This window comes from Ranitomeya imitator, chromosome 1 (genome assembly GCF_032444005.1).
Source record: "Ranitomeya imitator isolate aRanImi1 chromosome 1, aRanImi1.pri, whole genome shotgun sequence".
Taxonomy (NCBI): domain Eukaryota; kingdom Metazoa; phylum Chordata; class Amphibia; order Anura; family Dendrobatidae; genus Ranitomeya; species Ranitomeya imitator.
Window position 1 is genome coordinate 1,028,652,213 of NC_091282.1, and position 144,179 is coordinate 1,028,796,391.

Sequence of the window (144,179 nt, forward strand, 5' to 3'; positions counted from 1 at the left end):
CATTATGTTCATCATGATTGGGGACAGAGAAACATCTATGCTCCAGGTAGAGACAATGTTCATCCTTTAGTCATTCCAACAACAATCTTTCTTTCTTCACTACATATAAAGTTGGGATTGATTAAAAACTTTGTGAAAGCCATGGCAAAGAAATTTTGCAAGGGTTTCATTTCACAAAAATTCTCCAGCATAGCACCAGCAAAACTGAAGGATGGGGTATTGTTGGTCCTCAGATCAGAGAGCTTATGAGACATGATGTGTTTGAAGGAACTCTAAATGATAAGGAATTGAGATCTAGCTTCAAGTGGATCTGTGAAAACTTCTTAGGATAAAAAAATCTCCAGAATATGTTGAAGGTGTTGAGGAACTGCTAAATGCATACAAGTGTCTTGGATGTCGCATGTCTCTGAAAACGCACATTTTGCATTCACCTTTAGATTTCTTCCCTCAAAATCTTGGGGATGTAAGCGATGAACAAAGAGAGCGGTTTCACCAGGACACTAAAGTAATGGAACACCGCCAGAGTTTTTGGTATGACTCAATGATGGCACATTATACTGTTGGATGTTCTATAGGGACAACCCTTAAAAATCGTATCAACGACAGTGTAATGTCAAGCACTTTTAATTTCTGCTCATATTTTGGCTTCTATTTTGCATGTGAAATTATTTTGGTTCAATAAAAACTTTTGTAATTTATCATCACACACCTTTACATCTGAACAATTAAAACTCCTTTTTATGGTCTCAACTTTATCCCTGATCAAAATTTTGATTTTCAACTATTCTAGATAGCAATTGCTTTATTTGCAATCTTACCATCAAAAAAACCTTTTGGAATGATGATGCAGACCGAACAGATAGATCCCGATCAGTTTGATTTTTCCAAATCTTACAGCAATTATCTTTCTGAACAAATGTCGGTTCTATGTTTAGAGTAGCTAAACAATAGTTCACCTACAACTCATGATGTTAGGGCTCATACTCACTTGCGTGAAATACGGCCGATTCTCGCAGGTTAAAACCCGGCTCTGCCGTCGGCATTCCAGAGCGCAGCATGCGTCCGCACAGCAATACATAGAGCTGCGTGCTCCGCTCCCGAGTGCCGGTGGCAGAGCCGGATGTTACCATGCGAGACTCAGCTGTATTTCACGTAATCTCGTGATACATTGCTCCATCCATCCTCCCTTCAATATGGTGCAGTGGTCCTGTCTCCTTGGTAGAAAAGCACATCCAAAGTATCATGTTTCCCCCACCATGCTTCATTGATGAGACAGTTCTTGGGCTTGTACTCATGCTTCTTCCTCTGAACATGGCGAGTGAAGTTGATACCAAAACGTTCCATCTCATCTGACCACATAACCTTTTTCCATGTCCCCTGTGGATCATCCAGATAGTTATTGAACTTCAAACGGGCTTGGAAATGTTTTGGTATGAGCAGAGGGACCTTGCAGGATTTTAATCCATGACTGCGTAGTGTGTTGCTGACAGCAACGTTTGAGTCTGTGGTCCCATCTCTCTTCAGGTCATTGACCAGGTCCTCCGATGTAGTTCTGGGCTGAGTCCTGACCTTTCTCAGAATCATCCTTAACCCACGAGGTGAGATCCTGCATGGAGCCTCAAACTGAGGAAGATTGACAGTCATCTTGTGATTCTTCCATTTTCTAATTGTGCCATAGTTGTTGCCTTCTCACAAAGCTGCTAGTCTATTGTCAAGTAGCTCATCTCAGCATTGTGCAGGTCTACAATTTTGTCCCTGTTGTCCTCAGACAGCTCTTTGGCCTTGGCTGTGGTGGTGAGGTTGGAGTGATTGTGTGGACAGGTGTCTTTAATACAGGTAACGAGTTCAAACAGGTGCAATTAATACAGGTAATGAGTGCAGAGTAGGAGGGCTTCTTAAAGAAAAACTAAGCGGTTTGTGAGAGCCAGAATTCTTGCTGGTTTGCAGGTGATCAAATACTTATTTAATGCAATTTTATTATTTAAAAGTCATACAATGATTTTCCAGTTTTTCTTCTTAGATTGTCTCTCACTGTTGAAGTGTACCTGCGATAAAAACTGAACTCTCCATTATTTGTAGGTGGGAAAACTTGCGAAATCCCCTCTTCCACCAGCAGACACAATCACAGCGTGCTGTCTGAATTTACCTTGAGAAAGTAATGTCCAGTCCATGTGCTAGAACAGGCTTTAAACAGGATGGGTGGTTGCGGGAGATGAAGCTTAGCCAGTGGGTGAAGAAAAATATATTAGACTAGTGCCATCTTTCCCCCACACCGGAAACTGGACGTAAATATCCGAGACAGACATGTGATCTCTCTCTCTCACTCCATGTTGGCACCAGGATGAGCACATTTGCCGAGTATCCACTTACTTACTAGTCCCTGCATACCCTTGATATTTATATCTGCACTGTTATTAACATCTTGATTTATGGATAGTAAAGCCGGATGGGCTGCCAATTAGGCAACATGGGTGGTGTATTAGATAATTTTGGGCTTGAATGTGTGATATTGTTTTGTAATAGACTGTAGACTTGTGTTTGATAAATATTCTTTATTGAACAGATAACGTTAAGGCATTACTAAGTTTGATCTTAATTATACAAGTTGAACAAGTTCAACATTAATAGCAGACCTCAACAGAGGTGTAGAAAGTCCCCCCCTTTAATATTTTGGCTGGAAAATATCCACCCTTTTACAGTAAATATCTTTATTAAATATATTTAAACAATGTATAGACACAAGAAAAGGATTTTTTTATAAACACAGAAATAAAAACTTATTCATACCAAGGAGTCAGTAGCACTTAATCCTTTAATTCTGGATTTATGTAGTAAATAAAAACCAACAAACTTAACATGTAAACATGATGACAGCAAAAGCTGTTTCTATAGCACACATCACACAGAAAGAAATACAATAGCATATATGCTTCAGAGAAAATGTCCCCAGAAACAAGCATCAATTACAAATCATTTGCAAGAAAACATTCAAGTCCACCACAAGCTTTAAAAAAAAAGACCACAAAAAACTCTAAAAGAGTAATAAATGAGAACATTAAATATTTCTGCATAACAAAAATGTCCGTTAAACTCAATGAATATTTAAAAATAATCTAGACCATTAAGCAAAAAGAACATTGTAGTTTCATAGACAGATTTAAAGATAAACTATTCAATGTGCTTACACGTCTTTTCGATATGTCAGTGCAAAATAGAGCATAAATGTTTGCTTTCACAAGTTTTCTGTCTGAACTCAAGCCCATAATTCTTTAACTTGAAGCCTTAAAAGGCCATGTACTTTGAGGGAATTTAAAAAAAAATATAATATACAGATGTGTTTTTTTTTACTGCAATTCCTGTAATTTTGGCTAAAACTAATTTTCATAATGGGGTTTTATGAAAAAAAAAATAAATTCAACAGTTGGTCTCCTGTATTCATTAGATTGTGCAGTCCCAATCAGTGTTAATTTTTTCATATGAGCTCTCTGATCGCTTGTACTATAACTGCTCTCTCTGTTCTCGCTGCTTATGAATTTGTTCTTTTTGATTTAAGTTACATTTTATTTGGTTTTATACATGTCAGCTTATATTTGTCTTAGGGAGAGAAGAGAAAGAAGAAAGACAGAAACGAGAGACAGGAGGACAGAGATGAGAGTGTTTACAGACCAATAGAGATCTGAGAGATTGACAGTGACTGAGCAGCCTGCAATGTATGGGAATATTTTTAGGCTGTAGAAAAATAGTTGAACATTTTTTAAACAAAACAATTAATTTTCTAACAATGTATTTCACCTAAAATTGAAAAAAAGTTACACGTAGCCTTTAAGGTCGCCATTAGTGATGAGCGAGTGTACTCGTTGCTCAGGTTTTCCCGAGCACGCTCGGGTGATCTCCGAGTATTTGTTATTGCCCGGAGATTTAGTTTTCATTGTGGCACCTGAATTATTTACAGCTATTAGCAAGGCTGAGTACATGTGGGGGTTGCCTGGTTGCTAGGTATTCCCCACATGTAATCAAGCTGGCTAAAAGCTGTAAATCATGCTGCTGAGGCGATGAAAACTTAATCTCCAAGCAGTCATAAATACTCGGAGGTCACCCGAGTGTGCTTGGGAAAACCCGAGCAACGAGTACACCCGCTCATCACTAGTAGCCACACCTCAAAAATAGCAGTCAGTTGAACTCCTCCAGCTGTCAACAGTTACTTCCTGAGGACTATGCAAATTGCCTTGTTCATTTCCTAGAGGAGCATTGCATGGCCTACAAGTCTCCTTACACTGGCATGTCAGTCTCCACAAGGAGAGATGTTAGCGTTTAAGATTCCAGAGGACTGACAAGCATGCTCCTCATGTGGTCTTAAATTGGAGTAAGCAATTTCCGGACTCCCCCTTTGGGGGCTCATTCCAGTAATGACAAAACATTGGACATGCTAAAATCAAACCTTCCCAATCTTCCTTTCCAGTTGACATCTGTCATAAGCTGAGGCAGGAAACCCCCATACACAAGATGGTGGGCCGGTCACTCCAACATCTACAGGTTCAACTGACCAACAGCTAATGTGTATGGCTGCCTTTAGTTTATCGATAGCAGCTTTACGCCCCTCTACTGAAATATTATCTCTGGTGCACAACTCTGCATCACAAATGGCATCAGGTCATCCTACTAACCAAGCTTTAAACAAAGAACTGTTGAATAAAAGTTAGAATTTAAGATGGGACGGAGGATCTTTGACAAAAAAAACCAAAACCTTAATTATTTCCATTTTTAGTTGCCGCATAGACATTGCTCCCCTCAAAGAGTGAAGTGGTTTTACAGTCTGCAATTTACAGCACATCACCATAAGTAACTACATTCAAGTTTCTCCTCTGTGGAGTTTAAGTTGAAAGGCCTTTGGAATGGAAGCACAATCAGAAGCAACAACCTTTAAAAAAAAAAAAAAAAAATCCCCAACTGATTGGTAGTTTAAAAAAAAAAAACAATAAGGCATTTATACAAACAGCCAAGTTCAAACGTAGCATGACAATCTAATATCACTGCAAGTCTAATAAGTGCTGAGAAACTGGAGATCAGGTTGTCCAATCAGTCCTCTACTCACTACATGTAACTACTCTGGTGGTAAGAAATTACTACCACATCACTGTATCTTTAGCTATTCCCACTATCAATCTATTTCATCATTAGAACAAGAATATTAAGAAACCCAAGTGGTATAAATGAAGCTGAAGTAAAAAAACAAAAATAAAAAAAAAATACAAATTTATTGACTGCATTGCCCTTTCCCCCCCATTTCCGAACTTGTATTTTAAGAATATATGATTCTCGTTTTATCTTAACTATGTATTGTCCAAATAAATATGAAGAAAAACATACAAACACTCTTAACTGTGATCAGTTATCAACTTCTACTCATGTTGCGGTTTAGAAGAATCCACAAATTGCCGCCTTCGATTTGGCCGGCCTCGAAAATTTCTGTAATAGCTATCTTCTCTGCCTCTTTGTCCCCTCCAGCCCTCATCAGTTCTGGCATACTGGTAGCCCCCTCTGTTGGTTTGATAATACCGGTCGTTTCGAGGCCTCCTACTCCCATATGTCTGATTGTAAAAGTTTTTGGATCTTCCACTACTCAGCATGTTAGATACTTCTCGCTCATCCTCTGAGCTCTCTTCCCTAGCTCTAAGTGACCTATCCACAGGTGGAGTTATCTGGGCCATTACTGGTGGTACTGAAGCAGCTTCATTCTCGATGGATGCTTTGCCATCTGGTATTTCAGGAAAGACCACGTGAACATCAGTCACATTAGCTGGAGGCTTATGCTTCTCCTTTCTGGCCATATCTGAAGTTGGTTCCTCTGGGACTACAGTGGTATTCGACACAAACTCTCTGGCATCAGCAGCAGGCAACAGAGGCCCAACTGGTTCGCTCACAAAATGCTGGGACTGATTTATTGCTGTTTGAACTGTGTTATTTTCCAAGACAGTCACTGCTGAAATGTTTTCAGACAAACTTGAATCCTGAGGGTTAATATAAACATTATGTCGTACCATAGGGTTTTCAATGAACCCTTGATATGGATATCCATACCAAACATGTGGGAAAAATGGAGATGCTATTGGAAGAGGTCCCATATATGAGCCCTGTCCGAAAGGAGGTTGAGGAAGCATTGCCTTGTTTGATAGCTGGTCTTCAAATTCACTACCTTGTGCCTGAAACTGGCACTTTTCTTCTGAAGAACCAAGTTGTGGAGACATTTCCTCACCAATTATTGGGATTTGGACAGGCGAGGGCTGAACCACTGGGGGACATAAACTTGTAGGCAGTTCACTCTCATTCCCCACCATACTCTGATGAGCAAAGCATGAAGGATCTACTTCGCTTTGGTTTACAGCAGCTTCCTGTACCCAATGGCTTTGTGGGTAAACATGAACATTTGGATACATCCTGCAAATATTTAAATAGGCTTGATGAAGGGGATGCAGGTATAAATGTGGGGGCCACATTGGACATGTATAAGCCTGTGGAGAAATTAATGAAGAGAAAGTCTAGTTACTGTAGTTCAATCAGAAACAAGTCACAACATTAAAACTATAAAAAATAAATAAAACTATAAAAAATAAATAAAACTAACTAAAAGGTAATACGAAATCTTGTTAAAGGGGTTATGCAGCGTCCTTCACTTCTGCACTAAGGAACGTGTTCAGCTGACATGCTATCGTGGTGTTGACAGGTCTGCTAATATTTGGTAAGTAGCATTTGTGCCACATCAGTATAGGCACTTACCTCTCGACGTGAAAAGGAGAGGCACAGAATAACAAGTCCATAGATATACAAATATAATGATCGAGCATCTTTTACATATCTGAATACTAACCTTTATGCCGAGGTTGTAAAAGAAATGCAGGATGCTTTTATCTGAAAAAAAAAAATTAATGTCTTTAATACACTTGACAACAGTTACATCTGAAAGACAAGAGTCCACCTTAGTGTGACTTACCAGTAGGAAGGTCATCTCCGTTCTTACACAGAGAATAGGGAGGAGGAGCAGTGGCTCGCTCGCCCTTCTCATTTACTGGAAATCCAGGATACAGGGGATCTTGGTAAGCACTCAATGTCTGTGGCATAGGCAGTAAAGGCTGGGAAACTGCTGGAATTGAAACTGGAAGTGGTGAGAACTGGGCTGAATTCACCTGAGGTTGTAATATAGATTCTGATTCAGCTCTGGGTGAAGTAGGCATCTCCACTGAAAGCCCTGAAAAAATGTAAGGCAGATGCATCAGCTACTATTGATTTTTGGATTGTTATGATCATGTAATATGAAAAACATGAACAATGAACAATATTTATATGCATCAAATCAATAGTAAGCCATGAGGAGAGCCACCTTACTTTCCACATGATTGTAGCACCTGCTCTTCTTGACTGTCACATACACAAGTGCACAGGTCTATTATATCTGTATTTTATGTAACCCACAAGGTCTGATTTATTCTGCTTGGTAACATCAGTGGAGTCGATAAGACACCTCTATCTCCAGGGATACAGACCACACAGTTTGCAGTGATCACCATACTCTTGTGGATCCTTGTAAGGGATCTCCTTATAGGTCCTGCATGTTTCCATGATGCATCATCCATCTCCCTATTTCACGGAGTGCTAGTCTTTTACAGCTACATTTATGTGAGAGCAAGAAATAAACAAACAGACAAACCTGACCAAGGCGGGACCACGGTGGGTTCAGAAGGCACTGCGGTGGGCATCTGCTGCTCAGCAGGGGTTGGAAGAACGGTGTCATCATGTAAAACATCAGATTCAGAGGTAGTAAATGGCTTTATGATTTCCTGTCAATTAAAAATCAGCAATAAGTAAACAAGATTATAATTTGCACTTTACAATGTTGCCGAATATTATAATAATAATAATCTATAATAACCACATCCTGACACCTAGCCTCCCCGCTTACTTTTATTCTTCTAATAACAGGCCTCACTGCAGCAGCAAATATATGCACTTTATGGAGATGGAGATTACATTGTGATTTAATTCATTTTATATTTCCATAGGTTTCACATATATAAAAAAAGTTAAGTGGTATTCTTCTGTTTCCTAATTTTGAAACCTGGAAAATGTGGGTCGATTTAAATATATTTAAGAAATAAAATGTGTAACAGTTTTTTACCCATTTTTACATTATTTTTCAGTCTGCCTAGGGAACACAAACTTGCACTCATTTTACCACTTGTACTTATACTGTAATATTTCAGTATTGCAGTATACAGTAGAAATGATGATCTGTGATCACGCCACCTAAATATATTTTTGGAACCTGCCCTGTGCAGAACGGGCTCAGCTCATTATGGATCAGACATGTGACGAATAACTGCGCCACATGATGGGTAGCTGTTAGTTCTAGGTGATGCTATTCTCTACCACTATAGTCAGCGAGTCATATCTACTTGGTTAACGTGTGGGACACATTTATCTAGCCTTTAGATTGGCAGTATGTCATCTGTGTGGTGACTTCTTTAGGATTTCCACCATTTTTTTCTATAATTGGGAAATGTGCACACAGTTGTGGAAAAAAATCGCTTTGCATACTAAGAATTAATCAGGAAAAACTCTTAAGCTGGCCATACACGTAAGATGGTTGTTGGCCATTAGTTTGTTTGGCTCTCTCTCCAGACTCCCCATACAGTCGAGGGATCTTGTGTTTTCAAGCATGGAGCTAGGAGAAAACTGCAGCCTGGCATCGACGGTTCTGCTGATATTCATTTAAAGTGAATAGAGGCCTGCACTTATTGATGGTACCCTGGTATTCACATGAAGAGTAGATTATCTTTCATAGGAATTTAGGAAGCAACACCGTATTGTGAAGCCAAAAGTGGTTATTGACAGGGTAGCACCCAAAAAAAAAAGTTAAGTTAATTTAGTACTTACCTCACTTAATTGCTGCTCGATCACTTTTGGGGGCTGTTCCAGTTTGGAGGCTTAACAAAAGAAAATTACATATATTACAAAATGACACGTACACACAGTAGGTTAATAGCAGTTTTAGAACACAATCTAAAAGAGAATTTACAAGGAAAGATTATTGTGATCGTGCATTCTTAAAAATACTCAATTTGAAGCAGGGCTGGAGTCGGGCAAGCCAAACCCGACTTTAACTCTGATTCCTCAATTTTCCCGACTCCGACCCTACAGCACTGCCTCACTACTGAGCATGTACATAAAGTGCAGCACAGATTCATCTCATCCTTACATCAGGAACAGAACAGACGTTTATAGGAAATTTTAAAACTTTCCCAGATTCATCTGAAAAAATTTACAGCACATCCTGCATTGTACTACTGTACCCAATTCATTATACATTTTAGGAATCGGTCCATTTTAACCCCTTTCCGACATTGGGCGTACATTTGATGTCGTACTCCCCTCCCTTTGATGTGGGCTTCGGCGGTGAGTCCATATCTTTCCCGGGACATGTCAGCTGTTTTAAACAGCTGACATGTGCCTGCAATAGCCAAGGGGTGGAATCGCAATCCACCCACGGCTATTAACCAGTTAAATGCCGCTGTCAAACTCTGACCGTGGCATTTAACAAGCGCTTCCGGCAATAGCGCCGGAAATCCATAAACTGGTGACCCCCGTCTCCTGGAGACCTCTATGGTCGTCAGTGCCGGCTTGCTGTGAGCGCCACCCAGTGGTCGGCGCTCATAACAAGCAAGTAATTTTGCTATATAGAGGCAATCTGATCATCACCTCTATGTAGCAGAGCCGATCGGGTTGTGTCAGCTTCTAGTCTCCCATTGACATGCTTCAATAGTCTCCAAAGGAAAAAAAAAGGTTTTTAAAAATACATACCGTATATACTCGAGTATAAGCCGAGCTTTTCAGCCCAAATTTTTGGGCTGAAAGTGCTTCTCTCGGCTTATACTCGAGTCACGGTAGCGGTGGGGTCGGCGGGTGAGGGGGTGAGGGCGCTGAGGCATACTTACCTAGTCCCAGCGATCCTCGCGCGGTCCCTGCCTTCCTCCCCGTCTTCTGTGCTGCAGCTTCTTCCCCTCTTCAGCGGTCACGTGGGACCGCTCATTAGAGATATGAATAGGCGGCTCCACCTCCCATAGGGGTGGAGCCGCCTATTCATTTCTCTAATCAGCGCTGCCGGTGACCGCTGATAGAGAAAGAAGCTGCAGCACAGAAGACGGGGAGGAAGGCAGGGACAGCGCGAGGATCGCTGGGACTAGGTGAGTATGTTATATTTACCTGTCCACGTTCCAGCCGCCGGACGTCGCTCCATCTTCCCGGCGCCTCCATCTTCCCGGCGTCTGCGCTCTGACTGTTCAGGCAGAGGGCGCGATGACGCGTATACTGTGCGCGGCGCCCTCTGCCTGATCAGTCAGAGCAGAGACGCCGGGAAGATGGAGGCGCCGGGACCGGACGCTGGGAGCTGCAATCAAGAGAGGTGAGTATGTGGTTTTTTGTTTTTTTTTATTGCAGCAGCAGCAGCGGCCATGGCACAGATTTATGTGCAGCATCTATGGGGCAGTATGAACGGCACACAGCACTATATGGGGCATCTGTGCAGCATCAGCATCTATGGGGCAATATGAACGGCACACAGCACTATATGAGGCATCTGTGCAGCATCTATGGGGCAGTATGAACGGCACACAGCACTATATGGGGCATCTGTGCAGCATCTATGGGGCAGTATGAACGGCACACAGCACTATATGGGGCATCTGTGCAGCATCTATGGGGCAGTATGAACGGCACACAGCACTATATGGGGCATCTGTGCAGCATCTATGGGGCAATATGAATGGTGCAGAGCACTACATGGCACAGCTATGGGGAAATAATGATCTATTTTTATTTTTGAAATTCACCGGTAAATGCTGCATTTCAACCCTAGGCTTATACTCGAGTCAATAAGTTTTCCCAGTTTTTTGTGGCAAAATTAGGGGGGTCGGCTTATACTCGGGTCGGCTTATACTCGAGTATATACGGTATATAAAAAATTTATATAAAAGTTCAAATCACTCCCGCTCCATCTTCCCGGCGCCTCCATCTTCCCGGCGTCTGCGCTCTGACTGTTCAGGCAGAGGGCGCGATGACGCGTATACTGTGCGCGGCGCCCTCTGCCTGATCAGTCAGAGCAGAGACGCCGGGAAGATGGAGGCGCCGGGACCGGACGCTGGGAGCTGCAATCAAGAGAGGTGAGTATGTGGTTTTTTTTTTTTTTTTATTGCAGCAGCAGCAGCGGCCATGGCACAGATTTATGTGCAGCATCTATGGGGCAGTATGAACGGCACACAGCACTATATGGGGCATCTGTGCAGCATCTATGGGGCAATATGAACGGCACACAGCACTATATGGGGCATCTGTGCAGCATCAGCATCTATGGGGCAATATGAACGGCACACAGCACTATATGGGGCATCTGTGCAGCATCTATGGGGCAGTATGAACGGCACACAGCACTATATGGGGCATCTGTGCAGCATCTATGGGGCAATATGAACGGCACACAGCACTATATGGGGCATCTGTGCAGCATCTATGGGGCAATATGAACGGCACACAGCACTATATGGGGCATCTGTGCAGCATCTATGGGGCAATATGAACGGCACACAGCACTATATGGGGCATCTGTGCAGCATCTATGGGGCAATATGAACGGCACACAGCACTATATGGGGCATCTGTGCAGCATCTATGGGGCAATATGAACGGCACACAGCACTATATGGGGCATCTGTGCAGCATCAGCATCTATGGGGCAATATGAACGGCACACAGCACTATATGGGGCATCTGTGCAGCATCAGCATCTATGGGGCAATATGAACGGCACACAGCACTATATGGGGCATCTGTGCAGCATCTATGGGGCAGTATGAACGGCACACAGCACTATATGGGGCATCTGTGCAGCATCAGCATCTATGGGGCAATATGAACGGCACACAGCACTATATGAGGCATCTGTGCAGCATCTATGGGGCAGTATGAACGGCACACAGCACTATATGGGGCATCTGTGCAGCATCTATGGGGCAGTATGAACGGCACACAGCACTATATGGGGCATCTGTGCAGCATCTATGGGGCAGTATGAACGGCACACAGCACTATATGGGGCATCTGTGCAGCATCTATGGGGCAATATGAATGGTGCAGAGCACTACATGGCACAGCTATGGGGAAATAATGATCTATTTTTATTTTTGAAATTCACCGGTAAATGCTGCATTTCAACCCTAGGCTTATACTCGAGTCAATAAGTTTTCCCAGTTTTTTGTGGCAAAATTAGGGGGGTCGGCTTATACTCGGGTCGGCTTATACTCGAGTATATACGGTATATAAAAAATTTATATAAAAGTTCAAATCACTCCCCTTTCAAAATAAAATAAAATAAATCAAACATACACATTTGGTATTGCCGTGTTTCGCCTGATCTATCAATAAAAAAAGGATTAAATATACTTAGAAATATGGCCACACGAGTGTGTGTGACCTATAACTTATACAAAACTTTAAGGACTAGCAAATTACATGTAAAGGGTCATCTGGTAGTTCAGCTTGTCAGAAACCTAAACACTAGTGATGAGTGAACGTGCTCTGGTAAGGTCTTATCCGAGCATGCTCGGGCGTTGAGTGTCTTCAGCAACATACTTGGACATCTTTTAAACATGTTATTGTAGTGGATTTAGAGATGGCAGTAGTTACCGTAACTAATGACTAGTGGAAACCAAACTATTTATTGGTTCCTTTTAAATACAACAGGTAATCTTCCATTTGTATCCAAATTATGAAAATTGCTTAAATAATAGAATTGAAGCAAGTGACAAAACAGGAGGAAAAGCAACCATAGAAACCAAAAGATCAAACCACTAGGCCCAACATAGGCACAAAACAGGGAGGGTGCTGTGCCTCCCAAAAAAAAGGCTCCAAGAAAAATTTAATGGTGAGTACCAAAAATCCATCTTTCTTTATCAATTCATTGGGGGACAGTTGACCATTGGATGTCCCAAACCAGTCCCAAGGCAGTGAATACAATAAATTCGAAAACTCAGATCGGACGATCGCCATCTGCAAAACCCTTCTTCCCAGGCTGGCATCTGCCTGGGAAGTATGAATTTGGTAAAACCTTGCAAAAGTGTGAAGTGAAGACCAGGTGGCTGACTTGCAAACTTGACATGCAGAGACCTGGTGATGAAAGGCCCAGGAGGCCCCCACCGCTCAGGTGGAGTGAGCCCTTCGGCTCGGAAGGGGTGGTCTGTCCTTGCCTTGATATGCCGCCAAGACTGCAGAACGAATCCAGTGAGCGATGGTAATTTAGAACCTGAAGACCCTTACAACGTCCCTCAGGAATGACAGAGTCAGCGCACCGAAAGGGAGAGGAAGAAGCAAAGTGCTCTGACCAGATCCAGCTTGTGGAGAGACCCTTCCAGGAGATGAACTGGAAAAGTGCAAAGGGAAGGCAGAATAATATCCTCATTGATGTGGAAAAAGGAACCTACTTTCAGAAGGAACCGGTCTGAGAACGACCTTGTCCTGATGAATAATGAGAAAAAGAAAATGACAGGAAAGAGCCGCCAGTTCCAAAACTCAACTGATAGACGTGATAGCCACCAAGAAAGCAACCTTCCAGAAAGAAGGGACTTGCAATGTCCTGAACGGGCTTGAACGGAGTGTGCTGAAGGACGAATAGGACCAAGTTAAGGTCCCATGGATCTATCGGAGGCTGATGAGGTGAAACCAGATGAGCAACACTCTTGAGGAAGGTTTTAACCTGGGGTTGACACGCCAAATCCTTCTGAGACAGAATTGAGAGGGTGGAAACTTGACCCTGCTAAAGGAAAGCTTAGAGTCGAGGCCAGACCAAAGAAAAGCCAGAATGGCTGATAGTGAAAAGGACATGGGGGAAGACTGATTGTCTTCAAACCAGCAGAAATAGGCCCTCCAGGTCCTATGAAAAATACAAGAAGACGCAGGCTCTCGCACTAATCATGGTCTATCCGACCTGAGATGAAAACCCTGCTTCCTCCAGAATGGCGGCCTCAACGTGCATGCCATTTAGCTCAATGAATGAGAATTCTGGTGGAAGAGGGGACCCTGTGAAAGGAAGTCCAAACGGTCGGGAAGTTTCCAAGAGGTTGTCTGTGAGCATGTTTATTAGCTCTGCATACCAGGTCTGTTTGGGCCACTCTGGAGCCACCAGAATTATGGGTCCTCCCTTTGACTTGATCTTCTTGACAACTCTTAAAGGGAGGCGCAGCAAGATATATGGAAGGCGAAAGGGAGACCAAAATAGGACCAGGGCGTCATCACCGATCTTCAGAGGATCCTGGCCACAAAGTGCGGCACCTTAGTTCATCCGAGACACCATTAGATCCACGTCGGGGGTGCCCCACTTCTGACAGATCTGGTTGAACACTTGAATTGAGCAATTACTCGCGCGAGGCGAGAGACTGGCAACATAGAAAGTCGACGGCCCAGTTCTCTACTCCTGGAATGTGAACCGCCGAGATTGCTGTTACATGACCGTATGCCCAGATTAAGATCCTGGATACCTCCGCCAGAACAAAACTGCTGCGTGTTCCATCCTGGTGGTTTATGTACGCCACGGCCGTGACGTTGTACGACTGAATGCAAACTGGATGTCACGCAAAGAGGTCCTGTCAGTGAAGAAGGGAGAGGTAGATTGCCCTAATCTCCAGGAGATTGATTGGCAGGGTAACCTCTCGAGAGTTCCAGAGGCCCTGGGCTGTGTGATGCAGAAAGACTGCTCCCCAACCGAAAAAACTTGCGTCGGTTGTGACAACCTTCCAATGGAGAGGGAGAAAGGATCTCCCAGGACGAAGAAATGAGTAGAGGGTCCACCATGTTAATGACTGATGTACACGAGGGGGCAGTATAATGGGATGATCCAAGGAGACTCCTTGTCATTATGTTGATAAGAGGGCCAGCTGAAGTGGACGGTTGTGGAATTGAGCAACGGGCAAGGCCTCCATGGCCATGACCATCTTCCCCAGGCATGCTCATGCAGAGGCAGAGGGAGTGAGAGGATGGGCGTCTAGATAGCAGACTCCCAGGTGGAGAGCAGCGATTTTCTCTTCCGGGAGAAAGACTTTGGCATGGACGGTATCAAATCACATCCCCGGGAAAGTAATGTGTTGCGTCGGATTCAACGAAGACTTCATCTTGTTGACTATCCATCCGAGCCGGGGCAGAATGTCTACGATAATCTGAACACTCTGCCAACAGTCTCGCAAAGACGGCCCATTGATTAAGATAAGGTAAGTCCAGGTAAGGGATGATGACAATCCACCTGGAGAGCAGAATGGCCATGAAGGATGCCATCACCTTTGTGAACACGCTGGGGGCAGAGGGTAGGCCGAAAGGGAGAGCAGTAAATTGATAATGACTTTCACAATTAATGTATCTGAGAAATCTCTCATGCGGCACACACATGGGGAAGTGGACGTACGCATCCTGAATGTCCGGCGAGCAGAGAAACTACTCAGGTTCCATAGAAGGGATTATGATTCGGAAATTGCAAAGATGCACACGTCAGTTCAGACACTTGAGGTCCAGGATTGGGCGGAGGGAGCTGTCCTTCTTTGGGACAGCGAAAAGATTAGAATAGAAACCGAAAAAACGTTCTTGGGGACGACTCAAGCTCGGAGAGGAAATGGCTTGAAAGAAACCTGGGACCTAAGCTGTAAGTCTTTGCAGGTGGGACATGAAGAACCAGTTCCCAGGGGAGATGAAAACTCTTGTAGCTGAAAGTCACTATTTCTCTGACCCAGATGTTCGTCGACTACCGACAGCCATGCGTCCCCAAAGAAAAGAAGACGGCCACCCACCCTGGGAGGAGTCCCAGGTGGGGATGACCTGTCATGCTGAAGAAAAATCTATTGGATCGGGACCCGGAAGACATAGAGGGACGAACCCTGGGATGCCAGCTAGGGACTGACTTAAATGATGGCTTGCTTCTCTCCCGCTGGGCGGACAGTCCTGCTGGGAAGAGTACCCTGAGGAGAAGAAATTTTGAAAGAGATTGAAGAGAACGTCTTCTTGGAAAAGGGCGCTTGGGTTGTGGAAGGAAGGCGCTCTTACCCCCTGTAGCGTCAGAAATTATCTGTGATCTAGTTTGCTGCCGAAGAGTCTCTCCCCCTAAAAGGGAAGATTAACAGACACTTCTTGGAGGCTGAATCCGCGTTCCAGAACGATTTGGCCACCCACACGGAAGCAAATGCAGGGGAGAGGGATGTGCCAGCAGCCTAGGCAGATTTGGCTAAAGCCTCAGCTTGTCTGTCAGTGGAATCCTGAAGGGATGAGCTATCGGAAAAGGACAAAACCGTCTCGGTGGACATTTGAGAGACAGGCTGATCAACAGCCGGTGACTCAGACTACTTACTGACAGGATCGTTGTGAAAAAGATATAGAATATCCATCTGTGTTTTACCTGAGAACCATTTCTCTGGATGTTCCCAGTGTCTCAGAAAATATCCCTCCAAACTCGATGATTGGAAAACACCCCGGAAGGGCGTTTCACTGTCTGAAAGGTGATGGAGTGATCCTGAGGAGAACCCTCATCTTCCTTAACATTAAGGGTTTGATTAACTGCAGATGTAAGGCTATCCACCATATCATGGATCTTGGTGGTCTGGTGCTTGTCGTGCTTGGAATCTGAAGTGGATTCAGAGTCAGACCCCAGAGACAACTCAGGAGAGGAGGCATGGGCTATCGAGTTTATCCTGGAGGATAAGGAAGGGGATGGAGAGCTGGACGAGGAGCTTGAATATGTCTGCTACTTAGAACTAACTCTTGATCAGCCATTTCGTGGGTGGTGATTGGGTGCATGCGATTTGGGAGGGGGGGGGTGGACACTCCTCAGGCAGTGGGGGGTTACTATGATGCCAGGATGTGGAGGGAGTGCAGGATTGGCGTGACCTGTGGGCCACGGGAAAGACTCCCCAGGTCTGGGCATATGTGCAGGCTTGGGGAATACTGCTGAAGAGGGAGCCTAGCCAGAAAAGAAGTAGCCCGGACAGCGCCTTCCAAGAAGAGTGGTGATCCCTGGACAGCACTGAGCAGGTGATCTGCAGGGAAGTAGCTGTGGCTGAATGCTGACTGGAGCCAGGTGCTGTGGAGGGAAGCACCTTTCTGGTGGCAGGCATCCTGCCAATGAGAGCTCCTGGCAGAAGCAGAGCGCGGCAGCAGAAGAAACTTTGCTGAGTCCAGCTTTCTGTCTCCTGACAGAACAGCATGATGAGGAAGGGGCGGGGCCAATAGGAGAGAGGAGAGGGTGTGTCCGAGCCTCACTGATGATTGGATGGCTAGCCGGAGGGACAGCTGAAAAGAGATGCGCCCTGATTGGAAGGCTGAAATGGGAGACACGTGCCCTGATTGGACCATTTGAAAAGAGCAAAAAGCGCCAAAGGGAAGCCGCACGAAGATCGGGAGGGGAAGAAGGGCGGGCAGAGAAGGAAAAACAGCGCGCTATTACAAGCTTGGCTGGGTGGGAAAATGTGAAAATGGCACCTCTCAGAGCATCGGTAAAATCTCTAATAAACCCTGCCCGCCTGTGAAGGAAGAGGGACAGTACCTGATAGGCGAACCCCAATTCCTTCTTCGCAGTCTTGAGGATGGCATCAGGGCCCCCCTTGAGAAAAGGAAGGGGGCTTCCTGGTATTAATAGGGAGTCTTCCCTTCCCGCACAGTCATGGTCCTTGACTGTGCAAAGAACTATGTAGACCCCTAAGAAGGGGGAAGGTCACCTGGGATAGGGACCACTGTCATCCTCCTGGCCCGCTCCAAGGAGGGGACTGGGTTGGGGAATAAGGCAAGGATCGTCCATCATGAAGCACCCTGGGACACAGTGAAGTGGCAGGAAATAGGGTCCTGCCTGGCGAGACGAGAGTGGACAGTATGGGAATGCCACACTGTTCTTTTGGTCGCACGTAAGTGGGAAGGCAGAGTGAGGAATTACACCCTGCTGCCCTTGAAGCTAAGGCTACGTTCACATTTGCGTTGTTGGGCGCAGCGTCGGCGACGCATACGTCATGCGCCCCTATTTTTAACATGGGGGGCGCATGGACATCCGCCGGTATGCGTTGTACTGCGTTTTACGACGCATGCGTCATATAGACGCACAAGACAGGGCGCAGAGGACGCTACTTGTAGCGTTTTCCCTGCGCCGAAATTCCTGATCTGTAGGATCTTATGACAACGCATGCGTCGCAAAACGCTGCGTTGTGTACATGCGTTGTGTACATGCGTTGTTGGTTGCATCGCCGACGCTGCGCCCAACAACGCAAATGTGAACGTAGCCTAAGAGACAAAAAGGAAAACAACAATGACACCTGCAAGAAAAAAGATCTGGCATAATAGCCAGGTCTGCCTCCTGCAGACACTAAGCTTAAACTGGCAATATTTTTGTCTTTCGGTGGGTGTATACTGCTGAGGAGAAGCTAACTTTTTATGCCTAGTGTCAGCCTCCTAGTGACAGCAGCATACACCTCATTGTTACCAGTGTCCCTCAAAGAAGCGATAACGAAACAGACTTTTATATTCCAAAAACAAATAGTAAAAAAAACCACACATTAACACCAACATAAAATATTTAGAAACCCATATTAGCCCAAATCTCACAACCTGTAGCAGATTCATGATCTCAACTCAAGCGAGAAACCCACACATTTCAAAAAAAAAAAAAAAAAAAGGGATTGTCGACTAATAGAACACACTATTACCCATCCATGATGAAACCCTATAAAAAGATTAACATTTTGAGAGTTAAGGTGAAATTGCAAATTGCTGCAATTTTTTATTAAAGAAGGTATTTTCTGACTATCGCTATTTGTTGTACGTCGAATTGCTGGACACCCACCATATATGTCTGTAGGAAATATGTCAAATATAAAAGTATAGTAACCAACCTTTGTTTTTCTGATCATCTCCTTCAGATTTCCTCCTGGTGCTTTTTTCATTAGTTGGTGCTGGGACCTTTTTCAAGGGTAAAACATCAGACCCCTGTACAGAATCAGTAGTTGAGGCCTTAAACAAAAATATACATAACATTTACCACTTTAGGCAGAAGCAAAAAAAAATATCAGTAGTAGTTTGTATTCGCAAGTGTAGGCTGTGTGGTCGACTCGTATGACTTCTGCTCATCACAAGATTAAATGGGTTGTACAGTTAATAAAAAAAAAAAAAAGTTATCACCTTTCCAGGGTAGGTGACTAATTACTCATCGGTGGGAATCCAAGCCCTGGGACCAATACCGATCGGCAGATCAGATTGCTGGAAAAGGTTGAGTGGCAGCTCCATAGGGAATGAATGAAGTGTAGGTTGAACATGCTTAATGCAGCTACATTTTAACAAGCATAAGTGTATGTGTCCACTGTCTGGATTGACGGTGCTTTGGATGGAGCGGAAAACCCGCTCCGCCCAAAGCGCCGCTAGCTTCTGTACGTGCAGTGATTCCGGATGTGTTCATTGCACACATCCGGAATCGCCGCACCCCATAATTAGGGCCCTGTAATTTACCTTGTTGTGAAGGAGCATCGCCGGAAGGTAAACAGACACACTGCGTTCTAAAAAGACGCGTCGCATGTCCGGAAATGCAGGGCCGCCGGATGCGTGTTCGCACGCATAGTGGTGACTGGATTTCATAAAATCCCCTCCGCTATGCTGTAACATCTGGACGCTGCAGGTTGAACGCTGCGGTTGTACGCAGCGTCCAATCCGCAGCTAATCTGGATGTAATCCGGCCCGTGGACACATACCCTAGCACTTCTCCGTTCTGCTGATCTGTTTGGGGTCAAGTGACTGGACCATTACCTATCAAAAAGTTATGACCTGTCTATTCGTTTTTTTTTTTTTTTTGTTATTAAAAAACACTTATTTGATTGGATGGGTGAAATATGCTAATTTATTGAGACAGGTTTTTTGGGTTATCAGGAGTTGTATGCCAAAATCATCAGTATTAAAACAATAAAAGACCTGACAAATTTCAGTTGGTGGATAATGAATCTATAATATATGAAAGTTTAATTGTAATCATTACATTATGGTAAATAATGAAATTTAACACTATATGCTAATTTTTTTTTTAACCAATCAGTATTTATTGAACATTTTTCACAATAAACAACATATCAGAATGAAAAGGGAAGGTGGGGGGGAGGAAAGGGGGGATCAGGGGAAAAATCCAATGTATACCGTATTAAGGACCACAATGTAATCAATACAAAATACATAAATACAGTGTCACATAGAGGATAGAAGAAATAAACAGAAAACCAAAAAACAAGAGCAGAATTGTAGGAGCAAACAGTTTAAATAAGGGAAAGGGCAGACTGAGATACAAATGGCGAGGACGTCCAAGGGTCCCACCACGAGAGGACCCTAGCTCTTTTCGAAAGACCCCCTGCCATTATGACCTCATAACAAAAATGTAAATCAATCCTGGAGATCAGCTCTGCTCTGGAGGGGGAAACGGAGGTCTTCCAATGCTTCGCGATACATTGCCTAGCAGCCACTAGGATATTAGAAACTATGGGGCGCAGGGGGGCAGGGAGATCGATGAGGGAGATGCCCAGGACAGCGAGTTGGCCACTCAGAACAAGGGGCATACGGATCAGATCCTCAATCAAAGTCTCTACCTCACGCCAGAAGACCCGGACCTGCGGACACGACCACCAGACATGAGAGGAGGACCCAAGGGCGCCACATCCCTTCCAGCAGCGCGGAGAGGTAGCCGGGAAAACCCTCGCCAATCGGGCGGGGGTGAGGTACCAGTGGAGCTGAATTTTTTTCACCTGCTCCAAGTGGCCCAAACAAGACGAGAACCTAGAAGGGTGTACCATAGCAAATTGCCAATCCTCCAGGGAAGCCTCAAAGCCCAACGCTGACTCCCAGGAAGACATAAAAGGAAGTTTGTCAGTAGAACCAAATGAAATGAGGGCTTTATAAATTATGGAGATGCCATGTGGCACAATGCTGGATGGTCTGAAAAATCTATGGGCCGGGTCCTCTGTCAGAGGCGGGGGTGCACCGAATGACCGCCACGGTCTGAGGAAGCTGCGAATCTGCAGGTATTGAAAGAAGTCAGACCCAGTGAGGGAAAATCTCCCTGCAAGGTCCTCAAACGACAAGAGACCGTCCGAGCCGAAAAGGTCCGCCACCCGGTGCACCCCACGCCTCGTCCAGGAGGCAAGAGAAATGTGGGCAATGGCACACTCCACAGCCTGCAAAGAGACATAGTCAAACATGAATGTTAGGAGAGAAGTGCTAAGGAGCGCCCATAGTTTAGATGCGTTCCTAATAGAACGGAGACAGGGGCCCACAGGAGGAACTTGAAGTAGTTGGAGCTCCAAAAGCAATCTAAGCGAGTTTTGGGGAGCAAAATGGGATTCAATCAGAAGCCAGGGCAAACATGAGTTCCCCTCCCACCATATTTTAAGGGGCTCAAGGATCGCCGCCCTGTAATACGCCTGGACCGCAGGAGCTCCCAACCCCCCCGCAGAGTACGGAAGGGACATAATCCGACGCCTGACCCTATGGGGCTTCTTATTCCAGATAAATCGGTCTATCAAAGATTGAAAAGCCGAAATAAACTTCGAGGAGATAAAAAGGGGAAGGCACCGAAAGAGGTATATTATTTTGGGGAGGAATAGCATTTTCGCCGTTTGTATGCGGGCCATCCACGAGAGAGACGCGCTTGATATTTGCTCCATGCCCCTCCTGACCTCCGAAAGAGTTTCTTCGCAATTTACTCGGACTATGTTATCTAGCCTAGTAATCTTGATGCCCAGATATGTAAAGCCCAAGGGAGCCCAAATAAAAGCATATTGAGATTGAATTTGAATCTGAAGGGGGGGGGGAGGAAGAGGGGGAAAATTGTGGATTTGGTGAGATTAAGTTTATAATATGAAACCGCCGAAAACTCAGATAGGATGGTGGTGATTGCAGTCAATGAAGTTAAGGGAGAGGTGCAGGTCAGGACCACGTCGTCGGCATAAAGACCAATTTTATGTTCAGTTCCCCCCACCACAATTCCCCTTATGTCCGCGCACTGCCTGACCATGGTGGCCAAGGGCTCCATGATCAGAGCAAAGATGATAGGGGAGAGGGGGCAGCCTTGACGAGTACCGTTCCTAATAGGAAACGTTCGAGACCCGAATCCCGCCGATCGAACCGACGCGCATGGGTTGGAATACAATGCCATAACCGCTTTGCTAATCTGCCCGGTAAGCCCAAATTTCTCCAATGTGAGCTCGATATAGCCCCAGTGCACTCTGTCAAACGCCTTCTCGGCATCGAGCGACAGGAATACACTGGGGAGACTCCCCCTCTCCACCACATCCAAGAGATCTATCAGTCGTCTGGTGCCATCCCTCGTCTGTCTGCCAGGAACAAACCCAACTTGGTCGGGGTGAATGAGATCAGGAAGGACTGAGAACAATCTATTGGCCCAGACTTTTGCGTAAATCTTAACGTCGCAGTTTAAGAGTGCTATCGGGCGGAAGTTCCCCGGAGATGTTGTGGGTTTCCCTTGTTTGGGGAGAGTCGCAATGGCTGCCTCCAACCCCTCAGCCCTAATACTACCAACCGCCAGCCAATTATTAAAAAGACGCAACAGAAAGGGGGCAAGGACAGGAAAAAACTGAGCATAGTAGGAGAAGGGAAAGCCATCAGGCCCCGGGGAAGAACCCTTATTGGCCTCTCTGATAATCTGCGAGAGTTCAGACTCGACAATGGGGGAATTTAGGAAGGAGAGCTGCTCCTGAGTGACCGAGGGGAGATTAGCCCTCTCCAAAAACGCCAAAATTGACTCCCGCGTAGGTTGAGGAATCCCCAGGTCAGACCCGAGGTCATAAAGCGAGGAATAATAAGAAGCAAACTCCTCCGCAATCTGAATCGGGTTGCGAACCTGGGAGCCGTCAGACCGGAGCAAGAATGGGATCTTGGATTGGGCCTCTCTCTTCCTAACACGTCTAGCCAGAACAGCACCCGCTCGATCCCCCATTGTGTAAAATTTGGCTCTGGTTTTCCTCAGGGCCTTCTCAGCCTTATGGAGGAGGAGATTGCGAACATGTATGCGGGCTTTAGAAAGGTCAGAGAGAAGCGCTGGAGTAGGAGAAAGTTTATGAGCAGATTCCAGGCGAGATAATTCGTCTAAGGCTACCTGAAGTGCCGCATTGTATTTCCTCTTAGCCTTTGCCGCTAGCTTGATGAAGTGACCCCTAATCACCGCCTTGTGGGCGAACCAGAGGGTATCGTCACCAATGTCAGGAGTGTCATTGGAGGCAAAAAATTCTCCCAAGGCCTCCTCTATACATTGGGAATTGGATTGGTCAGCCAGGAGGTGGGCATTAAGGCGCCAACGCGCAGGGGGTCTGATGGCCAAGGGGTCCTTCAGGGTAAGGGACACCGGGGCATGATCCGACCAGGTGATACTGCCAATATCTGCTGCGATGCAGTGAGGGAGAGCCACGTCATTCACCAGCACACAATCGATCCGGCTATAAGAACCGTGTCTGGGAGACAAAAATGTGTAGTCTCTCTCACCGCAGTGCAGGTACCGCCAGACATCATGCAAGTGGAAAGAGTCAGCTAGAGGCCCGACTTCACATCTAGACAGTGAGGAGGCAGAGCAGTCAAGGACTTTGGACATTGGGGCATTGAAGTCACCAGCTATCAGCTTGTGCCCATGTTGAATATCATTAAGAGTTTTGAATACACCCTCCAAAAACTTAAGTTGGCCTACATTAGGGGCATATATCGAGGCAATAGTATATGGGGCATTATTAATGAGACACAACACCACAATGAATCTACCCAATGGATCCGCTATAGATCGAACCAGTTGGAAGGAGTTGGACCTGCTGAAGAAAATGGCTACACCCGCCTTTTTTGACGGGCCATTGGCAAAAAACTGATGCGGGTACAGACCTGATTGCATTCTGGAGTTATCACATTCCAGCAAGTGCGTTTCCTGGAGACATAAAATATCATGACGGGATTTGCTCAACCGACGCCAAACCACAGACCTCTTACCCGGCGAGTTGAGGCCATTAACGTTAATTGAATACAGTGAGATACTCATTGAAAAGGCATAAGAACAGTTTTACAGTCCTCAAACACTGATAACCTGAGCAAAGGCAAAGAAAACATGTGGTCAATATAGCAGGACATAAGAAAGGGCAAAACAGAAACAGGAGAGAAAGAACATAGGGAAACAAACAGGACATACAACAAAAAAACCAGCGGACCAAGGTCCATTCAGGAATATCCTGAGTCCAGAAGGTGAGAATCAAAAAAACTGTTCACCTATGGGGCAAACAAATGCTGCTGGAGCTCTCAAGCGAGAAACCAACGCAGCTTAAAAAAGGAAAAAAAAGAAAAACCAAGTAAATCCGTGCGGGAAAATAGCCAGGAACCAAAGATACAGTAGACTCAGGCCTCCTCCCAGTCCGGTGTGATACGGGCCCTGGGACCTCCGTCAGACCCATGCTTAGGAATGTTCACGGCACTTGAGGAGTCCGGAGTCCCCATTTAGCGAGAGCCGAAGCCGCGTGGGACGGAGTTAGGCAGGTAGTGATTGATCCATCTTTGCGAATGAGCAGCTTCGTCGGAAATCCCCAGCGATACAGGATGCCTTTCTCTCTGAGGATGGCAGTGTAGGGGGCGAAGGTCCTCCGCAGAGCCAAAGTGCCCGGAGAGAGATCCGGAAAGACTGAGATGTTTGCAAATCGTTCAGGAAGCGCTGGGGTTCTCCTTAGGGCCTGTAGGAAGTCCTCCTTTATCTCAAAAAAATGTATGCGCGCCAGCACATCTCTGGGAATGGAGGGCCCCAGGCCAGAGGGTTTAGGGATCCTATGCACGCGGTCTATTATGAAGTCCTTTGGCGCGAACTGCGGTAAGGCTGCCGCCATAAAGTCCTGCAGGAATGGCTTCAAATCCCCTGCCAGGACAGATTCCTCGATGCCTCTCAGTTTAACGTTATTTCTCCTGGACCTATCTTCCAGGTCCAGGGCTTTAGCGTGGGTTTTAGCAGCTAGGGTTTGCAGGGATTCATGTGCGTCCCAGAGCTCATTATGAGAGGAGACCAGTTCCGCCATCTTGCGCTCCAGGCGGTCCGTGCGGTTGCCCAGCTCTGCCACCTCTCCTTTTAGCTCAGCCAGCATAGAACGCAAGTCCTCTTGGATGGAGGATCTAAGGTCCCCAAGCAGTCCTTTAAGGAGAGATGCGGTCACCGGGCCATCAGCTGCGTCAGACGCCGAGCCGCCTGAATTTAACGCTGCTCCGCCAAAATGCAACGCTGCTGCGTCCGAATGTAGCGCTGTTCCATCTGGATGCGACGCCGCAGCGCCGGACCGCGACGCCTGAGCGTTGCGTTGTGAGGAGCGGGAAGCCCTGGGGGAGGACGGCACCATCTTGGATTCCGGCGGTGGCTGCGGGGTGGCTGCAAAGAAGTCGGGAATTCTCCTAGGGGGATCGCGGTTGGACGCTCTGGATTTCCCCATGCACTCACCGACGCTCCGGGAGCCAGCACCGATGTCGTGAAGACAGAAGAGGACACCTGAGAGGTAGAAGTGTGCCGCTTTGAGGTTCCTGGCTGAGGAGCTCCCACTCTGTGCGACCTACTCCATCAGCAGATAGGCCACGCCCCCTGTCTATTCGTTTTCAACGGAGAATCCCTTTAATGACCTTCGAGCTTTAGTTCCTGGTCAATGATGCCCGTTTATCATCTAATCACTTCTTTGCTGCCAACAATAATGTATAGAGTATATGAACCCCCACAGATCATTGTTACATGTATGTAAAGTAAAGGCAAGCAGATTTTCACCAAACGTTTGTGCAAGATGCTGAAGAATAACAAAGATGGGGTTTTATTTTGTTTTCTCTGGCAGAAATGCATGTACTTCAGTGTTTTATTACAGCTGGGTTACTGAGCAAACGGGAAGTCTCAAAAACAACAACTGCAGTAGAAAAACATGACTAAAAAAATTTAAAAAAATATATATTTTTTTACCCAAATTAGCGAATTCGAGTAGAACTGCTGCTGAAAATCTACAACATGAAAAAGCTGCACTTAGCCTTAAACTGTTGGTAAATATTTGACCAATAAACTACAAAGCTTCTTATAGCTTATATTTGTTCACAACAAGAAAGATGCAATAAGCAGAAAGAACGTACAGAGAGTGCTGGAAATGCATCGGTGTCTCGGTTTTGCATTTCATACAAAGACTTGGATTCCTCGATCACTTGTCTCTCCCTACGCTCCTCTGGGGTTAGACCAAAGTGGACATTCTCGCGTTTGAAATAACTGGATTCCTCACTTTGCTCAAGCTTCCTGTAAAAAGAAGACAAAGAAGTCAAGAAGTCCAAGTCTCTTCTCAAGTCACATATTACGACAACTTCTGTTACATGTCCCGGATTGTAATAACCATGCAATAAAACAATTTTCAATTTCAAAACCATTTTGTAACTGTTTAGAAATATTTATTTCAGTTTGATTGACAGTTCCCTCTGCACCGATGCAGGGAAGGCTGTCAATCAATGTGCCGGGAGTGATTATGGCAGCTACTCACAGCATAGTGAGCGGTGAGTAACCACTCCTTGCATGCCCTTCTGGCTGAAAGCAATACAAGTTCCTTTCCTCCTGGTAGCTTTGGGTGCCATTACATATTTTATTCCTTTTAGCTTTCACAGGCTCTTGTTTCCCTGCAAATTCAACTTTAATGTGATCTGTGGTCAGAGAGGAGCTCAGATAAGGACTAGAACAGTGAAAATCTCTGTCAGAATGAGATCGTTGGCAGATTCTCGGTTAGTTCATCCTGCAGCCAGCAATACACAGTAGCATAGAGACTATAAAATGCAAATTGGGCAACATTTTTAATGAAACCCAATTGCAAAAACATTTTTGCACTCCAAATACATGCATTTAAGTCTAAAAAAAAATTACCCAAAAGGAGGACAATCACATTTAGGCTATGTGCACACGTTCAGGATTTCATGCAGAAATTTCCTGAGAAAAACCTGAAATTTTCTGCAAGAAATCAGCATGCGTTTTTTCCGCATTTTTAGTGTGTGTTTTTTGCGCATTTTTCCGGACATTTCCCAATGCATTATATAGTGGGAAATCCGCAAAATTAATGAACATGCTGCGTTTTTTACCGCAATGCGTTTTTTTTCGCGGAAAAAAACGCATCATGTGCACAAAAATTGCGGAATTCATTCTAAATGATGGGATGTATAATATATGCTGTTTTTTTTGCGGTTTTATAGCGTTTTTATAGCGAAAAAAACACGAAAAATCAGCAACGTGTGCACACAGCCTAAGTCTATAGTGTAACTATGTAATGCTCCACATATCCACATATCTTTACCAGAAATGTACTACTGTTTACCCATGTACAAAGCAACTTGCTATATTATACCTACCAAAGGAAAAAATCAAGTCCAAATAGCCAAATAAAATTACACCAAAATTTCAACAAAAAATAGTAACACAAAAACAAATTATAAGCAAAAAATTTACAACTTATACAGTACATGGGTTTTTAAAATCACTAGGTGATTAAATCCACAGGTGTAGAAATGGGGCAGAAGAAAAAAAAAAATATGTGTACGCATGGGGTGCAACAACAGGGCATGTGGTCTGTTATAATGGACTAGATGGTGGCCCGATTCTAACGCATCGGGTATTCTGGAATATGTATGTATGTATGTATGTATGTATGTATGTATGTATGTATGTATGTATGTGTATATATATATATATATATATATATATATATATATATATATATATATATATATATATATATATATATATATATATATATATATATATATATATATATATATATATATATATAGCAGCCACATAGTATATAGCACAGGCCACGACATATTCTAGAATACCCGATGCGTTAATACAGGCCACGCAGTATATAACACAGCCCAAACAGTATATAACACTGCCCACGTACTATATAACACAACCCACGCAGTATATAACATTGCCCACACAGTATATAATATTGCCCACATAGTATATAACACTGCCCACGTAGTATATAACACTGCCCACGTAGTATATAGCAGCCATGTAGTATATAACGCAACTTACGCAGTATATAACACAGTCGACATAGTATATAACACTGCCCACGTAGTATATAGCAGCCATATATTATATAGCACAGCCATATAGTATATAACACTGCCCATGTAGTATATAGCAGCCATGTAGTATATAACGCAGCCCACACAGTATCTAACACTGGCCACGTAATATATAGCAGCCACGCAGTATATAACACAGCCCACACAGTATATAAAACTGGCCACGTAGTATACAGCAGTGTGGGCACCATTTCCCTGTTAAAAAAAATAATTAAAATAAAAAATAGTTATATACTCACCCTCCGGCGTCCAGCGAAGCTCTGTTGATGCGCGCGCGGCTGCCACCAGCTTCCGTTCCCAGGATGCATTGTGAAATTACCCAGATGACGTAGCGGTCTCGCGAGACCACTAAGTCTTCTGGGTAATTTCACAATGCATCTCTGGAAATGGAAACTGGCGGCAGCCGCACGCGCCTCGGCGGACGACGAAAGGTGAGAATAGCAGGTTTTTTCATTTTTTTATTGTTTTTAACATTAGATCTTTTTACTATTGATCCTGCATAGGCAGCATCAATAGTAAAAAGATGGTCACACAGGGTTAATAGCAGTGTTAACGGAGTGCGTTACCCGCGGCATAACGCGGTCCGTTACCGCCGGCATTATCCCTGTGTGAGCGCTGACTGGAGGGGAGTATGGAGCAGGCTCCGGGCACTGACTGGATGGGAGTAGGGAGGGACTAATTCTCAGCCGGGCTGTGCCCGTCGCTGATTGGTCGCGGCAGCCAGGACAGGCAGCTGGCGAGACCAATCAGCGACGCGGTATTTCCATGATGTAAGTTGCAAACAGACAGACAGAAAGACGGAAGTACCCCTTAGACAATTATATAGTAGACTGTAAGTTGTCACATATACAGTATATAGCTGAGTGTGCCTTAACAGACCACCATTACATGTAGTGTAACAATCCCCAAATCATACTGCAGCACCCGTCATCAATGCATGATAATATTAGGTAAAGAATAGTTAATTACCCATAATGATGATTGGTCCTGCCTTTGCCTCAGCCATGTACCCGACGCGCGTTTCGCGTTCAAATTACGGCTTCCTGTGGATTTAATCATCTAGTGTTTTAAAAACCCATGTACTGTAGAAGTTGTACATTTTTTGCTTATAATTTGTTTTTGTGTTTTACTATTTTTTGTTGAAATAAAATTTTGGTGTAATTTTATTTTACTATTTGGATTCTATTTTCTCCTTGAGTAGGTATAGTGTACTGCCGTTGCCTAGGTTACCAGCCTCCTAAGAGTGGCTGGTTTAGTCAAAACCACACTGCTGGAACCAGTTTCAGTACCCATACGATTCTGCCATGCTGCAGAATCAAACCATGCCATGCCAACGGTCAATCTTGAGAAGGTTGCGAGGTAGAGGATTGGAGCAGTCCTGCAGATTGAAGATGACTGGAGACTCTTAGGAATGGTAAGGAAGCTCTCATGGTATGTGGCTGTCTGACACTGATGGACACTAGTGCTCAGAATGCCATCAGACATATCTAACATAGCCTACTGGGATCCCATAAACGTCCTAATGTACATAGCTTTTTTTTCTCTACACATCGTAATGCAAATATCGCAGTTATCACAGTTCACCTTCCAGGCACTTTCGGAGGAGTCCGGCTCCGTCCCTTGTTTTCGATTAGGGTAGCTTGATCTGAAGACATCCCATATGACTTGTTTGTGGAAGACTGGATGCGGGAGGATGGAGGCTGAGCTCTCACAGCTTTACTATAATTTTTTTGCCCTCTGTAATCCTTCTCTAAAGTTTTGAAGAAAAAAAAACATTGTAAAGCCCTCCTCTAGTATCTTTGCACAGAAAACCAGAACTGAGGCAGATATGGTTACCTATAGCACCACTAGGGCCACTTGCAAGGGTCTTCTTTATCTTCTTCCCTGCAACGGTGTTCCAGCCATCTGCGCTGGTGTTTAGGGGGATCGGCTTAAGATTCTTTAACTGAATATTATGTCTACAGAAAGCAAAAGGATAGAAAAGAAAAAAAAATTATATTAAAACACTAGAACTGTATCGCATCTACCTATACAAAACTGGAAACAATATCAACTGCAGCCCCCTTTTTCCAATTTTAGGGACATATATTGTGCTCTGTGGAATCTTATACAGGTACGATGGGGGTTTACCTATGCCTTTACCCAAGAGCATTACATTTAAAGGGTATGGATACATTAGGGCACAAATTCATTGTAGTTAAAGGAAACTGGTCACATACAAAAACGCTATTTACTTCCAGTTATGGTGGTAATCTGCAGGCAAATAGTGTTTAAACCATCCCTCGTTATCTTACTGGAGCAACGGCTACAGAGAGAAAATTAAGTTATATCCTCCCTGCAGCCGCTCGCTTCCAGGCATTGGGGTGGTGCAGGAGCTGTTAGTCACCTGTCACTACATAGTGAGTGCACTGTAATTACCCCCCAGCACATTGACAGTCAGCTCTGCGCACAGTGTGCAGCCACAATTACAGAGAACTCTGTGTAGTGAGCGCGGTTTGTTACTGCTCCTGTCATCGCCCTAATGCCTGGACATGAGCAGCTGCAGGGAGAATAACACTGGTAAAACCACCAGTCACCTGCAGATTACCACTATATCGGCAAGTAAATAGTATTTGGAGCTCACAGATTCCCTTTAAATATATGTATTTTGGTCTAAAAATTATTTTTGCAATTGGGTTTTATTAGAAATGTTTCAACTTTTGGCTTTTAAAAGGCAGTTAGGGAGTTTATAACTCAGTATTTTACACCAGTACATGTAAGCCAAAACCAGGAGTGGGTGATAAATCCCGAATTTATCTATTATACTTTTCCTCTGATTGTTGCCCTCTCCATTTTAGCTTACCAACTCTGCCAGGAGTCAACTCATTCAGCTAGCAGATAGTGTAATACAGAAGGTCTATAAAAGGTGCTTAGTGCAAATTTTGAAATGAATATTTTAGCAAAATAATACATGCGTTAAAAGAATAACCCGCTTAAATATATATTTCTTTTCATAAATCAATAGTGCGCATGAAAGTATAAAATAATGTACCATATCTTATCAGAGGAATCAACTTTTTTCTCCTGTTGGGACTTTTATTTCAGTCTCAATTTACAGGTTAAATGCGTCTTCAGTGAACAAATTGCCTCTGAAGGTGTAATAATCCTTTAACCCCTTTCACACAGGGACATTTTATGTTATGCGTTTGACAGAACCGTGGTGGCTTGTTTCTTGGAAGAGGAGTTAGGAGGGTATGTGCACACCTTGCGGATTCCATTGCGGATTTTTCTGCACCCTGCGTTTTACCTGCAGACTCACTGCGGAATATCTGCGGATTTCGCCTGCATTTTTACACCTGCGGATTCCAATTATGGAACAGGTGTAAAACGCTATGGAATCCGCACAAAGAATTGACATGCTGCGGAAAATAAACAATTCAGCATGTGCACTGCGGATTTGGTTTTCCATAGGTTTACATGGTACTGTACACCGCATGGAAAACTGCTGCGGGTCCGCAGCCAAATCCGCAACGTGTGCACATAGCTTTATAGTTTTTAATGGCAACATCAATTTAGCATGTGTGCTGGAAAGCAGGAAAAGGAAGTACAGGAAAAGAAAGTGCATCAAAAAAGCGCAATTCTGCAGACCTTCAGGTCAGAACAATTACAGTTGTTTTTTTTTCCATTTAAGCGGGGGAAAAAGACTGACATTTGAAAAAAATAAAATACCTGTGTCACCATTTTCCAAGAGGTTTCATTTTTTGGTTCATGGAGCAGTGTTAGGGCTTGTATTTTAAATTTTTGCGCAATGAGCTGACATTTTTAATGACACCATTTTAACATGTGTATTGTTTTTGAACGGGGTGAGTTAAACATATACCGTATATACTCGAGTATAAGCCGACCCGAGTATAAGCCGAGGCACCTAATTTTGCCACGAAAAACTGGGTAACCTTATTGACTCAAGTATAAGCCGGGTATCTATTGTAACCGACCCCTGTCCTGGTATGCATGGCTCCCCGGTCCCTGTCCTGGTATGCATGGCTCCCCGGTCCCTGTCCTGGTATGCATGGCTCCCCGGTCCCTGTCCTGGTATGCATGGCTCCCCGGTCCCTGTCCTGGTATGCATGGCTCCCCGGTCCCTGTCCTGGTATGCATGGCTCCCCGGTCCCTGTCCTGGTATGCATGGCTCCCCGGTCCCTGTCCTGGTATGCATGGCTCCCCGGTCCCTGTCCTGGTATGCATGGCTCCCCGGTCCCTGTCCTGGTATGCATGGCTCCCCGGTCCCTGTCCTGGTATGCATGGCTCCCCGGTCCCTGTCCTGGTATGCATGGCTCCCCGGTCCCTGTCCTGGTATGCATGGCTCCCCGGTCCCTATCCTAGTATGCATGGCTCCTTATCCCCTATCATTGTATGCATGTCGCCTCCTAGTGGACAGCTGCATAACACCCATGGTCCTGTGTCCCCCAATGAGGCGACAGAGTAAAAACAAACACCATACTCACCTTCCTGCGCGCCCTGATGCACGTCTCATTCAGGCGCCAGCAGCTCTTCCTGCAGAACGTTAATGTGGCCCCACTCATTAGGGCAGAGGTCCCCAACCTTTCTGACCTTGAGGGCCATATCCAGCTATGAAAGAGGGTCGTGAGCTACATTCAGCTTTGAGAGAGGGTCGCGAGCCACAACCAGCTCCTTCCCCACTCACAGTAGTGACACCGAGAGCCTCCATTACTGGTATAATGACAACCAAAGCTTTCCCACTGAAATCACACCAAGGCAGAATGTCAAGCTCCAAGGTCTCCTATCTCTCCCACATTCAGATCTGCTCTTCTATACAGGGCTACACACAAAAGTCACCAATTAGAGATCTGCTCTTAATAATTATTTACACCTGGTACTAATGCACCAAGCCGGCAAGCAGCCGCGAGCCACACATCACAGGCTCGCGAGCCACATGTGGCTCCCGAGCTACAGGTTGGAGACCCCTGCATTAGGGTAATGAATATTCACTCCACACCAATGGGATTGGAGAAGCATGCATATTCATTACCTTTATGAGCGGGGCCATATGATCACTTGGCCGGAAATTCTGCTGGTGCCGGAACCAACAAGATGCAGCAAGGGCGCGCAGGAAGGGGAGTAGGATGTCTTCTGGAAGCCGGCGGCTGCGGGTGTCACTGTGAGTGCTATAAGAGAAAGTGAATATTCATTTCTCTTTAGCAGCAGGCACAGTGACACCCGCAGCCGCCGGCTCCTGCCCCCTGTGACCTACTGCTCCGTCGCTCCCCCTCCGGGACACTTGACTCTTGTATAAGCCGAGGGTGGGTGGGGGGGGAGTTTTCAGCACACACACAAAAAAAAAAAAAGTGTTGAAAAACTCGGCTTATGCACGAGTATATACGGTAAGCATGCATGCATGCATAATAATTTATATTTCACTTTTTATTGCACTTGAACATGCAACTTTCACAGAAGTACCATCATGAGAGGCACAGGATTGGTCAGTAAGCCCTCGACTATCACGGCAACCCATCAATGCCCTGTGATTTGTGTCTCAGGGTTGTCGATGGGTGGTTAGAACAGTGACAGAAATAATTAACAGCTGCAAAGCTTCACACAAGTGTATAAAAAAATTGTTCAGAGTTTCAACCAGAAAACTCGGGTGATTTTTTTCTCGCTTATTCGATTGCAGTCTATATAGCATCAGTTTTTACTGCAGCAGCTATTAACATTTACAAGGCCATTCACAGTTTGTTATGTTACAGAATTGCAATGTGTCATTGAAAAAAAAAAAAACATGCCATGTTGTAGCTCAATGACAGATTTATTAGTTTTTTTGCGCACCCATAGACTTGAATGGGTGAATCTCAGGCGAATCTCATCCAATTTACAGAAGGTAGTGCATGCTGCAATTTTTTTTTTTTTTTAACACGCAGAGTTTGTCAGTAAAAAATAAATACATTTGCCCATCTGCACTGCACCACTGAATAACACTGGTCCAAGTGATGTCTGTTTTTCCATGGACAGCACTCAGATCAAAAATACGGTAGTGTGAATGATCCCTTAGAGGCAACATGATGGCTGAGTTTCTGAGCCTGCGCCAAATTCCAGGAGCTAGCATATGATATACCAATATGACGTGCATGGTAAGGGGTTAAATACAAAGATGTAAAAGGAAAACATACTTTTGCCCCAGTTCCTCCACAAAGACGACAGCCGGTGCGTTATCTGCTCCAACCTCCTGGATGTGCGCATTATAAAACGTCCCTCCGGGCTCCAAGCGAACCTGCAATCAGTAATGACCGGAATGGAGTAAAGAAGAACAGTGCAGCAGAGCATGCAGCAGAAAGAGCTCCCTAAAAACATCATTATTGGAGTCAAGTCATCCTTCATTGTGAGAAGAGGCACAGGCACATGATGGACACTACGGTGTCATGCATCAACTCATAAAAGCTTATAGTCATAATAATAATAAAGAAGAAAAAAAAATGCAGTACATTGCAGTACATTGGTCATGGACGCGATATACACAGGTCCTTCCTTACTGTTCCTTGTGACGCGAGATGTTCGGGACAAGTCGCACAAGAGGACTAGCGATGAAGAAAAACTTCTGAGTTACAATGACTGACGGCGTAGCTGATCAGGTCATGACGCTCATCACTCAACATCTCCATCCAAGAGCACAGGTAAAGAAGGACACTGCAGTATATCAGTGGGGGCTTAGAAGAACTGAGAAGGCAAAGATATTAACGGATCTAATAAATAGGAGGTGGTAAAGTATCTTTCCCAGCGGTTAGGCTACGTTCACAATTGCGTTGTGCGCCGCTGCGTCGGCGACGCAAGGCACAACGCAAATGAAAAGCATCAAAACGCACGCAAAAATGCTGCGGTTTGCGACGCATGCGTCGTTTTTTGCCGAAATTTGGACGCAAGAAAAATGCAACTTATTGCGTTTTCTTGGCCCGACGCTTGCGGCAAAAAAACCGCATGCGTCGCACAACGCATCACACAAAAACGCATGCGTCCCCCATGTTAAATATAGGGGCGCATGACGCATGTGTCGCCGCTGCGTCGCCCGACGCAAACACGCAAAACGCTAATGTGAACGTAGCCTTACTGGTATTTTCCTCTCCTTAAGATAATAAGTTCATATTTACTATATGATAAAAAGTTGTAGAAATTTCTCGTTTTCAGGATCTCTGCTTGTAGTCAGTGAATAGAAACCCTCAGTGGATATTTCCAGGCCTTGTCACAGTCATATTGTAAAATTCACGTCAAGTCTTACAGTGAGCTTAGCCCACATGCCCATCTCGTGGCCTGGACAGATCTTTAATTCCCACTCAATGAATTCAATTCCCATACAAGGAGCGAGGCCGTGCCTATCCAGTCGGCACCTGACCACATGGATGCAAATCACATACTTAAAGGGGTTTTTCCACAAACAAAATTACATTTTAATCAATACATCTTGGAATAATAATTTCCACAATTGGATGTGTTTAAATGATGTTCCTGTGCTGAGATAATCTTAAAAATGTGGTCCTGCTGTGTACTGTGTAATGGCCGTGTCTTACCGTACAGGAACATAGTCTGATCATACCACAGCTCCTGGGCAGGGGAGGAAGCAAAAGAGTACAGAAAGGGCAGGATGGGCAAACAGTTGATTTTTTCTGTGAGGTAAAACATTTTTCTGCCTGTTTCTAAAAAAGTTTTACTTCAAAGAAAGAACCCCTGCTGTCCTGTCTGTATACGCCTTTGCTCCCCCCGCCCAGGAGCTGTAGTGTGATCCAACCATGTAGGGGCACATTTATAAGATTATCTCAGCACAGGAACATTATATTTAAACATATCCAATTGTGGAAGCTATCAATATTCCAACATCTATTGATTAAAATGAACTTTTGTTCATAGGAAAACCCCATTACGGTCACGCACCTGCCACTCCCAGCATTGGAAAATCCTCACAGTGCACAGTGTGAAGATTCACAAGTCTGCAGTCACATGGATGGACTGCAGGCTTTAACCCCAAGGCTGGACTACCATTTTAAAGGGACTCTGTCACCTGGATTTGGAGGGAACAATCTTCAGCCATGGAGGCGGGGTTTTCGGGTGTTTGATACACCCTTTCCTTACCCGCTGGCTGCAATATTGGATTGAAGTTCATTCTCTGTCCTCTATAGTACATGCCTGCGCAAGGCAAGTTTGCACCTTGTGCAGGTGTGTACTACGGAGGACAGAGAATGAACTTCAATACAATAATGCAGTCAGCGGGTAAGGAAAGGGTGAATCAAACACCCGAAAACCCTGCCTCTATGGCTGAAAATTGTTCCCTCCAAATTCAGGTGACCGTCCCTTTAAGAAAATGTTAACCACTTTCTATTAAACAAATAACCCTTATGTTCTTTAAAACCAAACCCCAGCAACCACCAGATAGCACAGAATGCTACTTTATTCTTAAAAGATCGTCAGAATTTGTGTTTTTTTGTTGTTTTTTGTTTTGGGTCTGATGAACCATATTTTTCAGATAAACACCCCCCCCCCCCCCCCCCCCCAAAAAAAAAACATCAGTATAATGGCTCACATGTCATTTATATAACTTTTTGAAATAAAAGTATCTTTTTTTTTCCAGAATGAGTACAGCACTTTGAAATCATCACTTAGTAACTTACCTGACATTTGTCTCCAACAGAATACTGCATGCCGGCAGCGATGGAGAAGTCCAGCTTCTGCTGATCTACAACACAAGCACGACAACATTAGGTATAGGCATACTAATATACAATGATGATACAGTGACTGATCCAGTAAGGGACTGATCCAAGCACTATAAGAATACAATGTGCACACTGACTCACACATGACCTCATCATAGAGCGATGCACACAGGTCCTATCGTAGTTACACAGGCATGTCCCTCCCTCATATTTAGTCATCATCAGATCATAGATGCCAACTTGATAGTAAAGATAATGAAGGTGTAAGAACAAAATAGACTGGTAGAACAGTGAGAAATAGGAGGTGGATAGGAGGCACCCAACGCCTAAGCAAAAAGTGTGCGTCTCCCGTGCAATATCCAATAATGGCGCATGGAGTTTGGGAAGGTGCGCTCTTCTTTCCGGAAGGACTTTTTTCACTTTACTTTCTTCTACTGTTATATTATAGTTTGTGCTATTTGATATTTAACCTGAATACATTTATATTTCTGACAGCACCATATTCCGCAGCACTTTACGATTCAGAGTGGACATGGACAGACAATATCAGACATTTACAGAGTAACTCAAAATTGTACAGATATCAAGAGGAGTGAAAGCCGGATTACAATCCACAAGATCTAGGGGAAAACAAAAGGTAAAAAGTGCTTGTCATGTGTGGTCCAGCCATTAACATACTGTATTTTGCGGATTAGAAGACATCAGATTATAAGATGCACCCCAAATTTTGAGAAGGAAGAAAATAAAACAACTTTTTTTTAATAAAATGGTGGTGCCTCTTATAATCCATGCGTCTTATTGCTTACCAGGGGTGGTGGCTTCGGTGAAGCGGGGTCCCAGGGTCAGTGCTGGAGGAGGCAGGAGTGGAGCATTGGTATCTCATTTCCCGAGATCTTGGTGCCAAGATCTCCATCTGCGCATGCGCGCCCCCGGCAGCCATTTTCCCGGAGTCCACCGCATAGGAAACCATGTAAGTGCGGGGGCTCTGGACTTTCACAAAATGTTGGCAGAGCCCCCACAGCACCAAACACCCGCTCATCCCAGCCTGCAGCAACGCTCCACTGTTGCATCCTTCAGCAGCGACCCTGCTCCACGAGGGCCGGTAAGGTATATCCGCATTATAAGACGCACCTCCAGTTCCCTTCTAAATTGGGGGGGGGGGGCGGCGTCTTATAATCCGAAAAATATGGTAATTAATAGAAGCATTCAAATAATGCTGCATTAACCGGTCATCATGAAATATTATACTGCTATATATAGCAATTTATTAAAGAAGTTGTCCACTACTTCCTCAAATGAAAGTGCCCCATGTTAACTAAACTCCTCGGACCGGCACATCATGGGAATGCTGCGGCCAATCAGTGGTTGCCGATTGGATGTATTCCTCACACATCTATTGGAAGAAACCGTCTTGGACCTGGGAAGCGGATACGTTAACTGTAACTTATCAGCGGTCAATGATTGTTCAATTGCAGCATTCACTGCACATGCCCGCAAACAAAGCTCCAGTCAGGAAAGTGAATATACGCGAGTTCTACCATGGTCTTGTGTCATGCCAAGAGGAAAGCATCCTGAGACCCTTCATGTATTGACTAGCTTTTCATTCATGGAGTGGGATCACTCACAATTTTGCCTAAAGAACACTGCCATGAATAAAGAATGGGATCCAACATCCTTTAAGAGCAACTTCTCCAAGATATCCAGAAGCAATTTGTTGATTAAGGAGGTTTTTTTTTAGCAGCATGATAATAATAAATAATAATCTTTATTTTTATATAGCGCTAACATATTCCGCAGCGCTTTACATTTTGCACACATTATCATCACTGTCCCCGATGGGGCTCACAATCTAAATTCCCTATCAGTATGTCTTTGGAATGTGGGAGGAAATCGGAGTGCCCGGAGGAAACCCACGCAAACACGGAGAGAACATACAAACTCTTTGCAGATGTTGTCCTTGGTGGGGTTTGAACCCAGGACCCCAGCGCTGCAAGGCTGCAGTGCTAACCACTGCGCCACCGTGCCGCCCATGATGGAGGACAATGCCAAAAAAAGTAATAACCAAGTGGCTCAGTGAATAAAACATTGACATTATGGGTAAACAGCCAGGAAACTTTCCAGGCGTCAATAACATTGAGAACCTGTGGTCAATCCTCAAAAACTGGGAGGAGAAACAAAATCACAGAAATTGTGATAAACTCCAAGCACTGTTTAGGCATCATCAGATTGTCATCAGTCAGAATTTGGCCCAGAAGCTGATATCAGCATGTCAAGGAGAGTTGAAAAAGCCTTCAAAAATAAGGGTCAACGCTGTAAATATTGAGTCTTTGTATAAACTTTATGTATTAGTCAGTAAAAGTGTAAAAAAAAAACTTATGAAATTCTTTAAATTCTACTCCAGTAACCACAGAAACATCTGACTATAAGAGATAGAAAAACAAGCAGCAAAGTTTGTGGAAACAAATTTTTGCATCAGTCTCTAAACTTTTAGCCACGACTGTACTGCAGTTTTTGTTTAACATGAGGCTCAAACACTTCAGCATGGGTCGTCTAAGTAGTGGACAACCTCTGTTTGTTACACTGTGGGGAAAAACCCTACTATGGCACACGATCTGTGTTTCCAACTCTGCCCATACACAATTAGGCGGATAAAAACAGCACAAAAAACTTCACTTCATATAAACTCTTATTCTCCCAGTCTTGCTCCATTAGTGATGCAAGTCTAGATACACATATAGTTTTACCTCTTTGTGATTTCATCCAGACGTCATACTCCACATTTCTAAACACTCCCGGGTTAAGTGATCTGAGAACAGATGTGGGGATAGAAGACTTTCTTTGGGGAAACTGCAGAAACCACACAGAAAAGTGAGAGAGAAAAAAAACAGCCTCCCAAGACTAATCAACAATGTTGAGAATTGAGACTTGGTCTAATGTTAATCAGACTGACTTTATAATACATGAAATAAACACTTAAAAAAACATTAATAGGTGTAATACAAGAGATAACCCAATCACTATATATTATCAATATACAGTAAACAGAAGTCATCAAAGTCCATGTGAAAACATTTTTGGATTTGAAAAGTCCAAATGGAAAATATTTCCTTGTCAAAATACAATAATTGAAAATACAGCATCTGTATATGGCATACTGGTACATTTATATTAAAGAAGCACTCCTCCTCAAAGTTTTTATCCTCTTTATATATTGCACTCATCATATTATATAGCACTGTGTACTTACAATTGCTCAATTTGCTTTTCTACCCAGCTATTTTTTCTCTTTTCTATAAGGTCTATAACATCAAGTGATTAAAAACAGACCAGCTGAATCCTTCTAAGCTCTATGTAGAAACTGGGAGTCTATTTTCCGTGTATGAGTCATAAATCACAGCAAAAGTCTCTGGCAGGGGGAGGAGGAAGCAGCAGGTTCAGGAGTGGATGATGGAAAAGATAAATGCAGGAACAAGAAACTTCCTGATTACACAGAGCAGAGAAAAGTGAATTAGCTGGGTAGAAAGGCAAAATGAGCAATTGTAAGTACACAGTGCTATATAATATGACGACAAGACAAGCTGAATCCATCGATGGATCACTTAGATAACTGGGTGCAGCCATTCTGATACAATCAGAGCTTTTAGACTTAGACTGAAGCAGAGCTGAGGAAGCTGCCTCCTCCCACACCAGTCTCTGCATATACAATGTCCATACACAGTGAGCTGCTTAGTTGCAGGACTAGTCCAGTAATGTTACTCATCGTGATAGATCCTTCATAGTTCGTAAACAACAGCACGTACTTTGACAAGCGACACATCGCTGAATTGTGTGTTTTAACCTCTATCTCCTGCTGTCTTCAGATTACATAGTAAAAACCTGCTGAGAGATTCTCTTTGAGGATAAAAACCTTTAGGCTGTGTGCACACGTTGCGTTTTTTTCCGATAAAAACGCTATAAAAACGCAAAAAAAAAAAAAAATACAATAAGCATCCCATCATTTAGAATGAATTCTGCATGTTTTGTGCACATGATGCGTTTTTTTTCCCGCAAAAAAAAACGCATTGCGGTAAAAACCGCAGCATGTTCATTAATTTTGCGGGGTTTTTTTTTTGAGGATTTCCCACTACAAAATGCATTGGGAAGTGTTCGGAAAAAAACGCGGCAAAAACGCATGCGGTTTTCTTGCGGATTTCTTGCAGAAAATGTCCGTTTTTTTTCTCAGGAATTTTCTGCGAGAAATCCTGAACGTGTGCACATAGCCTTATGGTAGTGATGCCTTAAAAAGAACTCTACAGATGGTTCTGGCAGCATAAGTCAGGCACTGGCTTTTTCAGAGATAACATACTAATAAAAGCTGGTCAGAGACTGTGAATCTCTAATGACTAGTCCAAGAGGAAGGTTCCTGGTGGCTTCTCTCCCTGCCCTGCTTCCCCATGACTGAAAAGTCTCTCCGTAAGAGTAGGAAAAGTCTGGTCAGTCATAGAATGTGGTGGGGAGAAGTCACTCGTGTCTGGTTTTGTTATAAAATCGGGTTGCCGACAGTAAGGTCTGAGCATTAGATTTAGGGCTCCATCACATGGGGAGACATTTTGTATATGGGCACTCAAACTTTTAAAGGACTTACCAATTTTCCAGAGTGGGCACGAATAAGCACTCGGTTTCTGTAGGTCCCATTCACCATTTTTAATTTCTAAAGTGATTTGCACATAAAGAGCCAATAGTAACATATCCCATAACATACCTTGCCATCCTTGTGAGATTTAAACCCATTCATATTCACAAAATTCAGATTATTACTCCTGCAACAATTAGGAAAAGTTCTAATAAATACCACTGTGCAATGAGCCTCAAGCAGATTTGTTTCATTTCAATAAAACAATCATCACTTACTCCTTATCAAAATCAGGTGAGGGGAATCTAAAGGACATCTCAATGAGGCCTAACATAATGACAAGTGTATAAAATGGTCAGTGATTGATAACATTGTATTCTTCTCATTAAGGCTATGTGCACACGTTGCGGATTTGGCTGCGGATCCACAGTAGTTTTCCATGCGTTGTACAGTACCATGTAAACCTATGGAAACAAAATCCGCAGTGCACATGCTGCAGAAAATTCAGAGAGGAAACGCTGCGGTTTATTTTCCGCAGCATGTCAATTCTTTGTGCGGAAGCCGCAGCGTTTTACACCTGCTCTGTAATAGGAATCCGCAGATGTAAAACAGCAGGTGAAATCCGCACAAAAACTGCACTAAATCCACGGTGAATCCGCAGGTAAAACGCAGGGTGTTTTACCTGCGGATTCTGCGGAATCTGTGCAGAGAAATCCGCAATGGAATCCGCAACGTGTGCAAATACCCTTACTCTGCTATTAACCCCTTTACCCCCAAGGGTGGTTTGCACGTTAATGACCAGGCCAATTTTTACAATTCTGACCACTGTCCCTTTATGAGGTTATAACTCTGGAACGCTTCAACGGATCCCAGTGATTCTGACACTGTTTTCTCGTGACATAGTGTACTTCATGATAGTGGTAAAATTTGATATTACATGCGCTTATTTGTGAAAAAAACGGAAATTTGGCGAGAATTTTGAAAATTTCGCAATTTTCCAACTTTGAATTTTATGCAATTAAATCACAGAGATATGTCACACAAAATACTTAATAAGTAACATTTCCCACATGTAAACTTTACATCAGCACAATTTTGGAACCAAAATTTTTTTTTTTTTTTAGGGAGTTATAAGGGTTAAAAGTTGACCAGCAATTTCTCATTTTTACAACACCATTTTTTTTAGGGACCACATCTCATTTGAAGTCATTTTGAGGGGTCTATATGATAGAAAATAACGAAGTGTGACACCATTCTAAAAACTGCACCCCTGAAGGTGCTCAAAACCACATTCAAGAAGTTTATAAACCATTCAGGTATTTCACAGGAATTTTGGGAATGTTTAAATAAAAATGAACATTTAACTTTTTTTCACAAAAAATTAACTTCAGCTCCAATTTGTTTTATTTTACCAAGGGTAACAGGAGAAATTGGACCCGTTTGGAGAGCCCCTGATGTGCCTAAACATTGAAACCCCCACAAGTGACACCATTTTGGAAAGTAGACCCCCTAAGGAACTTATCTAGAGGTGTGGTGAGCACTTTGACCCACCAAGTGCTTCATAGAAGTTTATAATGCAGAACCGTAAAAATAAAAAATCATATTTTTTCACAAAAATAATTTTTTAGCCCCCAGTTTTGTATTTTCCCAAGGGTAACAGGAGAAATTGGACCCCAAAGTTGTTGTCCAATGTGTCCTGAGTACGCTGATACCCCATATGTTGGGCTAAACCCCTGTTTGGGCACATGGGAGAGCTCGGAAGGGAAGAACCACTGTTTTACTTTTTCAATGCAGAATTAGCTGGAATTGAGATCGGACGCCATGTCGCATTTGGAGAGCCCCTGATGTGCCTAAACAGTGGAAACCCCCCCATTTATAAGTGAAACACTAACCCACACACACCCCTAACCCTAATCTCAACAGTAACCCTAAACACAACCCTAACCCTGACACACCCCTAACCCTAATCCCAACCGTAAATGTAATCCAAACCTTAACCCTAACTTTAGCCCCAACCCTAACTTTAGCCCCAACCCTAACTGTAGCCTTAACCCTAGCCCCAACCCTAACCCTAGCCCTAACGGGAAAATGGAAATAAATACATTTTTTAAAATTTTTTAGAGGGGTTTGATTTACTTTTATAGCGGGTTTTTTAGTGGATTTTTATGATTGGCAGCCGTCACACACTGAAAGACGCTTTTTATTGCAAAAAAATATTTTTTGCGTTACCACATTTTGAGAGCTATAATTTTTCCATATTTTGGTCCACAGAGTCATGTGAGGTCTTGTTTTTTGCGGGACGAGCTGACGTTTTTATTGGTAACATTTTCGGGCACGTGACAATTTTTGATCGCTTTTTATTCCGATTTTTGTGAGGCAGAATGACCGAAAACCAGCTATTCATGAATTTCTTTGGGGGGAGGCGTTTATACCGTTCCGCGTTTGGTAAAATTGATAAAGTAGTTTTATTCTTCGGGTCAGTACGATTACAGCGATACCTCATTTATATAATTTTTTTTATGTTCTGGCGCTTTTATACGATAAAAACTTTTATAGAAAAAATAATTATTTTTGCATCGCTTTATTCTGAGGACTATAACTTTTTTATTTTTTCGCTGATGATGCTGTATGGCGGCTCGTTTTTTGCGGGACAAGATGTCGTTTTCAGCGGTACCATGGTTATTTATATCCGTCTTTTTGATCGCGTGTTATTCCACTTTGTTTGGCGGTATGATAATAAAGCGTTTTCTGCCTCTTTTTTACCGCGTTCACTGAAGGGGTTAACTAGCGGGACAGTTTTATAGGTGGGGTCGTTATGGACGTGGCGATACTAAATGTGTACTTTTATTGTTTTTTTTTTTTTATTTAGATAAAGAAATGTATTTATAGGGGCAATATATATATTTTTTTTTGGGGGGGGGGGGGGGGATTTTTTTTAAATTTTTTTTTTTTTTTTTTTTACACGTGAAAATTCTTTTTTTTTTACACTATAAAATTGCCCGAGGGGGCGGGAATCATGTTATAGTGTTAGATCGCTGATCTGACACTTTGCTGTGCACTGTGTCAGATCACCGATCTGACATGCACAGCTCCAGGCTTCACAGTGCCTCCCTCCCTACAGGACCCGGATGTCACAGCCATTTTGGATCCGGTGCCTGCAGCAAGGAAGGAGGTAAGAGACCCTCGGGGGGCTCAGGGAAGCACGCAGGGAGCCCCCTACCTGCGCGATGCTTTTCTGTACTGCCGGCACACCGCGATCATGTTTGATCGCGGTGTGCCGGGGGTTAATGTGCCAGGAGCGGTCCGTGACCACTCCTGCCACATAGCGCCGGATGTCAGCTGCGATAGGCAGCTAACACCCGGCCGCGATCGGCTGCGCTCCCCCCGTGAGCGCGGCCGATCGCTATGATGTACTATCCCGTCGGTGGTCATACGGGCCCACCCCACCTCGACGGGATAGTACGTCATATGTCAGAAAGGGGTTAAAGAACTTGTCCCCTCTCATAAAACTATGTGTGCAGACAAAAAGCAGAGACTGGGGCAGCAGCAGACAATGAGCAATTGATCCGGGGAAGGAAAGTAACAGTATTTTATTAACACACCTTAAAGAACAGAGTTCTCAAAGTGAACAACCCCCTTTAAGTCCATGTATTCTACATTTAAGAATACTAATGCACCTCTTATGAAACAGATGAACTTTACACAATGGCTAATAAAAGTGGAAAAAAAACAAAAAGGATCAATTACACTGTGTGCAGAATTATTAGGCGAGTTGTATTTTGATCACGATACTTTTTATACATGTTGTCCTTCTCCAAGCTGTTCAGGCTTGAGAGCCAACTACCAATTAAGTAAATCAGGTGATGTACATCTCTAATGAGGAGGGGTGTTGTCTAATGACATCAAAACCCTATATAAGGTGTGCTTAGTTATTAGCCAACTTCCTTTCCTTTGGCAAAATGGGTCAGAAGAGAGATTTCATGGGCTCTGAAAAGTCCAAAATTGTGAGATGTCTTGCAGAGGGATGCAGCAGTCTTGAAATTGCCAAATGTTTGAAGCGTGATCACCGAACAATCAAGCGTTTCATGGCAAAAAGCCAACAGGGTCGCAAAAAGCGTGTTGGGCAAAAAAGGCGCAAAATAACTGCCCATGAATTGAGGAAAATCAAGTGTGAAGCTGCCAAGATGCCATTTGCCACCAGTTTAGCCATATTTCAGAGCGGCAATGTTACTGGAGTAACAAAAAGCACAAGGTGTGCCATACTCAGGGACATGGCCAAGGTAAGGAAGGCTGAAAAACGACCATCTTTGAACAAGAAACATAAGGTAAAACGTCAAGACTGGGCCAAGAAATAGCTTAAGACTGACTTTTCAAGGGTTTTATGGACTGATGAAAAGAGAGGGACTCTTGATGGGCCAGATGGATGGGCCAGAGGCTGGATCAGTAAAGGGCAGAGAGCTCCACTACGACGCCAGCAAGGTGGAGGTGGGGTACTGGCATGGGCTGGCATCATCAAAGATGAACTTGTGGGACCTTTTTGGGTTGAGGATCAAGTGAAGCTCAACTCCCAGACCTACTGCCAGTTTCTGGAAGACAACTTCTTCAAGCAGTGGTACAGGAAGAAGTCGGTATCGTTCAAGAAAAACAAGATTTTCTTTCAGGACAATTCTCCATCACATGCCTCCAACTACTCCACAGTGTGGCTGGCCAGTAAAATTCACAAAGAAGAAAAAAATAATGATATGGCCCCCTTGTTTGCCTGATCTGAACCCCATAGAGAACCTGTGGTCCCTCATAAAATGTGAGATCTACAGGGAGGGAAAACAGTCCACCTCTCGGAACAGTGTCTGGGAGGCTGTGGTGGCTGCTGTATGCAATGTTCATCGTAAACAGATCAAGCAACTGACAATCTATGGATGGAAGGCTGCTGAGTGTCATCATAAACAAAGGTGGCTATATTGGTCGCAAATTTTAGGGGGTTTTGTTTTTGCATGTCAGAAATGTTTATTTCTAAATTTTGTGCAGATATATTGGTTTACATGGTGAAAATAAACAAGTGAGATGGGAATATATTTGGTTTTTATTAAGGTGTCTAATAATTCTGCACAGTAATAGTTACCTGCACAGTAATAGATACCTGCACAAACAGATATCCTCCCAAGATTGCCAAATGTAAAAAAAATCCCACTCCAACTTCCAAAAATATTAAGCTTTGATAGTTATGAGTCTTTTGGATTGAGAACATGGTTGTTGATCAAGAATAAAAATAATGCTCTAAAAGACAACTTGCCTAATAATTCGGCACACAGTGTATGTGTACAAAATTATATATATATATATATCTGTAGAATGTAAGCCCGCAAGGGCAGGGTCCTCACCCCTCTGTATCAGTCCGTCATTGTTAGTTTGTTTACTGTATGTGATATTTGTAACTTGTATGCAACCCCTTCTCATGTACAGCACCATGGAATCAATGGTGCTATATAAATAAATAATAATAAATAATAATAATAATAATTATTACATATATATATATATATATATATATATATATATATATATATATATATATTTTTTTTTTTTAGTTCATAAGTAAGAAGATCTTAAATAACTTTTCAAAAATCATCCGTCGCAGATTGTGCAAAACTGATGCGACGGATTCGTTTTTCGACGGATCCGACTGGTGGATCTGACTAATTGATCGGAGCATGCCCAGTTAAAAAAAACGGAATCCGTCGCCGGATTCCGTCATTTGACGGATCCGGCACCATAGGCTTCCAGTCTTAGCAAACGAAGGACGGCGACGGACGGCACTGTCCGTTTATTTGCTGTACACAAATAACGTTACATTGTCTATTGTTTCCGGACGCCGGACAAACAATTTGACGGATCCGGCGAAAAACGGATGAAACGTGAGGCCATCTGTCACAATCAATCGCTAAGGCTGGTTCCACATTTGCGGACAAGGGCTTTGTGGAGGGCTGCGTAGTTCCTCCGTTAAGCCCCGCCCACTGCCGCACCTCTTCCTTCAGCTCTGCCTACATCAATATGCGTCCTGTGTACCCTATCTTTAACACTGGGTATGCAGGCCATGCAGAGGTTTCTGCATGCGTCGTTTTGTTGCTGAGCCAACCTGCGTCGAACGCAACATGTTGCATTTTGCTGCGGTTGTCTCGGCAGGGCCGGCTTCAGGTTTTTGAGGGCCCCGGGCGAAAGAGTCTCAGTGGGCCCCCCCCCCCCCCCTTTAACACATACCACGATTCATGATGCCCAGATACAGCAGAGAAATATAGGTATAGTCCAATGCCATAATTCACTTCTTACATGAGTGATAGCTATTGTAAATTCTGCAGTGAATATATACAGGACAGGAGGAGTGGTACTGTGCGGTGTATATATACAGGGGAGAGGTACTGTGCGGTGTATATACTTCAACAGCCGCCCAGCCCAATAAATATATATATATATATATCAGCTGCAGCCGCCCAGCCCATGGCCGCCCCCCCAGGTCACCCAGACTGTCAGAATATACAGCGATATAGCATGGCACTCACTCAGGTGCCGGTAGCAGCTCCTCCAGTCCGGAATCTGCCTGTGCCTGATTAGTTCAGCACTGCACACAGCCAGGAGAGCAGAGCAGGAGAACTCTCCGCCCACAATGTCACGCTGGCTGTGTCCTTAACCCCTATGTGCCTGGCCCTGCACTGACTGAGAAGATGCTTGTGCCAGGCAGGGCAAATTGAAAGGGTAGAAAGGGTTAAAGCGGCCAGATGGATGTAGGACTGCGTGAGTGGGCCCCCCTGTCTTGTCAGGGCCCCAGCACTTGCCCGGGTGCTGACGCCGGCCCTGTGTCTCGGCATCAAAACGACGCATGCGGAGGCATCCACGTACATCCGCATGGCCTGCGTACCCAATGTTAAAGATAGGGTACGCAGGCAGAAGTAGGCGGAGCTGAAGAGGCGCGGCAGTAGGTGGGGCTTAATGGAGGAACTACACAGCCCTCCGCAAAGCCCTTGTCCGCAAATGTGAAACTAGCATAATACAAGTCTATGAGAAAAAAATGGATCTGGCGGCATCAGTCGCTGGATCAGTTTTTTTCAAAATTCGACGACCGACTGATGGCAAAAAACTGATGTGTGAAGGGGCCGTATTATTCTTGGTATACAGAAAGTTAGCCATTAAAGGGATCCTGTCACCAGGAAAACGCTATAAACCTGCAGATTAAATCTGCATGTCAATAGTGTTATAATGCTCCCGTTTCAGTAACAGGGGTGCCGCCGGTTCAGTTACTGAGAATACAGAGCGGAGGCTGTAACCGCCCCCAGCCCTGACTGACAGCTGGCTCTAAGGCTGTGTGCCCACGTTGCGTTTTTTATGCGTTTGACGCATTTTTTGCCACAGTGGAAACGCATAAAAAACGCTTAAACGCATGCTCATGCAATCCTATGGGATTCCGCAGTTGCTGTGTTCATGCTGCGGATTTTCCCACTGCGGATTAGCATAGTGGTAAAATCTGCTGCATGTTCATTATTTCTGCTAAATCGCGGCTATTCCGCAGGCATAGGATTGCATTTAACGCTCACTTTACGCATGTGGCTATTCCCACCATGCGTAAAGTGAGCGCTTCATGTGCGGTTGGTACCCAGGTCTGGAGGAGACTCTCCTCCAGGCCCTTGGGAACCATATTTCTGTAAAAAAAGAATTAAAATAAATATGGATATACTTAAAGGGAACCTGTCACCCCCAAAAATCGATGGTGAGCTAAGCCCACTGGCATCAGGGGCTTATCTATAGCATTCTGGAATGCTGTAGATAAGCCCCCGATGTAACCTAAAAAAATAGAAAAGAAAAATAGGTTAGATTATACTCACCCAGGGGCGGTCCCGTTGCGGTCTGGTCCGATAGGTGTCGCGGTCCGGTCCAGCGCCTCCCATCTTCTTACGATGACGTCCTCTTCTTGTCTTCACGCTGCGGCTCCGGTGCAGGCGCACTTTGTCTGCCCTGTTGAGGGCAAAGCAAATTACTGCAGTGCGCAGGTACCGGAGAGGTCAGAGAGGCCCGGCGCCTGCGCATTGCAGTACTTTACTCTGCCCTCAACAGGGCAGACAAAGGACGCCTGCGCCGGAGCCGTAGCGTGAAGACAAGAAGAGGACGTCATCGTAAGAAGATGGGAGGCCCTGAACCGGACCGCGACGACCACCGGATAGGACCGCCCACCCAGGTGAGTATAATCTAACCTCTTTTTCTCATTTTTCAGGTGACATCGGGGGCTTATCTACAGCATTACAGAATGCTGTAGATAAGCCCGATGCCGGTGGGCTTAGCTCACCTTCCGATTTTGGGGGTGACAGGTTCCCTTTAACTTCTGATGGCCCCCAGAGTCCTCATGCCTCTCAGCAGTGCACGCGGTGGCTTCCGTTCCCAGGGATGCATTGCACGAAAGACCTGGGATGACGTCGTGGTCACGCGACCGTGACGTAACAAAGGTCCTTCGCGCAAAGCATCCCTGGGAACGGAACGTACTGAGAGCACTGCTGAGGAGATCAGGGGCCGTCGGAAGGTGAGAATAACCATTTTTTAAAATTATTTTTAACATTCTATCTTTTACTGTTAATGCTGCATAGATAGCATCAATAGAAAAAAGTTGGTCACACTTGTCAAGCACTATGCTTGACAAGTGTGACCAACCTGTCAATCACTTTTCTAAGGGATGCTTCAAATCGCTTGTAAAACGCAAGCATTCTGCAAGCTTAAAACGCTTGCAAAACGCTTGTGTTATGCAGGAAAACAGATGCAAATTCCGCATGCGTTTCACCCACGGCAGGGAGTTGCGAAAATTTCTGCAACGTGGGCACATAGCCTAATGACGGGGGCGCGGTTACGGCTGCCGCCATATATACTTAGAGCAGTGACTGAACCAGTGTCAGTGCTGCCCCGTGACTGCAACTGGAATGCTGTCGGGGAGAATAAAGTTCCTTTTCACCCAGCAGTGATAGTCTAAGTGCAGGGACCATACAGCATAACAACACTATTAACCAGCAGATTAACCCCATATCTGCAGGTTAATAGTGTTTTTTCTGATGACAGGTTCTCTTTAAAAAGCATCAACACTGAGGACAAATTTACATTTTTTTCTATCCTATGTATAGAGATAATTTTTCCTTCACTACGGGTATTAAAACATTATGGGGTGTTCTAGGGTCAGCTAACGGGGAGTGAGGGGGGGGGGGGGGGAGGGGAGGCATTTGCGGTTATCTATAGGTTGCCAACCTCCACGGTCAGGCAATGCCACAGTTTAGACAAGCAGGATGACTCATTTTACTATGTTGGTTGAACCTGGATTGTCAGGAATTGTTAATTTAAAGAATGTCAGTAATCCCGCTATTTGCAGTGCAGCTTCTGAAAATCTAATATGTTGTTTGTTTGGGGTCTTTTTTTACTCATGAACACACACACACACACATTTTTATATTAACTTATGTACAGTAAGGGGAAGGTGATTCACTATATAATAAGTCGATACAATTTCCACTAAGATGGAATGCAGTCATGATGGAAAGTTTTGGCACCCTTGAAATTGTTCCAGAAAATGAAGTATTTCTCACAGAAAATTATTGCAATTACATGTTTAATTCCACTGTGTAGATTGGACCACAAAAAAAAATAAATAGAAAAATAGGCAAATTGGACATAATTTCACCCTAAAGCCTAAACATTTTAGACCACTCTTCTGTTACAAACAGCTCCAGGTCGCTCAGATTTGAAGGGTGCCTCCACAGCTTTCCAATGAGATTTAGAGCAAGACTCATTGCTGACCACTTCAGAACTCTCCAGCGATTTGTTTGCATCCATGTTGAGGTCGCTGTCCTACTGGAAGACGCATGACCTAATACACAAACTCAGTTTTCTGACACTGGGCTCCACATTGTGACCCAAAATCCTTTGGTAATCTTCAGAGTTCATGATTCTTTACACAGTCAAGGCATCCAGGGATGGTGGCAGCAGAACACCACCAAAACATCTTTGAACCTCCACCATATTTCACTGTAAGTACTGTGTTCCTTTCTTTGTAGGCCTCATTCTGTTTTCGGTAAAACAGTGTTTTACCAAAAAACTATCTTGGTCTCATCTGTCCACAAGATGCCTTCACAGAAAGATTTTGGCTTACTCACATACGTTTTGGCAAACTGCAGTCTAGCTTCTTTATGTCTCTTTGTCAGGAGTGGGGTCCTCCTGGCACAGAGTTTCATACCAATCAGATGTTGACTGATAGTTTTCGCTGACATTGATGCACCCTTAGCCTGCAGGACCACTTGAATTTCTTTGAAACTTGATTGGGGCTGCTCACCCGCCATCTGGACAATCCTGCATTGCAGCCTTTCATCAATTTTTCTCTGCCATCCACATCCAGGGAGATTATGGCCAGTGCCATGAGCTGTTAACTTCATTATTTTGTGTACCATGGGCAAAGAAACATCAAGCTCTCTGGAGAGGGGACTTGTAACCTCGAGATTGTTGATATTTTTCATGTTAGCTTAGTGTGGTACACACAGACAATGCAAAGATTGAGCCAACTTCTCCCCTTTTATCTGGCTCCAGTTATGACCTTCATATTGCCCACACTTTTTGGAAGTGCACTGAACAGCAAGGTGGATTGCTGCTGAGGGGAAAGAGAAAAAAAATTCTTTAAATCTTCAACTTAGCGAGTGTGAACGAGCTGAGTATGACCTGAGCATAAGTGTGAACGACGGTAAGTGTGTGACTTGTGATTCAGTGACTTTGGATTCAGGGAGTTTCCAAGGGAGGAATTACTGAATTGCTGTTTGTATTTTAATAATACTTTGTATTTATTTTTTATTTAACATTTCTCTCTGGTGCAATCCCCATTAGGGAATGTTCTCCACTATTGTTAATGCCATCCAGTGCACATCTTGCCACATGTATGCAGTCCTTGATTAGCCGGTCGAGGGTGCATACTGCTGTGCGAGATGTGAGCACGTTGTGCATTTGGAAGCCCAGATTCTGGATCTAAATGTGCAGCTGGCAACACTGAGATCCATTGACAATATGGAAAGGAGTCTTCTGCTCACTGAGCAGACGCTCAATGGGATAGATGAGGTGGGGGATGGTAGGATGGAGCCGCAGGACAGTGAAGTAGAAAGCTGGATGACAGTTAGGAAGCGGGGTAGAGGGAAGAGTGCCAGGGAGGCTAGTCCTGATCTGGCACACCCCAATAAGTTTGCTAAGCTGGCAGATGAGGAGGGTGCCAGTACAGGGGTAGCACTGCTGCAGCCAGGCATGTCCTCTGAAAGCCGGAGGAATGACTGCTACAGTAAGGGGGAAATAGAGCAGGGCAGGCAAGACAGGTGCTGGAAGTGGGGGATTCAATTATTAGGGCAATCGGTCACAAAGACAGGGATCGTCGAACGGTGTGCTGCCTACCTGGCGCTCGAGTCCGACACATCGCTGATCGGGTGGACAGATTACTGGGAGGGGCTGGTGAGCACCCAGCGGTCTTGGTGCAGATTGGCACAAATGACAAAGTTAGAGATAGGTGGAAGGTCCTTAAAAACGATTTCAAAGAATTAGGCTGCAAGCTGAAAACAAGGACCTCCAACGTGGTATTTTCCTAAATACTGCCTGTACCACGCGCCACGCCAGAGAGGCAACAGGAGATTAGGGAGGTTAATAAGTGGCTCAAGAATTGGTGTAGGAAGGAGGGGTTTGGGTTCCTGCAGAACTGGGCCGACTTCTCAGTTGGCTACAGGCTCTACGCTAGGGACGGGCTGCACCTCAATGGGGAAGGTGCAACTGCGCTGGGGGAGAAAATGGCTAGAAGGTTGAAGGAGTGTTTGAACTAGGGAATGGGGGGGGAGGGTATTCATTTTATAGGAGGGGAAGATGGTGCAGATAGAGACCTGGGCACTAATAAGGAAGTTGGAGGTGGCGTTGGCATGGGGGGTGGGGTTGGATCAATTAATAATTCAAGAAAGAATAGAGGTGCAGAGAGATACATAAAATGTATGTATACTAATGCCAGAAGTCTCGCCAACAAAATGGACAAATTAGAATTAATGTTGTTGGAGCATAATTATGACATGGTGGGGATAACTGAAACGTGGCTGGATGAGAGCCATGACTGGGCTGTTAACTTGCAGGGCTATAGTCTGTTCAGAAATGACCGAACGGATAAGCGAGGGGGAGGTGTGTGTCTGTATGTAAAATCATCCTTAAAACCCATACTGCATGATAATATAGGTGAATCTAATGAAAATGTAGAGTCCCTGTGGGTGGAGATAAGGGGAGGGGGAAAAAATAATAAATTACTGATAGGGGTTTGTTATAAGTCTCCAAAAATAATGGAAGCAACGGAGAATATCCTCATAAAGCAAATCGATGAAGCTGCGACTCAAGGAGAAGTCATTATTATGGGGGACTTCAACTACCCTGAAATAGATTGGGGAACAGAAACCTGCAGTTCCAGCAAAGGTAATCGGTTTTTGACAACTATGAGAGACAATTACCTTTCACAACTGGTTCAGGACCCAACAAGAAGGGGGGCATTGCTAGACCTAATATTAACCAACAGGCCAGACTACATAGCAAATATAAGGGTTGGGGGTCACTTGGGGAATAGCGATCACAAAATAATAAGTTTTCATGTATCCTTTAATAAGATGTGTAGTAGAGGGGCTACAAGGACACTAAACTTCAGGAGGGCAAATTTCCAACGGATGAGAGTTGATCTTAGTGCAATTAACTGGGACGATATCCTGAGACATAAAAATACACAAAGAAAATGGGAGACGTTTATTGGCATTTGGATAGGACCTGTGCACAGTATATACCGTATGGGAATAAACATACTAGAAATAGGATGAAACCAATATGGCTAAATAGAGCTGTAAGGGGCGCAATAAGTGACAAAAAGAAAGCATTTAGAGAATTAAAGGAAGTAGGTAGTGATGAGGCATTAAATACAGAAAATTAAATAAATTCTGTAAAAAGCAAATCAAGGCAGCTAAGATTGAGACAAAGAGACTCATTGCCAGAGAGTAAAAATAATCCCAAAATATTCTTTAACTACGTAAATAGTAAGAAACTAAAAAATGATAGTGTTGGACCCCTTAAAAATAGTCTGGGTGAAATGGTGGAGGAGGATGAGGAAAAAGCCAATATGCTAAATGACTTTTTTCATCAGTATTTACACAAGAAAATTCCATGGCAGACAATATGATCAGTAATAACAAAAATACCCCATTAAGTGTCACCTGCTTAAACCAGCAGGAAGTACGTCGGCGTCTAAAAATCACTAAAATTGACAAATCTTCGGACCCGGATGGGATCCTGTTATGAACTGGTGGTTTAGGAGCAACATGGGACGAGCTCTGAAGGAGGTGGTACCTGTACTGACCGCAGTCCCTAAGCTCAACACAACACTAGAAGTAGCCGTGGGATGCTCCTGTCACTCGCTAGGCACCTCATCACAGCCTGAGAATTAACTACCCCTAAAGATAGAAACAGGGAAACTATCTTGCCTCAGAGAAAATCCCCAAATGATAGATAGCCCCCCACAAGTAATGACTGTGAGTGGAGATGGAAAAGACATACACAGAATGAAACCAGGATGTAGCACAGGAGGCCAGTCTAGCTAGATAGATAGGACAGGATAGAATACTGTGCGGTCAGTATTAAAAACTACAAAAATCCACACAGAGTTTACAAAAATCTCCACACCTGACTAAAGGTGTGGAGGGTAACTCTGCTTCCCAGAGCTTCCAGCTTAACTGAATTAATCCATACTGACAAGCTGGACAAAACATAGAATGCACAGAACGAATAAGTCCACAACTTGTGGACAGAAAAGAGCAAAGCAAGGACTTATCTTTGCTGAACTGGTCAGGATATCAGGGAAATCCAAGCAAAGATGTGAATCCAACCAGGAACCATTGTCAAGTGGAGGAAGGCAACTTAGGCAAAGGTACCAGATGGACCATTTTAGAGAACCGGTCACAAACAACCCAGATAACAGACATCTTCTGGGAAACAGGAAGATCCGAAAAATAAAATCCATGGAAAACCCAGTACAACAACATCATGCAGGTTATGCAACACCAGAAAACGGCAATCTTCCTGATGTGCTGGAGCCATGTACATGGTCATCTGCGTCCAGTACTGAGGTTTATCCTTGGCCAATGGTGTAGCATCAATGCCCACCTTTAGTCAGGTGTTACTGTTGTGAATTCCGCTCTTGGGCTCCCTCCGGTGGTTTTAAGTGGAATGGCTGCTCCTTGGATTTAGCAGTCTGCAGCTGCTTCCACTGATTGTCTTTCTGCTCGGCTATTTATGCCTGGCTCTTCCCTTCAGCCAGTGCCACTTGTCAACCACTGGAGGGAGCCCAAGAGCGGAATTTACAACAGGATCCACCCCCGAGTACTGCAGGAATTAAGTACAGTCATTGATAGACCATTATTTTTAATCTTTAAAGACTCCATAATAACAGGGTCTGTACCACAGGACTGGCGTATAGCAAATGTGGTGCCAATATTCAAAAAGGGGACAAAAACTGAACTCGGAAATTATAGGCCAGTAAGCTTAACCTCTACTGTGGGTAAAATGCTGGAGGGCATTCTAAGGGATGCTATACTGGAGTATCTGAACAGGAATAACCTCATGACCCAGTATCAGCACGGGTTTACTAGGGACCGTTCATGTCAGACTAATCTGATCAGCTTCTATGAAGAGGTAAGTTCCGGACTGGACCAAGTGAACCCAGTGGATGTAGTGTATATGGACTTTTCGAAAGCTTTTGATACGGTGCCACACAAAAGGTTGATACATAAAATGAGAATAATGGGGATAGAGGAAAATATGTGTAAGTGGGTTAAGAGCTGGCTCAGGGATAGGAAACAAAGGGTGGTTATTAATGGAGCACACTCGGACTGGGTAGTGGTTAGCAGTGGGGTACCACAGGGGTCAGTATTGGGCCCTCTTTTTAACATATTTATTAATGACCTTGTAGGGGGCATTCAGAGCAGAATTTCAATATTTGCATATGACACTAAACTCTGCAGGGTAATCAATACAGAGGAGGACAATTTTATATTACAGGATGATTTATGTAAACTAGAAGCTTGGGCTGATAAATGGCAAATGAGCTTTAATGGGGATAAATGCAAGATCATGCACTTGGGTAGAAGTAATAAGATGTATAACTATGTGCTTAATTCTAAAACTCTGGGCAAAACCGTCAATGAAAAAGACCTGGGTGTATGGGTGGATGACAAACTCATATTCAGTGGCCAGTGTCAGACAGCTGCTACAAAGGCAAATAAAATAATGGGATGCATTAAAAGAGGCATAGATGCCCATGAGGAGAACATAATTTCACCTCTATACAAGTCACTAGTTCGACCACACTTAGAATACTGTGCACAGTTCTGGTCTCCGGTGTATAAGAAAGACATAGCTGAACTGGAGCGGGTGCAGAGAAGAGCGACCAAGGTTATTAGAGGACTGGGGGGTCTGCAATACCAAGATAGGTTATTACACTTGGGGCTATTTAGTTTGGAAAAGCGAAGGCTAAGGGGTGATCTTATGTTAATGTATAAATATGAGGGGACAGTACAAAGACCTTTCTGATGATCTTTTTAATCATAGAACTGAGACAGGGACAAGGGGGCATCCTCTACATCTGGAGGAAAGAAGGTTTAGGCATAATAACAGAGGCGGATTCTTTACTGTAAGAGCAGTGAGACTATGGAACACTCTCCCGTATGATGTTGTAATGAGTGATTCATTACTTAAATTTAAGAGGGGACTGGATGCCTTCCTTGAAAAGTATAATGTTACAGGGTATATATACTAGATTCCTTGTTAGGGCGTTGATCCAGGGAACTAGTCTGATTGCCGTATGTGGAGTCAGGAAGGAATTTTTTTCCCCAGTGTGGAGCTTACTGTTTGCCACAAGGGTTTTTTTTGCCTTCCTCTGGATCAACATATTAGGGCATGTTAGGTTAGGCTATGGGTTGAACTAGATGGACTTAAAGTCTTCCTTCAACCTTAAAAACTATGTTACTATGTTACACTTGTTACTTGCCACAATTGAGTTTGAACGAGAATTTTTGGAAAGGTGCCAACAATTGTGTCCAGACCATTTTGGGGGTTTAGTATTTAAGTATGTCCAATTTGCCTTTTTTTCTTGTTTTTTTTTTTTGTGTTCAAATACACACAAAGGAAGAAACATGTGTATACCAAAACATGTCACAAGGATATCGGAAGGAGATATAAAAGGGGAGACAAGGGGCGCAGAGTCTAAGTGTAGGTGTATATTCACAGCAAGAAATATATATTGTTGCACTCACCCTTTAGATGTCTTGTATGTACATTCAATTGATCCGTATGATGGATCCAAGCCTTATAATATTCCGGTATGCAGCACTATTTCAGGAACTATGCCAGCCTTGATCCAAGGATTGCATGTGAATACAATGGTTAGAGAGAAAAAAAATTCCTTTCTTGGCGCTTCCGGAAGACAAGGATAGTTTGAAGGTTGAGATAATTTGCTCAGTACCAAATTTATTAGGACACTTTAATAAGAACAAAACAACGCGTTTCAGCCCACAATGGCCTTCATCAGGTATTAGATGTGCTTATCACATAAGCGCCAAGAAAGGAATTTTTTTTTCCTCTAACCATACCAAAACATGTGTAATTTCAATAATTTTCTGGGAGAAATAATTTTCTGTTACAATTTCAAGGGTGCCACCACTTTCGGTCATGACTAAGTCACATACTTTTATTTAATTACCGTATATACTCGAGTATAAGCCGACCCCCCTACTTTTGCCACAAAAAAACAGGAAAAACTTATTGACTCGAGTATAAGCCTAGGGTGGAAAATGCAGCAGCTACCGGTTAATGTCAAAAATAAAAATAGATACCAATAAAAGTAAAATTAATTGAGACATCAGTAGGTTAAGTGTTTTTGAATATCCATATTGAATCAGGAGCCCCATATAATGCTCCATACAGTTCATGATGGGCCCCATAAGATGCTCTATATTAAAATATGCCCCATATAATGCTCCATACAGTTCATTATTGCCCCATAGATGCTCTATATAAAGCTGTGCCCCATATACAATGCTCTGCACCGTTCATTATTGCCCCATAGCTGTGCCATATAGTGCTCTGCACCGTTCATTATTGCCCCATAGCTGTGCCATATAGTGCTCTGCACCGTTCATTATTGCCCCATAGCTGTGCCATATAGTGCTCTGCACCGTTCATTTTTGCCCCATAGCTCTGCCATATAGTGCTCTGCACCGTTCATTATTGCCCCATAGCTCTGCCATATAGTGCTCTGCACCGTTCATTTTTGCCCCATAGCTCTGCCATATAGTGCTCTGCACCGTTCATTTTTGCCCCATAGCTGTGCCATATAGTGCTCTGCACCGTTCATTTTTGCCCCATAGCTGTGCAATAAAGTGCTCTGCACCGTTCATTTTTGCCCCATAGCTGTGCCATATAGTGCTCTGCACCGTTCATTTTTGCCCCATAGCTCTGCCATATAGTGCTCTGCACCGTTCATTATTGCCCCATAGCTCTGCCATATAGTGCTCTGCACCGTTCATTTTTGCCCCATAGCTCTGCCATATAGTGCTCTGCACCGTTCATTTTTGCCCCATAGCTGTGCCATATAGTGCTCTGCACCGTTCATTTTTGCCCCATAGCTCTGCCATATAGTGCTCTGCACCGTTCATTTTTGCCCCATAGCTGTGCCATATAGTGCTCTGCACCGTTCATTTTTGCAACATAGCTCTGCCATATAGTGCTGTGCACCGTTCATTATTGTCCCATAGCTGTGCCATATAGTGCTCTGCACCGTTCATTTTTGCCCCATAGCTCTGCCATATAGTGCTCTGCACCGTTCATTTTTGCCCCATAGCTCTGCCATATAGTGCTCTGCACCGTTCATTTTTGCCCCATAGCTGTGCCATATAGTGCTCTGCACCGTTCATTTTTGCAACATAGCTCTGCCATATAGCGCTCTGCACCGTTCATTATTGTCCCATAGCTGTGCCATATAGTGCTCTGCACCGTTCATTATTGCCCCATTGATGTACCATGGAAAGCTGTGCCATTGCTGCTGCTGCAATAAAAAAAAAAAAAAAATGCCATACTCACCTTTCTTGCTTGCAGCTCCCAGCGTCCGGTCCCGGCGTCTCTCCGCACTGACTGATCAGGCAGAGGGCGGCGCGCACACTATATGCGTCATCGCGCCCTCTGACCTGCACAGTCAGAGCGGAGAGACGCCGGGAAGATGGAGCGACGCCCGGCGTGTGGAACGGGGATAGGTAAATATGCGATACTTACCTGGTCCCGGCGTCCCTGGCTCCTTCCCCCGGACAGCTGGTCTTCGGTTCCGCAGCCTCTTCCTCTATCAGCGGTCACCGTTACCGCTGATTAGAGAAATGAATATGCGGCTCCACCCCTATGGGAGTGGAGTCCATATTCATTTTTCTAATGAGCGGTCCCATGTGACCGCTGAAGAGGGGAGGAGCTGCAGCACCCGAAGACCGTGGGACGGCAGGGGGAGCGCCAGGATTGCCGGGACTAGGTAAGTATGCCTCAGCGTCCTCTCCCCCTCACCCGCCGACCCTGCCACCCACCGTGACTCGAGTATAAGCCGAGAGGGGCACTTTCAGCCCAAAAATTTGGGCTGAAAATCTCGGCTTATACTCGAGTATATACGGTACATTTGTAGAACTTAAAGGGTTATTTCCAGTGATCACAAAATTATCCCCTTTCCTGTAGCTATAAGATAACCTACTGAGTGCTGGGGGGTTTGACAGCTGGGACCCCAGTGATCCTGAGAACGAGGCTCTGCAGAGCCCTGTCTTGAATGGAGTGGCAGTGCTCATGATTAACTTCTACTCCTTTCACTGTCTATAACTTCTACTCCTTTCACTGTCTATGGAACTGAAGAGAAATATTCGAGAGCTCTGCTCAACTTTCTTTGGCATTTTCTTACTATCTTGGTAATAACTATTTAAAATATTCCCAATTCAATTTTGCAGTCAATTTACACATTGCTTATAATTACCCAGCAACTTTATTTTCCTCATCAGACCCTGACGCTCCACTGATGAAATCCTCTTCTTCAGGCTTTGAATCAAAAGTATCCGCTTTTAACACTTCTTTTGTAACAGAAAGCCCCAATACCTTTTCATAGAGCAACTCGTAAATGATGGCTAAAAAAAAAAAAAAAAAGGATGCAAAACAACAGATTAGTTGAGAAAAGTAAATTCATCTGCATTCGCTATAAAAGTATAAAGAACTGAATAAGTAATGCACACCATCCAATCACAATACAGAAGGACTTTTATGCTTTTTCATCTCTTTAATGACGTTACAGCATAGGTGATCAATGTTGAATCGCCGGGGCCCCACTAATCATTGGAATGGGGATCTCGAGCCACCATGGGGAAACCCCTCTAAGTCTTGCACCACTGTTTTAGATTTATTTACTTACATTGGCACAGAGCGGCACTCTCCGCAAAACGTGCATGGTATACGATGTCGTAATGATTTCCATTAGAAAAACAAAGCATAATCTAAAAGAGAAAAAAAACATATGCGACATCCTTTCAATGAAGAATTACAGATCGCTTTTAAAAACGTCAGGCGGAATGATCTTTTGGTTTGCCCAAAACATCTCGGCAGCACATTGTCCTTTGTAAACGGGACCTAGAGCAATGGCAGCCTATGCACACAAAATGGTCTACTGCAGATCGCTCAGCACGCATCTATAGGGCGATCTGCCTGTCTAAACTATTAATCGGATGGAACCAAGTAGCTGGCTGACGGTCCTGGTAGCGCTACCGGTTGGCCGCTGTAAGCCGCCAGTAAGGATCATTGGCTACAGGTAAACAGGTCTTGATATTAGAATGGCAGCAATGCAAGCTACTGGAATTGGGACTGAGGCCTAACGCTGCATTATCAGTCAGACGCACATTATACTCATCTGATTGCCGCTGTATAACCTGGAGATATAAATATTCGGTAACTATTGTAATATTTCATCTAGGATTATTTTTATATTCGCTCTTTTATTCTGTATAATCATAAAAGAATGGAAATGTGGGTTTGCCCAACAAATATCTATCATTAGCTAATAAATCAATCGCATAATGAACCGTGTATTATAATTGTTTAAAAATCCAACCAACCTTATCAGAAAAGCCATTATCAGTGACACGAGCAGGAGGGGCATTAGGTTCTTGATAAATGATAAAATCTTTGCTAAAGAATAAAAAGCAGAAGCGCTATAAGGTTTAACAGCTAACACAAGATATTTTACCCATTACGGAAACAAAATGCGTGTGGTAAGACACAAGATGTCCAGTATATGACATTTCTAAGGAAATGGAACACCATTGTAAAAACACATTTAACTTCAACTTTCCATAGACATCAAAACCATTATGTTTACAGGATCCTCTGGGGCTCCAAATAAGTAGTAATTGTGCGGAAAGGGAACCTGCCATTAGATGCTAGTTGATCAAACCGAATGCAGCAATGGATGTTTTATGCTAAAACGCCCGTACCGGAGCATGGGCATCTCATTAACTGAAAACTGATAACAAGAACCACAAGATGGATTTCTTCACACTGCCAACCTGACAATACCCGTAGTTTACTTAGCGCCATCCTGCTGACAGGTTGGCTCTAAATCTTTACTGCACATATATGAAGAGAAAATGACAACACCTACCTGAACATTAAAGAAAGGGCACTTATTTCAACTTGACCAACCCACTCCTACAGGAAATAACAGAAATTACAATAAAAAAAAGTTCCCGACATAAATCAGAAAAATAATAAACGATATGCAAACAACAGTATACTGTCACAGGAAAAACAAGAACAAAACCCAAACCAGCTTTTAAAGTGACTCCGTCACTAGAATCATTCCTCCTAAGCTGTCTATATGGACATGTAGGTCATAGGAAGCTGAATAAAAATATACTTTAATATCTGCGATATGATGTCTTATTCCAGAGAAATTCATGTTTTTCTTATATGTAAATGAGCTGTTCCAGGCTAAGGTGGGGGGGGGGGGGGGGGGGGGGGGGGGGGCCTTGCCTGGATGATAACTCTGCTTCTAGAGCTTACTATGCATGAAGGGGAAAGTTACCAGTGTAAGACAAGTAACTAACACAGAAAAAGAGAAATTAAATGTCTTCTTGTAAACACATTTTGCAGCTCTCTGAGCTCTGCTGTATTGCAACATTACAACCCTGTCTCCCTGTGAAATCGAAGCTGAAAGGAAACTGCAGATGTGTCAGTTATTATCACACACAGCTCTGCAGAGAGCGGACATTACATACCATATTGGTAACTGCCCCTTCATGTAAAATAAGCTCTGGTGGCAGAGTTATCTCCCAGGCAGCGTCCTCCCCATAGCCTGGAAATGGTCCTTTATATAAAGTGATAAAAGAGGATTTATCCACAACAAGGCATCTGATATGAGACATACAGGTATCACTCTCCTTAGCATTCTATACCCTGTACGCCCATATTAATAGTTTAGATAGGTCAAATGCAGTGACAGATTCCCTTTAAAGGGAACCTGTCAGCACGATTGTGCCGAGTTGTGCTCTGCTTTCACATTCATCTGTACGGCTTATGACCGGTCAATGATCCCTCAGTGACCTGCCGGCGATCCGATAAATGCTACTGCGCCGCCATCTTGGTAGACTTTTTTCTCTAGCAAAATGACGCCTGCGCAGTAGCATCTATCGCGTTCCGAACAAGGTTACTGCACAGGTGTGGCTGCTGCCATTTGAGGAAGATATTTTTTTCCCTCAAGCAATTTGTATCACTAAATAAAATAAAAATATGGATATTATAGTAGCGATCATGCTGCAGCACTGGTACCTGCATGTTGAATGTAATTTTTTTCCCCAAACCATAACAAATACAGTATGTAAAATAGGGGGCAGCTCAGTGAAGGATCAGTGACCTGTCATAAGCCATACAGATGAATATGTAAGCAGAGCACCACATAAAGACCCCCACAGGCCGCCCCGCAGCACGAGAATCTCATTAACTGAAAACCACAAATAAAGATTAAACAACCACCACAAGACGGATTTCATCAACCAAGGTATCATTTTAATCAGTATAAGGCCGGCTTCACACTCAGCGTATGAAAATACGGTTCGTATATTACGGCCGTAATACGCTGAAAAGTCCCGAAAATAGTGGTCCGTAGCTCCTCCGTAGGCAGGGTGTGTCAGCGTTTTTTGCGCATGGCATCCTCCGTATGTAATCCGTATGGCATCCGTACTGCGTGGTTTTCTCGCAGGCTTGCAAAACCAACATACCGCTATAGAAGTGATCCATGTGTCCCAAAAAGAAGAAGAAAAAAAAAAAAAATATATATATATATATATATATATATATATCTATCTATCTCAATCAGTAGACACATATATGTATATATATTAATATTTTTTCCAGCGCTATACAGCTTGAAAGCCGGTAATTCAATTACCGGCTTTTTCTTTCTCCTTCCTAAAACCCGACATGATTTGAGACATGGTTTACATACAGTAAACCATGTCTTCTCTCCATTTTTTTGCAGATTCCACACTACTGTCAGTAGTGTGTATCTGCAAAATTTGGCCGTTCTAGCTCTTAAAATAAAGGGTTGAATGGCGGAAAAAATTGGCGTGGGCTCCCGCGCAATTTTCTCCGCCAGAGTAGTAAAGCCAGTGACTGAGGGCAGATATTAATAGCCTGGAGAGGGTCCACGGTTATTGCCCCCCCCTGGCTAAAAATATCTGCCCCCAGCCACCCCAGAAAAGGCACATCTGTAAGATGCGCCTATTCTGGCACTTGGCCACTCTCTTCCCATTCCCGTGTAGCGGTGAGATATGGGGTAATGAAGGGTTAATGCCACCTTGCTATTGTAAGGTGACATTAAGCCTAATTAATAATGGAGAGGCGTCAATTATGACACCTATCCATTATTAATCCAATTGTAGTAAAGGGTTAAATAAAACACAAACACATTATTTTAATGAAATAAAAACAATGGTTGTTGGAGTATTTTATTCTACGCCCAATCCAGTCACTGAAGACCCTCGTTCTGTAAGTAAAAAAACATAATAAACCAACACTATACTTACCCTCTGCAGATCTGTAACGTCCAACGATGTAAATCCTTCTGAAGGGGTTAAAACATTTTGCAGCAAGGAGTTCCGCTAATGCAGGCTGCTCCTTGCTGCAAAACCCTGGGGAATGAGGCTAAATATAGAGCAATGATCTATATTTAGCTTCATTTGCGGTGAGGCGCCCTCTGCTGGATGTTCATAGATCGTGGGAACTTTCCTAGAAAGCCTTGGAGCTTTCTAGGCAAGTATAAATATTTATATACATATATGTGTCTCACTGACATATACAGGTCCTTCTCAAAAAATTAGCATATAGTGTTAAATTTCATTATTTACCATAATGTAATGATTACAATTAAACTTTCATATATTATAGATTCATTATCCACCAACTGAAATTTGTCAGGTCTTTTATTGTTTTAATACTGATGATTTTGGCATACAACTCCTGATAACCCAAAAAACCTGTCTCAATAAATTAGCATATTTCACCCATCCAATCAAATAAAAGTGTTTTTTAATAACAAACAAAAAAACCATCAAATAATAATGTTCAGTTATGCACTCAATACTTGGTCGGGAATCCTTTGGCAGAAATGACTGCTTCAATGCGGCGTGGCATGGAGGCAATCAGCCTGTGACACTGCTGAGATGTTATGGAGGCCCAGGATGCTTCAAATAGCGGCCTTAAGCTCATCCAGAGTGTTGGGTCTTGCGTCTCTCAACTTTCTCTTCACAATATCCCACAGATTCTCTATGGGGTTCAGGTCAGGAGAGTTGGCAGGCCAATTGAGCACAGTAATACCATGGTCAGTAAACCATTTACCAGTGGTTTTGGCACTGTGAGCAGGTGCCAGGTCGTGCTGAAAAATGAAATCTTCATCTCCATAAAGCATTTCAGCCGATGGAAGCTGCCCTTGATGAAACACAGTGGACCAACACCAGCAGCTGACATGGCACCCCACACCATCACTGACTGTGGGTACTTGACACTGGACTTCAGGCATTTTGGCATTTCCTTCTCCCCAGTCTTCCTCCAGACTCTGGCACCTTGATTTCCGAATGACATGCAAAATTTGCTTTCATCAGAAAAAAGTACTTGGGACCACTTAGCAACAGTCCAGTGCTGCTTCTCTGTAGCCCAGGTCAGGCGCCTCTGCCACTGTTTATGGTTCAAAAGTGGCTTTACCTGGGGAATGCGGCACCTGTAGCCCATTTCCTGCACATGCCTGGGCACGGTGGCTCTGGATGTTTCCACACCAGACTCAGTCCACTGCTTCCTCAGGTTCCCCAAGGTCTGAAATCGGTCCTTCTCCACAATCTTCCTCAGGGTCCGGTCTCCTCTTCTCGTTGTACAGCGTTTTCTGCCACATTGTTTCCTTCCAACAGACTTACCATTGAGGTGCCTTGATACAGCACTCTGGGAACAGCCTATTTGTTGAGAAATTTCTTTCTGGGTCTTGTCAATGATGGCCTTCTTGACATCTGTCAGGTCGCTAGTCTTACCCATGATGGGGGTTTTGAGTAATGAACCAGGCAGGGAGTTTATAAAAGCCTCAGGTATCTTTTGCATGTGTTTAGAGTTAATTAGTTGATTCAGAAGATTAGGGTAATAGGTCGTTTAGAGAACCTTTTCTTGATATGCTAATTTATTGAGACAGATTTTTTGGGTTATCAGGAGTTGTATGCCAAAATCATCAGTATTAAAACAATAAAAGACCTGACAAATTTCAGTTGGTGGATAATGAATCTATAATATATGAAAGTTTAATTGTAATCATTACATTATGGTAAATAATGAAATTTAACACTATATGCTAATTTTTTGAGAAGGACCTGTATGTATATATATATATATCTATAATATAACGCTGGGAGCGTCACTCTGTCCGAAGCCTCTATAGACTGCGCAAGCGCCGGCGCAGTCTGGGCCTCACAGAGCGACGCTCCCGGGAGATCGCGGTATGCGTAAGCACTGAACGCATACCGCGATCTCCACCGGAGAGTCAGGGACTGCCAGGAGGGAGGGTAAGTATACTCACCTTTCCCGGTTCCAGCGCTGCTTGCGGCTCCGTCTCCCGGCTTCTCTGCTCCCGGCTCCGGAGGGCGCGGACTGCGCAGGCGCCGATTCCTGCTGCCGGAATCGGTGCCTGCGCAGTCCGCGCTTTCCGGCGCCATTTTCTTGAAGACACACTCCGGCTCCACTGCAGGTGTGTCTTCAAGAAAATGGCGCCGGAAAGCGCGGACTGCGCAGGCGCCGATTCCTGCTGCCGGAATCGGCGCCTGCGCAGTCCCCGCTTTCCGGCGCCATTTTCTTGAAGACATACCTGCAGTGGAGCCGGACGATAGGTGAGTATGGTATTTTTTTTTTTTTTTATATGGCAGCAGCATTCGGGGGCATACACACTGGAGCGGGGGGCATATAATACAATGGTGGCGCAGGATGGGAGCAGCACATGACAGAACGGGCGCAGGATGGCAGCAGCACATGACAGAACGGGCGAAGGATGGCAGCAGCACATGACAGAACGGGCGAAGGATGGCAGCAGCACATGACAGAACGGGCGCAGGATGGCAGCAGAACATGACAGAACGGGCGCAGGATGGCAGCAACACATGACAGAACGGGCGCAGGATGGCAGCAGCACATGACAGAACGGGCGCAGGATGGCAGCAGCACATGACAGAACGGGCGCAGGATGGCAGCAGCACATGACAGAACGGACGCAGGATGGCAGCAGCACATGACAGAACGGGCGAAGGATGGCAGCAGCACATGACAGAACGGGCGAAGGATGGCAGCAGCACATGACAGAACGGGCGCAGGATGGCAGCAACACATGACAGAACGGGCGCAGGATGGGAGCAGCACATGAAAGAACGTGCGCAGGATGGCAGCAGCACATGACAGAACGGGCGCAGGATGGCAGCAGCACATGACAGAACGGGCGCAGGATGGCAGCAGCACATGACAGAACGGGCGCAGGATGGCAGCAGCACATGACAGAACGGGCGCAGGATGGCAGCAGCACATGACAGAACGGGCGCAGGATGGCAGCAGCACATGACAGAACGGGCGCAGGATGGCAGCAGCACATGACAGAACGGGCGCAGGATGGCAGCAGCACATGACAGAACGGGCGCAGGATGGCAGCAGCACATGACAGAACGGGCGCAGGATGGCAGCAGCACATGACAGAACGGGGACGCAGGATGGGAGCAGCAAATGACAGAACGGGCGCAGGATGGGAGCAGCAAATGACAGGATGGGAGCAGCAAATGACAGAATGGAGGCGCAGGATGGGAGCAGCACATGACAGAACGGGGGCGCAGGATGGGAGCAGCACATGACAGGATGGGGGCGCAGGATGGAGCAGCACATACCAGGATGGAGACCATATACCAATATAAATGCTCGCCACCCGGGCGTAGAACGGGTTCAATAGCTAGTATATATATATATATATATATATATATATATATATATATATATATATATATATATATATATATATATATATATATATCTATCTATTCTATGTGTACACATTTATTCTACCTATTGGACTGTAAGCTGTCAGTGTGATTTTACTGTACACCGCACTGAATTACCGGCTTTTCTCTCTAACAGCGCTGCGTATTTCTCGCAAGTCACACTGCTTGTCCGTGTGTAATCCGTATTTTTCACGCTTCCATAGACTTTCATTGGCGTATTTCTTGCGCAGTACGGTGACAAACGCAGCATGCTGCGATTTTGTACGGCCGTAGAAAGCCGTATAATACTGATCAGTAAAATACGGCAGATAGGAGCAGGGGCATAGAGAATAATTGTGCCGTATTTTTTGCGAGTTTTACGGACGTAGTTTCTGCGCTCTTACGTCCGTAAAACTCGCAAGTGTGAAGCCGGCCTAACAGCGCCGAGATGACACTGTCTGTAGGTTACTGTGCACGAAACTGCTGACAGGTTCACTTTAAAACCAGTTAGGACAACGTCTTGAGATATTCCATGCTTTAAATAATCTTTAACTAAAGGTACCATTACACTAAACGATTTACCAACGATCACGACCAGCGATACGACCTGGCCGTGATCGTTGGTAAGTCGTTGTGTGGTCGCTGAAGAGCTGTCACACAGACAGCTCTCTCCAGCGACCAACGATGCCGAAGTCCCCGGGTAACCAAGGTAAACATCAGGTTACTAAGCGCAGGGCCGTGCTTAGTAACCCGATGTTTACCCTGGTTACCATTGTAAAAGTAAAAAAAAAACAAAAAACAGTACATACTCACATTCCGGTGTCTGTCACGTCCCCCGCCGTCAGCTTCCCGCATTGACTTTGTCAGCGCCGGCCGTAAAGCAGAGCACAGCGGCCCTGCGCTTAGTAACCCGATATTTACCCTGGTTACCAGTGAACACATCGCTGGATCGGCGTCACACACGCCGATTCAGTGATGACAGCGGGTGATCAGCAACCAAAAAAAAGGTCCTGATCATTCCCAGCAACCAACGATCTCCCAGCAGGGGCCTGATCGTTGGTCGCTGTCACACATAATGATTTCGTTAACGATATCGTTGCTACGTCACAAAAAGCAACGATATCGTTAAAGAAATCGTTATGTGTGACGGTACCTTAATGTTTAAATTAATCCCTAGAAACGCAGATTTTCTCTATGTTATCCTCTACAAAGTCCCACATTTTCTTGTAGAAGCTTTAACAATTGAAGGAAAGAAATTGCCTTTGGTGCACCACCCAAGATTCACAATGGTATGCATTTTCCATTTACTTTTTATTGAAAAATGTTGTTAACTTGAATATTAATATATCAGTCTACTATAGTATCTAGCGTACCTGTGGATTTTCCAGACGTTTCAAATACTCTTCAAAAGAGCCCTCAATAAACTAAAAAAAGAATAACAATTGATCATTAAAGCAAGAAGGACATTGCCCATCATCAGATAGATAGAAATTGCATTACAAGTTGCTGTGTGTCCTATTGTCTAGCATTAACCCCTTAGTGACAGAGCCAATTTGGTACTTAACCCCTTCATGACCCAGCCTATTTTGACCTTAAAGACCTTGCCGTTTTTTGCAATTCTGACCAGTGTCCCTTTATGAGGTAATAACTCAGGAACGCTTCAACGGATCCTAGCGGTTCTGAGATTGTTTTTTCGTGACATATTGGGCTTCATGTTAGTGGTAAATTTAGGTCAATAAATTCTGCGTTTATTTGTGATAAAAACGGAAATTTGGCGAAAATTTTGAAAATTTCGCAATTTTCACATTTTGAACTTTTATTCTGTTAAACCAGAGAGATATGTGACACAAAATAGTTAATAAATAACGTTTCCCACATGTTTACTTTACATCAGCACAATTTTGGAAACAAAATTTTTTTTGTTAGGAAGTTATAAGGGTTAAAATTTGACCAGCGATTTGTCATTTTTACAACGAAATTTACAAAACCATTTTTTTTAGGGACCACCTCACATTTGAAGTCAGTTTGAGGGGTCTATATGGCTGAAAATACCCAAAAGTGACACCATTCTAAAAACTGCACCCCTCAAGGTACTCAAAACCACATTCAAGAAGTTTATTAACCCTTCAGGTGCTTCACAGCAGCAGAAGCAACATGGAAGGAAAAAATGAACATTTAACTTTTTAGTCACAAAAATTATCTTTTAGCAACAATTTTTTTATTTTCCCAATGGTAAAAGGAGAAACTGAACCACGAAAGTTGTTGTCCAATTTGTCCTGAGTACGCTGATACCTCATATGTGGGGGTAAACCACTGTTTGGGCGCACGGCAGGGCTTGGAAGGGAAGGAGCGCCATTTGACTTTTTGAATCAAAAATTGGCTCCACTCTTTAGCGGACACCATGTCACGTTTGGAGAGCCCCCGTGTGCCTAAAAATTGGAGCTCCCCCACAAGTGACCCCATTTTGGAAACTAGACGCCCCAAGGAACTTATCTAGATGCATAGTGAGCACTTTGAACCCCCAGGTGCTTCACAAATTGATCCGTAAAAATGAAAAAGTACTTTTTTTTCACAAAAAAATTCTTCTCGCCTCAATTTTTTCATTTTCACATGGGTAGTAGGATAAAATGGATCATAAAATTTGTTGGGCAATTTCTCCCGAGTACGCCGATACCTCATATGTGGGGGTAAACCACTGTTTGGGTACACGGCAGGGCTCGGAAGGGAAGGCGCGCCATTTGACTTTTTGAATGGAAAATTAGCTCCAATTGTTAGCGGACACCATGTCGCGTTTGGAGAGCCCCAGTGTGCCTATGCATTGGAGCTCCCCCACAAGTGACCCCATTTTGGAAACTAGACCCCCCCCAAGGAACTTATCTAGATGCATATTGAGCACTTTAAACCCCCAGGTGCTTCACAGAAATTTATAACGCAGAGCCATGAAAATAAAAAATAATTTTTCTTTCCTCAAAAATGATTTTTTAGCCTGGAATTTCCTATTTTGCCAAGGATAATAGGAGAAATTGGACCCCAAATATTGTTGTCCAGTTTGTCCTGAGTACGCTCATACCCCATATGTGGGGGTAAACCACTGTTTGGGCGCACGGCAGGGCTCGGAAGGGATGGCACGCCATTTGGCTTTTTAAATGGAAAATTAGCTCCAATCATTAGCGGACACCATGTCACGTTTGGAGAGCCCCTGTGTGCCTAAACATTGGAGATCCCCCAGAAATGACCCCATTTTGGAAACTAGACCCCCAAAGGAACTAATCTAGATGTGTGGTGAGGACTTTGAACCCCCAAGTGCTTCACAGAAGTTTATAACGCAGAGCCATGAAAATAAAAAAAAAAGAATTATTTTCTCAAAAATGATCTTTTAGCCTGCAATTTTTTATTTTACAAAGGGTAACAGGAGAAATTTGACCCCAAAAGTTGTTGTCCAGTTTCTCCTGAGTACGCTGATACCCCATATGTGGGGGTAAACCACTGTTTGGGCACATGCCGGGGCTCGGAAGTGAAGTAGTGACGTTTTGAAATGCAGACTTTGATGGAATGCTCTGCGGGCGTCACGTTGCGTTTGCAGAGCCCCTGATGTGCCAAAACAGTAGAAACCCCCCACAAGTGACCCCATTTTGGAAACTAGACCCCGAAAGGAACTTATCTAGATGTGTGGTGAGCACTTTGAACCCCCAAGTGCTTCATAGAAGTTTATAATGCAGAGCCGTGAAAATAATAAATACGTTTTCTTTCCTCAAAAATTATTTAGCCCAGAATTTTTTATTTTCCCAAGGGTAACAGGAGAAATTGGACCCCAGTAATTGTTACGCAGTTTGTCCTGAGTATGCTGGTACCCCATATGTGGGGGTAAACCACTGTTTGGGGGCTCGGAAGTGAGGGAGCACCATTTGACTTTTTGAATACAAGATTGGCTGGAATCAATGGTGGCGCCATGTTGCGTTTGGAGACCCCCTGATGTGCCTAAACAGTGGAAACCCCTCAATTCTAACTCCAACACACCCCTAACCCTTATCCCAACTGTAGCCGTAACCCTAATCACAACCCTAACCCCAACACACCCGTAACCCCAACACACCCCTAACCCTAACCACAACCCTAATTCCAACCCAACCCTAGCCCTAAGGCTATGTGCCAACGTTGCGGATTCGTATGAGATTTTTCAGCACCATTTTTGAAAAATCCGCGGGTAAAAGACACTGCGTTTTACCTGCGGATTTACCGCGGATTTCCAGTGTTTTTTGTCCGGATTTCACCTGCGGATTCCTATTGAGGAACAGGTGTAAAACGCTGCGGAATCCGCACAAAGAATTGACATGCTGCGGAAAATACAACGCAGCGTTCCCACGCGGTATTTTCCGCACCATGGGCACAGCGGATTTGGCTTTTCATATGTTTACATGGTACTGTAAACCTGATGGAACTCTGCTGCGGATCCGCAGCGGCCAATCCGCACCGTATGCACATAGCCTAATTCTAAAGGTATGTGCACACGCTGCGGAAAACGCTGCGGAAAACGCTGCGGAAAACGCTGCGGATCCGCAGCAGTTTCCCATGAGTTTACAGTTCAATGCAAACCTATGGAAAACAAAAATCGCTGTACACATGCTGCAGAAAAACTGCACGGAAACGCAGCGGTTTACATTCCGCAGCATGTCACTTCTTTCTGCGGATTCCGCAGCGGTTTTACAACTGCTCAAATAGAAAATCGCTGTTGTAAAACCGCATTGAAATGCGCAGAAAAAACATGGTAAATCCGCCATAAATCCGCAGCGGTTTAGCACTGCGGATTTATCAAATCCGCAGCGGAAAAATCCGCAGAGGACCAGAATACGTGTGCACATACCGAAACCCTAACCCTAGTTCTTACCCCAACCTTAGTGGGAAAAAAAATAAATATTTTTTTTATTGTCCCTACCTATGGGGGTGACAAAGGAGGGGGGGGGGGGGGGTTGTCATTTACTTTTTTTTTTTATTTTGATCACTGAGGTATAACGTATCTCAATGATCAAAATTCACTCTGGAACGAATCTGCCGGCCGATTCGGCGGGCGCACTACACATGCGCCCGCCATTTTGGAAGATGGCGGCGCCCAGGAAAGAAGACGGACGGTCCCCGGGAGGCCAGGTAAGTATAAGGGGGGGGAGATCAGGGACGGGGGTGGATTGGAGCACGGAGTGGGGAATCGCTGTGCGGGCGGGTGGATTGGAGCACGGAGTGGGGAATCGCTGTGCGGGCGGGTGGATCGGAGCACGGGGTAGGGAAATCGCTGTGCGGGGGGGGGGGAAATCGCTGTGCGGGGGGGGGGATCGCTGTGCGGGGGGGTTTGATTGGAGCACGGGGGGTGTGATTGGAGCACGGGGGGAGCGGGCAGGAGGACAGGGGAGCGGAGCACAGGACCGAGGGGAGCAGACCACAGATCGGGGGTTGGGGGGGGGGGGCGATCGGTGGGGTGGGTGCACATTAGTGTGTCCAGCCATGGCCGATGATATTGCAGCATCGGCCATAGCTGGATTGTAATATTTCACCATTTTTTTAGGTGAAATATTACAAATCGCTCTGATTGGCAGTTTCACTTTCAACAGCCAATCAGAGCGATCGTAGCCACGGGGGGGGGGGGGGGGTGAAGCCACCCCCCCTGGGCTAAACTACCACTCCCCCTGTCCCTGCAGATCGGGTGAAATGAGAGTTAACCCTTTCACCCGATCTGCAGGGACGCGATCTTTCCATGACGCATATACTGCGTCATGGGTCGGAATGGCACCGACTTTCATGACGCAGCGTATGCGTCAAAGGTCGGGAAGGGGTTAATGACCAGGCCAATTTTTGCAATTCTGACCACTGTCACTTTATGAGGTTATAACTCTGGAACGCTTCAACGGATCCCGCTGATTCTGAGACTGTTTTTTCGTGACATATTGTACTTCATGTTAGTGGTAACATTTCTTCGATATTACTTGCGATTATTTATGAAAAAAACGGAAATACGGCGAAAATTTGTAAAATTTTGCAATTTTCAAACTTTGTATTTTTATGCCCTTAAATCAGAGAGATATGTCACAAAAATTAGTTAATAAATAACATTTCCCACATGTCTACTTTACATCAGCACAATTTTGGAAACAAAATTTTTTTTTGTTAGGGAGTTATAAGGGTTAAAAGTTGACCAGCAATTTCTCATTTTTACAACACCATTTTTTTTTTTAGGGACCACATCACATTTGAAGTCATTTTGAGGGGTCTATATGATAGAAAATACCCAAGTGTGACACCATTCTAAAAACTACACCCCTCAAGGTTCTCAAAACCACATTCAAGAAGTTTATTAACCCTTTACGTGCTTCACAGGAACTGAAACAATGTGGAAGGAAAAAATGAACATTTAACTTTTTTTTGCAAACATCTTAATTCAGAACCATTTTTTTTATTTTCACAAGTGTAAAAATAGAAATGTAACCATAAATTTTGTTATGCAATTTCTCCTGAATACGCCAATACCCCATATGTGGGATTAAACCACTTTTTGGGCACACCGCAGAACTTAGAAGTGAAGGAGCACCGTTTGACTTTTTCAATGCAGAATTGGCTGGAATTGAGATCGGACACCATGTCACGTTTAGAGAGCCCCTGATGTGCCTAAACAGTGGAAACTCCCCACAAGTGACACCATTTTGGAAACTAGACCCCTTAAGGAACTTATCTAGATGTGTGGTGAGCACTTTGAACCCCCAAGTGCTTCACAGAAGCTTATAACATAGAGCCGTGAAAATAAAAAAATCGCTTTTGTTTACACAAAAATGATCTTTTCACCCACAAATTCTTATTTTCACAAGGGTAACAGGAGAAATTAGACCACTAAAGTTGTTGTGCAATTTCTCCTGAGGACGTCGATACCCAATATGTGGGGGTAAACCACTGTTTGGGCGCACCGCAGAGCTTGGAAGAGAAGGAGTGCCGTTTTACTTTTTCAATGTAGAATTGTTTGGAATTGAGATCGGACGCCATGTCGCGTTTGGAGAGCCCCTGATGTGCCTAAACAGTAGAAATCCCCCACAAGTGACCCCATTTTGGAAACTAGACCCCCCATGGAACTTATCTAGATGTGTGGTGAGAACCTTGAATGCCCAAGTGCTTCACAGAAGTTTATAATGCAGAGCCGTGAAAATTAAAAAAATTTTTTTTCCACAAAAAAGATTTTTTAGCCCCCAAGTTTTTATTTTCACAAGGGTAACAAGAGAAATTGGACCCCAAAAGTTGTTGTCCAATTTGTCCTGAGTATGCTGGTACCCCATATGTGGGGGTAAACCACTGTTTGGGCGCACGGCAGAGCTCGGAAGGGAAGGAGCATCTTTTTGGAATGCAGACTTTGATAGAATGGTCTGCGGGTATTATGTTGCGATTGCAGAGCCCCTGATGTACCTAAACTGTAGTAACCCCCCACAAGTGACCCCATTTTGGAAACTAGACCCCCCAAGGAACTTATCTAGATGTGTGGTGAGAACTTTGAATGCCCAAGTGCTTCACAGAAGTTTAGAATGCAGAGTCGTGAAAATAAAAAATATTTTTTTTTTCACAAAAAAGATATTGTAGCCCCCAAGTTTTTATTTTCACAAGGGTAACAAGAGAAATTGGACCCCAGAAGTTGTTGTCCAATTTATCCCGAGTACGCTGATGCCCCATATGTGGGGGTAACCCACTGTTTGGGCGCACGGCAGAGCTCAGAAGGGAGGGAGCACCATTTGACTTTTTGAGCGCAAAATTGGCTGTCGTGTTTGGAGACCCCCTGATGTACCTAAACAGTGGAAACCCCCCAATTCTAGCTCCAACCCTAACCCCAACACACCCCTAACCCTAATCCCAACCTGATCCATAATCCTAATCACTAACCCTAACCATAATCACAACCCTTACCCCAAAACAACCCTAATGTCAACCCTAACCATAACCCTAATCAAAACCCTAAATCCAACACACCCCTAATCCTAATCTCAACCCTAACCTCAAACCTAACCCTAATCCCAATACACCCCTAATCACAACCCTAACCTTAACCCTAATCCCAAACCTAACCCTAATCCCAAGCGTAACCCTAATGCCAACCCTAACCCTAATACCAACCCTAATCCAAACCCTAACCCTAATCCCAGCTCTAACCCTAACTTTAGCCCCAACCCTAGCCCTAACTTTAGCCCCAACCCTAACCCTAGCCCTAAGGCTACTTTCACACTTGCGTCGTTTGGCATTCCGTCGCAATCCATCGTTTTGGACAAGAAACGGATCCTGCAAATGTGCCCGCAGAATGCGTTTTTTGCCCATAGACTTGTATTGCCGACGGATCGTGACGGATGGCCACACGTCGCGTCCGTCGTGCACTGGATCAGTTGTGTTTTGGCGGACCGTCGGCACAAAAAAACGTTCAATGAAACGTTTTTTTGTACGTCGCATCCGCCATTTCTGACCGCGCATGCGTGGCCGTAACTCCGCCCCCTCCTCCCCAGGACATAGATTGGGCAGCGGATGTGTTGAAAAACTACAGCTGCTGCCCACGTTGTGCACAATTTTCACAACGTGCGTCGGTATGTCGGGCCGACGCATTGCGACGGCCCCGTACCGACGTAAGTGTGAAAGAAGCCTAACCCTAAATTTAGCCCCAACCCTAGCCCTAACCCTACCCCTAACCTAACCCTACCCCTAACCCTACCCGTACCCTTAATTTTAGCCCCAACTGCTGTTCTCCTGCCGGCCGGCAGATGGAGACAGATGGCGGGCGCACTGCGCATGCGTCCGCCATGTTCTTCTGCCGGCGGCCAGGAGGAGCAGCAAGAGGATCCAGGGACACAGGTGAGTATTGTAGGGTCCCCGAATCTCCCTATTTCTCTGTCCTCTGATGTGCGATCACATCGGAGGACAGAGAAATTAAAAAGAGATCGCGTTTTTTTTTTTGCGATCGCCGGTAAACGGTTAATTACCGGCGATCGCAAATGCGGGGTGGGTTAAAAACCCCCCGAATCATGTTCTCTGGGGTCTCGGCTACCCCCGGCAGCCGAGACCCCGGAGAAAATTGGCCTCTGGGGGGCGCTATTAACTTTTTCCACAGCGCCGTTAATTAACGGCGCTGTGGTTTAAGTACCCTTAGCGGCCGCCGTTAAAAGGCGTATCGGCGGTCGCTAAGGGGTTAATATAGATCAAAACTCTCATAAGAGAGAGTGGCTTTTCTGCATTCCCAATGCAGGCACCAGGCAGGATCACAAAGATCATCATAGCTGTTGCCCAACATCAATGACCCAGAGAAAGCCAGAACATTAAAATGATTGGTCAGAATTAGAAAAAGATTTAGGTGTTCCCCACTTCTGACCATGCATACAGTTGATAGAGACCATTGTTACTTAAAAAATTAAAATGCAGACCGTTTTTTTAATTCCCCAACTAACCCATCAGTGACAGAGACCAGTTTAATCTTAATGATCAGGCCAAATTTTACAATTCTGACCAGTGACACTTTATGTGGTAACAACTCTGGAACGCTTCAACATATCCCAGTGATTCTGAGACTGTTTTATTGACACATTGTAATTTATGATTGGGGTAAATGTTGATATGTTCTACATTTTTGGTGAAAATTTAGCATTTTTCAAACTTTTTAATCACTTCCCGACATGCGCCATATATATGCTCCTGCAAACTCACGTTGAGTGCCTCAGCAGTCAAATGAAAGTGCCAGCTCTATATGAGAGCTGATACCCTGCAGCAACGCCCACGACTGGTGCTAGAACCGATCGCTGTTTAACCCCCTCTGATGCTTCTGTGAATAGTGACAGAGACATTGCATAGGGAGGGAGCTCCCTCTGTACTCCCATCGGCACAACGCATGCCGAAAGATGACCGCGGGGTTACCAAGGGATGGTGGCCTGTCAGCTCATGCTCCGAACAAGAGCTGACATGCGTCCTTCCTGCATGTCAGTCACTGATCTAATGCTCTCTAAAATGCAGAAGCATTGCAAAGTATTAGAACAGCGATATGTCAGTGTGAAGTTGGACAATATAAAAAAGTTCAAATAAAGTTAAAAATTGTAAATGTATATATAGATTAAAATCACAAAATAAAGAAGAAAAAAAAATTAATCCAATAAATACGTTTATGTACAAAAAAAGAAGTAAAAAAAAAAAGTACAGATTTGGTGTCGAAGGGTGCAGAACGACCCAACCTATAAACTGGTCAAAATAGTTAACTAATTGCACTGATCTGTACCTCCCACTCCCACCTCCAAGACTTCCAATGCTCTGGAATGCTTTACCACATGAAATTAAGACTAACCGCAACTTACAGTTTTAGGCGCTCCCTAAAAACACATCTGTCGATCAAGTTCCTTAATCGAAGTCCTTCTATATACAACCCATTCACTATTTATCTGAAACCAACTCGATCAAACTCCTCCACACCCAAAAGTACCACAAACATTGGCTAGTGACTAACTCTTGCAGCCTTTATCCCCCCCCACTCCCTCAAGATGGCTGGACTATCATTGTAAATAAGCTCCTGTACTTTGTGTCTCTCCCACCTCATTGTAGATTGTAAGCTCTGATGAGCAGGGTCCTCTATATTAATTATTGCATTTATCTTTAACGTTGTTACTTATGACTTCTATATGTTATATCAAAAAGCACTGCGGAATATGTTGCCGCTATATAAAGATTATTATATTTTTAACCCCACTCCGTGAACCGCATTAAAAAATAAATAAACAGGCAAAAAAAGCATTAAGCTACTTACTGGTAGCGGCATTTTTCGGAGGCCCATGACAGCACTACGAGAGAGGGGATCCGCCCTTCAGGAACAGGAAACCTACAGATACAAAAGGGCGGCACCTCTCCCCATGCATCAGTTGTATTTCAGAGCCTGAGTGGACTACCGCGGTTAGTAGCACACAAATATACATTATATACAGTTTATGTACAAAAATAATCCATCATATTGAACTATATACCACACGTGAGATCTATCTCATTATATATACTATAGGAAGTGCAACCCCCACGTGAATAGGGAGGGAACTAAGGGTGCTGTCATGGGCCTCCGAAAAATGCCGCTACCAGTAAGTAGCTTAATGCTTTATTCAGATTCCCATGACAGCACTACGAGAGAATTACAGAGATGTAAACTACCTTAGGGAGGGACTATAGCCTGCAGCACCCTTAACCCGAAGGTGAGATCAGAAGAGAACCCCAAGTCCAACCTATAGTGCTTGAAAAAGGTGGAATGGGATGACCACGTAGCTGCCTTACATATCTGGTCGATTGACACTCCAGATCTTTCAGCCCAGGATGTAGCCATGGCGCGGGTGGAATGTGCCCTCAGATTCTGCGGAGCTGGACCTCCACCTGCAGTATAAGCCAGAGAGATAGCCTCCCTAATCCACTTCGCTAGCGTGTACTTTGAAACTCTAAGACCTTTCCTGGGACCTTGGATAGAAACAACGCATCCTCTCTCTTCCAAGCATCAGTGACTGATATATATTCTAATAGACATCTCCTAACATCTAATGTATGGAGTAACTCCTCATTGGAATTAGAAGGATTAGGGAGAAATGACGGTAACACTATCTCCTGAGATCTGTGAAAATATGAGGCCACTTTTGGTAAATAAGCTGGATCTGGTCTGAGGACTACTCTGTCCTGTAAAAATTCTGTATAAGGGGACAGCCTAGAAAGAGCCTGTATGTCTCCTACCCTACGAGCAGATGTAATTGCCACCAAAAACGCTGTTTTGAGGGATAGTAATTTAAGTGAGGCTGAATGTAAGGGCTCAAATGGTTCCTTAGTCAAGGCTGAAAGGACTAGATTGAGATCCCAAGGCATTGACCTATTCCTGTGTATAGGTCTGGATCTACTAGATGCTTTGATAAACCTTGATACCCAATAATTACCCGCAATGTTACAAGAAAATAGAGCCCCCAGGGCTGATACTTGTACTTTTAGTGTACTTGTGGATAGATTTAGCTCTAGCCCCCTCTGCAGGAATTCTAGAATCTGGTTGATTGGTATACCCTCTTCAATATTAAAATTTGAAGAGGCCAGAAACTTCCTCCAAGTTCTAGAGTAGATCATAGTTGTTATGTTTTTCCTACTCTTCATAAGGGTATCAATTAGGTTTGGAGAAAAACCTCTGCTTTTTAACAATGACCTCTCAAAAACCATGCCGTCAAATGGAGACCCTTCACTTGTGGATGGTTGATCGGACCTTGATGAAGTAAGTCCGGAATGTCCGGCAGCACCCAGGGGTCTTTCACGGACATGGTCCTGAGCCAGGAAAACCAAGCTCTTCTGGGCCAGAACGGAGCGATCAGTATGACTCTCGCTTGATCCTCCCTTATCTTTCTGACCACCAGCGGCAATAGATTGAGCGGGGGGAACGCATATGCCAATCGGAAATCCCATCTGATCAGGAAGGCATCCACTGCCAGTGGATATTCCCTGGGATTTAAGGAACAGAAATTTATCGTCTTTCTGTTGTGCTTGGTGGCAAATAAGTCCACTTCTGGATGACCCCACATGCGGACAATCCGGTTGAAGATCTTTGTGTTCAGAGACCATTCTCCTGGTTTTAAGGTGCTTCGACTTAGAAAGTCTGCTCTTATATTCTCTCTCCCTCTTATGTGAACTGCGGATAAAGATAGAAAATGGTTTTCTGCTGTCTGGAGCAGGCGATCCGCTACTTCCATCAGGGACTTGGAGCGTGTTCCACCCTGGTGATTCACATAGGCCACTGCCACCTGGTTGTCGGAGAGGATTTTGACATGGTGACCCTGTAGATATACGAGGAGTTCTTTAATTGAGAATTCAATTGCCATTAACTCCTTCTGATTGGAAGAGGCTGATGTTTGGGGATCCCATAACCCCTGGACTACTACATCACCCATGTGTGCCCCCCACCCCGTGGGGCTGGCGTCCGTCGTAATTACCCGAGTCACTTGAGTCACCCAGGGAACTCCTGCTGACAGATTGTCTTCCTCTAGCCACCATTTAAGAGATGCCAGAACCTCTGGACTCAATGTCATCTGACCCTGCAAGGAACCCTGTAAGACTCTATCATAATTCATTACTTCAAACTGTAAAGGTCTGGAGTGGAACTGTGCCCAACGGACGGCGGGAATACAGGAAGTTAGGGAACCTAATAAAGACATAGCCTGTCTAAAGCCCCCGTCACACACAGCGAGATCGCTGCTGAGTCACAAGTTTTGTGACGCAACAGCGATCTCAGTAGCGATCTCGCTATGTGTGACACGTAGCAGCGATCAGGCCCCTGCTGTGAGATCGCTGGTCGTGTCGGAATGGCCTGGGCCATTTTTTGATCGTTGAGGTCCCGCTGGGTAGCACACATCGCTGTGTTTGACACCTTACCAACGACCTCGCTGACAGGACGTCCCATTGAATCATCATGAAATAGCATCGTTCTACAGGTCGCCGCATCGCTGCTGCGTCGTTGGGGAGATCGCACTGTGTGACATCTCACCAGCGACCACATAGCGACGCTTGAGCGATCCCTGACAGGTCGTATCGTTGTCGGAATCGCTCAAGCGTCGCTATGTGTGACGGGGCCTTGAGAGTCATGGTTGGTTTATTAATTGCTTTTAATACCTGTTGTTGGATATGGAGCAGTTTATCAGGTGGAAGACGGCATTGTTGGGACTCGGAATCTAACAGCAGCCCTAGAAATCTCTGGGTTTTTAGGGGTTGTAATCGGGATTTTTCATAGTTTATAATCCAGCCCAGATGTTCTAGTTTAGACATAGCTGTTTTTACCTGAGCAAGGCAATGGTCTGCTGAGTTTCCAACTATCAGGAAATCATCCAGATAAGGGATTATGAGGATATCAGATTCACGTAAGTGCGCCATGACCTCCGCAACAACTTTAGTGAATACTCGGGGAGACGTTGAGAGGCCGAAGGGAAGGGCTCTAAATTGAAAGTGTCGAACAATACCCCCCATAGACACCGCCACACGTAGAAACCTCTGAAAGTTTTCATGGATAGGAACATGATAATACGCATCTTTTAAGTCCACAACTACCATGAAGCAGTGTTTGAACAACATTTTTATTGCAGAGCTGATTGACTCCATTTTAAATGTGGCCTTAACCAGGTATTCATTAAGGGATTTAAGGTTAATAATAGTCCTAAATGACCTGTCTGGTTTTTGAATCAGAAATAGAGGAGAGTAGAATCCACTCCCTCTTTCTGACTCTGGGACCTCAATCAGCACGTTCTTAAGGCATAAACTCACAACTTCTGCCTCTAAAGCCGTCTGTTCAATAGTGGAGGAGCGTAAGGGGGTTAACATAAATTTATCCCGAGGCCAGTGAATAAATTCCAATTTCAGACCTTCTGAAATAATACCTCGGACCCAGTCACTATTTGAGATGTTAGTCCATGCGGAAGAGAAGGCCGACAATCTCCCTCCCACAGGGATTGCTAGTCATTGGTCCGGTTTCTTACGTTCTTTTGAGGAACGGCGGAACATGTAACCCGTACCTCTCCTGCGTCTATCCTCCCATCTAAAATTCTCTCTAGAGGGCGAGGATGCGCGCTTCCTTCCGCGACCAAATCTCCTCCTGTTGAATGGACGCCAATAAGAGGCTGATGACAAACTAGGGAATTTTTTCTTGTCATCTCCAGCCTTTTCAAGCAGCTCATCCAAGGTTGGCCCAAAGAGATATTCCCCTTTGCATGGAATAGCGCATAATTTGGACCTTGATTGAATGTCACCCGACCAACACTTCAACCACAGGGCTCTACGAGCCGCGTTGGAGAGTCCTGCTGCTCTGGCCGCCATTCTGACCGAATCGACCGACGCGTCCGACAGGAAAGCCGCAGCATCTTGAATCACCGGAAGCGCACTTAGAATAGAACTTCTGGAAGCGCCTTCTTTAAGCTGGGATTCCAACTGTTCCAGCCAGACCATTAGGGATCTGGCTGTACAAGTCGCAGCCACTGCCGGTCTCAAGGATCCGGCTGCCATCTCCCAAGTACCTTTAAGGAAGGTATCCGCCTTCCTGTCAAGAGGGTCTTTAAGGGATCCCATGTCCTCGAAAGGTAATGCGGCTCTCTTTGATGCCTTTGCCACCGCGGCATCTAATTTAGGGGCCTTGTCCCAGGTATCCACAGTCGTATCCTCAAAAGGGATACCTGCGTTTTAAAGCTGGTGGTAATGAGCCTCTCTTCTCCGGTTTCTTCCATTCTCGGAGAATCAGGTCTTGAATTTTATCATTCACCGGGAAGGATCTACGCTTCTTGTGTTCCAAGCCACTGAACATTAACTGCTGACGGGAAAGCTGAGTCTTAGGTTCTTCTAGGCCCATCGTACCTCTGACCGACTTAACTAATTTATCCACCCGGTCCAGAGGCAGACAGAATCGGCCAGATTCCTCTTCTGATGACGAGGAAGAGAGACTTGAGCCATAAGAACCTTCCTCTTTATCTTCCTCTGACGAATCAGAGATCACCGAGGCTCTCTGTTTTGAACTTCCCGCCTGGGACATAGACCGCAGGGATTCCCTTACTTCTGTACGGATCATCTCACGTAGATTAGCCGTAGAAGCAGATTCTTCCGCTACCTAGGGGAGGACAATAAGGGTGATACCATCTATCTAGCCTGATGTCACTCAACCCCTCCACTCCTGTAGACCTCACCGTCTGTTGTATACAGGAGGCGCATAATTTTTTAGTATAAGAATCTGGTAACGGGACTTCACACAGGGCACACTCCTTATGTTTCGACTTTGCACTTTTCTTCCCCTAGAATGACAAAGTATAAGGGGCCCGCGTCACTGAGTGAGCATTCACGTAGATCACTTACCAGTGTACGCCAAAAAAGGTACCGGAACACGAGGGGGTTCTTTGCCAGTCGATGCTCTAGATCCCTGCTTGGACGAGCTTTTACGGCTGGACTGGTCACTCCTGGCATGCAATCCCCCTCAGATCCGGTCAGCAGGCTGCCTGGCGCCACTCTCATTGGTTCCTGCTGATGAGGCTACAGCTGGGGGGTCAGCGCAGTGTGTGAGGAGTCCGGCGTTCAGGATCGATGGGCGCCGCCATCTTGGATGAACTGCGCATGCGCAGTTCCCCAGTGACCCGGAAGCGCCTGCTGACCGGAAACGCTCCAGCTAACGCTGAGAGCGATGCAGGACGCCGAAGAGCACTCAGCAGCGCTCCGGATAGCGTTCCCCTCCTGGCACCGCTACCTCACCACCGCGTTGCACCACCACATGGACCAAAGGAGCGCTATACTTACCGGCGCTGAAGGAGATCAGGAATCCTCCGGACTCTGCTCCCTGCTGTCTACGTCACTGACGTGCAGTCCAGCTAGGACCACCGTGACGTCTTCCAGGGGCTTCCGCACCGGCCGAGGTAGGAGACCCCCCCGCTACCTGAATCGACCGGCCGGCCTGGGATCCTTTCCTACGAGATTCATCTGTAGGATCCTGTCCCTTCAGGAACAGGAAACCAACTGATGCATGGGGAGAGGTGCCGCCCTTTTGCATCTGTAAGTTTCCTGTTCCTGAAGGGCGGATCCCCTCTCTCGTAGTGCTGTCATGGGAATCCGAATAAACTATGTTTTATCTTTCCGTCGAACAAAAAGTGGAATAAAATGTGATCAAAAAGGCAACTGTAAATATAAATGGCATCTCTGAAACAGTCATCTTGTCCAGCAAAAAAAAAAAATCTACCACACAGCTCAGTCAGCGGAAAAATAAAAAAAGTTATAGCTCTCAGAATAAAGCGATGCAAAAAAATATTTTTTTCTATAAAATTATTGCGTAAAAATGCCAAAACAAATAAAAAAATTGGTATTGCTGTAATCTTACTGACCTGAAGAATAAAGTTGCCTTGTCAATTTTACCACATGCATAACGGCATTAAAAAAGCCCCCCAGGACAATTCCTGAATATCTAGTGTTTGTTCATTCTGCCTCCCAAAAATCGGAATAGAAAGCAATCAAAAAAAGATGTCCTCTGAACGAAAAATGTACCAATAAAAACATCCACTCGTCCTGCAAAAAATAATCCCTTACATGACTGTTGACAGAAATATAGGAAAATTAGTGTGTGACAGCAGCCAAACACAAAAACCCAATATAAATCTGGTGTCGCTGTAATCAAAACGACCTGAAGAATAAAGTAATCTAATCATTTATACCTCACGAGGAGCAGCGTAAAAAATAAAATAAAACCCAAGCCACATGTTGATTTTTTTTTTTTTCATTCTGCCTCCCAAAGATCGCAGTAAGGCTCGGCTCACATTTATCCTGCGCTCTACGCTGAGCGCTTACACCGGGGTTTCTCTGTAAATCCCTGAACAATACATGATTCTGACTGAACCCACAAGGGAAGATTCTGCCTAATGAGACAGATGGAGACACTGTGGACGCCGTCTGGCCGCCTATGATCCGACAGTGGCAGTCTTTTAGGCGTGCATAAAACCACAGTCCGCCAGTTTTGTGCACCTGTGAAAAGAAGGACAACGCTGAACAGAGGCCAAACGCTGAACAGAGGCCAAACGCAGTCCAGAGTAACTCTGCTGCCGCCCTATAGTGAATGGATCTCTCGGGAGTTTCATCTGAATTATGTCATTCGGAGATTTAGATGGAAACCCCGATGTAAGTTCTCAGCATAGAAGAAACAAAGATCAGCTCACCTCCTCTCAGTCCAACCGCGTGGATCATGCAGTGCTGCAAGTAGTATGAAGGGAGCAGAAGTCCAGCGTGGGTGATATCCATAAAAAATAACTTTTATTCCATTTTCATAAAAAGCACGCAAGTCCAAAATCCAGAGGCACAAAAACGGGTGATTCCTACCAGTGAGAGTCTTAAAGTGTATTTAAAATCATACGCGTTTCAACGGTCGTGCCGCCTTAATTGTGTAGGCCCAGAATCAAACTGTTGTCTGAAGTACTGACTCTTCTTGTAGGATGAATATTTACCTCTCATATCCCCAACAGTTTATTTTCTGTTATCTTTGCAAAACAGTAAAGGTACCGTCACACTTAGCGACGCTGCAGCGATACCGACAACGATCCGGATCGCTGCAGCGTCGCTGTTTGGTCGCTGGAGAGCTGTCACACAGACAGCTCTCCAGCGACCAACGATCCCGAGGTCCCCGGTAACCAGGGTAAACATCGGGTAACTAAGCGCAGGGCCGCGCTTAGTAACCCGATGTTTACCCTGGTTCCCAGCGTAAAAAAACAAACAGTACATACTTACATTCAGCTGTCTGTCCCTTGCCGTCTGGTTCCTGCACTGACTGCTGGCCGTAAAGTGAAAGTGAAAGCACAGCACAGCGGTGAGTCACACAGCGGTGACTCACCGCTGTGGCTGTGCTCTGCTTTCACTTTACGGCCAGCAGTCAGTGCAGGAACCAGACGGCAAGGGACAGACAGCTGAATGTAAGTATGTACTGTTTGTTTTTTTACGCTGGTAACCAGGGTAAACATCGGGTTACTAAGCGCAGCCCTGCGCTTAGTAACCCGATGTTTACCCTGGTTACCAGTGAAGACATCGCTGAATCGGTGTCACACACGCCGATTCAGCGATGTCTACGGGGAGTCCAGCGACGAAATAAAGTTCTGGACTTTCTTCCCCGACCAGCGATCTCCCAGCAGGGGCCTGATCGCTGCTGCCTGTCACACTGGACGATATCGCTAGCGAGGACGCTGCAACGTCACGGATCGCTAGCGATATCGTCTAGTGTGACAGTACCTTAATGCATGGCCACTGAACAATGTTTGCCGATATGCTGATTACATATATTGTCCATGCTAGATTACAATCAAACAAGGTAGGTTGGCCTCATTCATATCTCTCGGACCTCTGGATGCTGGTTGAATGGCAGTTGTGAACTACATAAAGAGACCTTTTCTTATAGTTCGTGTGACTGTACAGGAGAGATGAGCTTAGAAGACTACGTCCCGGCTGGAAGAACACAGGACAGATTCATTGACCATCACTGAAACCCCAGAGACGTCTTAAAGAATCACTTGGCCACAGACCTCACTGCTCTCTGTTAGCTTCCTCCTCACTCAGTCAGCGGAAGGATGAGACTCTGTAATTTGCACCATCTTGAGTGTTTGCTGGGACTGTTCTGTATGCTATTGTGTGTTGGTGGTTCAATAAATTATTGGCACATTGTTTTACCCTAACCCTGTGTTGTCTGAGTAGGGTTCTGCCCACGGGGAGAGAGAGAGCAGGCATTCACTGGTGTGAGCTCCGGTCCATGCAGTCTTTCTAAACACAGCCGGGCCAGGGGACGAGAAAAACCACTGACCCCCAGTGTCTCCAAAACCATCCTGCTTTATTAACTATTTTGTGTGACATAACTCTCTGATTTAAGGGAATGAAAATATAAAGTTTGAAAATTGCTAAATTTTCCAAGTTTTTGCCAAATTAACTAAATGCATATTAAACACCATCATTAAGTATGATATGTCAAGAGAAAATCTCAATATAGGTGGGATCCGTTGAAGTGTTCCAGAGTTATTACAACAAAGTGACACAGGTCAGAATTGTAAAATTGTCAGGAAGGTGAAAACCGGATTCGGGGTGAAGGGGTTACTCTAGTCATGTTGTACAAAATAATAATTAAATACCATATACTATAAGTGTACTTTAAGGGTATGTGCACACGCTGCGGATTTTGCTGCGGATCCGCAGCGGATTGGCCGCTGCAGAATCGCAGCAGTTTTCCCCAAGTTTACAGTACCATGTAAACCTATGGAAAACAAAATCTGCAGTGCACATGCTGTGGAAAAAAACACGCAGAAACGCAGCGTTGTTTATTCAGCAGCATGTCAATTCTTTATGCGGATTCCACAGCGGTTTACACCTGCTCCATAATAGGAATCCGCAGGTGTAAAACTGCAGGTGAAATCCGCACAAAATGCGGATTTCCTGCAGATTTACCAAAATCAGTCTGGAAAAATCTGCAGAGTAATCCACAGCATGTGCACATACCCTTAATGTGGATCATTTTTTAAACGTTATTTTATTTTGGTAGTATTTTAGAAGGGTTACAAGTTTAGCAGCAATTTCTCATTTTTTTCAAGAAATTTAGAAAGCCTTTTTTATCTAGGGACCTATTCAGATTTAAATGGACTTTGCGAGTCTAAATATTGGAAACTCCTCAAAAGTGTCACCATTTCAAAAACCGCAACCCTCAAATACCGTATATACTCAAGTATAAGCCGACCCGAGTATAAGCAGAGACCCCTAATTTTGCCACAAAAAACTGGGAAAACTTAATGACTCGAGTATAAGCCTAGGGTAGAAAATGCAGCAGCTACGGGTAAATGTCAAAAATAAAAATAGATACCAATAAAAGTAAAATTAATTGAGACATCAGTAGGTTAAGTGTTTTTGAATATCCATATTGAATCAGGAGCCCCATATAATGCTCCATACAGTTTATGATGGGCCCCATAAGATGCTCTAAATTAAAATATGCCCCATATAATGCTGCACAAATGCTGATTATGGCCCCATAAGATGCTCCATAGAGATATTTGCCCCATATAATGCTGCACAAATGTCGATTATGGCCCCATAAGATGCTCCATAGAGATATTTGCCCCATATAATGCTGCACAAATGCTGATTATGGCCCCTAAGATGCTCCGCAGACACATTTGCCCCATATAATGCTGCACAAATGCTGATTATGGCCCCATAAGATGCTCCACAGACACATTTGCCCCATATAATGATGCACAAATGCTCATTATGGCCACATAAGATGTTCCATAGAGACATTTGCCCCCATATAATGCTGCACATGGCCCCATAAGATGCTCCATAGACACATTTGCCCCATATAATGCTGCACAAATGCCGATTATGGCCCCATAAGATGCTCCATAGAGATATTTACCCCCATATAATGCTGCACAAATGCTGATTATGCCCCCATAAGATGCTCCATAGACACATTTGCCCAGTATAATGCTGCACATGGCCCCATAAGATGCTCTATAGAGATATTTGCCCCCATATAATGCTGCACATGGCCCCATAAGATGCTCCATAGAGATATTTGCCCCATATGCTGTTGCTGCGATAAAAAAAAAAAAAAAAAATCACATACTCGCCTCTCGTCTCTCAGGCCCACGGCATTTGCTATACTAATCGCGTCACCGCGCCCTCTGACCAGAGCGTCACTGCAGAGGACGCGGAAGACGGAGCGGTGCTGACGGTGAAACGGGGGACAGGTGAATATCGTGCACTGCCCCCCGTTATACTCACCTGCTCCTGGCACGGTCCCTGCATGTCCCTGGTTCTCCAGGCGCCGGCAGCTTCTTCCTGTATTGAGCAGTCACATGGTACCGCTCATTACAGTAATGAATATGCGGCTCCATTCCTATGGGAGTCGAGTCGGGTGCATATTCATTACTGTAATGAGTGGTACCATGTGACCGCTCAATACAGGAAGAAGCTGTCCGCGCCAGGAGAACCAGGGACGTGCAGGGACCACGCCAGGAGCAGGTGAGTATTATTACACAGCTGCCGCTAACCCTTCCCTGCCGACCCCTGGGATTACTAGTGTAAGCCGAGTGGGGCAATTTCAGCCTAAAACAATGGGCTGAAATTCTCGGCTAACTCGAGTATATACGGTACTTCAAAATTGCTGTCACTAAAAAAACAAACAAACAAACAAAAATAATAATAATAATTATCTCTTCAAGTGCCACACAGGAATTCATACAAAGTTGAATGAAAAAAAAAAAAAAAAAAGAAAGTTTTACTCTAAAATGTTGATTTAGCCCCAATTTTTTCACTTCTACAAGGAATAGCAGAAGAAAATGGACCCCATTATTCGTTGCACAGTTTCTTCTGAAAGCGTCGATACCCCCCACATGTGGTCTTAAACCTCTGTTTGGCCAAACGGAATGGCTCGTAAGGGAATTGAATTTCTTAACACAAATTTAGCTGAAATAGATTGTTGGCCTCGTGTCACAGAAAAACCCCACAAGTGACTCAATTTTGGAAATTACACCCCCTCAAGGTTTTTATCCCGGTGTAGTGTGAACATTTTGAACTTACAAGTACTACACGTACATACATACGGTTATCATATTGAACATTTTCATAAAAATATTGCTTTAGTGCCAAATTTTTCAATTTTGCAGCAGTACATTGATACCAAACATGTAGTCAAAAAGTTGTGTTTGGACATAGGGCTTGGAAGGCGAGAAGCAACATTTGGTATATAAATTTGGCTGTAAAAGATTGCAAACACCTTATCTCATTTGCAGAGCCCATGATAAACCAAAACAGCAGGGACAAGGGATCCCATTTTGAAAACTGGATCCATCGAGAAATTCATCTAGGGTGCTTCACATAACTTTTTAAAATGTGGATGTGAAAACAAAAATTACATTTTTTCTGCTAAAATGTTGTTTCAGCCATAAATTTGTAATTTTCACAATAGATAGTAGGAAAAAAGGACCCCATAATTTGTTATGCAATTCCTTCCAAACATGAAGATAACCCATACGTGGTCAAAAACTGCTGCTTAGGCACACGGCAGGGTTCAGAAAGGAAAGAGCGTTATTTGATTTTTGGAGGGTAAATTTGGCTGGAATGGATTGTGAACGCCATGTTGCATTTACAGAGCCCCTGACATGCCAAAACAGCAGAACCCCACGTGTGGGGAAAAACTAATGTTTGGGCGCACAGCAGGGCTCGGAAGGGATGTAGCACAGTTTGACTTTTTAAACACAAAACTGGCTGGAATCGAGAGTGGATGCCATGTCGCATTTCGAGAGCCCCTTCAGTGCCTAAAAAAATGGAACACTGCCCCTTCCCCCCCACAAGCAGAGGCGTATCTAGGGTTTCTGGCACCCGGGGCAAGAATTCATTTCGGCGCCCCCCCCCAGGACATATGTGATTTTCACACTTAGTCATGTACCCACGAGCTCCTCTCCCTAATGCTCTCAATATTCAGTGAAAAACTGAGAGAAGCAGAAGAGAAGCTCGTTGTCACAGGACCACAAGTCTGAAAGTCGCATATGAGTGAAGTGTCCATGTGACGACTACTGGAACCTGCAGAGCTGAATCCTGACATCGCAGCTTCTGAATTCTTTTAGGATTCTCCCTTGCCGGTGGACGGTCATGTCAGCAAAAGCATGTGATTTGTATACTTCTGACCACATTCCGACTAGACGTGCCGGCCTCGCTCAGTTCATTTTCATTGAGTGAGGCCACACATGTCTAGTCAGCACGTGACCGCATGTATGTAAATCACCAGCACGAGAGAATCCTGACAGCGTGCAGGGCGCACTGTGAGAATTCAGAAGTCTGCAGTCACAAAGAATGACTGCAGACTCATTACAAACCTGGACAACCCCTTTAATGCTCCTAACATAAATAAAAACATGAGTTAGTCAGTATCACAATGTTATGATTAGGTAATTCAGAACCACAATGGACCTTGAAGTTCAGAGCACACAAGTGACCTGACAAAACCCACAAAACATAGGACGAGCTCTGAGACGTGGGAACTCTGCTGACCGCAATCCCTAATCCTATAATACCACACTAAAGGTAGCCGTGGAGCGCTCCTGACAGACCTAGGCGCCTCGGGCACAGCCTGAGAAACTAGCTAGCCCTGAAGGTAGAAAAATAAGCCTACCTTGCCTCAGAGAAATTCCCCAAAGGAAAAGGCAGCCCCCCACATATAATGACTGTGAGTAAGATGAAAATACAAACACAGAGATGAAATAGGTTTAGCAAAGTGAGGCCCGACTTACTGAATAGATCGAGGACAGGAAAGATAGCTTTGCGGTCAACAAAGCAACAAAATAAACACAAGTAGACTTAGCTTATGCTGAGCAGACAGGCCACAGGAAAGATCCAGGAGGAAGCAAGACCAACACTAGAACATTGACTGGAGGCCAGGAGCAAAGCACTAGGTGGAGTTAAATAGAGCAACACCTTACGACTTCACCACATCACCTGAGGAAGGAAACTCAGAAGCCGCAGTACCACTTGTGACCACAGGAGGGAGCTCTGCCACAGAATTCACAACACACAAATAACATTTACATCCAGGTACCTTATAGATGTCGTCATCTCTGGAGTCGTTCTACTTCTTTTCTTCATCTTGTCCAGACCCCATGATGAGTTTTCTCATCCACAGCCGTCTCTGCAGACTTCCATCTTGTCCGCTCTTTTGCAGAAAATCTCCACATGACGCCCTTAAAGATACAAGTGTCATTATAATGCTCCTGAATAAAAAATTGCCCCTCACTATATTGTCTGCCCAAAATATGACCCCCACACTGTCCCTCTTATGGTACATACTCTTCACTCTAACCTCTCCTTTCCATACCGGTCCCCTCTTCACACTGTCCTCTCACACTGTGTCCCCCTCTATAGGGCCCAGTATTTGTACTGTACTCTGATTACACTCCCCCCTCCTTGGTATACCGTCCTCTGCTGGCTGTGCCCTTACACTGTCCCCTCATTCTACACTCCTACTGCTCAGTTTCTATTCTGTGCCCACTCACTTTTCTCCCGCATACTGTCTCCTCACACTATTCCCTCCCCTCCTCATACTGTCTCCTCTCACATCCCTCCTGTTCACCAAACTGTCTCCTCATATATTTACCCCCTCGCTTTCTATACTGCCTGCTCACCTGACTCCCTATATTGTGTCTGCACACATCCCATCACCCTCACTCCCCGTACTCTGTCCACATACATTTTTCACATTGCTACTCATACTGTGTCCACATACATTCCCCCGTTCGCTCCTCATACTGTCTGCACCCATCCCCCATACTGTTTCCTCAGATATGCCCCCCATTCTCCTGAACTGTTTCCTCATATATGCCCATTATTTTCCTCTACCCCACCCCATCATTGCTCTCTTCACCACCTCCATCTTTACTTTCTCCACCACCACTATAATTGCTTTCTCCCCCACCACCCCATAATTTCCCATTCCACCACCTCCATCATTTCCTCCTTTGCCTTTTCTACCATATCCATCATTTTCTTTTCCCCCACCATCTCCATCTTTGCCCATTCCACCACCATCATCATTGTCCTTTCCACCATCACCATACTTGCCCATTCCACCACCTCCATCATTTTCTCCCCCTCCAATATCATCAGTGTGCTTTCCACCACCACCATCCTTGTCCATTCTACCACCTCCATCATTTCTTCCCCCCCTCATTATTGCCCATTCCACCACATCCATCATTTCCTCCTCCCCCTCCATCCCAATTATTGCCCTCTCCCCGTCAGTCCCATCATTGCCCTCGCCTCTCCTCTCCGTACACACACAAAACCATTTACGTCTCTGCACATTCACCCGCAGCGCTACGCATGCACGCACAAACACACACACACACACTGAGTACAGTAATGTAATGGCCACACCTAGTTACTCCTACACACGTGGCTGAGCTCCGTACACCTTGCACACACGGCTCCGCTCCGTACACACGTGGCTCCACTCCATACACCTCGTATACACACGGCTCAGCTCCGTACACCTTGCACACACGGCTCCGCTCCGTACACCTCGTACACACACGACTCCGCTATGTACACCTCGTACACACACGGCTCCGCTATGTACACCTTGCACACACGCAGTTCAGCTCTGTACACCTCGTACACACACACACGGCTCCGCTCCGTACACACACACACACGGCTCCGCTCCGTACACACACACACACGGCTCCGCTCCGTACACACACACACGGCTCCGCTCCATACACACACACACACGGCTCCGCTCCGTACACACACACACGGCTCCGCTCCGTACACACACACACACGGCTCCGCTCCGTACACACACACACGGCTCCGCTCCGTACACACACACACGGCTCCGCTCCGTACACACACACACGGCTCCGCTCCGTACACACACACACGGCTCCGCTCCGTACACACACACACGGCTCCGCTCCGTACACACACACACGGCTCCGCTCCGTACACACACACAGCTCTGCTCCGTACACACATGGCTCCGCTCCGTACACACACACACGGCTCTGCTCCGTACACACACACACAGCTCTGCTCCGTACACACATGGTCCCGCTCCGTACACACATGGCTCCGCTCCGTACACACACACGGCTCCGCTCCGTAAACACACACGGCTCCGCTCCGTACACACATGGCTCCGCTCCGTACACACACGGCTCTGCTCCGTACACACACACACAACTCCGCTCCGTACACACACACGGCTCCGCTCCGTACACACACGGCTCCGCTCTGTACACAGACACGGCTCCGCTCCGTACACCTTGCAGACACGGCTTCCGCTCTGTGCACCTAGTACACACATGGCTCTGCTACATCCACACAAACCACTCCTGACCCTTACCCTCGTCCAGCACCGAGCACCATGACAATCAGCAGCGTCCTGCACTACACAGAAGCCCTTCATCATGTGACTCCTGACTCCTCCCCCCCGTGACCTCATCACAGGTCCTGTGAGCACAGAGCTGCACAAGCAATAGCTGTGGTGTGCGGCTCTCTGCGGTGGAGGGGCTCTGCTCAGCTGCGGGACAAGTGCAGTCCCACCCGAGCCTCCTTGGACCGCCGCATCATCAGGCGGCCCGCTGGCGCCCCCCTGTCGGCTGCGCCCGGGGCACATGCCCCGGCTGCCCCCCCCTGGATACGCCACTGCCCACAAGTGATCCCATTTTGGAAACTAGCCCCTATCAAATAATTCATCTCGGGTGTACTGAGCATTTTTAACCTACAGGTGATTCATGAAACTTTATAACATTTCTATTTGAAAAAAAAAAAATACATTTTTCCACTACTGTTTTTGCATCAAATGTATAATTTCCACAAGGAGCAATAAGAGAAAATGGACCCTATGATTTATGAAATTTTTTACTGAATGTGACAGTACCCCATATGTGGTTGTACCCTACTGTTTAAGCACACGGCAGGGATTGGATGGGAAGGAGCGCAACTTGATTTTTAGAACCCAGATTTCATTTGAATAGATTGTGGGTGTTATTAGCCAAGCCCCTGAGGTGCCAGAACAGCAGAAACCCCCGCAAATGACACGCATATTGGAAACTTCACTGCTTAAGGAATTCATCTACGGGTGTTGTGAGTATTTTGAACACAGGTGCTTCACAGAATTTTAGAACATTGGGACATGGAAATAAAACATTTTAATGGTAAAAACATCTTTTTATTTGATGCAAATTTGTCACTTACAAAAGGGTTACTAGGTGAAACTGGACCTCACAATTTATTGAGCAATTTCTCATGAATGTGATGCCCCAGACGTCGTCAAAAACTGCCAGAGACCTGTCAGTGAATTATTGACAGTCTGTGAGACTTTGCTTATAGCTGGATCCCACAGGCTACCGTACCCGGATGTCATCAGATGACCTCAGGGTACCACGGCAACAAGCAGCACCCGCGATTACAATCGTGGGGGAGGTGGGATACGGTCCTGCCATAGTGTCTTAACATCCTTTAAACCACTTTGATAACTCTTGACAGCGGTATTTGAGGGGTTAATCGGCCCTGATCTGTTCCAAAACCAACAGGCAGGGGCCTATACTGCAAGGGGGTCAGCTGTCATCCGCGGGATTGGCGCTGACTGAGGGGCGCTATTCATGACCGCTGTTTAAACATGGCGGTGAGGAATAAGGTCCCATAACAGCTGCCATTTTAATGTCTATTAACCCCTTAATCTCATATGAAGTACTAACCCGTCAAGGTGGCCAGGGACTTAATTCCCAGGGATGGGATAGTACGTCATAGCATTGGGCCACGCTCATGGGGGGAGCGCGGCCGAGTGTCAGCTGACTATCGCAGCTGACATCCGGTACTATGTGCCAGGAGCGGTCACGGACCACCCCCGGCACACTGCGATCAAACATGATCGCAGCGTTCCGGCGGTACAGAGAAGCATCAAGCAGGGAGGGGGCCTCCCTGCGGGCTTCCCTGAGACCCTCGGTACAAGGCGATGTGCTCATCCTGTACTGAGCATCTCCTCCCTGCAGGCCCCAGATCCAAAATGGCTGCGAGGCTGCATCCGGGTCCTGCAGGGAGGTGGCTTACCAAGCGCCTGCTCAGAGCAAGCGCTGGTAAGCCAGGATCGCTGATCTGACACAATGCTCTGCAAAGTGTCAGATCAGCGATCTGACCTTATAACAGGATGCCCCCCCCCCACCCCCCGGGCAATGTTATAAAGTAAAAAAAAAAAATTTTGACGTGAATAAATATAAATATATATATATATATATATATATATATATATATATATATATATATATATATATATATATATATATATATATATACACACTGTTCCCATAAATAAATTTCTTTATCTAAATAAAAAAAAACCAAACAATAAAGTACACATATTTAGTATCGCCGCGTCCGTAACGACCCGACCTATAAAACTGTCCCACTAGTTAAACCCTTCAGTGAACACCGTAAAAAAAAAACACCGCGTTAGTATCATACCGCCGAACAAAAAGTGGAATAGCTCGCAATCAAAAAGACAGATATAAATAACGAGCCGCCATACAGCATCATCGGCGAACAAATAAAGTTATAGTCCTCAGAATAAAGTGATGCAAAAATAATTAATTCTTCTATAAACGTTTTTATCGTATAAAAGCGCCAAAACATAAAAAAAAAATGATGTAAATGAGGTATCGCTGTAATCGTACTGACCCGAAGAATAAAACTGCTTTATTTATTTTACCAAACGCGGGACGGTATAAACTTCTGTGAAGCACTTGGTGGGTCAAAGTGCTCACCACACATCTAGATAAGTTCCTTAGGGGGTCTACTTTCCAAAATGGTGTCACTTGTGGGGGGTTTCAATGTTTAGGCACATCAGTGGCTCCCCAACGCAACATGGAGTCCCATCTCAATTCCAGCGAATTTTGCATTGAAAAGTCAAATGGCGCTCCTTCCCTTCTGAGCTCAGCCATGCACCCAAACAGTGGTTTACCCCCACATATGGGGTATCCGCGTACTCAGGACAAATTGAACAACAACTTTTGGGGTCCATTTTCTCCTGTTACCTTTGGTAAAATAAAACAAATTGGAGCTGAAGTAAATTTTTTGTGAAAAAAATTCAATGTTCATTTTTTTTAATCATTCCAAAAATTCCTGTGAAGCCCCAGAAGGGTTAATAAACTTCTTGAATGTGGTTTTGAGCACCTTGAGGGGTGCAGTTTTTAGAATGGTGTTACACTTGGTTATTTTCTATCATATAGACCCCTCAAAATGACTTCAAATGTGCATGTGGTCCCTAAAAAAAAAAAAAAAAAAAAAGTGTTGTAAAAATGAGAAATTGCTGGTCAAAGTTGAACTCTTATAACTCCCAAACACAGGGGTGTCAAACTGCATTCCTCGAGGGCTGCAAACAGGTCATGTTTTCAGGATTTCCTTGTACTGCACAGGTGATAATTTAATCACCTACACAAATAATGAGTTGTGCAGTACAAGGAAATCCTGAAAACATGACCTGTTTGCAGCCCTCGAGGAATGCAGTTTGACACTCCTGCCCTAACAAAAAAAAATTTGGTTCCAAAATTGTGCTGATGTAAAGTAGACATGTGGGAAATGTTACTTATTAAGTATTGTTTGTGACATCTCAGTGATTTAAGTGCATAAAAATTCAAATGTTGGAAAATTGCGAAATTTTTGCCAAATCTGTTTTTTTCACAAATAAACGCAGGTAATATCAAAGAAATTTTTACCACTATCATGAAGTACAATATGTCTCGAGAAAACGTCACAATCACCGGGATACATTGAAGCGTTCTAGAGTAAAGGTACCGTCACATTTAGCGACGCTCCAGCGATATAGACAATGATCCGACCTAAACTAGATCGCTGGAGCGTCGCTGTTTAGGTTGCTGTAGAGATGTCAAACATAGCAACTCCAGAACGATGCAGGAGCGATCCAGTGACGTACTTATCGTTCTCGCTGGTTGTTAGCTCCGTGAAAAAACATTGCTGGCATCGTTGCTTTTGATGTCAAACATGACGAATCACGCAGACCTGACGACCAAATAAAGTTCTGGACTTTCAGCTACAACCAGCGATGGCACAGTGGGATCCAGATCGCTACTGCGTGTCAAACACAACGAGATCGCTATCCAGGACGCTGCAACGTCACGGATCGTTATCGTTGTAAAGTTGCTCAGTGTGAAGGTACCTTTATAACCTCAAAGGGATAGTGGTCAGACTTGTAAAAATTGGCCCGGTCATTAACGAGCAAACCACCCTCGGGGCTTAAGGTTGTTCTCACAAGGAGTTTTTTGATTGTGTTTGACGTTGAGAATTTTCACTGTGCAAAACATGAACATGGAATAAAACTAAGCTTTTTTTGCGGATTTTCACCACAGAATTGCATCAGATGCAGAAAGCGCATTTGCCTTTTTAGAGTGCTGCACAAACGCAGTTAAAATGCATGTAATCCAAACGCGACTACATCAATAATGCTTCGCTAAACCCCCTAAAAAAAAAATTTGCAGCATCAAAACGCAAGTAACTTAATTTACCCCAAAGATGCAGAAAATCTGCAACATCAAAAACTCCCCAAATACTCATCGCGACAGCATTGCCTACAGCTCTGGAAACGAGACGGCGTAAGTGCTGCAGGGGTAGTAAGTAGATTTACTTGCCTCCAGCCTTTCATATTAATGAGGGCAACTATGCCCGCGCTGCAAAGAACTGCAAAAAAAAAATCAAGCACCAACGCCTGCAGCGGGAGATCGAGCTGTGGCAGCTAATACGGTAATTAGGAGTGATGGCAAATTATAATTTTAGTATTTTCTTTCCCTAGTACACATAGTCTTCCTTCAGAGACAATACAAACGTAACAAGACAAGGGGAATGTCTATGGACAAGAAGCTATGGTCGCATTAGGTGGGAAGCCTCCATATGCTGGTATGTCCTAACAGGATGTATGAGGGAGCTGTGAAACCAGGCACCGGGAAATGGAAACTCATTTTACTTACCGATTCAAAATGGGCTCGATTGTCACTCAGATACTGTATACAGGATCGCCTTATTTCCAAATGGCTTGCCTGAGAGTGCAAAATCTAAAACCGGAACATAAACATATTACATAATCAGATTATGCCATCCTTCTATAAATCGCTGCCAACATGTAGAATGAGACTTTCTACACTTATTACAGTATCACTACCTAAACTGATGGAAAGAGCAGAAGAGTCCCTTCTAGGCACCCTGGAAATAGCCAGAACTGTCAGCGTGGCTGAGTGGGCATTGCCTGTATGCCAAGGGGGGGACCCGGGAAACAGACTAATAGGTAATAATCAGAAAGGGAGCTGCAGAGGATTGGGGAGGGTGACAAAATAAAAACAGTCAGCATGAATCAGAGCCTGGCTGCACAACTGAAGCCAGGTATTGGCTTGTTTTCTCCAAAATGCTGCAGTGTTTCAAAAGGGAGGTGATGGGAGAGGACTATAGTGAGACAAGACTAGTCTGGAGCCTCCCATGCCGGCTTCACCACGCACCGCTCTAGGTGACCGGTCTCTTACATGTGTGTACACAGGAAAGGGCCTGTCAATCACCTGTAAAGGCGCGGAGAGAAGCCGGCAGGGGGGCGTAATCACTGGCCTAATCTCGCATTTGTCTATAGTGCCTGGCTGGCAACTCAAACTATATTTGGAGAGAAAACATGCAGCAATGTGCCGATTCATGCTGCTCGTAGCGCAGGCAGTATGAATAGTGACCGTTTCCCTTTCAAGATATTTCTTATTGCCTGGAAATCCTCCGCATTAGTGGCAAACAAGAGGCTGTTTGATTCGGCACAGGAGACCAGCAGCCGGTCCGTACCCAAACTGTGAATGCTGAATGTGTTAAACTAACCGTAATATAACCAAATATTTTTTTAAGCTCATGCACTAGATATTGGAAATGAGAGGTAACGTTACAATTTTTTTCCCCCAATTAAGAATATATCAGTGTGAAGTGGTAGTACTATAGCGTGGTGGCAAAATAAGATCCAAAACAATATAGTCACAAATAAACAGGGTTAAACTTTGGTTTCACCCATGTCCTATGTATCGATGCTGCTGTGCATTATACATCTAAGGGAACCATCTTGTTTGTTAGATAGAACGCTACAGAAGCCATTCATCCCCCTAAGTGGATGATCATCCGTGTGAATTTGTGTAGTGCATTACTGATCCGCATTACGATGCCAGTGATACGCTTTATCTTCAAGTATCTGGAATCATCATCAAATTCTTGAGTTCGCAGAAGAAGATAACAAGTATATACAAGCACCGCATAATAACAGACAGGTGCTTCACGCTGCCTGTGGCTGAAAATATCTAAAGGGCGACTAAAGGATAAGAGCCGTGTAGCGACTCATTACACCCCAACACTCGCCTCCGGGAATAAGCCCCGGACCTCCACTTATCAATAATTCTAAACCAAGGATACTTGATATCAAAACTTTTTTCTAAATGTTAGTTACCCTATAGGATGTGTATACACAGGGGGCACAAACCATGTTTTTTCGTGGGCAGAAAATGCGCTGCATACCAGGACTGGTGAATTGTTGGTAAGGTTTCACAAAATCTCATCCATATACTAGGGAGAAAATCTGCAACAGAAACCGACCAGATGTGTGCCATGTTCTCACAGACTTACCCGCTGGCGAGCCGTGGCAGTAACCGCTGTGGGAACGGTTGCAGAAATACGATTTGCTGCACATTTCACCCATAACAGTGAAAACTGCAGCATAAAATGAGATGTTTGCCAACATACAAAATAGGAGAATGTGCAAAAATATATATGTATTTTCTGCTATGACTAGACTAATAACTAGAGATATAGTAAGTCTGCGTTCGAGAGATAGATACTGATAGGAATTCTAGATTGTGAGCCCCATCGGGGACAGTGATGATAATGTGTGCAAACTGTAAAGCGCTGCGGAATATGTTAGCGCTATATAAAAATAAAGATTATTATTATTATTATAGTACCTGAATCACCCACACACAAAAATGACCATCTCAATATTCAATGGAGAGAGAAGAAAAGGCTAATGCCAGACAAATCCGATGGCGACTTATCTCCTTTGAAAACAAAAGGATCAGGTGTTGAAATTCCAAAGGTTTGATCCTCTGGTGCTGACATCATCTGCCGGGACAGGTGTCCGACAACCAGGATCCTGATACGAGTCCAAGATGGTTTTCTACAAACAGCAGTACTGAGACTCCGGACTCTACAAGACTATTATACTCAGTGGGAGAAGCAGAACAATAATCTTGTAGTTAGGATACTTTTTAATAGCTAGCAAAAATAAAATGCTATGTGATATTACAAAGCAAGCTTTCGAGAACACTTAGGTCTCTTCCTCAGGCCTCAGTAGTCTTGTTACCCATTAAAAAGGTATAACTACAAGATTATTATTTTGTTTCTCCCACTGATAATCAATCCTGAATCTACAGGCAATCCTTAGGCTACGTTCAGAAAATCGGACGCAAGAAAAATGCAACTTGCTGCGTTTTCTTGGTCCGACGCTAGCGGCAAAAAAGACGCAAGTGTTGCAAAACGCAACACACAAAAACGCATGCGTCCCCCATGTTAAAAATAGGGGCGCATGACGCGTGCGTCGCCGCTGCGTCGCCCGACGCTAAGGCGACGCACACTAGCAGAACGCTAGTGTGAACGTAGCCTAACACATGGAGAATGTGCAATCATGCATCAACACATAAGGAGGAAAAGACAACCCGCCATTGTGTCTGCTGGAATCACAAGACCTGTCTCCCACCTCCATACTGTGCTGTACATGTCTAGCACCCAACTGTAGAACCACCTGGGGAGTGCGATTAGCTACAAACCGTTCTGCCTAGTCCCCAGCACATATTTAGTAAAGGTACCGTCACACTAGACGATATCGCTAGCGATCCGTGACGTTGCAGCGTCCTGGCTAGCGATATCGTCCAGTGTGACAGGCAGCAGCGATCAGGCCCCTGCTGTGCTGTCGCTGGTCGGGGAAGAAAGTCCAGAACTTTGTTTCGTCGCTGGACTCCCCGCAGACATCGCTGAATCGGTGTGTGTGACACCGATTCAGCGATGTCTTCGCTGTTAACCAGGGTAAACATCGGGTAACTAAGCGCAGGGCCGCGCTTAGTAACCCGATGTTTACCCTGGTTACCATCGTTAAAGTAAAAAACAAACGCTACATACTTACCTACCGCTGTCTGTCCCCGGCGCTGTGCTTCTCTGCTCTGGCTGTGAGCACAGCGGCCGGAAAGCAGAGCGGTGACGTCACCGCTCTGCTTTCCGGCTGCCCGGCGCTCACAGCCAGAGCAGAGAAGCACAGCGCCGGGGACAGACAGCGGTGGGTAAGTATGTAGCGTTTGTTTTTTTTACTTTAACGATGGTAACCAGGGTAAACATCGGGTTACTAAGCGCGGCCCTGCGCTTAGTAACCCAATGTTTACCCTGGTTACCGGGGACCTCGGGATCGTTGGTCGCTGGAGAGCGGTCTGTGTGACAGCTCTCCAGCGACCAAACAGCGACGCTGCAGCGATCCGGATCGTTGTCGGTATCGCTGCAGCATCGCTTAGTGTGACGGTACCTTAACTCTCACTGTTCTTGTGATCCCTACTGCCTGTTACAAAGGAGTGTACGGTTCATACCCACCTATGTACAGTAAGGTGCATGCACACCAGCACTGCCCCAGGTAAGGATCTGCTACTCCGGCTCAACCACCCCACTTGGAAAGCAAACCCAACAACATAGCACCCTGGTAGTCAGGCCCAGCCGCAGAGACGCCACCCCCTGGTAGTCAGGCCCAGCCGCAGAGACGCCACCCCCTGGTAGTCAGGCCCAGCCGCAGAGACGCCACCCCCTGGTAGTCAGGCCCAGCCGCAGAGACGCCACCCCCTGGTAGTCAGGCCCAGCCGCAGAGACGCCACCCCCTGGTAGTCAGGCCCAGCCGCAGAGACGCCACCCCCTGGTAGTCAGGCCCAGCCGCAGAGACGCCACCCCCTGGTAGTCAGGCCCAGCCGCAGAGACGCCACCCCCTGGTAGTCAGGCCCAGCCGCAGAGACGCCACCCCCTGGTAGTCAGGCCCAGCCGCAGAGACGCCACCCCCTGGTAGTCAGGCCCAGCCGCAGAGACGCCACCCCCTGGTAGTCAGGCCCAGCCGCAGAGACGCCACCCCCTGGTAGTCAGGCCCAGCCGCAGAGACGCCACCCCCTGGTAGTCAGGCCCAGCCGCAGAGACGCCACCCCCTGGTAGTCAGGCCCAGCCGCAGAGACGCCACCCCCTGGTAGTCAGGCCCAGCCGCAGAGACGCCACCCCCTGGTAGTCAGGCCCAGCCGCAGAGACGCCACCCCCTGGTAGTCAGGCCCAGCCGCAGAGACGCCACCCCCTGGTAGTCAGGCCCAGCCGCAGAGACGCCACCCCCTGGTAGTCAGGCCCAGCCGCAGAGACGCCACCCCCTGGTAGTCAGGCCCAGCCGCAGAGACGCCACCCCCTGGTAGTCAGGCCCAGCCGCAGAGACGCCACCCCCTGGTAGTCAGGCCCAGCCGCAGAGACGCCACCCCCTGGTAGTCAGGCCCAGCCGCAGAGACGCCACCCCCTGGTAGTCAGGCCCAGCCGCAGAGACGCCACCCCCTGGTAGTCAGGCCCAGCCGCAGAGACGCCACCCCCTGGTAGTCAGGCCCAGCCGCAGAGACGCCACCCCCTGGTAGTCAGGCCCAGCCGCAGAGACGCCACCCCCTGGTACTCAGGCCCAGCCGCAGAGACGCCACCCCCTGGTACTCAGGCCCAGCCGCAGAGACGCCACCCCCTGGTACTCAGGCCCAGCCGCAGAGACGCCACCCCCTGGTACTCAGGCCCAGCCGCAGAGACGCCACCCCCTGGTACTCAGGCCCAGCCGCAGAGACGCCACCCCCTGGTACTCAGGCCCAGCCGCAGAGACGCCACCCCCTGGTACTCAGGCCCAGCCGCAGAGACGCCACCCCCTGGTACTCAGGCCCAGCCGCAGAGACGCCACCCCCTGGTACTCAGGCCCAGCCGCAGAGACGCCACCCCCTGGTACTCAGGCCCAGCCGCAGAGACGCCACCCCCTGGTACTCAGGCCCAGCCGCAGAGACGCCACCCCCTGGTACTCAGGCCCAGCCGCAGAGACGCCACCCCCTGGTACTCAGGCCCAGCCGCAGAGACGCCACCCCCTGGTACTCAGGCCCAGCCGCAGAGACGCCACCCCCTGGTACTCAGGCCCAGCCGCAGAGACGCCACCCCCTGGTACTCAGGCCCAGCCGCAGAGACGCCACCCCCTGGTACCCAGGCCCAGCCGCAGAGACGCCACCCCCTGGTACCCAGGCCCAGCCGCAGAGACGCCACCCCCTGGTACCCAGGCCCAGCCGCAGAGACGCCACCCCCTGGTACTCAGGCCCAGCCGCAGAGACGCCACCCCCTGGTACTCAGGCCCAGCCGCAGAGACGCCACCCCCTGGTACTCAGGCCCAGCCGCAGAGACGCCACCCCCTGGTACTCAGGCCCAGCCGCAGAGACGCCACCCCCTGGTACTCAGGCCCAGCCGCAGAGACGCCACCCCCTGGTACTCAGGCCCAGCCGCAGAGACGCCACCCCCTGGTACTCAGGCCCAGCCGCAGAGACGCCACCCCCTGGTACTCAGGCCCAGCCGCAGAGACGCCACCCCCTGGTACTCAGGCCCAGCCGCAGAGACGCCACCCCCTGGTACTCAGGCCCAGCCGCAGAGACGCCACCCCCTGGTACTCAGGCCCAGCCGCAGAGACGCCACCCCCTGGTAATCAGGCACAGCCGCAGAGACGCCACCCCCTACCTGGGTGTGTGGAGTCGGAGTCGTGGTCCATTTTGGTGGAGTCAGAGTCAATATAAAATGGACACACTCCTAAAAGATAAATTAAATACAGGAGTACAATGCAGGACGTGATGTACATTTTTTCATAAGAATTTGGTAAAGTTATGAAATGTCCTATAAATGTCTGTTCTGTTCCTGATCTAAGGATCTCAGCTTTTAGTAGAGAAAAATCTGTGCTTAACTTTCTGAACATGCTCAGTAGTGAGGCATTGCTGTGGGGTCGGAGTCCTTGAGTCAGAAGTCAGGGAGATTGAAAAGTCAGTTGGAGGTTTGGCTTACCAACTCCACAGCCCTGCCCCCCAGTGCTCCGGCCCGTCAGCAGAGATACCCCCCACCCCAGTGCTCCGGCCCGTCAGCAGAGATACCCCCCCACCCCAGTACTCAGGCCCATCAGCAGAGATACCCCCCCACCCCAGTACTCGGGCCCATCATCAGAGATACCCCCCCACCCCAGTGCTCGGGCCCATCGGCAGAGACACCCCCCCACCCCAGTGCTCGGGCCCATCGGCAGAGACACCCCCCCACCCCTGTACTCGGGCCCATCCGCAGAGACACCCCCCCCACCCCTGTACTCGGGCCCATCCGCAGAGACACCCCCCCACCCCAGTGCTCGGGCCCATCCGCAGAGACACCCCCCCACCCCAGTGCTCGGGCCCATCCGCAGAGACACCCCCCCACCCCAGTGCTCGGGCCCATCCGCAGAGACACCCCCCCACCCCAGTGCTCGGGCCCATCCGCAGAGACACCCCCCCACCCCAGTGCTCGGGCCCATCCGCAGAGACACCCCCCCACCCCAGTGCTCGGGCCCATCCGCAGAGACACCCCCCCACCCCAGTGCTCGGGCCCATCCGCAGACACCCCCCCACCCCAGTGCTCGGGCCCATCCGCAGAGACACCCCCCCACCCCAGTGCTCGGGCCCATCGGCAGAGACACCCCACCCCAGTGCTCGGGCCCATCCGCAGAGACATCCCCCCCCACCCCAATACTCGGGCCCATCCACAGAGACACCCCAACACCAGTACTCGGGCCCATCCACAGAGACACCCCAACACCAGGACTCGGGCCCATCCACAGAGACACCCCCACACCAGTACTCAGGCTCATCCACAGAGACACCCCAACACCAGTACTCGGGCCCATCCACAGAGACACCCCCACACCAGTACTCGGGCCCATCCACAGAGACACCCCCACACCAGTACTCGGGCCCATCCACAGAGACACCCCCACACCAGTACTCGGACCCATCCACAGAGACACCCCCACCCCAGTACTTGGGCCCATCCACAGAGACACCCCCCACCCCAGTACTCGGGCCCATCCACAGAGACACCCCCCACCCCAGTACTCAGGCCCATCCACAGAGACACCCCCCACCCCAGTACTCAGGCCCATCCACAGAGACACCCCCCACCCCAGTACTCAGGACCATCTACAGAGACACCCCCCACCCCAGTACTCAGGACCATCTACAGAGACACCCCCCACCCCAGTACTCAGGACCATCCACAGAGACACCCCCCACCCCAATACTCGGGCCCATCCACAGAGACACCCCCACACCAGTACTCGGGCCCATCCAGAGACCCCCCCACCCCAGTACTCAGGACCATCCACAGAGACACCCCCCACCCCAGTACTCGGGCCCATCCACAGAGACACCCCCCACCCCAGTACTCAGGACCATCCACAGAGACACCCCCCACCCCAGTACTCAGGCCCATCCACAGAGACACCCCCCACCCCAGTACTCGGGCCCATCCACAGAGACACCCCCCACCCCAGTACTCAGGACCATCCACAGAGACACCCCCCACCCCAGTACTCAGGCCCATCCACAGAGACACCCCCCACCCCAGTACTCAGGCCCATCCACAAAGGACCCCCACGTAACCCAGGATCATCTACACAGCCCCCACACAAGACTCTCAGGGTCTGTACCTGCTCAGCCACTGCCCTGAACAGACAGGAGCCGTCCTTGGCGATCTTCTTCCTGTACAGCCCATGTGCCCTCAGATAAGAGTCCATTGCAGCCTCCTCCGTGCTTCCATCACTGCCGGGGGCAGGGGCTGCGCCTTGCTCTCTGTGGCCGGCCATGGCTGCCCAACTGCCACAAAGCAAACGCCGAAACGAGCGACAGGAAAGGCCAGCGAAGCGTCCTTATCTAGCCCACATGGGCGAGGGGTAGCCGGGCACGGGGAGCAGAGGGGCCGTATGGCATGGAGCCTGTGTGTGGGGGGCATGAGAGGGGCACAGGGTCTCCACGTGTAGTGCCAGCTGGAGGTGACAGACAGGGCCCCCTGCTACAGAGCGGCGGGCAGCATGGAGCCCGGGCACATGACTGCGAACAGCGGAGGTGGGCGGAACGAGCCTCAATGGAGGAGCCGCCGGGGACACAGCCAGAAACGAAAGTGACTCCGGATGGGAAAAGTTTTGTTTTCAGTTTGGAGGAGTAATGGGAGCAGGAAGGCGGCGGAGAGCAACGGGAGGAGGAGCAGGAAGTGCCAGGGAGCAGCGCGGACAGGCGCACAGCGGCCTCACTGCGAGCGTCACCGGCTGAGGGAGCACAGCGGCCTCACTGCGAGCGTCACCGGCTGAGGGAGCACAGCGGCCTCACTGCGAGCGTCACCGGCTGAGGGAGCACAGCGGCCTCACTGCGAGCGTCACCGGCTGAGGGAGCACAGCGGCCTCACTGCGAGCGTCACCGGCTGAGGGAGCACAGCGGCTTCACTGCGAGCGTCACCGGCTGAGGGAGCACAGCGGCCTCACTGCGAGCGTCACCGGCTGAGGGAGCACAGCGGCCTCACTGCGAGCGTCACCGGCTGAGGGAGCACGGCGGCGGGAGCTGAGGGGCTGCACGCTGTGCTGAGGGGGCGTACATGTATACAGCTAGTGATGGGGGATGTGTACCTGTATATTGCTAGTGATGGGGGATGTGTACCTGTATACTGCTAGTGATGGGGGATGTGTACCTGTATACTGCTAGTGATGGGGGATGTGTACCTGTATACTGCTAGTGATGGGGGATGTGTACCTGTATACTGCTAGTGATGGGGGATGTGTACCTGTATATTGCTAGTGATGGGGGATGTGTACCTGTATACAGCTAGTGATGGGGGATGTGTACCTGTATATTGCTAGTGATGGGGGATGTGTACCTGTATACTGCTAGTGATGGGGGATGTGTACCTGTATACTGCTAGTGATGGGGGATGTGTACCTGTATACTGCTAGTGATGGGGGATGTGTACCTGTATACTGCTAGTGATGGGGGATGTGTACCTGTATACTGCTAGTGATGGGGGATGTGTACCTGTATATTGCTAGTGATGGGGGATGTGTACCTGTATACTGCTAGTGATGGGGGATGTGTACCTGTATACAGCTAGTCATGGGGGATGTGTACCTGTATACTGCTAGTCATGGGGGATGTGTACCTGTATATACAGCTAGTGATAGGGGATGTGTACCTGTATATACAGCTAGTGATGGGGGATGTGTACCTGTATACAGCTAGTGATGGGGGATGTGTACCTGTATACAGCTAGTGATGGGGGATGTCTACCTGTATACAGCTAGTGATGGGGGATGTGTACCTGTATACAGCTAGTGATGGAGGATGTGTACCTGTATACAGCTAGTGATGGAGGATGTGTACCTGTATACAGCTAGTGATGGGGGATGCGTACCTGTATACTGCTAGTCATGGGGGATGCGTACCTGTATACAGCTAGTGATGGGGGATGCGTACCTGTATATACAGCTAGTGATGGGGGATGTGTACCTGTATACTGCTAGTGATGGGGGATGTGTACCTGTATGACATTGTCACCGAGCCTCACGTCAGGTTGTGAATGATGCCGTGCCCGATGCCCGGAGACAGGCTATTGCGAGTGAGGTGAGACAAATGCTCCAGCTAGGAGTAATTGAGGAGTCCCAGAGTGAGTGGGCTAGCCCCATTGTGCTAAATCTGAAGCCGGACGGATCATTACGGATCTTCCGTAAATTGAATGAGGTGTCGAAGTTCGACATTTTATCCAATGCCCTGGGTGGACCAGGGACTAGGGCAGGCCAAGTACTTTACCACGCTCGATCTGACCAAGGGTTACTGCCAAGTACCTCTCACTGAGTCAGCAAAAGAGAACACCGCCTTCATAACACCGGAAGGTCTGTACCGCTATGTCATCTTGTCCTTTGGATTACATAGGGCATCAGCCACGTTCCAGAGGCTGATGGACAGAGTTCTAGAACCCCATCGAAGTATGCATCAGAGTACTTGGTTGACATCATCATATTTAGTACTTACTGGCATACCCAATTGTCCCGGGTACAAGTGGTGGTGATGCTTTGCACCAAAAAAGAGCATGAACCAAAAATCATACGTTGATCTAAAGCCGCCAGGAAAAAATTTATATAACAACATGAGGTTCTTATAACATTCTGATCAGACTGTATGAAGCCCACTGCCAAGTCATGGCAAACCTCATAGTGGGTCCTATCGCCCAAACAGAACGGAGCCTTGTGCCAACCACAGCCACAGAGGCAATGCACCAGCAGGGTGGAAGGCCTGGTACCCTACAGCACCCATGCTGCAAGACTGAGACCCCATGACTCCAGATTGTGCCGCCCCACCAGCACAAAACCACAGCAACAATGGCCGCCACACAGCACCCACACCATATGAAAGGAGCATTGAAACTCACCTTCCTCCAGCTCTTCAGTGAGAGCAAAAATGGGCTAGACCCCTTACTTTGCAGTCTCCTGCTAATTAAAATCACCTGTGCCAAATGGGAGGAGTGCTGGTCCAAGAAAGACTAGAACATGCTTTGCACCAAAAAACAAGCGGTGGTGAATTCGCTCAGAGCCGTGTGCTTGACAGCGAATCCAAATAAATGTGCAATAGGGCTCGAGGAAGCCCGGTACTTGGGGTACGTGACCGGCCATGGGGTTATGAAACCCCAAGTTAATAACATCGAGGCCATACAGAACTGGCCTCGACCTGTTACCACCAAGCAGGTGAGAGCGGTTCTCAGCATCATTGGGTATTACCAGAGGTTTATACCTAATTTCTCTTGGAGAACAACACCCCTAACTCGTCTCATAAAGGTTAAGAAGTCCGTCATGGAGTGGTGGACCCTCAAGCGGAGGAAGTATACCAGTCTATGAAGGTGGCGCTGTGCGTACTGCTGTCTTCATCAGCCCCAACTTCAAGAGAGACTTCGTCGTGCAGACGGACGCTTCTAACTTTGGCCTAGGAGCGGTCCAGTCGCAGGAGGTGAATGGAGAGGAATATCCGGTCTCCGACCTGAGTAGGAAACTCACACCGGCCGAGAAGAATTATAGCGTCGTGGAGAAGGAATGCCTGGCTATTGTTTACTCGGTCGACCGTTTCGCTTGGTGACGAATCATTCACCCTTGGTCTGGATAAGAACTGCCAAGGAGATGAATGCTCGGGTCACCCGATAGTTCGTGTCTCTGCAAAATTTCAATTTCACCGTGGAACATCATGCAGAGAAGGCACAGGCACCCTCTATGGTGACAAGTGTTCAACCCCACAACTTTGAACAGAGTGGAGGGATATTTGAGGCAGTGAGAGGATCATATGCAAGGGTCGATATGTGTCCCCGAGGATGCTGACTGAGTCCTATTAAACCCGCTGGAGTGCCTTGTGTTCACAGTAGGACGCCTGTGAGTCACAAGGCAAAATAAAAGAAAGTATGGATTGGGTCCAAGTAGTGACTTTTGGGAAAACCTGTTAAGGGCTTTTATTTTTAGAGGGATTTGCAGGTTTGGAAATGGGACAAATCCCTCTCTCCACTCTGGGTTTTAGAAGTGGCTCTATAGCCATGATTTCATTTAAATCTGTCAGTTTTGGAGTTTTGCAAGCAGCTGAGCATAAGGCTCTGTACAACCCAGGTCTGTGTGGAGCTACGCAGAGCCAGGGGCTTCAAGGCGACTGATGCACCCAAGAGACACAGCTGTGTTATTGTCCACGGCAACGGGTTGTGAACATGGACTGTGTATATGGAATCCCGGTTGTGATCCGAAGGATACCACGCCTATTTGTGAGTCTGCGAATGAAGACACTGTTTACATTTAACGTTCTGTGGCCCCTGCCTATCTGTCACACTGCACCAACCCTGCTGCACTACAATTGCTACTGATGGGGGATGTATACTTGTATACTGCTAATAATAAAGGATGTGTACCAAGTATTTATACCTGTATATACAAAAACAAGAAAAAAAAAAAACGACTAAAAAAGTCGCAGCTAGCTCACCAACCAGACCATCGAAAGCGGAGCACAGGAGCCCGTCCTGATCCAGACGTCCAGCAGCAGCACTTCCAACAAAGTAGACACTCCAGCTCCAGCAAGATGGATAAAAAGTTGCAAATTTTATTAATCCAAAGTGGCAATAAAAGCAGAAAAATTCCTTACAAAAAGTGGACCAGACAGGTGATTGTAAGAATACGGCTACGCGTTTTGACCTATAGCGGTCTTACTCATGCCCATGCAGCTCCAGGAATGAGCGCGCTATATCTCCCATACAGGCTTAAGACACGCCCCCCACATCACATGACAGGTTCGTAAGGTCCTAGAGCTACAAATGTCTGAACATATTAAAAATAGACTATAACATACACAACATACTAAAACACTAACAATAGTGATACATGATTTCACTTTTCTTGTTCATGCCTGCAGGATAACGAGTATTTAGATTGTAGATCCAAAAAGCCTCTCTAGTGAGCAGGCGTCTCCTTGAATCTCCTCCGCGATGTGACATATACACTTTCTCAATACCCTGCACCCTTAGAGCGGTGATATCCCCATTATGTTGTAAATTAAAATGTCTCGATACCATAGAGATATTTTTATTTGTATTTCTTATATTGGGGTTAATAGCGTCTCTAATGCGTTCAGTTATTCGAGTTTTTAATTTACGTGACGTACACCCTATATAAGAGATCTGGCATAATATGCAATCTACCTTATATACCACATTTTTCGTATGGCAATTTATAAAACTATTTATTTTATACTCTTTGGTATTATCCGAATTCTGGAAAATGTTACCTACTTGTATATGTGCACAGGTGCTACATGCAGAGGTCCCACATCTAAAAAAAAACCCTTACATTCCAGCCATGTACTGGATCTGGGTTTATTGGAAACAGAGGAAGAATTTGGGGCAATTGAATCACCAATAGTACGTGCCCTTCTCGCTACCACATTTATTCCATCCTTCAAAATATCCGACAATATTTCATCCTCCTATAGGATAGATAATCTCCTGTTGATAATACCTTTGATTTGATTGAATTGGGAGGAAAATTGCAAACACACATAAGGTTTTTTGTCATACTTCTTTCTTAATAGATTATCACTATTTGGAACTAATAAATCCTCCCTCCGTTTTCTATTGACTACGTTTGCGGCTCTTCTTAAAGTCCAACTAGGGTATTTACGGTTTTTAAATTTGTTGTTTAATTTATTAAATTCCTTCTGTCTATCCTCCTCCCCACTACAATTGCGTTTGGACCTAATAAATTCTCCCACAGGTATGGATCTAATTGTGTGGGCTGGATGGCTACTCTCCGCGTGCAGCAATGTGTTCCCACTTATGGGTTTTGTATGCGTCTTACTTATAATTTTCTCCCCAACACATCCGCACAGATCCAGATCCAAAAATGAAATAATTGGATTAATAGTGGTTATGAATTAGAAGGACTATAAGGAGAAAATATATGAACTACTGTCTGATACATCCACTTAAAAAAAACTTGGAAGAAATCCAACCAAAGACGTCAATGCCAGAATCGCCATTTTGATGGAGGAAGGGGTTAGTTTGGCGGTCATAAATAAAAAACAGGCTGACTACTTATATGTGGAGTCCCCCAGATTACCAATTATGTATGGACTCCCCAAATTACACAAAGGGGATGGTTTTCCGGCGATGCGTCCCATTATATCGGGAATTGGATCTATGTCGGAGCATTTATGTGAGTGGATGGACTCACTATTACAACCCCTTGTCATGAGAATGCCGGGATATATCAAAGACTCGAGGGCAGTTCTAAAAACGCTTTCGGACTGGACTTGGAAAAAAGAGTTTAGTTGGTTAAGTTGTGATGTCGTGTCTCTTTACACGAGTATACCGCATGATATATCTATGCAAGCTGTCGAGTTCCATCTAAAAGACTATGGCGAATACTCTGAGGATTTGATTAATTTTTCTTTGCAGGTTTTATCCTTCCTCATGCAGAATAATATTTTTTCGTTTGACAATGAAATATATGTCCAGAAGTCGGGAGTCCCTATGGGAGCTAAATACTCACCGTCTTTAGCCAATTTAACCATGGCATTTTGGGAGCAAAAATTTATGTTCTCTGCCGATAATCCTTTTGTTGAATGCATCTCCTGGTATGGCAGATACATCGATGACACCCTCATTATTTGGGGGGGCGATGTGTCTGCCGTACCTGGATTTGTAGAATACATTAATTCTAATGATTGCAGTATCAAGTTCACTTTTGTTTGTGATCAGTTTAATATTTCATTTTTGGATCTGGATCTGTGCGGATGTGTTGGGGAGAAAATTATAAGTAAGACGCATACAAAACCCATTAGTGGGAACACATTGCTGCACGCGGAGAGTAGCCATCCAGCCCACACAATTAGATCCATACCTGTGGGAGAATTTATTAGATCCAAACGCAATTGCAGTGGGGAGGAGGATAGACAGAAGGAATTTAATAAATTAAACAACAAATTTAAAAACCGTAAATACCCTAGTTGGACTTTAAGAAGAGCCGCAAACGTAGTCAATAGAAAACGGAGGGAGGATTTATTAGTTCCAAATAGTGATAATCTATTAAGAAAGAAGAAGTATGACAAAAAACCTTATGTGTGTTTGCAATTTTCCTCCCAATTCAATCAAATCAAAGGTATTATCAACAGGAGATTATCCTATATGAGGATGAAATATTGTCGGCTGTTTTGAAGGATGGAATAAATGTGGTAGCAAGAAAGCCACGTACTATTGGTGATTCAATTGCCCCAAATTCTTCCTCTGTTTCCAATAAACCCAGATCCAGTACATGGCTGGAATGTAAGGGTTTTTTTTAGATGTGGGACCTCTGCATGTAGCACCTGTGCACATATACAAGTAGGTAACATTTTCCAGAATTCGGATAATACCAAAGAGTATAAAATAAATAGTTTTATAAATTGCCATACGAAAAATGTGGTATATAAGGTAGATTGCATATTATGCCAGATCTCTTATATAGGGTGTACGTCACGTAAATTAAAAACTCGAATAACTGAACGCATTAGAGACGCTATTAACCCCAATATAAGAAATACAAATAAAAATATCTCTATGGTATCGAGACATTTTAATTTACAACATAATGGGGATATCACTGCTCTAAGGGTGCAGGGTATTGAGAAAGTGTATATGTCACATCGCGGAGGAGATTCAAGGAGACGCCTGCTCACTAGAGAGGCTTTTTGGATCTACAATCTAAATACTCGTTATCCTGCAGGCATGAACAAGAAAAGTGAAATTATGTATCACTATTGTTAGTGTTTTAGTATGTTGTGTATGTTATAGTCTATTTTTAATATGTTCAGACATTTGTAGCTCTAGGACCTTACGAACCTGTCATGTGATGTGGGGGGCGTGTCTTAAGCCTGTATGGGAGATATAGCGCGCTCATTCCTGGAGCTGCATGGGCATGAGTAAGACCGCTATAGGTCAAAACGCGTAGCCGTATTCTTACAATCACCTGTCTGGTCCACTTTTTGTAAGGAATTTTTCTGCTTTTATTGCCACTTTGGATTAATAAAATTTGCAACTTTTTATCCATCTTGCTGGAGCTGGAGTGTCTAATTTATACCTGTATACTGATAATAATGAGGCATATATTCTTGTATAACTAATAATAAAGGATATATACCTGTATACTGCTAGTGATGGAGGCTGTACAGTGGCATGTAAAAGTTTGACCACCCCTTGTCAAAATTACTGTTATTGTGAACAGTTAAGCACATTGAAAATGGAATTATCTCTAAAGGGCCTAAAGTTAAAGATGACACATTTCCATTTGTATTTTAGGAAGAAAAAATAAAAAGAATATATAAAAAACGTTAATGGGCCAATGCAAAAGTTTGGGCACCCTTGGAGATTTGAGTGCTTAGATAATGTTAACCAAGGTTTCAGACCTTAACCCCTTTACCCCTGAAGGTGGTTTGCATGTTAATGACCAAGACAATTTTTACAATTCTGACCACTGTCCCTTTATGAGGTAATAACTCTGGAACGCTTCAATGGATCCTGGTGCTTCTGACATTAGTTTTTCGTGACATATTGTAATTCATGTTGGTGATAAAATTTCTTTGATATGACTTGCGATTATTTGTGAAAAAAAATGAAATTTGGCGAATATTTTGAACATTTCACAATTTTCCAACTTTGAATTTTCATGCCCTTAACTCCTTAGTGACAGAGCCAATTTGGTACTTAATGACCTGGCCAATTTTTGCAATTCTGACCACTGTCACTTTATGAGGTTATAACTCTGGAACGCTTCAACGGATCCCGCTGATTCAGAGATTGTTTTTTCGTGACATATTGTACTTCATGTTAGTGGTAACATTTCTTCGATATTACTTGCGATTATTTATGAAAAAAACGGAAATATGGCGAAAATTTTTAAAATTTTGCAATTTTCAAACTTTGTATTTTTATGCCCTTAAATCAGAGAGAGATGTCATGAAAAATAGTTAATAAATAACGTTTCCCACATGTCTACTTTACATCAGCACAATTTTGGAAACAAATTTTTTTTTTGTTAGGGAGTTATAAGGGTTAAAAGTTGACCAGCAATTTCTCATTTTTACAACACCATTTTTTTTTAGGGACCACATCACATTTGAAGTCATTTTGAGGGGTCTATATGATAGAAAATAATGAAGTGTGACACCATTCTAAAAACTGCACCCCTCAAGGTGCTCAAAACCACATTCAAGAAGTTTATTAACCCTTTACGTGCTTCACAGGAACTGAAACAATGTGGAAGGAAAAAATGAACATTTAACTTTTTTTTGCAAACATCTTAATTCAGAACCATTTTTTTTATTTTCACAAGTGTAAAAACAGAAATGTAACCATAAATTTTGTTATGCAATTTCTCCTGAATACGCCAATACCCCATATGTGGGGGTAAACCACTGTTAGGGCGCACCGCAGAACTTAGAAGTGAAGGAGCGCCGTTTGACTTTTTCAATGCAGAATTGGCTGGAATTGAGATCGGACACCATGTCACATTTAGAGAGCTCCTGATGTACCTAAACAGTGGAAACTCCCCACAAGTGACACCATTTTGGAAACTAGACCCCTTAAGGAACTTATCTAGATGTGTGGTGAGCACTTTGAACCCCCAAGTGCTTCACAGAAGTTTATAACAGAGCCGTGAAAATAAAAAATCGCTTTTGTTTACACAAAAATGATCTTTTCGCCCACAAATTCTTATTTTCACAAGGGTAACAGGAGAAATTAGACCACAAAAGTTGTTGTGCAATTTCTCCTGAGTACGCTGATACCCAATATGTGGGGGTAAACAACTGTTAGGGCGCACCGCAGAGCTTGGAAGAGAAAGAGTGCCGTTTTACTTTTTCAATGTAGAATTGGCTGGAATTGAGATCGGACGCCATGTCGCGTTTGGAGAGCCCCTGATGTGCCTAAACAGTAGAAATCCCCCACAAGTGACCCCATTTTGGAAACTAGACCCCCCATGGAACTTATCTAGATGTGTGGTGAGAACCTTGAATGCCCAAGTGCTTCACAGAAGTTTATAATGCAGAGCCGTGAAAATAAAAAATTTTTTTTTTTCCACAAACAAGATTTTTTAGCCACCAAATTTTTATTTTCACAAGGGTAACAAGAGAAATTGGACCCCAAAAGTTGTTGTCCAATTTGTCCTGAGTATGCTGGTACCCCATATGTGGGGGTAAACCACTGTTTGGGCGCACGGCAGAGCTCGGAAGGGAAGGAGCGCCTTTTTGGAATGCAGACTTTGATAGAATGGTCTGTGGGCATTATGTTGCGATTGCAGAGCCCCTGATGTACCTAAACTGTAGTAACCCCCCACAAGTGACCCCATTTTGGAAACTAGACCCCCCAAGGAACTTATCTAGATGTGTGGTGAGAACTTTGAATGCCCAAGTGCTTCACAGAAGTTTAGAATGCAGAGTCGTGAAAATAAAAAATATTTTTTTTTTCACAAAAAAGATATTGTAGCCACCAAGTTTTAATTTTCACAAGGGTAACAAGAGAAATTGGACCCCAGAAGTTGTTGTCCAATTTATCCCGAGTACGCTGATGCCCCATATGTGGGGGTAACCCACTGCTTGGGCGCACGGCAGAGCTCAGAAGGGAGGGAGCACCATTTGACTTTTTGAGCGCAAAATTGGCTGTCGTGTTTGGAGACCCCCTGATGTACCTAAACAGTGGAAACCCCCCAATTCTAGCTCCAACCCTAACCCCAACTCACCCCTAACCCTAATCCCAACCTCATCCATAATCCTAATCACTAACCATAATCACAACCCTTACCCCAAAACAACCCTAATGTCAACCCTAACCATAACCCTAATCAAAACCCTAAATCCAACACACCCCTAATCCTAATCTCAACCCTAACCTCAAACCTAACCCTAATCCCAATACACCCCTAATCACAACCCTAACCTTAACCCTAATCCCAAACCTAACCCTAATCCCAAGCGTAACCCTAATGCCAACCCTAACCCTAATACCAACCCTAATCCAAACCCTAACCCTAATCCCAGCTCTAACCCTAACTTTAGCCCCAACCCTAGGCCTAACTTTAGCCCCAACCCTAACCCTAAGGCTACTTTCACACTTGCGTCGTTTGGCATTCCGTCGCAATCCGTCGTTTTGGACAAGAAACGGATCCTGCAAATGTGCCCGCAGGATGCGTTTTTTGCCCATAGACTTGTATTGCCGACGGATCGTGACGGATGGCCACATGTCGCGTCCGTCGTGCACTGGATCAGTTGTGTTTTGGCGGAGCGTCGGCACAAAAAAACGTTCAATGAAACGTTTTTTGTACGTCGCATCCGCCATTTCTGACCGCGCATGCGTGGCGGTAACTCTTCCCCCTCCTCCCCAGGACATAGATTGGGCAGCGGATGTGTTGAAAAACTACAGCTGCTGCCCACGTTGTGCACAATTTTCACAACGTGCGTCGGTATGTCGGGCCGACGCATTGCGACGGCCCCGTACCGACGTAAGTGTGAAAGAAGCCTAACCCTAAGTTTAGCCCCAACCCTAACCCTAAATTTAGCCCCAACCCTAAATTTAGCCCCAACCCTAGCCCTAACCCTACCCCTAACCCTACTCCTAACCCTTCCCCTAACCCTACCCCTAATTTTAGCCCCAACTGCTGTTCTCCTGCCGGCCGGCAGATGGAGACAGATGGCGGGCGCACTGGGCATGCGTCCGCCATGTTCTGCTGCCGGCGGCCAGGAGGAGCAGCAAGAGGATCCAGGGACCTAGGTGAGTATGCTAGGGTCCCCGAATCCCCCTATTTCTCTGTCCTCTGATGTGCGATCACATCAGAGGACAGAGAATTACACTTTACTTTTTTTTTTTTTTTTTTTGCGGTCGCCGGTAAACAGTTAATTACCGGCGTTCGCAAAACAGGGGTCGGTAATACCGACCCCGATCGTGCTCTTTGGGGTCTCGGCTACCCCCGGCAGCCGAGACCCCAAAGATTCTCCCGGTGCCGGCCGGCGGGCGCACTGCGCATGCGCCCGCCATTTTGAAGATGGCGGCGCCCACCGGGAGACATGAGGAGCATCGGGGGAGCTAGGTGAGTATTGGGGGGCCACCTGGGACCCCTTTTCTCTGTTCTCCGATGTGCGATCACATCGGAGGACAGAGAAATTAAAAAGAGATCACTTTTTTTTTTTTGCGATCGCCGATAAACGGTTAATTACCGGCGATCGCAAATGCGGGGTGGGTTAAAAAAACCCCGAATCATGTTCTCTGGGGTCTCGGCTACCCTCGGCAGCCGAGACCCCGGAGAAAATCGGCCTCTGGGGGGCGCTATGGACTATTTCCACAGCGCCGTTAACGGCGCTGTGGTTTAAGTACCCTTAGCGGCCGCCGTTAAAAGGCGTATCGGCGGTCGCTAAGGGGTTAAATCACCAAGATATGTCACACAAAATATTTAATAAGGAACATTTTCCACATGTCTACTTTACATCAGCTCAATTTTGGAACCAAAATTTTGTTTTGAAAGTTATAAGGGTTAAAAGTTAAACATCGACTTCTCATTTTTACAACACCATTTTTTTAAGACACCACCTCACATTTGAAGTCACGTTGAAGAGTCTATATGATTGAAAATGCCCAAAAGTGACACCATTCTAAAAACTGCACCCCTCAAGGTGCTCAAAACCACATTGTAGATGTTTATTAACCCTTCAGGTGCTTCACAGGAATTTTTGAATGTTTTTTAAAAAAAATGAACATTTAACTTTTTTTCACAAAAAATGTAATTCATTCATAAAATTTTTATTTTCCCAAGGGTAACCGGAGAGATTGGACCCCAAAAGTTGTGCAATTTGTCCTGAGTACACTGATACCAAATATGTGCAGGTAAACTACTGTCTGGGTGCATGGCAGAACTCGGAAGGGAAGGAGCTCTGTTTTACTTTTTCAAAGCAAAATTGGATAGAATTAAGATTGGACTCCATGTCTAGTTTGGAGAGACCCTGATGTCCTAAACAGTGGAAACCCCCCCCCCCCCCACAAGTGACACCATTTTGGAAACTAGATCCCCTAAGGAACTTGCATAGATGTGTGGTGAGCACTTTGAACCCCCAAGTGCTTCACAGAAGTTTATAACGTAGAGCCGTAAAAATCAAAAATATTTTTATTCACAAAAATTAAATTTCACCCCCAATATTTTATTTTCCCAAGGGTTGCAGATGAAATTTGACCACAAAAGTTATTGTGTAATTTGTTCTGAGTACACTGATACCCCATATGTGGGGGTATACCACTGTTTGCGCGTATGGCAGATATCAGAAGGGAAGGAGTTCCAGATTTTACTGTTTTGGTTTGCAGGTGCCATGACACACTGGGAGTGCCCATGAGGTGCCAAAACAGCTGAACCCCCTCCCCCCCCCCCCCCCCATTTTATGAACTACACCTCATTGAATTCATCTAGGGGTGCAGTGATCATATTGACACCATGGGTGTGTCACAGAATTTTATACCATTGAGCAGTAAGGACAAATTAAATACGTTTTAGCCACCAAAATTGGAGGAAGTGGATAAAAATGGCAAGAAAATTTGTCCCACAATTTCTACTGAAAGTGGCAATACCCTATATGTGGCTGTACAGTGCTACTTAGCCATGCAGAGAGACTCGGGAGGAATGGAGCGTTATTTGTCTATTCAAGTGATGAATGGGTCTGTGCACGTCAGTGTGTTTCCACGGACCGTGTGTCCTGTTGTGAATTCCGCTCTTGGGCTTCCTCCGGTGGTTGTAAGTAGCATTTTTGTGAGTTCTGCTCTTGGGCTCCCTCCTGTGGTTTTGAGTGGTATGGCTGCTTCTTGGATTTAGTTTCTGCAGCTGTTTTCACTGATCGTCTTTCTGGCTCGGCTATATTAGTCTGGCCTTATCCCTCATTCAATGCCAGTTGTCAATTGTTCCAGCCTGGAGTTATTGCTCTTTGGATTTTCCTGACTCTCTGACCGGTTCAGCAAAGCTAAGTCCTTGCTTGTTCTTTTGCAGTTCACTTGTTGTGGACTTTGTTGTTCAGCACTTTCTATGTTTTTGTTCATTTGTCCAGCTTATCAGTATGGATCTATTCAGCTAAGCTGGAAGCTCTGTGCAGCAGAGTTTGCCCTCCACACCTTTAGTCAGGTGTGGAGATTTTTGCATTTCTCTGCGGTGGACTTTTTCTAGTTTTTTTTACTGACCGCACAGCGTTCTGTCCTGTACTATTTCTATTTAGCTAGAAGTGGCCTCCTGTGCTAAATCTTGTTTCATACTACGTATGTCATTTCCTTCTCCTCTCACAGTCATTATTTGTGGGGGGCTAAACTATCCTTTGGGGATTTTCTCTGAGGCAAGATAGTTTTCCTGCTTCTGTCTTTAGGGGTAGTTAGCTCTTATGCTGTGACGAGATGCCTAGGCAGAGTTAGGAGCATTCCACGGCAACTTCTAGTGTTGCGTTGAGCTTAGGGATTGCGGTCAGTATGGTTACCACCTGCTCAGAGCTGGTCGCATGTCGCTCCTTAATCACCAGACCATAACAGTGTCCATGGGCAAAACACGCTGGCATGTCCATTTTTTATTGTCGGCACGGGCCATAAAACGTCCCGCACACATGCATACACATAACACACATGGATGTCATCCATGTGACATGCATCGGTGCCATGAAAGAAGCGTTACAGTATGCGCTGTACCCTGTCTCCGGGTGCTGAACACGGCTCTCCTCATTCTTCCCTGCTCTGCCGGCAATTTTCGCGAGCAGGGGAGAATTATGAGAGTTACATTAAAGTAATAAAAAAGACAACAGGCGGCAGCTGATGGGACTGTTACTCCCATCAGCCTACCCCTGCTGCTGTTAATAACAGTGACAGCAGGAGTGGCGGATGGGAGTATTCATCTGCCGTTCCTGCGTTATAAATAAATACAGTAATTTAAAAAAAACGGTGTGGGTACCCCCTTATTTTTGATAACCAGTCAGACAAAACTCGCAGCTGGGGGCTGCAAGCTTCAGCAAGGTTGGATATCAAGAATAGAGGGGTCCCTACGCCATATTTTTTTAATTATTTAAATGAATTATGTAAAAAATAGCATTGGGTCCCCCCCATTTTTGACAACCATCCTTGTTAAAGCTCATAGCTGGTGGCTGGTATTCTCAGGCTTGTAAAGGGCCATGGATATTGACCCCCAGTCTAAAAATAGCAGCCCACAGCTGCCCAAAAAAGGCACATCTATTAGATGCGCCAATTCTGGCACTTTGCCCGGCTTTTCCCACTTGCCCTGTAGCGGTGGAAAGTGGGGTAATAGTTGTGGGGTTGATGTCACCTTTATATTGTCAGGTGACATTAAGCCCATGGCTTAGTAATGGAGAAGCGTCTATAAGGCACCTATCCATTACTAGTCCTATAGTTGTATGGTAAATAAAGACACCGCAAGAATAAAGTATTTTATTTGAAATAACACTAAACACTTCCATTTTTATTATTACGCCTAATTCCAGCGAAGCCCTCTATCTCCTGTAATAAAAGTAAAATAATAAAACAACAATATACCATACATGTCCGTCGTTGTGTCCCACGCAGTAATCCATGGCTGGGGGATAATTGGTTTTCAACCTGGATGGTGCCAAGATGTGACCGTCCCGGCTGAAAACCACTGGTGAATGGGCTGCTGGGAATGCAGCGTCGGTGACCAGGGGTGAAGTCATAAAGGTTACCTCTGGTCACTGAGCTCCGTTCCCAGCCAGGCTGAGCTGCGGTGACTTCTGTGAGATCCCTGCTAGCACCGTGAGCCGTGAGCGTTCACTGTGCTAGCGGGGATCTCACCGGATCTAATCGCAGCTCAGCCCAGCTGGGAACGGAGCTCAGTGATCGGAGGTTACCTCTATAACGTCACCCCCGGTCACTGCATTCCAAGCAGCTCATTCACCAGTGGTTTTCAGCCAGGATGGTCGCATTTTGGCAATGTCAAGGTTGAAAACTAATCCCCCAGACGTGGATTACTGCATGGGACACAACGACGGACAGGTATGCTATATTGTTGGTTATTTATTTTACTTTATTACAGGAGATCGAGGGCTTCGGTGGAATTAGGCGAGGTTGTAAGTATGGTTTAATTGATTATTAAAGGAGTCTGTAATTTTTTTTCAAATAGAGGACTTTATTCTGGCTGTGTCTATATTTACTATACAACTATAGGATTAGCAATGTATAGGTGTCTTATAGACGCTTCTCCATTACTAAGCCATGGGCTTAATATCACCGGTGACATCAACCCCACAACTATTACCCCACTTGCCACCGCTACAGGGCAAATGGGAAGAGCAAGGGAAAGCACCAGAATTGGCGCATCTAATAGATGTGCCTTTTCTGGGCAGCTGCGGGCTGCTATTTTTAGGCTGGGGGGGTTAATATCCATGGCCCCCTTACCAGCCTGAGAATACCAACCCCCAGCTGTGAGCTTCAGCAAGGCTGGTTGTCAAAACTGACACCATTTTTTTATTATTGAAATAATTAAAAAATATGGTGTGGGGACCCCTCTATTCTTGATATCCAACCTTGCTGAAGCTGACAGCTGATGGTTGCAGCCCCCAGCTGTGAGTTTTGCCTGGCTGGTTATCAAAAATAAGGGGGATCGGAGGGGGAGTTGGGGTCGGGATTGATTGTTATACTGAATAACCCCGTCTTCTTTTGAATCAAGCTACACTTTCTGGATATTGTTATGCCCTTCTTTGTCTTTAAATGCTATGTATGTTACTGATTCTTATCTTGTTTGCAGACGGTTAGAAATAAATATAAAAAAAAATAAGGGGGAACCCATGTGTTTTGTTTTTTTTTCAAATTGCCGTATTTATTTATAACGCAGGAGCGGCAGATGAATACTCCCATCCGCCGCTCACTGTTATTAGCAGCAGTAGGGGTAGGCTGATGGGAGTAATTGTCCCATCAGCTGCCACCTGCTGTCTCATTATTACTTAAATGTAACTCATCATTCAAACCTGCTTGCGCCGATCGCCGGCAGAGCAGGGGAGAACGATGAGAGCCATGTTCAGCACCCGCTGCTGGGGATCAGCGCTTAGTGTAACGCTTCTTCCCTGGCGCCCGTCCGTGTTGTACTGATGCGGCACACGCATGCCACACATGTGCCGCAAGTATTACACACACGGACACTGACATCTCCGGTACCAGAAATATCAGGACGTGTGAAAGAGAACTTATATTGGGTTTTTATGTTTAGCTGCTGTCACACGAAAGACGGTTTTTATTTCAAAATCTAGTTTTGCATTACCTTGATAGCTTTCCATTCTGATTTTTGGGAGGCGGAATGAAAAAAAAACAGCAATTCATGAATTTCTTTTGGGGGGGTGTTTATACCATTCCATGTGTGGTAAAATTGATCAGGCAGTTTTATTCTTTGGGTAGTACGATTACAGCAATACCTCATTTATATAATTTTTTTATGTTTTGGCGCTTTTATACAATAAAAACTATTTTATGACCGCAAAGATAAAAGTCTAAGGGGGTCAGATCGGGAGACCTTGATGGCCATTCAACTGGCCCACGACGACAAATCCACTTTCCAGGAAACTGTTCATGTAGGAACTTTTATCTTTGTGGTCATCTGAAGGCAATTGTCTATGCTGTGAAGATACGAGATGTGCAGCATCTGAAACAATAGATACTGGAAGCCTGTGCTAGCATTTCTTCTGCGGTGCTGCTATCAGTGTGTCAAGAGTGGGAAAGAGGGTTGCATTGGCAAACACAATGGGCAGCACTTTGAACACATTTTATAAGTGGTCATAAACTTGTAAATAACTCATGAAAGAACAAAGTTATATTAAAACCAAGCACACCAAGTTTAATGTGTCACATGACCCTCTTCTCATTGAAAAAAATAAAGTTGGATCCAAAATGGCCAACTTCAAAATGGCCGCCTTGGTGACCACCCATCTTGAAAAGTTTCCCCTCTCCCATATATTAATGTCCCACAAACATCAACAACCATTCCTATTTTATTCAGGTGTATCCATATAAATGGCTCACCCTGTATAGTTTTCAGATGAAGCAGCATCTGCAAGCCATAGAAGCTGCCAGCGCTGCACTGACCGGGAGACTTGGTGATCATGCACTGCGCATGATCATGAAGTTTCCTAGCTCTGATGACCCGGATGTCATCATGACGACATCGGGTCACCATGGCAACGATCAGGAGCCCGCGTCATGCTGTGGTGTCTCCTATCCATAGGCAGAGGGGCTGTCAGCCCCTGTGCCGCCTTCCGGATTGCTGCGATTATGTTCGATTGCAGTATTTCGGGAGTCAAAGTGCCAGGATCGGTCTGTGACCGCTCATGGCACCAGGTGCCAGCTGATACCCGGCGGCCGATCACTCAGACATACTATTCCGTCCATGTTCAAATTGGCCTAGGTCACATGGACAGAATAGTACATCTGATGTAAGAAAGGGGTTAATTAGCCTGATGGGGCTATGGCTTGTATACTATCCTCATTAGGAAAGGCCAGGTGATTCAAATTTCCCAGCTTTATGAAAGCCCAGCTTCCTCTAACCTTGTGCCAAAAAACAGCAGCTGTGGGTTCTTCTATGCAACTGCCTAGCACTCTGAAAGTGAAAAAGGTGGAGGCCCACAAAGTAGGAGAAGGCTATAAGAAGATGGCAAATTTCAAGTTGCCCTTTCTTCAGTTTGAAATGTAATTAAGAAATGGTAGTTAACAGGAACAGGTGTTTTATAGACACCTCTCCATTACTAAGCTGTGGGGTTGATGTCACCTGACAATACAAAGGTGACATAAACCCCACAAATATGAACCCTACCAGCCCCTAGCTTTCTGCTTTAGCAAGGCTGGTTGTGAAAAATGAAAGGGACCCCATGCCATTTTTTAAAATTATTTAATTTAAAAAAACAGCATGGGGACCACTCTATTCATGGTAACCAACCTTGCTGAAGCTGACAGCTGAGGGTTGCAGCTCCCAGCTGAGATTTAGAAAACACAGGGGCACCCACGCCGGATTTTTAATTTATAGCACAGGCAACGGGTGATGAATACAATCATTAGCTGCTCTTGCTCTCACTGTTATTAGCGGCAGCAGGTGTAGGCTGATGGGAGTAATAGTCCCATCAGCCGCGCTTGCTTTTAATGTTATCACTTGAATGTAACTTTAATCATTCTCCCTTGGTCTCGGTGATTGCCGGCAGAGCAGGGGAGAATCCCTTTTCTCCAAAGTTGTTTTACGGATTTCTTTATCATTAGCCTGTGAAAATTAAATATTATGTTTTACGTTATAAGAAAGAAATGTACTCTAGTTTTATTGCTCAATATCTCCAGAGTAAAGACTTACCCTACATTTGGTTGTACCTATTGTTCGGGCCTATGACTAGGCTCAGAAGGGAAGGAGTGTAGATTTTTCTGGAATGGATTGCTATCACAATATTTCTCATGCAGAGGCTCAAAAAATTAACTTGTGGCAGGAAGAAAAAAGTGAAAACTGGAATTTTTTCCCCAATTGTGGCGTACTTTATATAGTCGTGTATAAGCCGAGGTTGGCACCCTAAAGTACGATGTGGCGCCCCCAGTCAGCGACGGCTGTCCCTTCTTACCCTAGTCGGGCCCGACTAGGGCAAGAAGGGACAGCCGTCGCTGAGTGGGGGCACCACATCGTACTTTAGGGTGCCAACCTCCGCTGTCAGGAAGGCGTGAGTTCCATTAGGGTGATAAATAGGGATTTAGTCAGGAATATATCTCTTCACTAAAAGAGTTCCTGCAGTACTCCAGCGACCTATCATACCCCACACAGAACTGGTGTTTATGATGTTGGTAGTTATTTTGTGTTTATGATCTATGAGATTTTAAGTATTATTCATTAAAAGGTATTTTTTAGGGTTATTTTTCTTTTTTGGTTGTCATATTCATCTCTGTCCCAGCAATGGCAGCTCTTCCTATGCTGAGTGGTCACGTGGTACCACTCATTAAGGTAATGATTGTGCACGCGTCTCCACTCCCTTAGGCATGGAGCTACTATTCATCACCTTAATGAGCGGTATCAAGTGACCGCTCAGCACAGGAGAGCTGCGGTACCGGGACAACGGAGATGCAGCGACGGCGCGAGGAGGGTGAGTAGGACAGAGGGGTGTGAGCCATGCATATAACAATGGGACGAGGGGAGCCATGGGCGACCAGGAGAGCCATACATACCTGGACAGGGGGAAGCCACACATAGCTGGACAGGACGGGGGGAAGCCACACATAGCTGGACAGGATGGGGGAGCCACATACCAGGACAGCGACGGGGAGAGCCACGCATAGTAGGATGAGGGGACAATGCATACCGGGCTTATATTCAAGTCAATAAGCTTATCCAGTTATCCATGGCAAAATTGGATGCCTCGGCTTATACTCGGGTCGGCTTATATTCAAGTATATACGGTATTCTCTTTTTCGATGCAATGATGGTGGTGGTGGAAAGAGCAATAATGGGTGTGGTAGGGGAGGAGCAAATGATGGAGGTGGTGGAAAGAACAATGATGGGGTGGTGGGGGAGAATACAATGATGGTGGTGGAAAGGGCAATAATGGGGGTGGGGGAAGGAAATGATGGAGGTGGTGGAATGGGCAATGATGAGAGTGGTGGGGGAAAAGGCAATGATGGGCTGGTGGGGGGAGGAGGAAATGATGAAGGTGGTGAAGAGGGCAATGATTGGGTGGGGGAGAGGACAATGAGGGGTGGGTGATTGGGATGGGAGGAAGGGGTACTGATAATGGATTTAGGAACAGGGGGAGGTGGAGGAAGACATCGCTTATTATGTCTAACACAGTCTCTTAATATAGAGTGTACGTACTTATGTATAGCACCACTTTTAGTTACATAGTTTCCTCTTATTATGTATTACATACCATCCTCTCTAGTTATATATGGTGCCATCCCTTATTATATAGCTCCCTCTGCTGTTATGTGCAGTGCTGTCTATTACATAGTGCATTCTTGTTATTTTTGTTATTCACATCGCCCTCTTTTATTACGTAGTCCCCTCTCCTTTTAGAGGTTAAAAAACTGCTGATGGAGGAGGCGGTGACCAGACCACCAATCCATCAGCTCCTCCATTGCATTTTACAGCTAACAAGACAGGACGGTATGTAATAAAAAATAGGGCTCTATATAATCCAATATGTAAGGGACGGTGCTGTACATAACGAGAGAGGGCAATGTATAATAAGGGGCGGCAATATACATAATAAAGGAGACTGTAATATATATACATGTATGTGTGTGTGGCAATATATATATATATATATATATATATATATATATAGCTTTGTCGCCATAAAAGGAGGGGGGCCCAGACACATTTCTTGCACAGGGGCCCTAAGCTATCAGTGTCCGCCCCTGCTGCTGGGTCAGAGTGACACCAGCAGTGTGATCAAATTATGTGATCATGCTGCTGATGTCACTCGCCCATGCTGCAGAGGTGAACACTGGTTGTAAGTGCTCCACTAGAGCTGAAGACACAAGATTAAGTGCAGGGGTGGGGCTTTATTATGTGTGGGGAGAATTGGAGTGGGGATGGGAGACTTTATTAAGTGTGGGGAGAATTGGAGTGGGGATGGGGGTGTTCAATGTGTGTGTGGTGAGATTTGGAGTGGAGATGGGGTTATTTATTGTGTGTGGGAAGATTTGTAGTGGGGATGGGGGCGCTTTAATGTGGGGGATATTTGAGGACACAAAATGAAGAGCAAAGGAGGAGATGGGGGCATGTATGAGGAAACAGTACAGGGGAATGGAGGGCATGTATGAGGAAACAGTACGGGGGAATGGGGGGCATGTATGAGGAAACGGGGGAATGGGGGGCATGTATGAGGAAACAGTATGGGGGCATGTACGAGGAAACAGTATGGGGGCATGTACGAGGAAACAGTATGGGGGAATGAGGGCATGTATGAGAAAACTACAGGGGAATGAGGAGCATAAATGAGGAAACAGTATGGTGAATGGGGCATATATGAGGAAACAGTTTTGGGGACGGGTGCAGCCAGTATGGGGAGCAAATGGGGGAATGATTGCGGACACAATAAGAGTGGCGATGTGAAAAATGTATGTGGACAGAGTACGGGGAGTGAGGGTGATGGGATGTGTGCAGACACAGTATGGGGAGTCAGGTGAGCAGGCAGTATAGAAAGTGAGGGGGTAGATATATGAGGAGACAGTATGGTGAACAGGGGGATGTGAGAGGAGACAGTATGAGGAGGGAGGAGAATAGTGTGAGGAGACAGTATGGGGGAAAAAAGTAAGTGGGCACAGAATAGAAACTGAGCAGTAGGGGCGTAGCATGGGGGACAGTGTAAGGGCACAGCCAGGAGGGGACAAGGAGGGTGAGTGTGATGAGAGGGTACAGTATAAATACTGGGCCCTATAGGGGGGACACAGTATGAGAGGACAGTGTGAAGAGGGGGGCCGGTATGGAAAGGAGAGTTCAGTGTAAAGCATGTACCTTAAGAGGGACAGTGTGGGGGTCATATTTTGTGCAGACAATACAGTGAGGGGCAATTTTTTATTCAGGAGCATTATAATGACACTTCTGTCTTTAAGGGCATCATGTAGAGATTTTCTGCAAAAGACGGGAGAAGATGGAAGTCTGCAGAGACGAGCTGTGGATGAGAAAACACATCATGGGGTCTGGACAAGATGAAGAAAAGAAGGAGAACAACTCCAGAGGCGACGTCATCTGTAAGGTGCCTGGATGTAAATTTTATTTGTGATACTAATTCTCATGTTTTTATTTATGTTAGGAGCATTAAAGGGAATGTCCAGGTTTGTAATGATTCTGCAGTCATTCTTTGTGACTGAAGACTTCTGAATTCTCACTGTGTGCCCTGCACGCTGTTAGGATTCTCTCGTGCTGGCGATTTACATACATGCGGTCACATGCTAACTAGACGTGTGGCCTCACTCAATGAAAATGAACTGAATGAGGCCAGATGCGTCTAGTCGGAATGTGGCGAGAAGTATACAAATCACATGCTTATGCTGACATGACTGTCCACCGGCAAGGGAGAATCCTAAAAGTGTGCAGTGCATTCGTTGTAAGAATTCAGAAGCCTGCGATGCCAGGATTCAGCTCTGCAGGTTCAAGTAGTGATCACATGGACACTTCACTCGTGCGATTTTTATACTTATGGTCCTGTGGCAACGATCTTCTCTTCGTGCTTCTCTCAGTTTTTCACTGAACATTGAGAGCATCAGGAAGAGCAGCTCGTCGGTACATGACTAAGTGTGTAAATCACATATTATTATTATTATTGTTTATTTATATAGCACCATTGATTCCATGGTGCTGTACATGAGAAGGGGTTACATACAAGTTACAAATATCACATACAGTAAACAAACTAACAATGACGGACTGATACAGAGGGGCGAGGACCCTGCCCTTGCGGGCTTACATTCTACAGGATTATGGGGAAGGAGACAGTAGGTTGAGGGTTGCAGGAGCTCCGGTGTTGGTGAGGCGGTAGCTCCGGTGTTGGTGAGGCAGTAGCTCCGGTGTTGGTGAGGCGGTAGCTTCGATAGTGATGAGGCAGCAGCGGTGTCAGTGCAGGCTGTAGGCTTTCCTGAAGAGATGAGTTTTCAGGTTCCGTCTGAAGGATCCGACTGTGGTTGAGAGTTCCAGAGGATGGGGGATATTCGGGAGAAGTCTTGGAGGCGATTGGATGAGGAGCGAATAAGTGTGGAGGAGAGAAGGAGGTCTTGGGAGGACCGGAGGTCACGTGAGGGAAGATATCGAGAGATTTGTTCAGAGATATATGGAGGAGACAGGTTGTGGATGGCTTTGTAGGTCAGTATTAGCAATTTGAACTGGATACGCTGAGGGAATGGGAGCCAGTGAAGAGATTTGCAGAGGGGGGAAGCGGAGGAGTAGCGAGGAGAGAGATGGATTAGTCGGGCAGCAGAGTTAAGGATGGACTGGAGAGGTGCAAGGGTGTTAGCAGGGAGGCCACAGAAAAGGATGTTGCAGTAGTCAAGGCGGGAAATGATGAGGGCGTGCACAAGCATTTTAGTAGATTGGGGGTTGAGGAAAGGACGGATCCTGGAGATATTTTTGAGCTGGAGGTGACAGGAGGTGGAAAGAGCTTGGTTGTGTGGTTTGAAGGACCGGGCAGAGTCGAAGGTTACTCCGAGGCAGCGGACTTCGGGTACAGGGGAAAGCATGATGTCATTGACTGTGATAGATAGGTCAAGTAAGGAAGATTTGTGGGATGGAGGAAAGATGATGAGTTCAGATTCATCATATGTCATATTCAGATATGTCCTTGGGGGAAGGGGGGGGGCAAAGTGAATTCTTGCCCCGGGTGCCAGAAACCCTAGATAAACCTCTGATTCATCCAACCACTAACCATGAGCGGAGAAAAAGTTTTGGTGTCATCATTCATATTCTCTGAAAAAAAAACAAGAAAGTAAAAATTCTGCCAGGGTATGTATACTTTTGTGCACAATTTTATGTAAAATAATCTGGCTGGGAGGATCATGCCAAGACAACAATATGGTCCCCCTTACAAAAATATTTTTGGATGGTGAGAACTAAACTCTCAATGAAATAACATAATTTGCAGAAGCTGGAGTACCAGCTTCCAAATATAAAGGTAAAATGACAAATTTTATTAAAGGGAACCTGTCACCCCCAAAATCGATGGTGATGTAAGCCCACCAATATCAGGGGCTTATCTACAGCATTCTGTATTGCTGTAGATAAGCCGCCGATGTTACCTGAAAAAGGAGAAAAAGAGGTTAGATTATACTCACCCAGGGGCGGTCCTGCTCCGATGGGTGTCTCAGGTCCGGAACAGCAACATCTTCATTCCATGACATCATCTTCTGGTCTTCACGCCGTGGCTCTGGCGCAGGTGTACTTTGCCCTGTTGAGGGCATAGCAAAGTACTGCAGTGCGCAGGCGCCGGAAAGGTCAGAGAAGCCCTGCGCACTGCAGTACTTTGCGCTGCCCTCAACAGGGCAGACAAAGTATGCCTGCGCCGGAGCCGCGGCGTGAAGACCAGAAGAGGACGTCATGGAATGAAAATAGGAGGCGCCGGAGCGGACCTGAGACACCCATTTGACCGGACCGCAGCGGGACCGGCCCTGGGTGAGTATTATCTAACCTCTTTTTCTCCTCTTTCAGGTAACATCGGGGGCGACAGGTGCCCTTTAATGTAAAAAGAATGTGACAAAACATACACATTGCTAAAGGAGGTGCACAAAAGAAGATCCAAAACAATCCCCAAGGTCTACCAGGTAAACGTCAAGAATGGCATAGTTATGTAGTGGTATAAAACAAACAGTGAGTACTAAAGCAATTTAAGTGATGGCAAGAAATAAGAGAAATTACATTACAAGTAATGGCCCACTTATTCATTGCCCAGTTACCAATGTATAGCAGCATAATAATGTATGTAAACAAGGCACAATATTAACCCCTTAGCGACCGCCGATACGCCTTTTAACGGCGGCCGCTAAGGGTACTTAAACCACAGCGCCGTTAATTAACGGCGCTGTGGAAAAAGTGAATAGCGCCCCCCAGAGGCCGATTTTCTCCGGGGTCTCACCCCAGAGAACATGATTCGGGGGGTTTTTAACCCACCCCGCATTTGCGATCGCCGGTAATTAACCGTTTACCGGCGATCGCAAAAAAAAAAAAAATGCGATCTCTTTTTAATTTCTCTGTCCTCCGATGTGATCGCACATCGGAGGACAGAGAAAAGGGGTCCCAGGTGGCCCCCCAATACTCAGCTCCCCCGATGCTCCTCGTGGCTCCCGGTGGGCGCCGCCATCTTCAAAATGGCGGGCGCATGCGCAGTGCGCCCGCCGGCCGGCCCCGCGAGAATCTTTGGGGTCTCGGCTGCCGGGGGTAGCCGAGACCCCAAAGAGCATGATCGGGGTCGGTTTTACCGACCCCTGTTTTGCGATCGCCGGTAATTAACTGTTTACCGGCGACCGCAAAAAAAAAAAAAAGTAAAGTGTAATTCTCTGTCCTCTGATGTGATCGCACATCAGAGGACTGAGAAATAGGGGGATTCGGGGACCCTACAATACTCACCTGTGTCCCTGGATCCTCTTGCTGCTCCTCCTGGCCGCCGGCATGCGCAGTGCGCCCGCCATCTGTCTCCATCTGCCGGCCGGCAGGAAAACAGCAGTTGGGGCTAAAATTAGGGGTAGGGCTAGGGTTGGGGCTAAATTTAGGGTTAGGGTTGGGGCTAAATTTAGGGTTAGGGTTGGGGCTAAATTTAGGGTTAGGCTTCTTTCACACTTACGTCGGTACGGGGCCGTCGCAATGCGTCGGCCCGACATACCGACGCACGTTGTGAAAATTGCACAACCTGGGCAGCAGCTGTAGTTTTTCCACGCATCCGCTGCCCAATCTATGTCCTGGGGAGGAGGGGGCGGAGTTACCGCCACGCATGCGTGGTCAGAAATGGCGGATGCGACGTACAAAAAAACGTTTCATTGAACGTTTTTTTGTGCCGACGGTCCGCCAAAACACAACTGATCCAGTGCACGACGGACGCGACGTATGGCCATCCGTCACGATCCGTCGGCAATACAAGTCTATGGGCAAAAAACGCATCCTGCGGGCACATTTGCAGGATCCGTTTCTTGTCCAAAACGACGGATTGCGACGGATGCCAAACGACGCAAGTGTGAAAGTAGCCTTAGGGTTAGGGTTGGGGCTAAAGTTAGGGTTAGAGCTGGGATTAGGGTTAGGGTTTGGATTAGGGTTGGTATTAGGGTTAGGGTTGGCATTAGGGTTACGCTTGGGATTACGGTTAGGTTTGGGATTAGGGTTAAGGTTAGGGTTGTGATTAGGGGTGTATTGGGATTAGGGTTAGGTTTGAGGTTAGGGTTGAGATTAGGATTAGGGGTGTGTTGGATTTAGGGTTTTGATTAGGGTTATGTTTAGGGTTGATATTAGGGTTATTTTGGGGTAAGGGTTGTGATTATGGTTAGGGTTAGTGATTAGGATTATGGATCAGGTTGGGATTAGGGTTAGGGGTGTGTTGGGGTTAGGGTTGGAGCTAGAATTGGGGGGTTTCCACTGTTTAGGTACATCAGGGGGTCTCCAAACACGGCAGCCAATTTTGCACTCAAAAAGTCAAATGGTGCTCCCTCCCTTCTGAGCTCTGCCGTGCGCCCATACAGTGGGTTACCCCCACATATTGGGTTTCGATGTACTCAGGAGAAATTGCACAACAACGTTAGTGGTCTAATTTCTCCTGTTACCCTTGTGAAAATAAAAATTTGTGGGCAAAAAGATCATTTATTCGGACTCCCATGACAGCACTACGAGAGAGGGGATCCGCCCTTCAGGAACAGGAAACCTACAGATACAAAAGGGCGGTACCTCTCCCCATGCATCAGTTGGTTTCCTGTTCCTGGAGGGACAGGATCCTACAGATTTCATCTCGTAAGGAGCCCAGGCCGGCCGGTCGAATCTGGTAACGGGGGGGTCTCCTACCTCGACCGGTGCGGAAAGTCCTGGAGACGCCACGGTGGTCCAGGCTGGATTGCACGTCAGTGGCGTTGGCAGCAGGGAGCAGGGTCCGGAGGATTCCTTGTCTCCGGAAGCCGGCGTTGGTATGTTTCATTTCCCCCCCCTGGGTCAGGCGGTGAGGTGCGGTGGTGCGGTTGCGGCGTCGGAAGTGGAGCGCCGTCCGGAGCACTGCTGGGCATTCCCGGCGTCCTGCATCGCTCACTGAGCGTTTCCGGAACGCTGGGGCGCCGGGGGGTGGAGCCGGCAGGCGCTTCCGGTTTGCGGGTGGGCTGCGCATGCGCGGTCTTTTCCAAAATGGCGGCGCCCATGGTCCGGTCGCCGGTTCTTCTGTATTACCACCGCTAACATCCCAGCTGCAGCCTGATCATCAGGAACCAATGGGGAACACGCCAGGTGGCCTGCTGACCGGAATACAGGGGATATAAGCAGGGGTTGGCGATAGAACCCTGCTTTTGGCCACAGTCTCATCATGGCAGATGATGGTGAGCAGCAGCCTCAGCTTCTGGATAAAGTGCGGCAGGAAGCCGTGGGAAAGGATATCAGAAGTGACCAGTCCAGCCGTAAAAGCTCGTCCAGGCAAGGATCTAGAGCTTCGACTGGCAAGGAGCCCCCTCGTGTTCCGGTACCTTTTTCTTTGGCGTACACTTGTAAGTGATCTACGTGAATGTTCACTCAGTGACGCGGGCCCCTTATACTTTGTCATTCTAGGGGAAGAGAAGTGCAAAGTCGAAACATAAGGAGTGTGCCCTATGTGAAGTCCCTTTACCAGATTCCTACCCTAAAAAATTGTGTGCCTCCTGTATACATCAGACGGTGAGGTCTACAGGAGTGGAGGGGTTGAGTGACATCAGGCTAGATAGATGGTATCTCCCTTATTGCCCTCCCCTAGGTAGCGGAAGAATCTGCTTCTACAGCTAGTCTAAAGGAGATGATCCGTATGGAAGTTAAGGAATCCCTGCGGTCTTTGTCCCAGGCGGGAAGTTCAAAACAAAGAGCTTCGGTGATCTCAGATTCTTCGGAGGAAGATAAAGAGGAAGGTTCTTATGGCTCAATTCTCTCTTCCTCGTCATCAGAAGAGGACTCTGGCCGATTCTGTCTGCCTCTAGACCGGGTGGATAAACTAGTCAAGTCGGTCAGAGGTACGATGGGCCTAGAAGAGCCTAAGACTCAGCCTTCCCGTCAGGAGCTAATGTTCAGCGGCTTGGAACACAAGAAACGCAGATCCTTCCCGGTGAATGATAAAATTCAAGACCTGATTCTCCGGGAATGGAAAAAACCGGAGAAGAAAGGTTCTTTGCCACCGGCTTTAAAGCGCAGGTATCCCTTTGAAGATGCGGCTGTGGATACCTGGGACAAGGCCCCTAAATTAGATGCTGCGGTGGCGAAGGCATCTAAGAAAGCAGCATTACCTTTCGAGTACATGGGTTCCCTTAAAGACCCCCTGGACAGGAAGGCGGATACCTTCCTTAAAGGTACCTGGGAGATGGCAGCCGGATCCTTGAGGCCAGCAGTGGCTGCGACTTGTACAGCCAGATCCCTAATGGTCTGGCTGGAACAGTTGGAATCCCAGCTTAAAGAAGGCGCTTCCAGGAATTCTATTCTAGGTGCGCTTCCAGTGATTCAGGATGCTGCGGCTTTCCTGTCGGATGCGTCGGTGGACTCGGTCAGAATGGCAGCCAGAGCAGCAGGACTCTCCAACGCGGCTCGTAGAGCTTTATGGTTGAAGTGTTGGTCGGGGGATATCCAGTCAAGATCCAAGTTATGCGCTATCCCATGTAAAGGGGAATATCTCTTTGGACCAACTTTGGATGAGCTGCTCGAAAAGGCTGGGGATGATAAGAAAAAATTCCCTAATTTGTCATCAGCTTCTTACCGGCGTCCATTCAACAGGAGGAGATTTGGTCGTGGAAGGAAGCGCGCGTCCTCACCCTCTAGAGAAAATTTTAGATGGGAGGATAGACGCAGGAGAGGTACGGGTTACATGTTTCGCCGTTCCTCAAAAGAACGTAAGAAACCAGACCAATGACTAGCGATCCCTGTGGGAGGGAGATTGTCAGCCTTCTCTTCCGCATGGACTAACATCACGAATAGTGACTGGGTCCGAGGTATTATATCAGAAGGTCTAAAATTGGAGTTTGTTCACTGGCCTCGTGATAAGTTTATGCTAACCCCCTTGCGTTCCTCCACTATTGAGCAGACGGCCCTAGAGTCAGAGGTCATGACTTTATGCCGCAAAAATGTACTGATTGAGGTTCCGGAGTCAGAGAGAGGAAGAGGATTCTACTCTCCTCTTTTTCTGATTCAAAAACCAGACAAGTCGTTCAGGACTATTATCAATCTTAAATCCCTTAATGAATACCTGGTTAATACCACATTTAAAATGGAGTCAATCAGTTCTGCAATAAAGATGTTGTTTAAACACTGCTTCATGGTAGTTGTGGACTTAAAGGATGCATACTATCATGTTCCTATCCACGAAAACTTCCAGAGGTTTCTACGTGTGGCGGTGTCTATGGGAGGTTTTGTTCGCCATTTTCAATTTAGAGCCCTTCCCTTCGGCCTCTCAGCGTCTCCCCGGGTATTTACTAAAGTAGTTGCGGAGGTTATGGCGCACTTACGTGAATCCGATATCCTCATTGTCCCATATCTGGATGATTTCCTAATAGTGGGGAACTCAGTAGACCATTGCCTAGCTCAGGTTAAAACAGCTATATTTAAACTGGAAAATCTGGGCTGGATCATAAATTACGATAAATCCCGTTTGCAACCCCTAAAGACCCAAAGGTTCCTAGGGCTGCTGTTAAATTCCGAGTCCCAACAATGCTGTCTTCCGCCTGATAAATTACTTCATATCCAACAACAGGTGTTAAAAGCAATTAATAAACCATCCATGACCCTTAGACAGGCTATGTCTTTGTTAGGTTCCCTAACTTCCTGTATCCCCGCCATCCGTTGGGCCCAATTCCACTCCAGGCCTTTACAGTTTGACCTACTACATTATGATAGTCTTACAGGGTTCCTTGCAGGGTCAGATGACATTGAGTTCAGGGGTTCTGGCATCTCTTAGATGGTGGCTAGAGGAAGACAATCTGTCAGCTGGAGTTCCCTGGGTGACTCAGGTGACTCGAGTAATCACAACAGACGCCAGCCCCACGGGGTGGGGGGCACACATGGGTGACGTTGTAGTCCAGGGTCTATGGGACCCCCAAACATCTGCCTCTTCCAATCAGAAGGAGTTGATGGCAATTGAATCCTCAATTAAGGAACTCCTCGTGTATCTACAGGGTCACCATGTCAAAATCCTCTCCGACAATCAGGTGGCAGTGGCCTACGTGAATCACCAAGGTGGAACACGCTCCGAGTCCCTGATGGAAATAGCGGACCGCCTGCTCCAGATAGCGGAAAACCATTTTCTATCTTTAACAGCAGTACATATAAAAGGGAAGGAAAATATAAGGGCGGACTTTCTAAGTCGAAACACCTTAAGACAAGGAGAATGGTCTCTGAACACAAAAATCTTCAACCAGATTGTTCGCAGGTGGGGTCATCCAGAGGTGGACTTATTTGCCAACAAGGACAACAGAAAAGCGAAAAAATTCTGTTCCTTGAATCCCAGGGAATATCCGCTGGCAGTGGATGCCTTCCTGATCAGATGGGATTTCCGGTTGGCTTATGCTTTTCCCCCGCTAAACCTGTTGCCTCTGGTGGTCAGAAAGATAAGGGAGGATCAAGCGAGAATCATACTGATCGCTCCGTTCTGGCCCCGAAGGGCTTGGTTCTCCTGGCTCAGGACCATGTCGGTGGAAGACCCCTGGGTACTGCCGGACATCCCGGACCTACTTCATCAAGGTCCGATCAACCATCCACAAGTGAAGGGTCTTCATTTGACGGCATGGTCTTTGAGAGGTCACTGTTAAAAAACAGAGGATTTTCTCCAAATCTCATTGATACCCTTATGAAGAGTAGAAAACTCATAACAACTAAGATCTACTCTAGAACTTGGAGGAAGTTTCTGGCCTCTTCAAATTTTAATATCGAAGAGGGTTTACCAATTAACCAGATTCTAGAATTCCTGCAGAGGGGGCTAGAGCTAAATCTATCCACAAGTACACTAAAAGTACAAGTCTCAGCCCTAGGGGCCCTATTTTCTTGTAACATTGCTGGTAATTATTGGGTATCAAGGTTCATCAAAGCAGCTAGTAGATCCAGACCTATACACAGGAATAGGTCAATGCCTTGGGATCTCAACCTAGTCCTCTCAGCCTTGACTAAAGAACCGTTTGAGCCTTTACATTCAGCCTCACTTAAATTACTATCCCTCAAAACAGCATTTTTGGTGGCAATTACATCTGCTCGTAGGGTAGGAGACATACAGGCTCTTTCTAGGCTGTCCCCTTATACAGAATTTCTACAGGACAGAGTAGTCCTCAGACCAGATCCAGCTTATTTACCTAAAGTGGCCTCAGATTTTCATAGATCTCAGGAGATAGTTCTACCATCATTTCTCCCTAATCCTTCTAATTCCAAAGAGGAGTTACTCCATACGTTAGATGTTAGAAGATGTCTCTTAGAATATATATCAGTCACTGATGCTTGGAAGAGAGAGGAGGCGTTGTTTCTATCCTTCCAAGGTCCCAGGAAAGGTCTTAGAGTGTCAAAGTGCACGTTAGCGAAGTGGATTAGGGAGGCTATCTCTCTGGCTTATACTGCAGGTGGAGGTCCTGTTCCGCAGAATCTGAGGGCACATTCCACTCGGGCCATGGCTACATCCTGGGCTGAAAGATCTGGAGTGTCGATCGACCAGATATGTAAGGCAGCTACGTGGTCATCCCCTTCCACCTTTTTCAAGCACTATAGGTTGGATTTGGGGTTCTCTTCTGATCTCACCTTCGGGTTAAGGGTGCTACAGGCTATAGTCCCTCCCTAAGGTAGTTTACATCTCTGTAATTCTCTCGTAGTGCTGTCATGGGAGTCCGAATAAAGCATTAAGCTACTTACTGGTAGCGGCATTTTTCGGAGGCCCATGACAGCACCCTTAGTTCCCTCCCTATTCACGTGGGGGTTGCACTTCCTATAATGTATATATTGAGATAGACACGTCTCTCGTGTGGTATATAGTTCATTATGATTGGTTATTTTGTACAGTAACTGTATATAATGTATATTTGTGTGCTACTAACCGCGGTAGTCCTCTCAGGCTCTAATATACAACTGATGCATGGGGAGAGGTACCGCCCTTTTGTATCTGTAGGTTTCCTGTTCCTGAAGGGCGGATCCCCTCTCTCGTAGTGCTGTCATGGGCCTCCGAAAAATGCCGCTACCAGTAAGTAGCTTAATGCTTTTTGTGTAAACAAAAGCGATTTTTTATTTTCACGGCTCTACGTTATAAACTTCTGTGAAGCACTTGGGGGTTCAAAGTGCTCACCACACATCTAGATAAGTTCCTTAAGAGGTCTAGTTTCCAAAATGGTGTCACTTGTGGGGAGTTTCCACTGTTTAGGCACATCAGGGGCTCTCTAAACGTGACATGGCGTCCGATCTCAATTCCAGCCAATTCTGCATTGAAAAAGTCAAACGGCGCTCCTTCACTTCTAAGTTCTGCGGTGCGCCCAAAAAGTGGTTTACCCCCACATATGGGGTATTGGCGTATTCAGGAGAAATTGCATAACAAAATTTATGGTTACATTTCTGTTTTTACACTTGTGAAAATAAAAAAAATGGTTCTGAATTAAGATGTTTGCAAAAAAAAGTTAAATGTTCATTTTTTCCTTCCACATTGTTTCAGTTCCTGTGAAGCACGTAAAGGGTTAATAAACTTCTTGAATGTGGTTTTGAGAACCTTGAGGGGTGTAGTTTTTAGAATGGTGTCACACTTCATTATTTTCTATCATATAGACCACTCAAAATGACTTCAAATGTGATGTGGTCCCTAAAAAAAAATGGTGTTGTAAAAATGAGAAATTGCTGGTCAACTTTTAACCCTTATAACTCCCTAACAAAAAAAAAATTTTGTTTCCAAAATTGTGCTGATGTAAAGTAGACATGTGGGAAATGTTATTTATTAACTATTTTTCATGACATATCTCTCTGATTTAAGGGCATAAAAACACAAAGTTTGAAAATTGCAAAATTTTAAAAATTTTCGCCATATTTCCGTTTTTTTCATAAATAATCGCAAGTAATATCGAAGAAATGTTACCACTAACATGAAGTACAATATGTCATGAAAAAACAGTCTCAGAATCAGCGGGATCCGTTGAAGCGTTCCAGAGTTATAACCTCATAAAGTGACAGTGGTCAGAATTGCAAAAATTGGCCTGGTCATTAAGTACCAAATTGGCTCTGTCACTAAGGGGTTAACAGTCATTACTTGTAAAGTGCTTACCCATGACAAAGTGCCTGTGAAGAGTCTTAGTGAGAGCCCCAGCGTGCGTTTCATATTCACTTTCTCAAGTTGTGTGGTCGTATAGTATACACTGGGACTGTTGTATATACATCATATAATGTAGGATACATTGGGACTTGGATATACGCAGCACATAGGATACTTTGGGACTACCAGTGGTGCAAAATTTGGATCTTGGCCCCCACCTTCTTGTTGCTAACATTTGGGCCCTTGTAGGTTTTTAGATCCTATATAAACATATGTGTTTGCCCCCTTAGTAACACCCTCCCCATCCTGGGTCCCTTTCAGTGATTATTCCTCCAATCCTGAACCCCAAGCTATAACATTTTCCCCCATCTTTCGCCCCTTTCTGGTATAAAGTCCCCCATTCTGGAATAGTGTCCCTCATTCTTACATAATGTCCCCCATCATGGTATCATGTCCCCATCCTGGTATAATGCCTCTCTTTCACATCTAGGTGTAATTATCAGGCTCCCCTCCACCATGGGTGATCGTTATGCCCCTGGGGACTGTTGTATATACATCACAAATGAGACACTAAAACCGGTGCATATAAATCACATGGGAGATATTGGGATTGGCGTATAGACATTACATAGGAGACACTGGAACTGGTGTATAGACATCACATAGGAGCCTGCCACTGTTGCCTTCACCATATGGGTGAGTCCTCTCACAAAGAATGTCCTGACACTGGCCAACGTCAGGACCTAATCCTTCATTGCATGCGCTGCAGCATTCAGTCGGGAACGCTGCCTGCTTGCAGTCTAAGGATTAATTGAAGGGGTCAAGCACTGTGGTGCCCAGGAACTTTACATCAATGACGTGTATGGCTCGCGGACCAGAGTTACCCCATCCCTGGCATAGAGTCTGCCCTCCAGAAATTTATAAACATGGGCCCTCAATTCATCATTTCGTTTTTTTAAGTGATTTTCCTTTTTGTCCTGTGGTACTAGTTGTTTTTGGTGCCAAATTCATCAAAATGTTGCATGCGATTCATGAATTTGGCAAAAAGTAAAAAAAATGAGCTTTTTTCCTGTCTTGAACTGCTTTTGGGGCAAAAGCCGCACATAGTGTACCAAATTGCTGGCATACCCAAAAAGCATATCAATTAAATTTTGCCAAATTTTGGAACTTTTTAACCCCTTCATGACCCAGCCTATTTTGACCTTAAAGACCTTGGCGTTTTTTGCAATTCTGACCAGTGTCCCTTTATGAGGTAATAACTCAGGAACGCTTCAACGGATCCTAGCGGTTCTGAGATTGTTTTTTCGTGACATATTGGGCTTCATGTTAGTGGTAAATTTAGGTCAATAAATTCTGCGTTTATTTGTGATAAAAACGGAAATTTGGCGAAAATTTTGAAAATTTCGCAATTTTCACATTTTGAATTTTTATTCTGTTAAACCAGAGAGATATGTGACACAAAATAGTTAATAAATAACATTTCCCACATGTTTACTTTACATCAGCACAATTTTGGAAACAAAATTTTTTTTTTTGTTAGGAAGTTATAAGGGTTAAAATTTGACCAGCGATTTGTCATTTTTACAACGAAATTTACAAAACCATTTTTTTTAGGGACCACCTCACATTTGAAGTCAGTTTGAGGGGTCTATATGGCTGAAAATACCCAAAAGTGACACCATTCTAAAAACTGCACCCCTCAAGGTACTCAAAATCACATTCAAGAAGTTTATTAACCCTTCAGGTGCTTCACAGCAGCAGAAGCAACATGGAAGGAAAAAATGAACATTTAACTTTTTAGTCACAAAAATTATCTTTTAGCAACAATTTTTTTATTTTCCCAATGGTAAAAGGAGAAACTGAACCACGAAAGTTGTTGTCCAATTTGTCCTGAGTACGCTGATACCTCATATGTGGGGGTAAACCACTGTTTGGGCGCACGGCAGGGCTTGGAAGGGAAGGAGCGCCATTTGACTTTTTGAATCAAAAATTGGCTCCACTCTTTAGCGGACACCATGTCACATTTGGAGAGCACCCGTGTGCCTAAAAATTGGAGCACCCCCACAAGTGACCCCATTTTGGAAACTAGACGCCCCAAGGAACTTATCTAGATGCATAGTGAGCACTTTGAACCCCCAGGTGCTTCACAAATTGATCCGTAAAAATGAAAAAGTACTTTTTTTTCACAAAAAAATTATTTTAGCCTCAATTTTTTCATTTTCACATGGGCAACAGGATAAAATGGATCCTAAAATGTGTTGGGCAATTTCTCCTGAGTACACCAATACCTCACATGTGGGGGTAAACCACTGTTTGGGCACATGGTAAGGCTCGGAAGGGAAGGAGCGCCATTTGACTTTTTGAATGAAAAATTATTTCCATCGTTAGCGGACACCATGTCGCGTTTGGATAGCTCCTGTGTGCCTAAACATTGGCGCTCCCCCACAAGTGACCCCATTTTGGAAACTAGACCCCCCAAGGAACTTATTTAGATGCCTAGTGAGCACTTTAAACCCTCAGGTGCTTCACAAATTGATCTGTAAAAATGAAAAAGTACTTTTTTTTCACAAAAAAATTCTTTTCGCCTCAATTTTTTCATTTTCACATGGGCAGTAGGATAAAATGGATCATAAAATTTGTTGGGCAATTTCTCCCGAGTACGCCGATACCTCATATGTGGGGGTAAACCACTGTTTGGGCACTCGGCAGGGCTCGGAAGGGAAGGCGCGCCATTTGACTTTTTGAATGGAAAATTAGCTCCAATTGTTAGCGGACACCATGTCGCGTTTGGAGAGCCCCTGTGTGCCTAAACATTGGAGCTCCCCCACAAGTGACCCCATTTTGGAAACTAGACCCCCCAAGGAACTTATCTAGATGCATATTGAGCACTTTAAACCCCCAGGTGCTTCACAGAAGTTTATAACGCAGAGCCATGAAAATAAAAAATAATTTTTCTTTCCTCAAAAATGATTTTTTAGCCTGGATTTTCCTATTTTTCCAAGGATAATAGGAGAAATTGGACCCCAAATATTGTTGTCCAGTTTGTCCTGAGTACGCGGATACCCCATATGTGGGGGTAAACCACTGTTTGGGCGCACGGCAGGGCTCGGAAGGGATGGCACGCCATTTGGCTTTTTAAATGGAAAATTAGCTCCAATCATTAGCGGACACCATGTCACGTTTGGAGAGCCCCTGTGTGCCTAAACATTGGAGATCCCCCAGAAATGACCCCATTTTGGAAACTAGACCCCCAAAGGAACTAATCTAGATGTGTGGTGAGGACTTTGAACCCCCAAGTGCTTCACAGAAGTTTATAACGCAG

General features: G+C 45.6%; 1 protein-coding gene across 1 annotated transcript; it reads right to left on the reverse strand.

Moving 5' to 3' along the window:
- Nucleotides 1–2,532: 2,532 nt before the first annotated feature.
- Nucleotides 2,533–107,456, reverse strand: OTUD4 (OTU deubiquitinase 4). The gene is made up of 20 exons (XM_069744023.1): nt 107,056–107,456; nt 99,233–99,316; nt 69,551–69,601; nt 62,297–62,343; nt 61,752–61,824; nt 61,055–61,136; nt 60,626–60,773; nt 41,647–41,704; nt 39,650–39,752; nt 36,861–36,925; nt 34,377–34,477; nt 30,049–30,170; nt 29,797–29,962; nt 26,218–26,374; nt 18,951–19,068; nt 8,929–8,978; nt 7,703–7,832; nt 6,989–7,243; nt 6,866–6,906; nt 2,533–6,509 (listed from the first exon to the last, which is right to left on the reverse strand). Exons 1-20 carry the CDS (start codon nt 107,209–107,211, stop codon nt 5,400–5,402), a joined length of 3,117 nt encoding a protein of 1,038 aa, XP_069600124.1. The 5' UTR covers nt 107,212–107,456; the 3' UTR covers nt 2,533–5,399.
- Nucleotides 107,457–144,179: the final 36,723 nt, after the last annotated feature.

Bases quoted from the DNA above. Each gene is read 5' to 3' on its own strand.
- OTUD4 (XM_069744023.1), bottom strand. From the start codon at position 107,211: ATGGCCGGCCACAGAGAGCAAGGCGCAGCCCCTGCCCCCGGCAGTGAT. The intron at 62,344-69,550 runs GTACGCTAGATA...TATTTCCTGTAG, and splicing joins AACGTCTGGAAAATCCACAG to GAGTGGGTTGGTCAAGTTGA. The intron at 39,753-41,646 runs GTATGTTATGGG...TGGTTTCTGCAG, and splicing joins AATCTCACAAGGATGGCAAG to TTTCCCCAAAGAAAGTCTTC.